The sequence below is a fragment of the Cibotium barometz genome, chromosome 2 (genome assembly GCF_041138505.1).
Source record: "Cibotium barometz isolate CiBa-2024 chromosome 2, ASM4113850v1, whole genome shotgun sequence".
NCBI classification, from domain to species: domain Eukaryota; kingdom Viridiplantae; phylum Streptophyta; class Polypodiopsida; order Cyatheales; family Cibotiaceae; genus Cibotium; species Cibotium barometz.
The window spans coordinates 10435210-10579388 of record NC_141047.1 but is presented as its reverse complement, the minus strand read 5'-3'; the positions used below and the strand labels follow the sequence as shown (position 1 = coordinate 10579388).

The window sequence follows — 144179 nt, the reverse complement described above, 5'->3', positions numbered from 1 at the left end:
CGGTTGAATAGTGGTAGGTTGGCAATGCTAATAGTTACATATCTCTCATTGGTAAGGGATTCTAGTAGTAGGCAAGCACTAGATCTTATGCCGGTTGAATAGTGGTAGTTTAGCTGGGCTAATAGTTGCCTTGGCATGGAGAGCATCTATCGTGGTGTTGGAGTCTAGCTTGCCGGGTTTCCTTGGTACCAATACTGAGCTTTATTGTGTGACACTCCATGCTTGTATGGTTTTGGCAAAAAATTTCACTCCAAACCATATCTCTTCGTGGGAATAAGTGAAGGAGTCTAACTTGTAGAATTGGTTGGGGGTTAGCCTTATGATAAGTCTTTTTGGTAATACATGAGTTTTATGCGTGTTAACTTTATTTGTTAACTTAATAAGTTGTAGTTGTTACCTTCAAAAATTTGACTTCATTAAATGCCTATATAAGGCATCGTCTTCATAATAGTTTTATTATAAGTCTGAAGTTTTGAAATTTTTTCCTAGCCCACTCTAGCCTACATTATATTCTTCAGCAATGGATCCTAGCTTGTTGGATTTCCTTGAAAAGGTAGTGTAGGTAGGAAAGCTAAGCTCCTATCAATATAGACATGCAAAAAACTCTAATGTTGCACATCGATTCATTCCACGAGACCACTTAGGTCATGGAGGCCACTGTCAAGCCCTATAGTACAACACTGAAGGGTACTGACAAGTAGTGATCAACTACCTTCGCTACCTTTTCAAAGATGACAAGGTGTTCTATGCAAAAGCATTTGAAAAGGCTCTGTGGGCTGATTCTGCTGCTGTGCTGTGGAATACCGAACGTTAACCATTGATGAAGTGATAGACCTTGAGATTGCAATGTGGGGACAAGCTTTTTGTAATGGGACATGACAATTATCTTCTTCCTGCATGAGTCCAAAGCACAAGGAGGGAAGCAAACAAGTCATAACGTCATGGCACAGATGGTTCACAATGATGAGATACTAGAAATCCAAGATCCCTTGGACCTTGTAGCTAAAATGGCCCTAGTGCTCGAGCGCATTTGAGGACAAGGTTAAATAACCAGCTAAGGAGGATAGTATGCTAGAGAAGAAGGAGATCATTGATCTCCTCCCCCTGAGCTTCATGTCAAACTCTTGAACCTTACCATCATGGATGGAAAGAGTTTTTATTTTTAGATGATATTCAAAAGGCCATGGACCTGAGGGAGGATGAAGCATTGTCTATCCTTGCTCCAACACAACAGGTCAACTCAAGATTGACTATAGTGATAGTGACTTTACAAAAAGCAAGTCATTGTATTGTTGATGATTTTTTATATATTAATATGTGTATATCCCAAGTTATCTCATACTCAAGGATAAGAAGAAAAAGAGGTTAAGGTGACTGTAATATTTCTCACAATATCTTGGCACCAAAAAGAAAGTCATTTCATTGTTCATGTTTTTTTTTTGACTCACTATATTCTTCACAAATGGGAGTGTTTATTGGGTGAATGTGAAGATTTGGGTAAAACGCTCAGACATGATTGGGTTTTTACCTCCCCTTCAAATAAGATTGATCTGCTTCAATCATGAATACTCTTGAGCCAGTTTATATACAAGTCAAATCCTTCCATAGATTTATTAACACACAAATCAGCCCCACCATATCACCTTTGCATGAAGCATACCAAGCAAGGCAATTTGTACTCCTTTCCTCATTACCTCAAATGACCCCTTCTACACCATCTATCTCAAAGTCTAATATTTACTACATATAAACTTAAAAAATGAGGCAAAATTTCTCATCAAAAATATCTTAAGGAGTATTACAATTTTTCTTTTGAAAGGACTCAAAAATTCCTTTATTTGCAAAAGTTATAGCCAAAATAGTGAACCTAGGTGCCCAAAATAACAATTTTGAAAAGCCTTTGCACATAAATTTTGAGAAGCCTTTCCACATTAATTGTGAATGCCCACTTCTACCTTGTAAGATTGAGCTTACAAATGATCCAAAAGGTGTTGAATAAAGACATTCATTAGAACTTTGATCAATTAAAAATACCTCCTTTGGTGGTGTTCCATTACATGGCCTAAAAAGTTACATTTTGAGACATCTTCGGCCCTCTCCACACGGTTTGATATTCAGAGCTCAATATATTTTGTATATAAACTTAAAAAGTAGCATCCATAGGCTCATTTTAAGATCTCTCAAAAGTACTAAAACTTTGTTTTTTGGAAGCTACCAAGTTGCCATCAAAACTTTCATGAGAATTCACATAAGCATTAGCTTCTCATACAACAAACCCCTTCTCGATGAGCATTATTGGCAAATCAAATGTTAGATCCCACATATGTGTTGCATTTTTAAAACCATACTTTCTCATACCACTTCCTCTTGCAAGATCAAAGCTCTATCTATGTGTGGTGGTTTCCCAACTCTCCATGATGGCCTAACACTCACTATGCTGTGATTCCCCTTCTAAGCCTATAGAAATGTATTGCTCTCTGCTTCCATTGCTAAATGAGTACATCTACTTTACCTTCCATGACAAACCTTGTAGAAATCAATTGGCTTCCCTCTTCCATTGTCAAATAAGTACCTTGAGCCATATTCCATGACCTTGGTGGCATGCCCTAGAATACCCACTTTCTAAGTATGTGAAGCATTTATGCATTACAACCTAACAAATAGTTCTTGTAATGACGTGCTAGGAGCTAGAACTCCTATTATGCCCTATTTTTTAGTTGTTAATCATGGCACTGCAATCAACGAAACTAAAGTAAGTAATAGATGTGGAATAGGGGTTCCTCTTAATTGCCTAATTCATGCTAGTAGTGACATCGTATTTAAGCACATATCTACACTAACCAATGGAAAATAAGTAGATGTAGCTTGCAAGACTATCAATCTCCAAAATGACATAAGGATTTTGGGATCGTCTCTTATTTTTCTCTCACTCTTCTGTTCTCCATACCTTGTTTGCGTTTGTAGCATCAAGATACCAACCTCTTCCATTATATCATTAGTGAGGTCAATGAATTTTTTCTTCGAAGATTTTTTTGCATCTCTTACCATAAATTAATTTTTCAAATTTACAAAGTTGGGCTTATACCGATTGGTGAGAATGCAAGCTCAACAAATCATGGATGATGAGTAACTTTATGATACATTGGGATGACGGGAGTGAGTCAAAACATGGTCATGAGGCATTTACGCTAGTTGTGTTTGGTAAATATACATGCATGTAAGAGCAATGGCCACCACATGCATGTAAATATACATACATACACAACTAGCATTTACGCATGCTAGTTGTGTCTGGTAAATATACATGCATGTATGGCAAGTGTGTGATTTCGTATGAGTAGGTGTGGAAGTCACATGTGAATGCGGGCTTGTAGTCAAGTGTGATTAGAGAAAAAATAGGATCTAGAAGACATATGAAAATGTTTTTTTACCATGGATGAGATTAGAAGAGATATACACACTAATTCAAGTGAAGGAGCTTTAGCCCATACCCCATAGATGAGATTAGAATAGATATACACACTAATTCAAGTGAAGGAGCTTTAGCCCATACCCCATTGTGTTCTCCATATATTTATGCTTAATTAAATGGATATTTATTGAGTCACAAGTTGCCATGGAAGCTATGATTTCCTCTCTCAAGTTGGTATAAGAGTGGAGGTTCTAGGGCTCCAACACCCACAAGACTTGGTCCAAGTAAATTTAATGACCTACTCCATATCTTTGAGCATTAGGTGAGCTAGGCAAAGGCTCCAAATTGCTATAGCTTTAGGTAGAAAAAATACAACAAATTAGGGTGCTTTTAATCAAAACATTTAGGTATCTATATATAAAGCCATTGAAGGATGAGATCTTGGGCATAATGTTAGAAATGTATTGAGATAAATCTAAATAAAAATAGCAAGTGATTTGGTGCATTGGTGGTTGAGAAATCAAGCAAACCTTAAGCTACAGTTCACACTAAAACATGGCATTTATAGGTTTTTGTCATCATTTTGATGTAACTATTTGAAGGCCTTGCTCAAGGTCTTTTCAAGAGGCCTATTATATGAGGTTTAGCCTTTGGATAGGCTAAGTGGATGTGGAGATAGATCAATAAAAAGTTGAAGCATTTATGACTATTTTTTGCTCAAAGTTTAGTAAAAATACAGGTTGTAGAGGCAACTCAAGACCATTACCTGTATGATGCAAATAGTGATGGTGTATGTGAACATATGGTGAATGTATGTGAGATTGGTGTTTGATTGGAACTAAAAGTGGTATAGAGCTTGTAAAGACTTGGATTAAGTTATTTTATTGATGTATTAAAGTGAGAACACATAGTGGACATCTTTGCCCGAATTGAATGTATGGTTGCTCATGTGTTGGCATTGATATTATGAATGCCATTGGATGGTTGTGGGATTGTTTTACCTCTTGAAAAAGTATTTTAGGCCTGATTTGTAGAGGTTTATCGACTGTGTGGGAACTCAGTAAGGTGAGCTCAAGAGAAGTGGTCTTGTGTTGACTATGCATTGCAGGTGTTTTTTCGTAGTGTTATTGGGAAACCACCGCAAAGCCAAGACTATCTCAAATGACATGTGTGAGAAACTTGATAAGAATAGTTTCCACGCATGGAAATTCCGTATGTAGAATCTTGTAATGCGCAGACATGTGGGGCTTTATTATAGTAGGTGAGGATAAAGAACTAGGAGAGAAGGCTCCTATGGATGAGTACAGGGCATGGGAAGAAGTCTAAATGGTATAGGTGTCATTTCTAACATGGAGATGTGGCACAAAAAAGGAATGGTCATGTGAACATTAAGAGGTTGAAGACTATGTAAGCAAAGGGTATTAGTGAAAGGATTATCAAATTTTAGTGCTAATTGTACATATGGTGTGTGTGGGACTTGCCAATTATTGAAAAATCAAGCAAGGCAGCCTTTTCCAAAGCAAGGAAATGCAAGTAGAAGACCTTTGGAGGTTATACATATAGATGTACGAGGACCTACATAGACGACTTCTCATAATGGATATCATTACTATGTATCTTTTTATAGATAAACATAATACAAGGAAGGTATGGGTCTCATGAAGGACAAGAGTGAAGTATTTGAGAATTTTCAAAATTTTAAGTCCTTTTTTAGAAGAAAGGGATGCATATCAAATTTCTATGGTGAGATGGAGGTGGTGAGTATATCTCTAATGAGTTCTATGCATTCTTGAGAACTCATGGTATCAATAGAGAGCTAGATGCATGTACACACCTCAACAACATAGAGCTTTTGAGAGGAAGAATAAGAATATTGCAAAGGTTTCAAGAGCCATGTGAATTAAAGGAATGTGCCTCATCATTGTTGGGGGTAGAGGTCTTGCAAATGACAGTGTACTTGATTAATGAATACCTACATCATGATAATACATGGTTTAACTCTTGAGGATACTTTCATGGGATATAAGCGAGATGTAAGTCACTCACAAGCTTTTTGATGTGTGGCTTATGTGCATATACGTGATATAAAGAGGCCAAAGCTTGACCCTAAAGTAGAGACATGTGTATTCATTGGATATTCACTTGATTGGAAAGGCTACATATGATAAGCAAGGATGTTGTCTTTTATCAAATGAGTGGCTAGAATGCATTAAAGTGCATCAAAAGATGATGATTCTAGGGTTAATTTGAATGATGTGGCGAGTTTGAAAGGCGAGTTAGAAAGCTATACATAGTACATGTACTATATCGAGACCGTATGATTCATCATGCGGGTCCACATCGGCTTCACCATTATGGACATGTAGATTGCGTGTCAGGACTATGGTCCTACGGAAGTCGAACCCTAGCATAAGTTAATAGCTTTCGGACTCTCGAGAGTATTATTAGTGCTAGCGGGGTTCAGGGGTTAATGGGCGTTAGGGTTTGGTCCATGTGTGTACACATCTAAGTTAGCACGGCTCTTAAGTAAGATGGGCGGCCGGGCTAGGAGGTGTGGACACAGGCCAGGGTTTTGGTATAAAACCCAACGAGAAACCCTAACTCGTCATTATATGGTTGGGAGGTGAACCGACTTCCACCCTCTCTTCTTCTCCACGCCTAGGCTATGGCGGCTTGAGGAAGACGCAGCCGTAGCGGAGGCGTTACACTGGTATCAGAGCTAGCGGCGACCGGCGTGACCTGCACGAGAAAAAGAGCTCAACGCTGCAGCAAAAGAAACGAGCGCCGCCGCCCGTACGGTGACCTGCACGAGCGCAGCCTACACGCGTCCGCGTGAACAGCCCACAGCGAGCGCCGCCACCTACCCGTCGTCCGTACGGCCTTAGCAGACGGCCACCACAGCGGAGGCCTAAGGCGGCGACCAAGGCAGACCGGCAGTCCTCGAAGGCGATCGGTGAGCGATCGTTGGCGCGCCGTTGGCGAGCGCGCGAGAATTCTCCCTTACTTGAGTGGCACAAGGGGGAGGCTTCACCATCCAAGGAGTGGGGTTTTGAACCCACAACCTCAAGCTCCAAGGCAAGTGTGCTAGCCACTTCACCTTTTCACTTGTGTTGTTCTTCTCTTCAAAAGAGCTCTACTTATTCTTTCAAGGGAGGACACAAACTACAAGGAAAGTGACACAAACTACAAGGAAAGTGACCTTTTCACCTTCTTCAACTTTCCTTCTTTCAATTGTGAGAGGAGTTTTCTATGCTCCAAGTTTGGAAGTTTTTGGTGGACGGATCTTCAACGACATGCTACATGCAACACACTTTTTTGCATGCATGTGTTGATTGACGACTCAAGTGGTGATTTCTTCTCGATTTCCGTGCATGCAAGAGGAATTCTTCTACGACGCTTCAATTGGAGTTCGCTTTTGAAGGTAATCCGTTCTCTATTTGTAAGCACGTGCATACCATGGCCTCAGCGGAACCGTCTCATGTTCACTTCGATTTTGAGAATGATATGCATGATGTTAGTGAGGCACACCCTTTGGGTGGTGGTGTGGGTGATTCGCGACAGGCCGTTGCGCCTGATCGGGATGACAACATGACCGATGCCGAAGGGGGTGCGAGTCCAATAGATGATTATGGTTTGGTAGACACGGTAGAGTTTGGGCGTCTCACTTCAAGGGTAGTTGCACTTGAGCGCACTATAACAAATGTCAATACCAATCTCACAAACATGAGCACGCTTTTTACTGAATTTATGGCACGTTTTGCAAGTGGATCGGCGGCAAGTGGAGGGCCTATTCCGATAGTTATGCCTCCTCTTGTTCCAAATCCTATAGTAGAATCTATTGCACCATCTGCAACGCAGGAAGGGGCTATGTTGAAAAACGTGAAGCCGCCTGTGTTTAAGGGAGAGGAGCGCGATCGTAACAAGGATGCGGTCCATACATTTTTACACAAGTGGACGGACTTGCATCGCTTACGCCGCACTCCCGCTGCTGTTATGGTCACTGAGACGAGTCTCACCCTTGAAGGTAAAGCCTACAAGTGGTGGATGAGTCTACCTATTGAAACTCGCCCTAAGACTTGGGAGGAGTTTGCGACAGCATTTAAAAAGGAGTTCTTACCACAAAACGAGAAAGATCGGAGTTGGACAGCCTGGGACAAGTGCAAGATGGAAGGTCTTACACTTAATCAGTATGTGTCCAAATACCGTGAAGTCATTCTCAAGCTAGATGGTTTGGACGACTTTCAAAAGGTTCGTGGGTTTGTTAGAGGCCTTGATAAAGAATATCAGGCAAAGGTTAAAACCCAATATCCTAAAACTTTGGAAGCGGCTATCCAAAGTGCCCTTATCTTTGATGACACCATGGATAAGAAGGGCATGGATAGACCGGCCAAATTCAATGGCTCGCAATTTAATGCTAATAAGCGTAAACTTGCCAGCAATTCTACTGAAAACACAAAGAAGTCTAAAGGGTCAAGTGGTCCGTTGTCTTCACAAGACTTTGAACGGGCCAAGAAGGAGAAACTATGTTATCATTGCTTAGGTAGTGATCATGAGAAGAAAAATTGTCCACAGTTGCCTCGCAAGAATAAGGATAAGGAGAAGGTCAAGGAGAAGGCTGTACACATGGTGCAAACACTTCCCTTGGATGCTGATCCTAAGTATTCTGCGGTAGAGGTTTCGCACACTGCCGAGATGCATGAGTGTAATCTCACAGCATCTATGTGGCAAGAGACAGTTGGACCACATGATTTGGTCCGTATGCATGGCTCCATTTATGGTCATCGAGTACGTATTCTCATTGATGATGGTGCCACGCACAATTTCTTGAACTATGCATTAGTTCAGAAATTAAAGTTGCCGGAGACAAAGAGTTCTCATCGTTATGTGGTGTCCACCATTCAGGGGGATGATCACGATGTGTGGGATACTCTAGTACGGCAAGTGCCTGTGTTTGTGCAAGAACACACTATGGTTCTTGACTTCCAAGTGATGAATATGTCTCGTGCGGATGTCATCTTAGGACGGGAGTGGTTGTATGGGTTAGGGTCATCCCTCAAAAGGAGTTATGAACATAATACGTTTACGTTTGAGGCCAATGGTAAGCATGTTTTACTTATTGGGGAACGTGATGTACCCCCAACACCACTCATATGTAATGCCGAACTCTCTTTTTTGGAGCATAGTAATCAAATAGAAGAAGTCTATTTTTGTTATTGTGTGTCTCAAACTAGTGGGTTTGATGTGCATGCTGTTTCTTCTTCAAATGAATCTTCCTCAGCGATGCCTTCTTTCTCTTTACCTTCTTCTAAAATCTCTTTAAATAATCTTAAGCAACCAGTTAATGCTTTGTCTTTGCAACAACTGTTACAAGAATTTAAAGATATTTTTCCTAATGAATTACCAGAGGGTTTGCCACCCGAACGAGCTTTGCCTCATCGCATTGATGTCGTTCCGGGCACCAAACCAATTAGTAAGCCGTCGTACAGGCTTAGTGCGACTGAAGCAGCTGAGGTGGAACGTCAGCTTGCTGACTACCTTAGTAAGGGCTTCATTCGCCATAGTGCTTCACCATGGGCATCGCCCATTCTTTTGGTGAAGAAAAAGGATGGATCCATGCGCATGTGTGTGGATTATCGCTCCTTGAATGCGGTAACCATTAAGAACAAATACCCGCTACCTAAGATAGATGAGTTGTTTGATCAACTCAACGGTGCGAAGTATTTTTCTAAAATTGATTTACGTTCAGGATATCATCAAGTGCGTATTAACGCTGATGATATAACCAAGACTGCGTTCCGAACTCGCTTTGGACACTATGAGTTTTTGGTTATGCCGTTTGGGCTTACTAATGCCCCGGCAACGTTTATGACGCTTATGGATAGCGTACTAAGGCCGTACTTAGGCAAATTTGTCATTGTCTTTCTTGATGACATTTTGGTCTATAGTTCGACTTTAGAAGAGCATTTGGAACACTTACGAAAAGTTTTTCAGTTATTACGCGAGAATGCACTTTACGCGAAAGAAAGTAAGTGTGAATTTCTCAAGGATAGCATACAATACCTAGGTCATGTAATTTCTGCAGACGGAATCACTATGGATGCTAGTAAGGTTGATGCTATTATGCGATGGCCAACACCTCGAAGTAAGGAAGAACTTCAAATCTTCTTGGGAATGGCAGGATTTTATCGCAAATATGTGAACGGTTATGCAAAGATTGCCGCTCCCATGACTGATCAATTGAAAGGTGCGGCAATTACCTTTCAATGGCGTGAGGAGCAACAACGTAGCTTTGATAAGCTTAAAGTTGCTTTGGCTACAGCTCCCATCTTGGCAATTGTGGATCCTCAAAAACCATTTGTGATTGAAACGGATGCCAGTGCTAAGGCAGTGGGTGCGGTTCTCATTCAAGATGGTCATCCTGTTGCCTATGAGAGCAAGAAGCTCAATCGTGCTCAACAAAACTACTCAGCTTATGAGCGTGAGCTCTTTGCCATCATATATGCCTTACGAAAATGGCGACATTACTTATATGGTGCACAATTCGAGCTTGTTTTTGATCACGAAAGCATAAAGTGGTTTATGAACCAAACAGATTTGCAGGGTCGAAAGGCCAGATGGGCTGAGATCCTTCAGGAGTATGATTGCAAGCTACGCTATCGCAAAGGACGTTACAATATTGTAGCTGATGCTTTGAGTCGTATGCCGGAGATTAATTCGCTGCTATTCACAGAGTTGAAAAGCGAATTGTTGGAATCTTTACGAGGCAAATGCAAGCAGGATTCAACATACTCAAAGGTGTGGAATCATGTTCAAATGAGGGGTCCCTCTCACTCAAACGGTAGTGTTTCCAGTTCTTCCACACATGGTTCTTCTTTATCACAAGATGAACTACAGCGATGGAAAAACTTTTCCATCGATGATGGATACTTACTCCACAAGGGGAGAGTTTGTGTTCCATTGGACTTAGACACTAGGCGCCAAATTCTTTTTGAGTGTCATGATAGTCCAAGTGCAGGTCATGCGGGCATTCGCAAAACGTATGCTCTCGTAAGAAAGCATTTCTATTGGCCTGGACTTCACAAGGATGTTACTGACTATGTTCTGCAGTGTCAGAAGTGTCAAGTGAACAAAGCAGAACGTCTTAAAGCTGGCGGGTTACTGCATCCATTAGAGATTCCTAACGGCAAGTGGGAAAGTATCTCTATGGATTTTATAACGGGCTTGCCCACAATGAATCGTGGACATGATGCCATTTGGGTAATCGTGGATCGATTAACCAAGCTTTGTCGGTTTGTGCCTACTAAGAAAACAGTTACAACTCCAGAATTGGGACGCCTTTTCGTGGAGAATGTTTACCGACTTTATGGCTTACCATCCAATATTGTCAGTGATCGCGATCGCAAGTTTAACAGCCATTTTTGGCGAGCAGTATTCAGTAAGTTGGGTACTATGTTGAACCTTAGTACAGCTGATCATCCGCAGACAGATGGTCAGACTGAACGGGTTAATCAAGTGCTGGAAGATATGCTTCGGGCATATGTCAGCAAAAAACAATCTGATTGGGAGTCTTATTTGCCTATTCTTGAGTTTGCTTACAATAGTGCAAAGCATGTCTCGACAGGCTTTAGCCCTTTCATGTTGATGTATGGTTTTCAGCCACGTTCACCAGTGTCGGTGGGACTGGCGAATGAGAAAATCAGTCAGGTTAAGGATTTTATCCAAGACCATATGGATATGTTGCGCCTTGCACGATTAAATGTTCGTCAAGCGCAAGATCGTTACAAGAAGTTTGCGGACCAGAAACGTAGGCCACTTCACTTTCAAGAAGGTGATTGGGTGTTTCTGAAGGTACCAGAAAACTCCATCAGTTTAAAAACGGGTCCCGTACCCAAATTGTCGCCCCGATTTTGTGGACCGTTTAAGATACTCAAGAAGGTGGGCCCAGTAGCCTATAAACTTGAGTTACCAGCACATTCCAAGGTTCATCCCATCTTTCACGTAAGCCGTTTGAGGACACGCCTTATGGGTCATGAAAGGCCGGTGGATGATTCTTTCTTGGTAGAATATGTGGAACCCCCAATACTGCCTCATGAACCAGAAAGAGTATTGGATTATCACATGTTACGTACTCGCCACCAAGTTCGAAAACAAGCTCTTATCAAGTGGAAGGACCGTCCCGAGGAAGGCTCCACTTGGGAAAACATTAGTGTGATGAGGAAACGTTTCCCCACTTTTGTTTTCGAGGACGAAAACTCTTTTCGAAGGGGGGAGTAATGTCAGGACTATGGTCCTACGGAAGTCGAACCCTAGCATAAGTTAATAGCTTTCGGAGTCTCGAGAGTATTATTAGTGCTAGCGGGGTTCAGGGGTTAATGGGCGTTAGGGTTTGGTCCATGTGTGTACACATCTAAGTTAGCACGGCTCTTAAGTAAGATGGGCGGCCGGGCTAGGAGGTGTGGACACAGGCCAGGGTTTTGGTATAAAACCCAACGAGAAACCCTAACTCGTCATTATATGGTTGGGAGGTGAACCGACTTCCACCCTCTCTTCTTCTCCACGCCTAGGCTATGGCGGCTTGAGGAAGACGCAGCCGTAGCGGAGGCGTTACATTGCGGCAAACTAGTCCATGTGTTGTGCCAAGTGGAAAGGGAATTAGTAGTGGTGGTAAAGAGGAAAATGTGAATGCCCCAAAGGAAAGGAAAAGAGAAGGTTGATGATCAGCCCAAAAATGTACATGACGTAGCAGGTGAAAGTGTAACATTGGTGATATATCTAGTGGGCCAAATCAGGACCTAGATGAAGAATTTGGGATACCACCTATCTGCACCCTTGGTTTAAGGAAGATACAGTCTATACATGCACTAAGGAGGTTGTCAAGAGTCAAATTTTTGGTACACAAAATTACTAGTGATAGTTTTGATGCTATGCATTATGCATACATGATGTTGAGACCACTTGTGTGGGAGAAGCTATGGGTCAACACTAGTAAGAGGCAATGGATGATGAGATGAATGCACTCGCTGAGAATGGTACTTGGGATCTAGTTACATTTCTTAAGGATAAGAAAGCTATTATGTACAAATGGGTGTTTGAGATTAAACACAATTTCATAAGTAGGTACAAAAACCAGGGTTTGCACAAACTTATGGGATTGACTATAAGGAAACATTGGGCCATATTGTAAAGATGGCAACAATGAGATGTGTGATTGCTTTGGCGGCATCTAGAGGATGTGCATTACACTAAAGGGGTGTCAAGAATGTATTCTTGAATGGTGAATTGCAAGAAGGAGTGTATATGGTACATTCGCTAGGTTCCAAAACACTCAAATTATATTTGCAGGTTGAAAGAGGCTTTATATGGATTAAAGCATGCACCACATGCATGGACATCAAGATTAGTCACACTCTTGTGTCTATTAGGTTTAGCATTACCAGTGTAAACCATTCTATATATGTGACAAAGATAGATTTTGGAGTTAGAATCATTGTGATTTATGCGGATAATTTGATTGTTACTAGAGATAGTGGTGATGAGGTTACACGTCAAGCAACAGTTAATGAGAAAGTTTGAAATGAAAGATTGGGAGAGAGCCTTGAAGAGACTGAGATAGGTATATGGTTGATGCAACAATAGTACGGCTTTGATATGTTATCCAATTATGGTATGCCAGAATACAAACCTATTAGTACTCTCTTGGGATAGAATGTGAAGCTCAAAGTTTATGTGGGAGAGCTTCCTACCATGTATAAATAGATGGGAGAGCTTCCTACCATGTATAAATAGATGTGGGAGAGCTTCCTACCATGTATAAATAGATGGGAGATCTTCTTGATGGAATAGAATGTGAAGCTAAAAGTTGATGTGGGATAGCTTCTTGAGGATCCTACCATGTATAGACAGATGTCGAGAAACTTGATTTACATGAGGATTACAAGGCTAAGCCTCAGTTATGCAATGGGGCTCATAAGTTAGTTTATGCATGTATCGCACAAACCGCACTTGGATATGGTGAGGCGTATTATGAGATATATGAAGGGTACTTTACATTTTTGTTTGTTCTATGAGGGTGGCAAGTAGGTTGTGCATGGGTTTAAACATACAGATTGGGCTAGGAAGTGTAATAGTTTCATGGAGTTCAAAGAGGCAACCCACAATTGCTCTTTCTAGCACTAAGGCATAGTATAGAGGTGCTACTGTGGTTATACATGTGAGGTAGCTTGATTGAGAAAGCTACTTGGTTGGTGATTTGGATCAGCCCATGGATAATGTGGTCACTTTATATTATGACAATATGCAACCGGACCTTTAATTTTCTTGAAGAGAATAATCAAAAGACTCATAAAAATTATATCAAATATCAAAACAACTACTTGAATTAAATTGAAAATTAAAACATATAACAAAACATAGAGCAAGAGAAAGAAATACATCACCATCAACACAAGGCAACACAAGACTGGGTGCAATCTTCTCCCCCCCCAACGTGAGTGGCTTCTTCTGGCGTGGGTATTTTTATATATTCCAAAAAGTAGGCTTTCAGCCAAAAATAAAGTATACATCCATATTTGGACTTTGCCATTTAATTAGCCTTTGTCCTCAATTAACCTTTGTCCTCAATTAACCTTTGTCCTCAGACCTTCTAAGGTTTGCACTATTTTTCTAATACAATAATCTAACTTGTGCACTTATGCACATTACAAAATAAATCAACTAATGCTTGTACGCACACTGTACAATAAATTGATGCATGCACACATACACATCACACTGATGTCAAAATAATATCAAATGCCATAATATAGCCACAAAATATTGTGAGATCGGTCCACACATCATGACTCAATCCACCATCCGTGCGACACCTAAATCGGTACCCTCGCACTGTGCAACACCTAAACGGTACCCTTGCACACCTCATCACCTAAACTCATAAACATAAACCACGTCAGTAGTAACAATCAATTGACATCACATCAATCAATCCTAACGTGTTCATGATGAGAAATAGGCATCATAAAAAATATATACAAATTTAATGACCATGATTATTATTCAAATAACATGGGTCATAACAGTCCTCCCTGTTGGGAATCAACTGTCCTCAGTTACGCAATCAATGAGTGGATGGCTTCATGGTACAAGTGGAGGACAAGATCATCACATCAAACAATTTCTGAAAATAAAACCAAACAAGTGAACGCATGTGAAAAGGATCTAAGTGTCCCATACCACATAGGTACCTTCCACATACAAACACTCGTTGGTGAAAGATAGAAGACATAGATACGTCTGAGGTAGGCATGTAAAACCAATCTAATGTCCCATACCATAGATTAATTCCACACGACAGTACCTTAAGAATAGAAGTTTGAGACGGAGTAGCTAATTCCCTCTGAAACTTTCATTCCGACATAACTTTTCTCTATCCTCAAAATTAGTCTACAAGTCTTATTCCAAAAATGAATTAGGTCGAAATGGAAATTCTTATCAACTTAAGATTGAAAAAATAATCACTTACATTACTGTCAATAACTTGATGAATTCTGGGGATTTGTTCTTGATCTTCATCTTGTAATTGTCTCACTAAATTCTCGGGATTTGTTTTTGATCTTAATCTTGATGAAGTCTCGAGAGTTATTTTTTTGATCTTAATCTTAATCTTGTAATTGTCTGACTAAATTTTAAAAATTATAATCTGTGAATAGGTTTATAATTCTTGAATTTATGAATCTTTACTTGTAAACAATGAAATCTAAAGGGGATCTTGATCTTAAGCTTAATCTTAAACTTGAAATCAGAACTTGAATAAAAATAGACATCTTCCACCCTAATTGATAGCAAGAACTTGATATACTAGTAAAATGAATCTTGGCTTAGATTAAAAATACTTGAATGGTCGAAAATTGAGAGATTAGTCTTTAATTAATCATAATTATAATTCTTGAATAAATCTTGTTCTTAAGGGGTTTAAATCTTGTGGTTGAATATATCTTTGACTTAGAGCAATTCTTGGTCTAGAAAGAATCTTGTACTTGGATAGATCTTAAACTAGAACACTTGAAAGAATCATGTACTTGGTCTAGAAAGAATCTTGTACTTGGATAGATCTTAAACTAGAACACTTGACAAAACTTTACTTGAATTGGTATAAACTTCGTAATTGTGATTGGTATACAACTTAAGCTTGGTTTTTAGTCACTTGAGAGCTATTTCTTTACTTTTCTCATCATCACTAAATTCGTTGGTGAAGCAATTGATAACATGAATCAAAGACTGGAGAAACTTGATTGGTTCTTGAATTTTCAAATTGGTCTTAATCTTCTATGAAATGTCTAGCAATCACTTTTACTTGAATTTGGGCAACTAGATCTTGAAGATAACTTTTGCTAATCTTGTCTTGATCTTTCTAGTTAGGTCACTGTATCTAAAATTCTTTTCAGGAGCTAAAGTTTTCTAACTAGGTCTAGAAGAAAAGAATATTCAGAAAACAGATACAAAAGCAAACAAGAAATTGTATACAATAAATAATTTTTAACACATACCTCCACCTTTGGTTAATGTGTCGAGTGCGTTAACTTTTTCGGTGTCAAGCATGTCCTTTGCTGCAATTTGGTTCTTCTTTCTAGTTGGGCAAGATTTAGCGTAATGTCCCAACATCTTACACCTGAAACACTTGACAATAGGCAGCTTGGATACGATGTCATTGGTCAGGCTATGCATGTCAGATGCTTCCACAATTTTAACTTTCTTCTTAATATATTTGTTTATTCTAGATAGACGTCGTTCAATCTTTCTTTGAAATTTGTCCCGATGCTCTCGTTCTTGATTCAAAAGAATATAAAGAGAATCAAGCTGTTCCTGAATAGTACGATAATGTTGCGAATATTCACCCATTTCTTGACAATTAAAAAGAATAGAAAAAAATTTAAAACAAGAGAAAAGATAGGGTTTCTTATCTCATATGGAATGTCGAACTAGATGTGAGTCCTGCCAAGTTAGCTCAATACACAAATGCATAATTTTTCAAGAAATAATCCATGTACTCTTTAAAATTAGAAAACTAGTCGTAAGTTAAAGCAAAATTTTAATGATATCTTCACTAACAAACTGTTTATATTATTTGGACTTCATGAGGATTTAGAAAACAATATTATTCACAAGAATTTGACTAAAGTCTCAAAATTTGTAGAAGAAATTCAAAGTAACTATATGCACATGAGATTCTTTTTCATAAAATATGATGAAAATAGTCAAAAAATATATTTTTCTTTTGTAAAACATTTGATTGGTCTCATTTATAAAGCTTTAAGCTTATTTGAAACCTTATTTGAAAAAACTTAACAAAGCTTTATAATAAAAGCTTTTTTTTTCAAGCATTTCTCACCCAAAAACTTACCCAAATTTAGTGAAGAGGTATTTATAGATATGGTCTCCTTTAAAAAAAAATCAAAACTTTATACTAAGCTTTTAATATTAGATTTATTAAGCTTATTAAAAAGCTTATAAAAGCTTTACTTTTAAAGCTTTGTAATCTGGTCGATGCCCAAGGCCAACGCTGGAGAAAAAAAAATCGCCCACAACAGCATCAAAATATAAAAATAAAAATAAGCATTTTAAGCATCATGAAGCTTTTAGCTAATATAGCTTTGTAAATCAAAGCTTTTTAAACCTCAATAAGCACAATTAATTAAAATCGTGGTCTGAAAATTTCTGCCCCTCGCAACGCTTGGCGCCGGTCGGATGGAGAAAGGAGAAAAAAAAAATCAGCGCCTCCCTGAATTCGCAAATCAGAAAATTCCTGCGTCCCCCCTGAATTCGCATGCTTGTCGTCGGACGGATGGAGAGAGAGAAGCCGGTGCCGCTGCCGCTGCCGCTGCCGCTGTCGCCCAGGTACGAAGGAGGGAGAGAGAGAGGCAAATTATATATATTATATATATATATATTACTCTCAAATTTGCGCCCAGCGCAGCACAGAGGAGGAAAAAGAAAATAAAAACCAAAGTAATTTTTGTGAAAACAACTTGAACAATTCTCAGCCCTCTATTATAGAAACTGAGCAAAGGGAAGGTTTAGCAATTCCGATTATGGCTCTCCATGCTCCTCTGCTTGCTCTTTCAATCCGTACAGACAGATTAGGAAGAGGATTAGTGAAGAGGAAGGTGGTTTTATGGTTTTGAGAAACCCACTAATGGTTTTCCACCTAGTTTTACCCTTTGGGCAATAGATTGATAGAGATTGATTACCCAATAGTCAAAAACAAGCTTTATTTCATCCATACATAAAAAAAAATCCCTAAACGTGTGCTTCTTCAATTTAAATTCAAGAAAATTACCAAAATTACCTCTGTGTTTGTCTCTTTCACCTCTTTTGACCGCCTTCAAGAAAATTTAATTACACCAAAGCTCTGATACCACTGCAACGGGACCTTTAATTTTCTTGAAGAGAATAATCAAAAGACTCATAAAAATTATATCAAATATCAAAACAACTACTTGAATTAAATTGAAAATTAAAACATATAACAAAACATAGAGCAAGAGAAAGAAATACATCACCATCAACACAAGGCAACACAAGACTGGGTGCAATCTTCCCCCCCAACGTGAGTGGCTTCTTCTGGCGTGGGTATTTTTATATATTCCAAAAAGTAGGCTTTCAGCCAAAAATAAAGTATACATCCATATTTGGACTTTGCCATTTAAAATAATATCAAATGCCATAATATAGCCACAAAATATTGTGAGATCGGTCCACACATCATGACTCAATCCACCATCCGTGCGACACCTAAATCGGTACCCTCGCACTGTGCAACACCTAAATCGGTACCCTTGCACACCTCATCACCTAAACTCATAAACATAAACCACGTCAGTAGTAACAATCAATTGACATCACATCAATCAATCCTAACGTGTTCATGATGAGAAATAGGCATCATAAAAAATATATACAAATTTAATGACCATGATTATTATTCAAATAACATGGGTCATAACACAATATGAGCAGTATATAACTTGCCACCACAATAATCTGATGTTTCATGCTAGAACTAAGCACATATAGAGAGAGGGTAGTAGGTGATACTGGTTTACTATATGTTAGCATAGGGGATACGTAGCCGACATTTTCATGAAGTCATTGGGAGTTGAGAAGTTTCAAAAGTTCAAAAAGGAACTTGGCATGCATTAGATGGAGTTGAGCACAAGGGGGAGTGTTGAAAATGCAAGCTCAATGGATCATGGATGACAAGTAACTTCATAATGGGAGTATATCATCTTGAGACATTTAACGGATGCCAATTGTGTTTGGGTAGATATGCACATGCAATAAATGCCCACCACAATGTGCGATTACATACGAGTAGGTGCATAAGCCCCATGTGAATGCGGGGTTATAATCAAGGCTTAGAAAAAAAGAGGATCTAGAAGACAGATGAAAATGTTTTTGACTATGGAAGAGATTAGAAGAGATATACACACTAATTGAAGTGAAGAAAAGATTTAGCCCATTCCCCATTTTGTTCTCCATATATTTGCCAAAAATTAGTGTGTTATTTAATGAAGATTAAGGTTGAGTTCCATAGATATTATGGGCTACCAACCTTGAGTTAACTAGGGGAGCTTGTGAGTGGTCAACCCTTATTTTCAAGTATATAAATGCCCCCTTGCCCATGACAAATCCATTATATTTTCTCTTGAGAGAGTGTACTTTTGCATAGAAATCAATGATATACATGCTCTTTAGTCATATAATTGGGCATGGGATCTTTTAGTGATTCAAAGTTGATTTGGTTCTTTTTGCAAACTTTATTATTATTATTTGTTACATCAAAAAGTTCAATATGGATGATTGTAGTATGTATTTCAATATGTTATGTCCAACATGGATGATTAAAGCATGCATCTTAATAGGTTGGCGGCCAAGATTACATAAAAAATTTATCCTTACATTATCCATTCATATGTTTATCTTGGGCTAATTTGTGTACTACTAATAAAAGTCAATTAGTAAAAAATGAGTAAGAATTTTCATTTGATGAAATTGTGATGAGTAATTTTGGTTTGATCCATGAGGTGCATGAGTGCAATTGAATTTTATAAGCATAATTACATCCTAGACCGACTTAATAATTACATCATAGATCAATTTTCTTAGTCTAGCAATACATAAACTGATTTTCTCAATCCAGCAATGCTCGGTCCCAATCCTCCTCGCTCAATTTGAGACCACTCGATGAATTAAAATCCTCAGGGTGTGGTAAGTAACTACTTCATGGAAAAGTTGGTGTAGGCAAACATACTCCAAAAGCTCAAGCTTCACTCTCATTTAGGGAGCTCACTCCTTAAGCCCCTTCAATGTAAGTTACCTTCGCATCGAATGGTGACAATCTCCTCCTCACTCACTCACCTCACTCGTTCACTAATGCTAGTTCATGAAGGAGTTGCAAGAGTAGAGAAAACACTAGCTCTATTGCATGCATAGAGAATTGTGTGTTCAAACATGAGATTTTGGTGACTTTTATACTTTGTAAGCCTTTTCCCACTAGGCTACCTACTAGGAGTAAGCGCCTTGAGGGCACATGTCATTGGTTACAAGGCTTTTACAAGTAATTGGCCTTCTTGACCGAGTTCCTCGTGCTCTATCATAGATGTACAACACTTGGGAGCATCATTAGAGTTAGTACAACATATAAATGAAATAATTACAATATAGTAGAGATGTTTTAGGCCATTAAAGTACAAAATAGCTAAAAAAGATCTATGTTAAACATAGTTCCCTTCTTGATGTTGATCAGATCCTCAAGATCAGTTGAAGAAATTGGTCAAGAGAAGCAGGGAGGTTGTCGTATTTGAGGTGAACACTTTAGCAGTTAGAGATGTTTTATGATTAGTCTAAAGAGACATGGTGGGGTGTTTGGATGAGGAAAACAAATTAGGGTAGGGGTGTTAAGATGAGAAAAAGTTAGCAGAGTACTAGTAATCAAATATCCACTTAGTCTACTCAATGCGTAGGCTTTTAAGATTGTGCTTTTTTCTTTTTGTGGGCCTCTCTTCACTCAGTATTTGATATTCTATAGATTTATTTTTTTTCATTTGTATTTTATAGCATTTCCTTCCTCTCTTGAGGAGTTAAAGTATAGTTGACTAGAATAAAAACACCTAATGAAAACACCTAATCACGAGTTTCCATAATACGGAGTCAGTTAAACAATTGTTAGCAAACAATAGGTAAGGAAGATCCAAAAGGAACTAGGATATAACCACTAAAGTAAATTGCATTCTTTACTTCCTTTGTTGATATTGTATTAGTTGTAGAAGATGATCGGATTCTATAGTTTTGCTCCTGAGGAGGTTTGGGTCTTTTATATTGCTAGTGATCTCTCTCTCTTTTAGTTTTTGCTTTATCTTTCCATTATAATGTACAAGTTTATCTTTCCATAGTTTTGCTCCTGAGGAGGTTTGGGTCTTTTATATTGCTAGTGATCTCTCTCTCTTTTAGTTTTTGCTTTATCTTTCCATTATAATGTACAAGTGGTATGTACATGTGGACTTATCCCATCGTTTAATCCGATCCTCATCACCATTGATTGCCTCCCCCAAGTCAAGGACCTTAAATACATTTAGGCCTCATTGCACTTAGGTTATTTTTCTAGTCCTCCTTTTCTCTCTCTTCTTCTCCTCCCTCATCTCCTCCTCGTCCTCTTGCTCCTCTCTCTCTCTCTCTCTCTCTCTCTCTCTCTCTCTCTCTCTCTCTCACACACACACACACACACACACAAATAAACACACATAAAAATAACTACGCCTTGTATTTTAGGTTTGGGATTTAGGATTTAGAGTTTAGGATTTAGAGTTTGGCATTTAGGGTTTTTTGGCCTTTCTGGTTTAGAGATCGAGCTTTAGGGTTTACAGTTTAACTTCTAGGATTTAGGATTTAAGGTTTAGAGTTTCAAATTTAAGATTTGGGATTTAGGCTTTAGACTTTAAGATTTAGGATTTACGCTTTAGGCTTTAAGGTTTAATAGGGGTTTGGGGTTTAGGGTTTAAGGTTTCATGTTTAAGGGTTTAGAATTCGGTAGTTAGACTTTGTGCTTTAGAATTTAGAAATTAACATTTAGGGTTTTGGATTTGAGATTTCGGCTTTAGAGTTTCGGGTATAGGCTTTGGGCTTTGGGCTTTAGGGTTTAAGGTTCATTGTTTGGGTCTAGGATTTGAGCTTTAGGATTAAAAGCCTAGTATTTAGGGTTAGGAGTTAAGAGTTTAGAATTTAAGATTTAGGGTTTTAGATTTACGCTTTAGGGTTTGGTGTTTTAGAGTTTAGGGTTAATTATAAGGGCTTTAAGGTTTAACACCTAGGGGTTGGGGTTTGGAGTTTACGGTTTAGGGTTTCATGTTTAAGGGTTTAGGATTAGGTACTTAGGTTTTGTGATTTAGAATTTAAAAATTAGCATTTAGGGCTTAGGATTTGAGATTTGGGCTTTAGATTTTTGGTTATAAGTTTTGGGCTTTAGGGTTTAAGGTTCATGGTTTGGGTTTAGGATTTGAGCTTTGGGATTTTAGGCCTAGTGTTTAGGATTTAGGGTTCAAAATTTAGAATTTAAGATTTAGGGTTTAAGATTTAGAGTTTAGGGTTTAGTGTTTAGGGTTTAGGGTTAAGATACATTGAGGACTAAGTACACTAAGACCTTGGTTCTTAGAGCTTAATGCATCAAGGCCTTAGTACACTAAGGTCTTATGCATTAACATTTTTTTACTTAGATCTTAATGCAATTACTAATAAATGTATTAAGGCCTATGCACAAAGATCTTAATGCAATTACTAATAAATGTATTAAGGCCTATGCACAAAGATCTCAAGCTTATCCTAGTAAATCATCATCACATAATAGATTTTATCAATTGATTTAATAGCTTTCAATTGGTTTAATAGATTTTTAAAATTGAATATAAGTTTATCTATAATTTTTAATTTCTTTAATTTTGAATAAATAATTTAAATTTAAATATATCATTATATATTCATTATTTATTGGGTATACTTATATATGAATGGATAATAATGTTTAGTTATTTTTTAAAATATACTTATATATAAATGGATATATATATATATATATATATATATATATATATATATATATATATATATGAATGGATAAGTATACTAAAAAAATAAATAAAATATTATTATCCATTCATATATAGGTATATTTTTAAAAAATAAATAAAAATATAATGGATAATAAATTTTTTTTAAATATTATATTTATTAAATTATTTATAAATTTTGAATATATGTATTATATTGTGTGTGCACGTGCCAAAATATATTTATTTATTTCATTATTTTTATCCTTTTTTAATTAGCCATGTGATTATGATATACAAAGAAGATCCAAAGAAGTAGATAAAATCCAAAGATCATCTCACTTAAGTGGGAGGGGAATTAGATTTAAAATAAGAAATACATAACCATTTTGAAAGCATAGTGTCCCAAATCTCACGGTATTGAATTTGTACACTAAGAAAAGAGACATTACAATTTTTTTAATTTCCGATCAAACTTTCTTTTTAGGTGCTTGAAAAAGGATGTGATGTTTCATTAAAACCCTTCCCAAGGATGATGCTCTCTTTCATAGTACCTACGGATGGGGGTTACATAAAACTTACAACACAGGTTCAATTCCAAAAAAAATTCAACTTCAAAACAAGCCACGATAATTGTTACCGTGGTGGGATGGTGCTAGGGGTAGGTGGCCTAATGAGGCCCGTTGTGTTGTTACCATGGTGTAATAGCTACGGATGGTGCTAGGGGTAGGTGGCCTAATGAGGTCCATTGTGGCTAAGGGATATGTATTTGATGGATAAGGGAGAAAAGGTTAGAAAGTGGGATATTTAGTAGGGGGTAAGTCAAAGCCGTTGGGGGAGGTTAGCTTTTTTATTTTTTGTTTTGTTTATTTCTTTTTGGGTGTAAGATGATGGATCTTTTCAATGCCTTACTAATTAGTGGCAAACTTCCAAAAAAAATACAAATTAATGAAAATGATGTTGTACCAAATCTAAAACCAAGCCTAAACGTTCAACGAAATACACAATGGGCTACTAAATTAATGATAAACGATTCTTAAAGTTTCTCTAATGAAAAATCCTAAATGTTTAGTACTTGATTAAGCAACTTATATGCAAATTAACACTAAATATGATGAATTGTAGCTTTGAACTACTTCCTAAACCTTAATCTACAAAAATATTGAAGAAAAGCAAATTAAACTACCAATATCTAAGTTTTTAGAGATTTCCAAACCATGGAGAAATTGGATAGAATGTAAAACTTATAAAGCAATCTAGCTGATGAAAAAGACTTGTAAATGATGTTTTTCATGCTCCAATATCAAACAATACTCTTTTCATGCACAATGCTTTAATCTTTACTCTAATTTACACTAAGATGCTTTCTAAACAATGTTACTCTAAGATGCTGCTTTCTAACAAAGCATCTTAGGCCACCCGGTTAGTATAGTGACCTATTGTCAATAAAGCATTAGTAGACATGGCATTCATGAGACATTACATACAAGCTAGGGAAACGAAATGAGAGCTCTTGAACGCTTCCAAACCATTCTCCCTAATATCCATCAGAGAATATCCTAAAACAAGCCCCTCTCACAATAACAGCCTGAGAAGGCAAACAAGGTGATTCAATCTACAACCATTATGAAAGAGACCTAGTCAAGGAACCCATTCGACTTGGGATTTTGGCTGTAACAGAGGGGTTGAGAAGGGTTATATGCCTTGCCTTCGTTTACTCTCCTATTCTCATTACATCTCCATGTGTTTTGGCCTTGACAGAGGGGTTGAGAAGGGTTATATGCCTTGCCTTCATTTACTCTCCTATTCTCATTACATCTCCATGTGTTTCTCCTCCCACTCTTCTCCCCTTTCCCCTTATTTTGCATGTACCTTGTTGACAGTATTTCCACGTCTCAGGCTCCCTAAAAATTCCGTTTCAGATTCCATTTCCCTGTTTGGAATGATTATGACAAATACTTCGTTCCTGATTTTTACTTGCACGTAGCCAAGAAGCCCAAAGAAAGATAGACCGCTTGCATTGGATCTCACAAAGACTACAGTAATGTCTGAGAGATTTGACAAAAGAAACAACAGTATGAAAAAACTTTAAGAGAACAAGAACATCTTGGACTGACTTCCATGGCCATGGAAGTTGTTGGAACTTTGATTATATTCAGAATAGATACACTCACTTTAAAGATTATGTACATTCCAAAAAGGACTTGCCCTGGCTATTCGCTCATGCTGTTCATACCTAGACAATGTACATACCAAGCACAAAGCCACTTGCACTGCACCAACTCAGGCCCAGCACAATAAGTACATTAAAGTCAAAATTTGGTAATTAGTGCTAAGATAGACTCTCATTGACAGCGTTACCGTCTTGCTCTAAATGGGGAAATGGGGTATTAATCAGAGCAAACCCAAGTGACATTTGTTTTAGTAAATGCTACATAATTTACAGAACCAATTTGTGCATTTCAACAAATGGTTATGATGCTGACTGGTGTCGTGAATGTCCTTTCGCTGCATCCCTTCCCGTTTGTGAAAGGATATCATAATTCATGTAGGCAAGTTGTGATGCATTCTGTGGTGATAAAGACACAATGCAGTTAGAAACTCCAGACTCATAAGCAAGCAAACCTAATATGCTAGTCTTGTGAATAAAAAAGTGTCCTTAAAAAATGGCTGAGCCCAAGATCCTGTACCTTGAAAGAGAAATTATTAAAAGTGCGTTCGACTGACGGGCTTCTTTGGAAGTCAGCAAGATCCCCACAGTCATCCTCCTGTTAAATCCATATAAAACAAGTCATTTTAAAACTGGACACAGCGCACCCCCCCCCCCCCCCCCCACAAACACACACACACCAAAAAAAGTGGAAAACTCTGGCTGAGATGCAATCAAGTGCCTAGAGAGAAGTGTCAAGCTCCCCCTGTGCTGAAAACATAGTGCTCCTAAGTGAAATCACACTAAAACGTCATCTCCACCATAAGAGTGGACCCAACTTTGCTTGGCATATTTCCTACTCAAGTAATGGTACTTGCAACAACATGAAGCACACAAGTAGGACCAAGAACCCCCATCGTACTCGGTCGTTGTGACCCCACAAAACCATGGACCCACTTTATCCAGTATACAGATTTAGCAAGGTATTGAAGCTCTGCTGGGTTTAATGGCAGAACTACGAGTTGCAAGAACTTGCAATAAGGCTCTCTGAGTAAAGGATGCAGTTCATTGCCATGTGAGCCAATATACATTTGCAAACATAGAGGGAAAAAAAAATATTGGCTCAGACAAGGCCGTTGATCTTGATGAGGTCAAAGCACGCCTCCAAGAGAATGTCAAGGAAGGATTTGAGGTCGATCCATATCTTGCATGGAATGAAACCAGTGATGACATGGATCTGGTACCAAGTTCCAAAGCCTCAAAGCTTGATGCTGCACCAGTTATTTGACATGGCCACCACTATAATGACAATAACGCATTTAGTTTTTTGGTTTTCATTTACTTTGTTTACGTTCTACACTAGGACCTGCCTCTTTGCTGTAGTGCAACTTCCAGGCTGGGTAGTGTGAAAAGCACACTGGATACGCAAAAGGTGGAGAGAGGAAAGTCCCTGTTTGCAGAATGGGCTGGGATAACAGGGCAGGGTGCAGATGCATTAGGTGTAGGAGAGTATAGTTCTACCATCCCTACCTGTCAGTTAGTTTAAGAAGCAAATATCAAGGTACTCTCTTCAAGGAAGACTTTAAAGCCAGCACCGACAACAAGTTACAGTTTACATACCCCTTCGTTCAGTATTGCCTTCATAGAATTAGAGCTTGAACAACTTGTTGAGCAATCACTGGAATCCCCAAATCGTGGTGACGAGTTTGCATAACCTTCAAGATGCCTAGATGTGAAATAACTTGTATCCTCCACACTTTCAGGACTCGGAACAAAGGCAGCCTGCACAAACAGGAGGGGAAAAAGAATAAGACACGAACCCCGTGAAAATGGAAACGTAAAGGGCGGCTTTAATGGAAAACAGCACATCAGCAAGGGAGATGCAAAATAACGGGGAGGAGGAAAAGGGAGAGGAGAAACACTCGGAAATGAAAGGAATCTGTAAAAAGAAAGAACAAAAGAAAGGCTAATATCACGCTGAAATTGGGGGCTTTAATGGCCATGCATCCAGATATGGAATGACCCAAGGAACCCCGGGGATGTTTCAACCCAGAGGTGCCACGTTTCAGCGATTCCCCATAACTATGATGCATACCAACGCAGTGCTCTCTCAAATCACACTTTAAAAGGCTGCTCAGCAACAATAAGAGAAAAAAAAAGGCTAAGTGTCAACCTTTTGTCTAGCTAGATTGTCCCAGCATGTGTCCTTAAAGAACGGATGACTTTTTACCTACACAATCAAAACAGCAGCTTAAGTATAATGTGAAGTTTCCATTCTAATCACAACAGCCAACACCAACGTCCAAGAGAGTACCAGTACCTCAGGGGCCCCTTTCGCTCCCAATCGCTGATTAGGATCTTCCGTAAGAAGTCTGCAGAAAAATAAGGGTAGTGATAGTCATTATTTCTGGCAGGCATGCTAGTTTTCGTTTTCTTTTTTGGTGCAGGAACTTTTTGCAATCAAACCCCAAACTGTCGTAAAACTCATAGTGGCAGTGCTAGGTGTGAACATGGGCTTTATTAGGGGCACTTTTTACCTTCTATATTGAAGGGTTTTTCGCCCCCGACCATCCCATGTGAAAGGACACCATAACAACAACATTTTATTATTGTGCCTTGTAGTCAAACCCCGAATTGTAGTAAAACTCATAGTGGTAGTGCTAGGTGTGAACATGGGCTTTATAAGGGGCACTTATTACCTTCTATATTGAAGGGTTTTTCCCCCTTGACCACCCGGTGTGACCATAACAACAACATTTTATTATTAAGCCTTCTACGTGTTGTACACAACCTTATCATTCTAATACATTTCAGCATCGTGTTGCTCTCCCACCTCTCTCTCTCTAATCACATGGATGTATCTGATTAGTCCTATATAGGTCACATGTGGCCTCTAAAGGACGTTAATATAGTTTTCTCTCTCTCTCTCTCTCTCTCTCTCTCTCTCTCTCTCTCTCTCTCTCTCTCTCTCTCTCGTTTTCTACCCCCATTTCCTACACATTAGAGTTAAGCCTAACCCAACAATGGTATCACAACCCAGGTTCAACCTGCCTTGTCTACCCCGAATTTTTTGGGTACATCCTTGTGATCCCGTACATATCCGTACAGCCTCGCAAGCCCATACCTGTCTGTCTTGTCGTGTGACATCAGCCACCACCACCGTACAAGTCGTCACTGCCATGTCATCAGCACCGTACAACCTATACAGTTTTTCTCCATACCTCCACATCATCACTATCGTACTTGCTTCTATACCGACACCTATATCTACAGCTGTAAACCCTCTGTACCACCTATACCTGCCCATACATCCTGCACCAATTGTACCTGCACATTTCAGCATTTGGGGGTTTCTGCAAAATCAAAGCAAACTCATCGAATTGGTAACAAATAACTCATTACCCTACACCATTTTGCTACAAGTCAAGTATTTGGTTTATTGTCAAGGAGCACATACATTGCAAGTGTGATAGCATATTTGCAGTGATTTTTGCATTTATGCATTTGCAGCATGCAAGGGATATATTTGGGGTTTTGGCACAGGAGGACAAGCTTGACGGGAACAATAACTCCCTCTGGAGCTTCATGGTTAAGAATCTGTTGGTGGCCAAGGGCCTATGGGGTTTTCTGTGCGGGGATGACACCCGTCCAAACATTGCACCTGTCACACCTCAACAAGGTGCTGGGCAAGGTGCTCAGCAAGCTAAAGCTCAACTTGTAGCACCCTCACATGAGCAAAGAAGATGGGATGCAAGAGATGCACACGCTATGTCTTTCGCTAGGGTTGCATACCTAAAAAGGGAACTTAATGGGTTACACATGAACGAGGGGGACTCTATGTCAGATCACTTGATGAAGATCTAGGATCTTTGAAATCCACTACTGAATATTGATGAAGTGATTCCGGACATCCAACTTGTGTCGACCACTTTGAACTCTTCGCCAAGGACATACTTGGCTTTCCACATGTCGCTCAACCTACCCATGAGGAGAAACCCTAACCCACTCACATTCCAAGAATTGTTGGGGCTTCTTTTGCAAGAAGAGCAGACTAGGAAAAATATATATATACCTAGATAAATCCAAGAACATGCCCAAATTCACCTTTTAGGAACGTGCATGTTATATACTCGTGGTAGTCAACCCACAAGACTATATAACTATCAACTCCATTATGCATAGTATGGACTAGATACTACGACATCCCCACTAACATCATCAATGCCCAATAGTGGGTGTAGAACTATGTATCAAGATACGCTCTCACACACGCACTCCACACACACACACACACACACACACATAAGAGCATATATTCACACAAAGCCCTTTGTACTGAGTTTCTATCAAACCTCCGAAGATGCAGGGCAGACTCAGCCATAATGAAGCCTAGCACTAAGGGAAGCAGCAAATAGAAAGAATTAGTACAGCAAATAAGTAGTTGATAGGGCAAATGCACTGCTAAAGATAGAAAGAATGAGCACAATATCAACTAGCCGCAACTCGGACGAAAAATATGTTTGTTGGTAGGCATGGCCACGACCAAGCTTTTGTGGCAAATAGCAAGGGCAAAGGCGAATCACGTGACTATCAACCTGGGGTTGATTCCAGACAACCATCAAAACAAAGAAAAGGATGATGCAAGCAAGCCCAAGAAAAAGGCCAAGTGTCACTATTGCAACAAGCCAAGGCATGTCACTAATGAATATAGAAAAACAATTGCCAAGGAGAAGAAGAAAGAGTCCAAGGCATTACACTGATGAATCTATAAAAAGACTTGCCAAGGAGAAGAAAGAGTCTAGTATGTCAGTTGCAAACTCCTCGGCTTCTAATGCAAGTAAGGATGATGCATCTGCAAACTTTGTACAAGAGGATTGGGGCTTTCTTGTTTGCACCTACGATGCCTCCAAGGAGAACATGTCTCTTAGTGTTAATGAGATTGAGAGGTTGTATGGTACTTTGATAGCGGTGTCTCTAGGCATATCACCTCGAGGAGGGATTTTCTTACTGAACTAGGGGTTGTCCAAGAGGGAAAAAGAGCCTCAGGTGCTCATAACTCTTCTTATCCCGTGAAGGGAGTTGGTGGGATCGAGCTCACAACAGCAAAAGGGTTGGATCTATGCCTTCCTGATGTGATGTACGTTCCAAGCATAGTTGCAAATAAATGCGTATGCAAGCTGAAGCAAACATTTACAAACGTTGGAAGCAAACACGTTTGTTGTACACAGTTCATACTTGCTTTTTTTCCCAGTTCATACTTGCTTTTTTTCCCATTTAAAAATTTGGGTTTTTTCCTGAACTTATAAGGTCCAAAACGTCACGAAAAGGGACATGCATGGGTTTTAAGTACTTTGATTTTACTTTTTATTTGCGTACGCTACGTGGATGGAGATTTGAGTTTGACGATAACGAGTACTTGCTCCTGCACATCCACCCCTTCACGCTCCAAGTACAAACTACGTATTGCGCAAGCCTCAAGACTTCGAAGTTCACACCCTGTCATCGTGTGCAATGTGCATTGTGAGCATTGGGCACTCAAAAAAATTTGGTGCTGAAATCTGGCCTGAAATCTTCCCATAATTGCCTCATCCACGCTCAAAGTTCACACTGCTGTTTTTTGTGCTAACTGGCAGCTTGCACATTGTTCAGTGTTAGGTTTCAACAGCACACTTCAAAGTTCACACCGTGGCATTGTGTACAATGTGCATTGTGAGCATTGGGCACTCAAAAGAATTTGGTGCTGAAATCTGGCCTGAAATCTTCCCATGATTGAATAATTTTTTCCCAATTTCATAAAAACCCCCAAATTTTTATACATTTGTATCAAATTTAGAGCATTTAGCTCAAAAATTGTTAGCAAAATAAAAAACCCCAAATTTGACAGGTCATTCCGGTCCAATTTGGGGCTCCTTTTAAAAAAATCATAAAAAATGATAGTGCACACTATTACATTAAGGCATCTAACCAAGAAATTGATAGCCAAAAAAGCCCCAAATTTGGCAGAGCCACGCTTTGTCAAATTTGGGGCTTTTTTATTGCTATCAATTTCTGAGGAAAAAGCTCTAAATTTGATACAAATGTATCAAGAATTTGGAGGTTTTCATGAAAATGATTTGTTCAATTATAGCCTTACTTTAACACTATTACATTGAGGCATCTAGTCGAGGAATTGATAGCCAAGAAAAGCCCCAAATTTGACAAAGTGAGCTCGCTCAAATTTGGGGCCTTTTTTTTGCTATCAATTTCTGAGGTAAAAGCTCTAAATTTGATACAAATGTATCAAGAATTTGGGTGGGGTTTCATGAAATTGAAACAAATTTGTTCAATTATAGCCTTAATCTAATACTATGCACTATCAATTTTAAATCTATCCATTTGTTTATGACTATTTTAAGAAAAGCCCTAAATTTGACCTTTGTCAAATTTGGGGATTTTTTCAAATGATAAACAAAATTGATGTGTCAACTTTCAAATTGAAAGATTAGAAGAAGCCCCAAATTTTGTTTGTTTATTAATGGCATAATTTGATATTTTTCTTGACCCAAAGGACTTGAATGGGAGCATGTAACCATTGTGCGCAAAATTAGGAAGGGGGATGTTTACTGTCAAATGCAAATATTGTGGCCATCAATGGAATGGGGGGCGTCTGCGCATTCGAGCTCATATCTTATGCATTGTAAGTCATGGAATTGGCAAATGTACAAATGCTCCACAGAATGCAAAAGATGTATGTAGAAGATTGAATGTGGGTGCGGTCTCTACGGATGTGCAGATGATGACATTGATGCTGAGGTGAAGGATTTGGGAGAAGCAGTGGCTTCCTCCAATGAATATTATGTTGCGGGTCCTCCATGTAAGAGACACATAGTGTCTAAAACTAGTCAAGTACAAGGCAAGCTTGCAAATGCTTGGCACCTACAAGCAAGAAGAAATGCAACAATCGCCACTAAGAGGTTCTTTTATGCAAAGGACATTCCTTATTGCAAAGTGAGAAGTTCTTGCCTTTTGGACATGGAGAAAGCAATTGTTGAAGTGCGACCGAGCTTCGAGCCACCGACGTATGAAGCTTTGCGTGTTAAGGAACTAAAGAATGAAGTAAAATGTGTGGAGAAAGATTTGCTTGGTGTACAAGAGAAGTGGATAAAGTATGGCTGCACAATTGTGTGTGACAGCTGGTCAGATACTCGAAAGAGGCCCATAATCAATGTGCTTCCATTGTCTATTCGTGGCAGCGTGTTTTTAAAATCTATGGACACCAGTGGACAGTACAAGTCAGGGAAATACATTTTCAGTATTTTCTAGATGTTGGACCTACAAATGTCGTCCAAGTTTGCATGGAAAATGTATCAAATTGTGTACGAGCTGGGGGAGCTCATCGAACAAGAGTGGCCATCCATCTTCTACACTCGATGCACTTGCCATTGTCTGGAATTGTTGTTTGAGGACATTGGCAATTTGAGTTGGGTTGCCTCTGTGCTTGATAAAGGAAAGAAGATAGTGAGTTTCATAACCACGAAACCGAAAGCTTTGGCTATGTTAAGAACTCACAGCAAAAAGGAGCTTTTGAAGCCAGTGGACACACGATTTGCATATTGTTTCATAGTGCTTGCAAACTTGCTAGATGAAAGAGTGTACAATGGCTTGCAAAAGCTGGTCTGGAGTGATGAATGGGTCAGATGGAAGAAAAAAAGCACTATAAAAGGTAAGGAAGTCACAACATTGTATTGGGAAGTGGCTTCTGGCAAGAGGCAAAGCTCATTGTAAAGCTTTGTGCCCCAATTCTAAAGATTCTCTGCTTGGCAGATAGAGACAGAGGAACTATGGGGCTGATTTATGAGCTAACAGATCAGAGTTATATATATATATATATATATATATATATATATATATATATATATATATATATATAGAGAGAGAGAGAGAGAGAGAGAGAGAGAGAAGATAGAGAGCATGGAGGGCAGAGATGCTGACAAACTTAGTGAGTTCAAGGACCTTTGTGCTGGCCGTTGGGACATCATGCACTCTCCTTTGCATGTTGCAGGTTATGTGTTGCATCCTATCTGGAGAAGAAAGAGGCAAGAGTAAGGTCTAGTGGTTCAAGCAGGTTGGATGACACTCATTGAGCGCCATAGTTGTCACGGTACGAAAATACGATACCGTACGGTACGATACCGTACGGGAATATTCGGTACGATATGAAATTTTGGGATACGGTACGATAAAATACGGTTTTTATTTTTTACACTTACAAGCTATGGAGCTTCAAGCTTGAATGTGAGGGAAGGTTGGGAGGGTTGGAGTCTACAGTGCTTAAGAAACCAATACATGGATATGTGTCTCTCCCGGTTGGATCTCCCGATTGTCTCCAAAAAAGAACCTGGATGGGTAATGCAATACCAAAGGTCTCCCAGTGTAGCGTTTATGACTAAGGGACCGTCCTTGCACAAATACAAGGAGTGCATCTAGGGTGATAAGTTTAGGGACTCCTCTCTAGATCAAAATGGCCATGTCCAAATGTTCTCCCTCGTGCATAACTTGAGAAATGTCTAGCCTACCTATACCAGGGATCCCCAAGTGATGTAGCAAGATTCTCTCATCCTACCAATCAAGTGTACACTACCAGTCTACCTCACCAGATTTTTTAGGTCTCTCCACAACCCCATATGGAATACTGAGTGGACACGAAAGTTGCTAAGTATTGCAAGCATTTGGGATCTTCGTAAAGCAGGGTTTCTATTTTTTTTTAGCATTTGGATTTTTTTTTTCAAGGAAAAAAAATCTTTTGGGGAAAAAAAACCCTAACTCGTACCGTACGATATCGTACGAATTCGTACGGTATCGTACCGTACGACTCGTACGTACGAACAAGTTCGTACGCGTACGAGAAACAACTATGTTGAGCGCTATATAAATAGAGATGTGAAGCAGCAGGGCATTTTAATTGATGAGTTGGATGATTACAGGTCACAAAAAAGGGTTCTTTCTCCTGACCTCTTGAGTAGAGGAGAAAAGAATGCATCTACCGTTCAAGTGGTGGGAGGCATTTGGCGCAAGCACACCAAAATTGTAGTAGCTAGCTCTTTGTGTGCTCTCAAAAGGGAGCACGACTTCACCATGTGAGAGAAACTGGACTACTTTTTCTCTTATACATACCAAGAAAAGAAAAAGGCTGAAGCCATCCAAGACCAAGAAGTTGGTGTACAGACACACCAATCTTCGACTCATATCAAAGATCAAGGCTAGAGGATATGCCAAGATGGAGGTGACGTTGGAGATGGTCAACAAGGAGAAGAGGTTGATTGCCTTGCACAGATTGTTGAAGATATGGGTATAGAGAATAACCGTGTAGGATGGTTTGTTCGTGAAGGTCAGGATGGTAATGAGCATGATTGCGAGGCAAATGAGGATGAGGAAGATGCTTCATTGTCCTCTGGCTCCGATGCAGAGGAGGGAAACTAGGATGATGAATGACTCATGAGTCCTTACTCCTATGATTTATCTCAATCCTCTAGACTAGTCTTGAGTGCGCACTCAATAGCTTCTCTTATGATTTATCTTCTCTATGATTGTCTCGTGTAGCATTTGATCCCAAGTTTCAACTTCCAAGCATCAAGACTTTCGACTTTGCGTTTGCACTTCTATAATATGCATTATGAATGTCTCTTTTTAACCATCTATGAAAGTCTCAATATTGCAAGTTGTGATATGTGACTCTTTGGTCTCTATAATGTACACAGTTTGAATTTTTTAAGTATAGGTCTTTAACATTTGTTAGTGTCATGACTCACTTTTAATATTCATGTGACTCGTCGTGGTATGAACTTTTTTATGCATAAAACATATGGTCGCATATGAAACTTCACTAGGGATTGATTCATACGTTTTGTGCACTATCATACTCAATGACAAATGGTTGTATGCGCCATACGTTCGCAACTATGGTTCAAGGGAAAGAGAAGAATCTCTTATTCATTTCCTCTTCTACTAGAATAGGACTCAATGTCACTTTTGAGGATGACAAATACACAGTTAGAGACCGTGAAACGCACTATGTGATAGTCACTTCAAGGACTTTGTACCATGGGCTATATGATCTTGATAGGGATGAGAAGAAGATGCATGATGCATGTATGATGACTACCACTACTACTGCCATGCAAGAGGCAGAGTTATGGCATGCACGCTTTGGGCATCTACATTTACCTAGGGATTTGTAAGCCCAACGGAGCGTGTAGTGACAGATGCAACCACGTATACAAGAGAAAGATATAGAGAGAGAGAAGGGAAAGAGAGGGATGGGAATAGGTGATTTACACAGTACACCACACTTAGCGGGGAACAGGCCCCGCCCCCTCTTCAAGAATTTATTTCAGGAACAATCCACAGGCTTTTCCAAGCCAGGACCAATACAACAAATGAATACAATATCAAACAAAATGTCGATGTCGAGATCGGGCCGAGGTCGATGTCGAAGCACAAGATAGTTGATGACAAGCTCACCACAAGGATGACCCACAAGAGGCTTACACCGGGCTAGTACCAAAATCCAATGAATCCAACTGATGTTCCCAAGTATCCACAAAAAGCTCTTTGTTCTCAATCAATCCAGACAAGGTAATCCCAAAATTCTTCCTCATTGAGGAGATGATAACACTAGTACAATAGATGTATGAGTGATGCTTCTGGTATCAAACAATGCTCTCTCCGGCAGCAATAGGAGGCCGTGCTGCTTATGGTAGAAGGTGGCACACCAAGAAGCGAAACTGCGGCAGGGCAGAGACTGCGTAGAGATGGCAGCGCTGGCACCAACAAAGTTTGGAAATAGTAGACTGTACAGAGTGGTTTCTTCTCTTGACAGAGGCAATGATCAAGGTGCAGGCGGTGCTCAACCGAGGCGGCCAAGGAGCACAGAACACAGAACAGCTGAGGAAGGCGCTGCTGACGTACAGGTATTGGTTACAAAGCGAAGACAGCGCAGGTTGCACGTTCGGCAGAGGCAGCACAGGGAGTGGAGGCGGCGCAGGCAGATAGTGACGTTGTGCTGGCAGCGACGAGCAAAAGCATAATCGGCTATAGGTGGTTCAAAGGTGGCGCAACCAGAGGGTGGAGGCAGCGCAACCAGGGATGGAGGCGGCTAGTGGAACCGGTCTATGGACACATAAAGCGGTAATTCATTCACAAATAACCTGGACTTACTCAGACACACAATCACAGAATCCTTGCTCCCTCGCTCAACAGCACATTGGCCCCGAAGTCCGGCGCCCCTTACGGTATTTCTTTATTGTTAAAAAGTTGGAAAATACAAAGCACGAGTGCAACAGAGCACTCTACTTGCACCAGCTGAGTTTTACAAATTCTGGGAGAAATTTGCCAGCATAACTGCACTAAAATTGTTCCATAACATCTCAGAATGAGTCCCAACTGACAGGTTCAATTCCATAGGCATCAAACTACCCAATGGAGTCCAAAACATCACAATTCAGCTTGCTGTAATTTTATGCACAGACCTGTTTTCAGCTCTGTTTTCAGCCCAGATTAACCCTTGTACTGTCCTGGAAGACTTTAACAAAGTCCTACTACATTCTGGCATCAACCGGGCAACATAACAGCCCAAAAACAGCACCTAAACAGTGCTGAAACAGCGTTGTATTGAAGAGGTTATTACCCTCTTCCGTCCCTGCTTTGGTGTAGGAATTAACTACACCGGTTCTTGTTCAAGGAGGCAACCAGCCTCTGCATATAAGCATGAAATTCATACAACTGTACCTGATTTTATCTGATGAGAGCATTACCATAGTCTGCAAGAGTGAGAGAGAGAGAGAGGGAGAGAGAGAGAGAGAGAGAGAGAGAGAGAGAGAGAGACTGTGGGGAGCAAGCTCAACCCTCAATACATGAGTTTCAGGGCAAGGGAGTGCACTACCATAGCTCTTTTCCTGCAACAATCCACCATAATGGCTGCAAATGAGCCTCCTTCAGCCCAAAATCCCACGCTTCCCCCTTCCCAGTGTGGAAAATGCACATAAATTTGACACTTGGCACATTTTTAAGCCTTTTCCACATGCAATCTTCCAAGCTAAAAATCTCCTGACTGGTTCACATTCTCACAATAGTCCTTTGCCAGCTTTTGGTCTCCTTGACATTCTGCACAAACTGACGCGAACACTTTTCAATTCCGACACTGCCCAAAATAGCAGTTCCCTAGATTTTAGGGATGATGTCATCTGCATTCCTTCTGGTCTCCTGACCATCTTTGACCACTACGGTCACTTCAGAATTTGCTTAGAATTCAAGATACATTCACATTTCGGTGACAGCCACTTACTAGTGTAAACCGGCCTATGCCCTCATTCAATGGCCATGTCCTGGACACTGTCATTCATCTTTCAGTGCAATTCTCAGGCTTAGCCAACCACTGGTCCAAAGTCCCATTGGCTGACCCATTCTGACATTGCAATGGCCCAAGCCCTTCCAAGAGATCCCGGGGAGAAACAACAGCAACCAAAGAGAAAGAAAAGAAAAATATATATTTATAAAGAAATGTAAATAAGGAAAACAACGGCAAAAAGTTTCACCTCCCCCTCTTGAAAGAAGCAAGCGACCTCGATTGCAAGTCCACATGCAAACGGATGACACAGGACGATCACAAGATTCCCAGGTGATTAGTGTCATCGCATGTATCTCCTGCCAACGGATGACACGGGGCGATGATAGGAATTCCCACTACCATTTATGCCATCGCAGGTTCAAGCCTTTCAAATACATGTTTCCGGATGCAAAACATGGCGATAGCACATATCTTGTAGATACAACTTCAGGTTCAGACTCTCCTTTCAGCTTCACATCCAGAACATGAGTCTTTGTCCCTATGTACAATTGTGATTTTTCTGTTGAAAGCATCCAACACTGCATGTTTCCTATGAGACCATGGAATTCCCAAGAGGACATCACATGCTTCCAAGGGCATGATATGAAACTCCTCTTGTTCCTGTTCTTCTACTGACATGGCTGGCTGTGACAATGGCTGTGTCCGCTCAGATGACACCCTGGCACCTGTCATCTCTCTACGGTGTCAGCGGGTAGAAGAGGAACTCTCTTCTGCCGGGAGCTTTCCTTTTCCCTTATCTGCCATGCTGTCTACTCAGCCCTCAAAGGAATCCTATATACAAAGAAAGATCTCGTAATCTTTCTCACCTGTAATCAGTTGTACCTCTCTGTGTGTGTCTCTTGTTCACCCAATCCAATCCGTGTCCGGGCTCTTGCAGAAAAGAGGACCCTATCCCGACAATGGAACCCTGGAACCGGTCTATGGACACATAAAGCGGTAATTCATTCACAAATAACCTGGACTTACTCAGACACACAATCACAGAATCCTCGCTCCCTCGCTCAACAGCACATTGGCCCCGAAGTCCGGCGCCCCTTACGGTATTTCTTTATTGTTAAAAAGTTGGAAAATACAAAGCACGAGTGCAACAGAGCACTCTACTTGCACCAGCTGAGTTTCACAAATTTTGGGAGAAATTTGCCAACATAACTGCACTAAAACTGTTCCATAACATCTCAGAATGAGTCCCAACTGACAGGTTCAGTTCCATAGGCATCAAACTACCCAATGGAGTCCAAAACATCACAATTCAGCTTGCTGTAATTTTATGCACAGACCTGTTTTCAGCTCTGTTTTCAGCCCAGATTAACCCTTGTACTGTCCTGGAAGACTTTAACAAAGTCCTACTGCATTCTGGCATCAACCGGGCAACATAACAGCCCAAAAACAGCACCTAAACAGTGCTCAACCCTCAATACATGAGTTGCAGGGCAAGGGAGTGCACTACCATAGCTCTTTTCCTGCAACAATCCACCATAATGGCTGCAAATGAGCCTCCTTCAGCCCAAAATCCCACGCTCCCCCCTTCCTAGTGTGGAAAATGCACATAAATTTGACACTTGGCACATTTTTAAGCCTTTTCCACATGCAATCTTCCAAGCTAAAAATCTCCTGACTGGTTCACACATTCACAATAGTCCTTTGCCAGCTTTTGGTCTCCTTGACATTCTGCACAAACTGACGCGAACACTTTTCAATTCCGACACTGCCCAAAATAGCAGTTCCCTAGATTTTAGGGATGATGTCATCTGCATTCCTTTTGGTCTCCTGACCATCTTTGACCACTACGGTCACTTCAGAATTTGCTTAGAATTCAAGATACATTCACATTTCGGTGGCAGCCACTTACTAGTGTAAACCGGCCTATGCCCTCATTCAGTGGCCATGTCCTGGACACTGTCATTCATCTTTGAGTGCAGTTCTCAGGCTTAGCCAACCACTGATCCAAAGTCCCATTGGCTGACCCATTCTGACATTGCAATGGCCCAAGCCCTTCCAAGAGATCCCGGGGGAAAACAACAGCAACCAAAGAGAAAGAAAAGAAAAATATATATTTACAAAGAAATGTAAATAAGGAAAACAACTGCAAAAAGTTTCACCTCCTGGTGACAGCTGGTTATGCTGGTTGCACAAGGCAAAAGCGGCTGGCGCTAGAGATGCAGGTGGCACACAGCAACAGGCAAAGATGGTGGCGGCGCTGGTGAAAGACTAGCCACTGAGGAGGGCGCTATAGTATGTCGTGGAGGTGGTTGCCGGTGAAGAAGGTAGAGTTAGATGGTCAAAAAGGAGAGGTGGTGATGATAACGTTTCTTTTTAGAATCTTCTTCAAAAACCTCCACGAATACTTCTATGATCCACCAAGAGGATGCATGGTTCTTTAAATACTTGAGAGGATACCTGCTTTTACCATGCTTTTGTTTTATTCTTTAGCTTTTTTTTTATTCCCGTGCTTTTGCTTTAAAAATAGTCAAAGTCCTTGATTTATACTTTTACAACTTTAGGGCCTTGCTTTTTGGCCTTGTAGCTGCTTTTTGAAAAAGCGATTTATAGCTTTTTGACTCAGTTCGACGAGCTCTTTCCAACGGTATCCTCAGCTTTTTGGTCAACAAAACTTGACTTTTGCTTTTTCCTGTTTTTTATCCAAACGAGTGCTTTTTCCAATTCCAACCTTAGGAACCCTGTTTCCAAGTGTCCATCATCCTGTCCATATGTCCGGGCATGAGTTCTATCATGTGAAAAGAGCATAGAGGACCAAATAGTTACAAGATTAGTGTTAGCTGTTTTTGTTATGTTGTCTTTTTTTTCCCATGGTGTGATTCCATGGACACATTGTACACCGTTTCTCTCAAGACGTTAATATATATCCCTCTCTCTCTCTCTCTCTCTCTCTCTCTCTCTCTCTCTCTCTAGTTGAAGATATTATACACATTTGTTGTACCTCAGTAGGAGTATTTTCCTTTCATAGCTGTTTAGGATTTAGGACTTTTTTAGTCCTTTTTGTCTTATTTTTGATAAGACACCATCAGCTGTGTGCTATGTTTTGGTCTCATAGGCCACTTTGGCCTTTCGCAGACGTTAATCTCTCTCTCTCTCTCTCTCTCTCTCTCTTTTCCGCCCCCATTTCCTGCACATTAGGATTAATCCAAACCGAACACAAATGAGGAGGCATTTGCAGAAATGGTGCACTGCTTTCCAAAAAAAAAAGGGGAAAAAGAGAGAGAGAAGGGCGGTGTAATATGTAAAGTAATGTCCAGCAAGTCCCCCAACTCCCATAACTGTCATCGAGAGCTGCCATTGGGACATCTAATACTTATTCCCCTGAAATTGTTTGCATCCAAGGCCTACTGGCCTACTGGCCTACTGCACAACTCGACCTCTTCCTCCAATCGTACTTCTCCCCTCCCCATGTAATGTCCAGAAATTCCCACCTCACGTAACCTTCTTCAAGAGTTGCCATTGAGACATCTAATACTTATTCCCCTGAAATTGTTTGCGTCCAAGGCTACTGGCCTGCACACAACTGCACCTCTTCCTCCCATCATACTTCTCCCCTCCACCGCAGCCCCTCCTCCACCTCTGACTTTCCACCCTGCTTTCCACCTCCCCCTCTTTCTTCACCTGCCACTACTCTCCCTTCTTCCTCTTCCTTGCGCAAGCCCTGTCCCCTCAGATCTGCCCAAATTGTCATGTGCTTGCCTTGAGCATGTACCAAGCCAACAGTGACTTTGAGCTCCTCAAGCCTCGTAGGCATTTAGGGGTGAGGCAACCCTCATGAGACTGTAGCATTTCTAAAGAACAATTCAAAGGTGCGAGCAGCTTGTCATTGCCCTGTTGCTTTATGGAGCTTACATGGTACTTCACTGATTAAGTAGTCTGGATTTGAAAAAGCCCCTAACTTTGCAAGAAGTTAATGCTCTACACCTATACAAGGTGGGCATGAGTGTAATCAGCTTTCTATGAATCTCTTGCTTTATGTATTTTTGATAAGATAGAAAGATAGCCCTTGGTATAAAGCAAAGCTTCTGTAAGGAAGGGTGTAGCTTGTAGGTATACATAGCAGGGGATGTGTGTGTCATTTGTCCCTAAGTGTAACGGAAGTAAAGGATATAGATGCTCAAGTTGAACCCTATGAAGTTGTAGGTATATATTGCATGGGATGTGTATGTCATTTGTCCGTAAGAGTAAACGGAAGTAAAGGATATGGTTGCTCAAGTTGAACCCTGGGAAGTGCCTTGTTTACAGAAAAATCAAGATAATTACAAGCTAAAAGAAAGATTTTGAACAGAAAAGAGAAGAGGTTGGGCTCTTCAAGAGTTCCTACTTCTATGAAGAGGATTTCGGTTGACACATGCGACTCGGAAAGCTGCTTATCTTGATTTCAACATGAGGACAATGAACCTTAGATAAGGGGAGAAAATGTTACGACCCTCGTGCTTAGGCAAGCATCCAAGGATCAAGGCCAAGAATAAATAAAATGCTGGAGGATAAGCACTCCGAAGAAAAGAAAATTTGACGGCAAAAAGGTGCATACTGCCCTGTGACTGTGACCAGGCAAGAAGCTGAGGGATAGTGGGGGGTGCACAAGGGCCAAGAAGGCCAAGTGCGAAAGTGGTACATTATATCCCTATGCCATATTCATTATGCAAGGATTTGTCTCCCTTCATTTTTCAAGCTGGTGACTGGTGGATGCTGGGACCCTGGTTATTTCTTCTTCACCATTGCCACGCCTTGTACCTCGGATCCAGATTCATTACAGGTCCTCATTGTGGCTCGTACTTCCACCCCCTCATATGTACTCTCCCTCATACTTTGATAGAATTGAATCTAAAGTTTCACAAGTACGTCTTCTTCATATTGCTGCAGAATTTTGAAACTCACATAGAAAACCCTCTCTAGTACTTATAAAGAAATCTTTTCTCAGTTCTCTCTCTCCACTTAACCGTCCATTAGTGCATGTTCAGCCATGCTTAGATGTAAGCTCGTAGGCTCTCTTATTTAAATACACAGGAATCTTTTCTCGATTATCTGTCTCCACTGACCATCCATCCGTTGATGTTCAGCTGTAGTCATATGTAAGCTTGTATCCAATCTTCCAAAGACAGCCCTCCAGATCCAAGTAAATAACAATACCCATTGCTAGCCCACAATAGTTGTGCATGCTGGAGTCCTTATTGGTTGGAAAATGAGCCATTTTTGTCAGCAAGGGAGAGTGCATGCAAGAAATGCAGGCATCTCATTCACGTAATAATTAAAAGAACAAATCCCCAAGCACATTATTTCAACATGGAAGCAAAAAAAAACAGCTTACTTGTCAATCAAATCTTTTGCATCATAAGACATGTCCTCTGGAATGCGAGGCCATGGTATTTTCCGATTAAGTATATTGTCAAAAATTATCTGTCATCCAATATAGCAAGAGGTTAACAGGTGCTAAAACAGAGGGCCTGGTGAACTTTGATAACTTCTCAAAAAAAAATGGGTAGTTAAAAAATTAAAACAAACGTGTGCAACTTTAACACGTAAAATCTTGTGTACAATGTGACAATGAAAAGGACAACAAACACTTTGTCCTGTCCTGATCTGTTTTCCAGGAAACCCAAAGCAGCACCATGACCCTTTGCCAGCATCAGTGGCCATTTCAGTAAGGTGGTAGGGGAGACCCAGCACTTGCGCATTACAAGAAAGTGTATAAAGAGGTTTCTGATCTGAATATCGCACCTGGACTTGACATCATGTGTTTTGGTAGTGGGTGCATCAATATTTGTCGTCTCATTCCATGATTTGTATCAGCAAACGTAGCCAGAAGTCTGCACCTACCAGCAGCGGCTTCCCCATCGGTGCTAGCACTGAATGGAATGTGGGAAGACTTAACAACTTTAGGCTACATATAGCCAATGGATCTTGAGGAGTCAAACTTCTGTCTTGGTAGTGGCCCATGGGTGCACCAATGCTTTCCCCATCTGTCCTTTTCCCCTTGATTCCTCACTTGGTGGGGTATCTACTTGAAGCTTTGCACATCAGATTGAGTGGAGATACTTTACTTTGACGCACTTCTGGTAGGTGAGGGTGACTTTGCTGCTTCCTGCTCATAAAATCCTGCCACCGAGCCTCTGGTAGTGGACACAAACTTTAGGCGTGGTTTTTTTCTTTTTTGGGGGATGTGTGGATGTGGGGGTGGGTGGGGGTGTGTGTGTGTGTGTGTGTGTGTGTGTGTACATCTAGAGCGTGTGTGAAGCAGTCGTTGCTGTCATTGTTTTCGCTGCTCCCGTTGCTATCGTTGTTGTCGCTGCTGCTGTTGCTATCGCTGAAGTCGATGCTTCCTGTTGTCCTGCCTTCAACCTTCGTCGTTGCCGTTTCCATCTTCAGTTCCTGCCTTCGCTGCTGCCAGCTTGATTTCGTCTTCTGCTTCTGCTCTTATCTCAGCTCTCGTCAGTTCTTGCTCGCCTGCTGGAGCTTCCCGTCTCCTTCTTCTGCAGGTTTTCTTGCTTTTGCTGGCCTTCGCCAATTTTGTTCATAGCGAAGTCTATGTGTGTGTGTCTCCGCTTGTGTGTTTCATGGAGCCTCCTAATCATGTTTATTCAAGAAGAACAGAAAAAGCTCTTGATGCTTCAAATCGGAAGAGAATTTGATGTTTTGCATAAGGGCTTTCAGCCGAATCAAGCTGCGTGGAATAAGCCTAAAGCCACTTTAAAATGCAAAATTCCCATGCAAATGATTTTGCCCAAGGTCAAGAAATTTTCAGAGGGAACGGTCATACTTTTCTTTCCTGGTGGCAGAATGCCCTCTGCAAATGATATGGCTCCATGGCTGAAAAATCTGTTGGGAGGTTGCTTTGTTGAGGGTGTGTATATAATGCCATAGGTTTTTGAGGTTGTGTTATATTTGACATGATGCATAAACAAGAGTTGTTGGAAAAATACCCTTTATTTTATGGCGAGTAGATGGTTCATGTGCTTCCTTGGACTCCCACCAAGAATTATCAGGCATTGGCTAAGCATCAATACCATGTATGGGTAGAAGTGATGGACTTTCCAATAGTTTTTAGTGATACTTTGCCAATTCTGGCCAAAGAATTGGGTGCAATGATATGGCCCCCACCTATAACGGGAAGCCGTAATAGATTTTGCATACTATGGGACATTGATAAACCCACCCCGGATTCTATAAGTTAGGAAATAGAGAAGGTGCATATAGGTAAAAAATATTTTGAGCTGAAATCGGGTGAGCATGCTTCACATGTCACAAGTTTGGACACTTGGCCACCAAATGTCCAACCTTGAAAATGCAAGCACCTCCGCCTCCAATTGTTCTATCAAAAACCATTACCCAAAAGCCTCCTCCCAATAGGATGTCTAATCCTCTGTCAAGTTCGACTGTAAGCATAGGTAGGTGTAGACACTTGAGGCAAAACTGTACAACAATTGAACGACCTAAGCCAACTCAAAAATCCTCTCTAAACAAGGATAAAAATGTGCCAGATGTAGATGGATGACAAACTTCAAATGCGCGTACAGTAGTCACTGTTAAACCTCGACCATTGCAATCTCGCACACAGACAAAATCCACAACACCTCAGGGTAGAGCCGAGGGGGAAGGTTTTTGGGCTCAAGTGGTTAAAGGAGGAATGCTGAAATTCTAAGATTTGCAAGATGCTATTGATATGGCCTGCACTTGACAGGCTCATATATCTACTCCCTTCATCATTATAATCAATGTCACAATAAAATGCATGTCATATAATGTACAAGGTTTGAATAATCCAAGAACTTGGAGACTAGTTTGGGATTATGTATATAGAATGAAACCGGATATAGTGTATTTGCACACACATAATCAGCGTGATCTACCTGGGCAAACCGATTTTTTCCATGGTTATGATATATATAATGCTGGAAACCATACTTTTTCTGAAGTTTGTATGCTTGTGAGACATGAATTACAGCCAATGGTAGCTTACAATGATCCAGATGGTCGTCTTATCGTTGTACAGTGCCTAGTGAATGGAATGGTTTATGAATGTGGATCGGTTTATGCTCCATCAATTTCAACACGAAGTGCTAGACTCTGACAGAAACTATTACAATATCCATGGTTGGCAAATGCATTTTTATTAACAACTCGCCACATGACAACACCAAAGGTGTCCCGCATATGATTGGAGCTAAAAAGATGTCATGGAAAAATGCAATGATATCAACCAAATGTGATGGATATGTGGAAAGAAACATGTGCAAACAAGAAAGGCTTTACATTCCATCATAATGTGTTTACTGAATACCGAGCTAGACTAGATCGCTAGTAGTCTTTGAATGATGATCACTCTGATCCTATTACCTGTCGTATGTGGGTTGATTATTTATTACAGCTTTCATATCATGCTCCTCTATGGATGGGTCTCTATTTTGGTACTCCAATTGCTAATGAGAAATTGCCAGTAAAGAGGCTATGTTTAATAAACAATAGCTATCTCACTCACCCTCTGTTTCACAATATGGTGGGTGATACTGTTGCAAAGATTTGCAAGGATATTGATGTTGCTTGGTACCGTTTTGGTGTTCGCATGCAAGGAGTTATCACTGATTATGGAAAATGTTACTTAGGGGAAGAGAGAGAATTTCTAGGCTGAAAAGACAATTGTAAGTTCTTGTAGAGCTCACCCATATTTGTATGTTATCCCCTCAAGAAGAAGAAAGAATGCATTATGCTAAGCACGAGCTAGAAAGAAATGATCAAAGAAAGTTGGAAAAGTGGCAGATCCAATCGCGACAAAAACCATTGTTGGATAAGAGATGCTCCTCAAAAGCTTTCTTCAAAAGCTTGCACACATCAAGACGAAAGGAATGCATTTCAAGACTGCAAAGGACAAATGGTCAATGGACACATAATATCATGCAATTAGAACAAGAATGTGTGACTACAGGCCATATAGTTTGTAGAGATGTTTGATAAAGAGCCTAGCGAGCTCAGATGTTTTCACATCTTTTTTGTTGGAAAAAACTTTGTCAACCTGTTTACTCTGAAGAAGAGTTTTCCTCCACGAAAACAATTCAGAAAGTTGTAAACAAGTGTCTGTGTGTAATCTTTTATGGTCATCTACGCCTGTGACTTCCCTAAGTACTACAACAAGGAAAGCAAGACACACAACACATATTTTCCTTGGGTACTACGCCCAAGGAAACATGCAACACTCGTGTTTCATTTGGAACACCAAACCATAGTTGCCACTTGCAACTATGAAAGATGTCAATAAAACACAAATTGCTACTAAGGCATCGAATAACATCATGCATTTAATATACGCTAGAAGTTCTCAAATCCTCAAGAACTTCCTAATGAATGTGCTCTGACATTCAAGGAATTCCTTTGCATGTTCTACGATATCAAAGATGTTTTTCCTTGTGGTTAGAAACAACATGGACTTTAATTCAATAAATTTGCGCAACTGTTACAAGTCTTTAGCAAATTGTTCTATAATGTGGTAAAGTTCAATTGATTACACATCTTGCAACGAAGATGATTTCCACAGAGACAGCATCTATGTGATGTATAGTGTCTACGCACTACTAGAAAATCAAGAGTAACGTGCACCAATGAGAGTAACACTCCTAGCCTGCAATACATGCCTATCCACATGTCTACTCCTGCAACCACTTTGGTTGCTTGGCAATACATATCTATGTCTCTACGGCCAACCATGTCTCTACGGACATGTTTATGGGCTATCTATGGTCACATCCAAAAGCTAATAGCACCATCCAGACACCCCTCTACAAATGTGGTCTCATTGGACACCTCTACTAGGTGAAACAATATCGTAAACCATTTCAACTATGGGAAATGATTTACTCCTAGCCCACGAGTAGATACATGCCTATCCACATGTCTACTCCTACAACCACTTCGTTGGCTTGGCAATACATATCTATGTCTCTACAACCAACCATGTCTCTATGGACATGTTTATGGGCTATCTATGGTCACATCCAAAAGCTAATAGCACCATCCAGACACACCTCTACAAGTGTGGTCTCATTGGACACCTCTACTAGGTGAAATGATATCGTAGACCATTTCAACTATGGGAAATGATTTACTATAAAGCAATAAATGAGAAATTATTTATCGCTTACCCAATCTATATATACATATGCTACGATATGTGAATTAGGTATGCCTCCAACACACCTTACACTGATAGATAAACAAAATCAATCTCTATACTTTGAAACTGATTTGACATGAATAACACAACATCCAATTTGTGTTGAATACCAATACGAAGTCTGACGTATAACAAATCTTTGTTGCCTTCCAATAACAGTGGCAATGCAGTAGCTACCCGTAAGTGGCAATATACTACCCAATTGTAACCGATGCATAGTTGCATTCCGTACCCGTACTCATCCGATGAGTACCTTCAGTACTTTCCGTACCACTCCATACGTACCGTACCTCGTACGGATAAGGTCTTCATACCAAATATGAGGTTCAATGTACAACACTTTTTTGGCCCGTTTTTTAATTATTTTAGTCAGTGGTCATTGCTTAGTAGTTAATAGATTAGTAAAAAATGTGAACGTACTTAAGCACTCCTCAATACATAACCCCGGAACAGCACTCACTCTTCTTCTCATAGAAACCTCAGCTAATCTCTCCGGATTAGCACACCTTTCTAATGAGGGAGGCGATGATTGATGGAAAGTGTGCACACATACAGCAATATAATGCCTGAGTATAGCAAATGATCAAGATAACTGCTGAGCACTCCATGCTAGCATCAAGATCAAGTTCTCCATAGTGTAATCACTCTAGATTATCACAAAGTCTACTGCGATTTGTCTCTAATCTCTCCGGATCAGCTCGAAACCTGGAGTTTTCTTTGAACCATCATGTTCAACCTTAAAACTCTAATATCCATGTCAAGAGATGCATCTGATCACTCCGGATCAGCATCCTACTTGACATAGTAGACAACCACCAATGGTCAATCAAAGAACATAGATTGTCCACACATAATCTATGTAGTGACTACGAACCACAAAATCAAAATCCAAGAAAGTCCATTTGTAGTGTTTGCGTTGGTGTCCTATACCACCAAGGTCACAAGAGTTTGCGTAGAGCATTTGACGTCCCATACCGTCAAATGATCACACTAACTGCCATGACACAAAAATTGAATCTTCTTGCTTTCAATCAAATGATTCCACATCCTTAAAAACCCAAGTGTGATGCAAAACATCATCAAATAAAGTATAAGGAACAACTTGTTTTATAGCATGTGTTCACCATTGAGGAGATTCAAAATCACCCCAGAATTCTACAACACTCACTACGAAGTATGCACATAGAATTAATTCGATAAACCTTGCGCTACTTGTAACCCCAACCACTTGGATTTCAAATTCTACGGTATTACAAGGCAAAAATGAGAAAAATCACAGCTAATAATCCCCCAGATAGCATACCATGTCATATATTCTCCTGATTTATCGACAGATGGATTGTACCCATATTCCACGTAACTAGAGTAACTACATACTCAAACTTAAACGTGGTGAACAACAAACAAGAATCTTTCATAGTAGGGCTTTACATACTCAAAGTCTATTGATTCCAAGCTCGGGATTTCTACGAACTCCCTTGACTCTGAGCATGGGATTACTACGAATCCCGTTAAAAGGGAAAAAGGCTTTTCGCTCTTTATCTTTTTATAAATGGGGTCAAAACCCAAACCATACATATTTGCAACCAAAGATTTTCTTCTACTGGTGTGTTAGGATTCATGCAAAAGGCACACGTCTCTACGGATAGCGCACAAATGCTTGCATCTCTACAAACCAAGCTAACAACACTCTGGTTGTTAAATAGCATAACCATGTGGTTGTGAAACACCCAAATACACTTTCTTATCATCTAGCGATAAGAACAGAGGGCCCATAATACATATTGGTCTTCGTCACACTATGGTGAGATTTTAAACCAATGCAAGTAGTTTTTTTAAGTTAGCTCAAACTCTGTCTAAGCAAATTAGTTGAGACATATAAACTTTTTTGGAGACACGGCCTGTGATCGTAAAAACATATCCGAGCAAATACGGTCAAAAGATTTATAAACTAGACCCCAACAGGCACATTTCCTCGGCCCATCGAATCAAAACCAACCTAAAAGAGATTAAAATGTGCAATAATGAAAATTAATGTCCGTGTGCACTTATATAAAAAGCCGGTGAGGTATTACAACTCCCACTACTTATATAAAAAAATTGGCCATTATAGAAGATGTTACCGATGAGCTACACCTTTATAAAAATGTTTCCTTGGCAACTCCATGTTTGCTTTAAAGCAGAATTGTTACCCACCAAAGAGTAACAACAATATTTCAATTGGCTTGTTTGAACAATTTGTAGTGCATAAAAACTGCCAAGCCCGTTTTTAGTGACCATTCACGAAATCCTCCGAGTGTCCGTGAACACGAACACGGAAGTATAATGATCTATGCCATCATAGGTCCTCATCCAAGAGATCATCTCTTGAATCTAGGACCATACAAGCACTGTCAAACTCTCCGGTGTGACTTTGCCAAGCCACTAAGCCTCCACGGGCTCGGCTACGAGATCATCTACCAATGTGGACAACGTTTGGGGCATAGCGTAGAAGCTTCTGGTCTCCTGCAGGACAAGTCAAATAACCATCGAAGGACATACGGCCTCTGTATGACAAGAATAAATCTTGCCACATGCGGGCAAGTCTGGTTGTGGTCAAACGCTCTAATAACCCTCTAGAGCCAAAAGGGAACTGCTCCCGACGCCACGTGTGGCCCACACATACATGGGCTTAAAGTGATCAAATTTGGCGTGCTCGAATGCTTGCAGATGCTCATTATTCACTCACACTACCAATGGACACCAAACTGAATGAACATGTGTGACCTACGCACACAAATACGTTTTAAAATTTTGCATTCATCACATCCTTTGTGTAGTTTGTCAGTATGGCGCCAAGACAAATCCAATCCCCAGAACTTCTCTGGGGTGGGAACATGCTTTATTTTACCTTAGCAAATTAAAAATAAATACTCTTAGATAGCTACAAGCCAAGGAACACATTGTGACGCTGGCCCACAAGTACATACACGCTGACCTTATCACATACACGAGTGGCGAAATCTGTCCAGCCACCTGTTACTGTGGAGTCAGTCCACGTGGTTGTCTTCCTTACGCCGGGTCTTGGGCTTTGGTTGGATCTTCAGCGCAGAGATATGCTGCTTCTGGTTAGCTCTGTGCTACCACTGTATGCCCATTAGTGGGCTTTGTGCTTCCACTGTGTGTACTGTGTCGGCTCTGTGTTGTGTGCACTGCCAGTCGGTGTTGACTACTGTCCACGGTGGTCTTCTTACGTTGGGTTCAGCAAAACCAACAGCCTCTGCTGCTCTGGCTTGAGACCTCTTGCGTCCTCTCTCTCTCTCTCTCTCTCTCTCGCTCTCTCGCTCTTGATGACTTCTGCGCACAGCAGGGTCTCACAGTGAACCTTGGGAAAACCAAGGTTATGATCTTCCACACCTCACCCGCAGTCAGGAGCCACACTACTCTCACATTAGCAGGAGGGCGGGTCAAGGTGGTGAGCTCTTATGTTTACCTTGGCATCACATTTACTAGCTCAGCTGGATGCTTCTCCATGGCTCAGGCAGTCTGAGACAGAGTGACCCGGGGGTATGCAGCTCTTGCTGGCCTTGAGCGTCAGTGTCATTAGGCACATTTTCAGGAACCCCGCACAAAGGGGTGGCTCTTTGATACATTAGTGACACCAGCCTTGATGTATGCAGTAGCGGTTGGGCACCAGGGCTTGCAGCCTCCACATGGGTACAGTTGGAGAGACCACAGATCTTGATGCTCTCGAGGATGATACGCAGCAAACCATCCGTCCCGCACAACATTGTTCGAGCTGAGTTTGATGCACCACCTATGGCAGTGGAGGCATTGTTCCAGACGATCTCCTTTATATACAGGATGAGGGAGATGCCCACGGAGAGATTATCCCGCCGAGCTTTTGAGGCATCCAGACAGCTGGCCAAGGCTGGACACACTGGATCTTGGTATGCACAGATGCTACAGTGGTTCTCACATCATGGGATAGACATTGAGCGGTTGCCACCTTTTCAGTATGATCAGTCTGCTCCACGGGGTTACCTCTCTCTCAATGAGAGGAACAGAGTGATGAGACAGGACATATGGCAGCGCTACATACAGGAGACATGGACAGCACCAGAGAGCCCACTACCACCGAAGATGCTGTATTTACAGAGACCACTTTATGAGTATCTCAGGGGATGGGTTTATACAGCGACCGCGGTATATGGATGTATACATGCCACACAGCTCTCACGTTGCTATTGGACAGCTACGAGTCTCATCACATCTAGAGGGTGGGAGAGCGGCACGGGTTCCCAAAGCCGAGCGGATATGCAGATTGTGCCGCGAGGAGGTGGAGACTGAGGATCACTTTGTATGTAGATGTAGAGCCCACCAGGGGGTCAGAGATGGATATGCAGGATTGTTTGAGGAGCACTCTTCACTGCATCAGTTGATGGAGGCCTTGGACCAGCGACAGCTTGGCAGACTACTACTAGAGCTTCATAGTTCTTGAGAGAGACTCCTCCACACACCCGCTCCCACTAGGGGTGGGAGACAGTCCCAGCTCACAGATTTCTTCCAGAGAGCTATGCCAGTGCCAGCTGATGTACCACGTGGGGTGACCGCACAGAGAGCAGAGGAATTGAGAGCCAGGAGGAGACCTAGACAGACTGGACACAGAGCACCCTGACTTTGTCACCAAGAGATAGCAGCTATCCGGATGAGACACCAGATGGGGAGAGGCTAGCTCTCTTTCATTCAAACTCAAGGTACATGTTCACGCCACTCACAGCCTCAGCATCGGCGATGTATGATATCTTATATCCCTCTTATGGCACTGGATGGAGTTAGACATAGATCTGCATAGCATGCTTGTGCTACCCCTTCAGCATATAGAGATGCATCTTGCCTTAGCACTCCATCCCCATCCCCACCCCCCTTTATATTGTTTGTATATGGGCTCCATTGATCCATGATGATTCACAGTTGTATCCAGACACATGCACACTTTTTCTTTTCTTTCTTTTCCTTTTCTTTCTTTTTCTTTTCTTCCGATGACCAGAAGAACACAGTTGTATTATTTTTTTTCTCATAGGCCGACTTTGGCCTCTCGTAGACATTAATATATCTTTCTTTCTTTCTTTCTTTCTCTCTCTCTCTAACCTCTGGCCTGAACGAAGGGCTGCGCTTCCAATCAAGTGTCAAAAGCGTAGGTGGCTTTCCAGCCTCGCAGCCGCAAGCTTGGAGTAGATAGCCATGGCTCTGATACCAGTGGGCCGGCCCGCCCATAAGCCTGCCCAACAGCCCAAGTGCTCCGACTTGGGCGCCCCCACCCCTAGACCCCGGATGCACTCACCGTCTGCACTCCAGCATTCAGGCTCCGCATCCAGCTAAGCTCCCACGCGCCGTTACAGGCTAAGTGACAGCAGTTCTTCAGCAGTTGACAAGGTCACGGATGAGCACTGGGCCCTGGTGCAATGGACTGCAATTGAACGTATAGGGTGTGCTTTAACAGCTGTGAACAACATGAGATCATTTCCTTTCCACATGGGCTCTAACCGTAAGAATGATTACCGCTACTTTGCAAGGTTGGGCACTAACACTACAGAATATCAAAGTCCAACAGCAATGCAGCAGTCGTCTATATGGGCACAGATCAGCCAATCTTGTAGCTGCCACGCACACAGCCTTTCCAAAACAAGGGTGAAAACTTTGAAAAAAAAAATAGTCTAAAAGCACTGCCTCCAGTCTTTCACAAGGACATCAATCAAAATGCACAAGGCATCAGAATGGCTTTAAGCACAACGAGGCTGGCCCTAAGGGTTACTGAAGGAGTAAGACAAGTTATTGTCACAACCATGGTTGCTAAGAGAATCAAGGTGAAAGTAAAGCCCTAATTAAGCTCTGAGAAACTCAATTCCATCTTGATAAGAATTCTATGCTTCAATTTTCACAAAATCTTCCCACCTGGGGATGCTCTGCATTGAAAGGCGGTACACCCATCATACATTCAAAAAGGATCACACCAACTGACCACCAATCAGCAGTGTAACCTGTTACAATGACATACAAGCCTCAAAAGTAAGATATATGAATAATGTGCTCCCATAATATTTAAGTAAGAATTGTAATTAGACAAATTATTTATAGATCTAAATGGGATATATTTCTGCACCATACCATGCTCAGTCCCTAGAAGAATTTCAGGTGCCAGATAGTCAGGTGTCCCTACAGCAGACCGTTCTTTACGGCATTCTCTCTGCAAGATATGTTCCCCACAGTTCTCGAACATGCTTTCCTCCATCAACACAGCACCATTTGCAGGACCAGACAAGTCATCTGTACTGTTGATGAGACCCACTTTTGAAAGTCCAAAATCTGTCAACTGTCCAAATTCCATTCATTCTGTTACAAGGTCTAAAAACAAGCCAGCCAATCACCTTAAAAAGCTACAAAAGCAAGTCCTCTTAGATGGAAGAGATCAAGATTGCTCAACTTAACCTACTGGTTGGCGACCTGGCCACATATTTACAGCGCAAGCATAGACACATGCATGCATACAAACATGCATTTTTCTTCTGTTTTTTTTTTCAAAAGGTGTCTGGATTCGAACTCACAAACTCTTGGATAGGGTGAAATATGAGCTAACCAGTCTGGGCAAGAGCCTGCCGACAAACAGGATGTGTAGATAATGTTAGTACTTCTCTCTTGTACAGCTGAGAGCATAGCATCAGCACTTCAATGTCTAAGAACCTTTTATGGTCCTAACTAGAAGGTCACCTTGGTAAAGCAATGGTCCTATGGACTGTGGCATGGTTATCAGAACATGGTGAGGTTGTGAACCTTGTTGAAGTTGAGCCTCCTCACAAGCCATCACTCACCATGAAACCTAAAACTTGGGCAAGAATAGCAAGAGGTTTTGCATCTCCTTGCCACTTTTGGCAAGTGACTTCTTGGACTACCTTGTATAGTACACACTGCACAACAATGTATGGGAAACTTTATTGCCATGGCCATATTACTGAATGAATGCAGATTTATACAAGACACTGTGATGCTCGTGTCATTCTTGGGCTAATAAGCCTTCCATCTCCGATTGTGTACATACCTAGAGAAGGTTAAGAATATTCTCATCTGCATCACAGGGCTTACAGAGCACAAGGTCAAGGGCATGCAAAGTGTTTGAGATGTAGTACAGAAAGAAAGAAAGAAAACCATTGCATCCAACATCCTACAAATAAAAAACGCCACGAGAGCTATGAAACTCTGGCGATACCCAAATTAAGAAATTATGCTGAATTTCATTTAAAAACAACTAGCTAGTCAAAGCCAACACAAACACTGTATGGCATCAATAGAGGACCTAGTGATTCCATGCATGAAGTAGTAGTCCCTTATCAGAGTAGCCATGTATCATCTGGCCAAGTGCCTCTCTATAAATCAAGCATGATGTGGTGTGGCAGCTGTTATCTACATAACCGCTTGAAGGGAATAGAGGAGCCGCAGAAGAAACAAATGTAGTCCTTTGTATCCTTTGCTCCTATCAGTAAACCATGTACTATACAGAGAAAGGGCGTCGGCAGGTTTGAGGGATGAGAGGGTTGCGTTGAATGCTTTGGGACATATGAGTTGTCTTTGGCATGCACTTCTCATTTTAAACTTCATGTGACCCACTGGATCTGCATAGTGCACAACTTCCAATGGTTTGCCTACTCTCTTCCATGCACTGCCCTCTTGTTCATCATTGCATGATTCTACAGAGCATTGAATCCATTATTATGTTTGAGGTGCCTAGACTATGGACCAAGGAAGCCTCTATGAATCCAAGTGGGTTAACTCAATCAAAAACATACAAATTTATATAAATGCAAAAGTTACACAGTATAAATGTTGAAAATTCTATTCAAAATTGGGAACAGTTGGGGACAATCAGAAAGGTACAGACAAGAAACAAAACTCAAAGCTACTAAGCTCGTTATAAATCCACATATGTACGTTTACCTCTTAATGCACATCCAGGCAAGTGTCAGATCAATGTTCTACCCTCACCATCCTATGCTCTTTTGGCTAGTGTATTTTTATAAGGCCTTCTTCATGTGGAACAGCCTGGGCCATGCCTGACACCGCAGTTTGGACACTGAACAAGGCTTATTGAACCTGATGATTCATGAAACTTTGTGACGGTCCAGTAAATTTGCAGAAAGGCTAGAGACACATATGGACAGGCTAGAGACACATATGGACCCATGTGTTCAAACCGGGGCATATCCTTGACTTGAGGAATGCTTCTCTGGACCTGTCCACTGATTTGAGAAATGGTCCAAAGGGTTGCAGCTGCCCCAATTTGGTGTCATATGATAACATTTTTTGTTGTAAATAGAATGTAGACAGCTTGAGCTTGGGTGTTTTTTCCATTTCCTTTTTCTTTTTTCCTTCTTTTTTTGTTTTTTCTTTTTACTTTTGTTGCGGAGGGGGATTTATAAATTTCAGGCAGACAAAAAAATCCGAACAAAAATGTACCTTTATGTGCCCATCATGGGCAATGAGAATGTTATCCGGCTTAAGATCTCGATGTACAACCCCCAAAGAATGCAGATACTCCAGGGCTAAAACCTGAAGGGACATAAGGGGCATGCATAGGTGAACAAAAACTATAAATGCTTAAACCAACAAGCTTACAGATTTCTTAGAAGAACAATAATTTACTTGCATGCCTCATAAAAGCAAAACATGCATGATGTTTAAACATAGCACCCTTACTAGTTCTGCTATATACAGTCGAGCCATATGCTCGTCAAGACAGCCCATGTGTCTCAGCAACGAGTAAAGATCGCCTCCATTAAGATACTCCATGACCAGATAAAGATTATCTCTACAAGTGAATGAGTAGAAAAACCTAACCTACATCAATCAGAATTTCAAAACAGGAACAGTTAATATAGCAGGATAGGAAATACAATAACTGTCCTTTTAAGTCTCAAGAACTTGCTTTGTTTCTCTTGAAAGCTTTCTATCAACATAAAACCCATTGACATTGCACACTTGTGGTGAGCTTGTGCAAATGATAGTTATGGGGAACGGGAACGGGAACGGGAAGAATGAGAAATACCACATCAGCAAGGGAGGTACAAACAGGGGAGAAAGAAAGGAGAAGTAGAGAGAGAGAAAGAAAGGAGGGGGGGGGGGCGCTGGGATTTAGGAGGAAATGGAAGAGGTAAGAGAGGAGAAAAAGAAAGGTGTGTGAGAAAAGAGATTGAAAAATGTAAGTCATCTGACCTACACACCTCAAATGGAGAGTGTGGAAGGCAAACACCAATTGTTGTCATGAAAATGGCCAAAACAGCAGACATAAATGGCTGAAACACACCGTTTCAAAAAAGCTCCCCCTGCGCGCGCGTCGCCCCCCTTCTCCTTGGCGCAGCTTCGCGCTGCCCACCTCTGCCCCCATCACCTTCACTCCACCTCCCCCTTCGCCCCTCGCCACTGTCTTTCTGCACCACCCATCACGGCCCTCTCCCGTCTCTACTGCCCTCTCGCCAAATGTGCTCCTCCCCTTCACATCGCCTCTGCTTCTACCCTTTGCCCCTGTTTCACAGCGCTGCCTTCTGCCACCCATTCCTGTCCCCTCTGCCCTTTGGCCACCAGCGCCTCAGCCCATCAGCCTTCTTCCTTCCAGCTGCTGCTCCCGCCATGTGCGCCAGCCACCCTCGCCCACTCCTGCCTTCTTCCCCTTCTTCACTGCCCCTCCTCTCCTTGGCACCCCTCTCTCTCTCCTGTCTCAGTTCGTTCTCTCCCCCTCCCCAACCTCCCCCCATTCTTTCCCCTTTTTTCTGACCCTGATTCCTCCTCGTCGCACTGCCCGCCTCCCTGTTTCGCTGCCCCTGCCCCTGCCCCATTCCACCTGTACGACTTCTTGGTAGACACATCCGCCCTTCTCCTTCGCGTTGTCCACAGCCCTCCACTTCGTCTCGTCACTTCAAGCACTCCTCCTCCGCTTGTCCTTCTCTCTGCCCTCGCCTTCTCTTCTATCGGTTGTCCCCCTCTTCTCCTTCGTCTTCTCAGCATAGGTGTATGTGCCCAGGTAGTTTTCCTTTTGGCATGAACTGGCTTACCCCTTCAGTAGGACTCCATGGCAGCCGCTCCGTCATCCCCGACCGAGGCCACCGCCCCTTTCCATTTTTCCAAAGCAGTCCTCCAATTCTTGGCTTCTACAGTTGCCTCCCTCGCGGCCTCTTCCCTGGTTCCAAAGATCCTAGGGAGCCAACCCGCACGCAGACAGATTCGGTGTTTGCTCCAAGCAGCCATCACTGGTGAGGTGGACAAAATCACCGATATCCATTTTCTTGGGCTTGGCTACTCTCCGGTGGAGTTCAACTCAACTGCAGATCATTTGATCCCTATCACGGTACGCAGTGCTCACGCATTTTACACTCCTGGGATTCGGGGCTTGGATATGATAAGTGTGCCATGTGTCACCAATTGTGTGTGTGTGTGTGTGTGCGCGTGTGCGCGCGCGCGCGCGTGTGTTGATTTCTATGGATCAAAAGATAAGGTTTCAAGCCTACAAAAGCATGTACTTGGTGAAGGTTCAACATATCAATCCAAATCATTTGAGAGTCCTGCACGCTTCTCTCACCAGCTCGCCATCTCTCTTCTTTTTTTCGTAATGGTTGGTTGATTAGATTACGAAAATGTAATACAACGCAAAGGTCGCATGACCAGCTATACAAACATGTACATAGAGACCGTCAGACCGCACACACTAAAAGGCCACATGAGGCATGCCCACCGTACAAAGAGCATGTAACCAGGGGTCATCTTGCACCCTGGTGATAACATGTGCATCACTCAAAGAATAACGTGTGCATCGATCAAAGAAGAAACTTGCCAAAGCAATAGACCACGAACGCGCTCGACATGACCTTTCACCCCCAATTGTGAATCAAAGATGAAAGCGATTCGCATGAGCCAATTATGCCAAAGACCCCACCATCGAAAGAAAACAAAGAAGACTTCATGTTGCTGATTGTTCCCCTCGGGCTGATCACGTCCAAATACCCACTGCCTGGGTGACAAAGTGTGTCCAATCACTATTTTCCACACTGAAGAGATGAACTCCCATATCTGGCAAGCCACCGGGCCAGAAATAAGCCTTTGCCGACTAGATTCTGGACAAGTTTGGCAGAAGAAACAGTTGCCATTCGAAAGTCTCCGATGCCAAAGGGTAGTAGCCAAAGGCAGGCCCCCAACCATGACTCGCCAAATAAACACTTTGCCCTAAAAAGGAAGCTTGGAATGCCAACCACAGAATAGGATGCGCTTCCACCAAGAGGCAGTTGCTTAACATTCCATACTTTATTAGCTTTTGCTACAAGCCATCTCTTCTCTTGGACCAAAAGATGATATACAACATTAGCGGAAGCATTCAACAACCTGGTCTTGCGACGCAACACCCAATCATCCCATGCATGAGAAGAATCCATCCTAGGAAGGCGCCCCAAAGACTGCACTTGTTGCTGCAGAGCGGAATGATAACATTCGCAGCCGCCCAGGCAACAAAGTATCAAACATCCTCACGACACCCAGTCTTGCCATACGATTGAATTGCCGTCTACAATTATTCTTCTCTGGCCAAGTAATCACACAAGAGATGGCCAACACCTCTGCAAGCAGGGAGTTTTCATCTCGATGAGAATCTGGAGGTCCCCAAGAAGTGAGCCGTAACACCTCCGGCCATGATTTAACCAAATGATCCAGCAGAGGAGAAGCAGATACATGCACAGATTGTGAAGCGTTTAGAACACCCCACCAAGATGCAACAATCCGGGTCTTCCCATGCACAATACCCACATTCTCCAAAAATGCAACAGTCATGTCTATCCATGGCTGGGAATCAACACACATAGCCTGAAGTAAAGTCCACCTATGGGCGAGAAGGTGTACCCAAACATCCAACAGAGCTGCCCCTCCCAATCTCTTCGGGGTGGTAATATACTTCCATGAAACCCAAGTCAACCCTGGATTATTGCCTTTCTTTTTCCACAACATGAATCGAAGCGGCTAGGTGAGAGCTGTCAAAGCCTTTTGAGACCTAGGAAGTAAGGGCAAGAAATAAGAAAGCATAGCTGGCATAATGACCTATGCCACTTTCAGCCAGGTGTGAAACGGCCAAGCCTGAGACTTCCAGTACAGAAACTTATCCCCAATACGGCCTGAGATCCAATCTAAAAGTTATTTGTTGGCGACATCCACCTCGATAGGATAGCCCAAGTGGCATACAATGGTCTCACGCGGCACAACATGACCTTGCCAACCAAGCTCCTGTAAAACTCTCTCTGTGCAACTAAGAAGGGCTGAGTTCTCTCTCTCTCTCTCTCTCTCTCTCTCTCTCTCTCTCTCTCTCTCGTAATAGAAGATATATTACCAAAAATTACTTTACAAATGGCCACATGGCCGCCATGTGATGTACTAGCTTTCCCTCACTAATTACTCCAAACCACAGGTGTAGCTCGGAGTACCCTCATCCAATATATAGCCGTGTCATTCTCCACCAAATGAGTTGACCGCAAGCAAGAGACTTGCCACAATAGAAGCCCTTTTATACGACCTATATGAGCTGTAATACCAACTTTTGAATCAAATATGAAGGCATTCCTAGTTAACCAGATATGCCAAAACCCTGTCCTGTTAAGCTTTTAGCTTAATTAAACATGAATAAAATATCTTAATACTTAAATACTTGAGTAAACATGAGGCAAAGAGCAGAAAGTTGTGTTGTTTGCATTGAGACACAAGGCCTTGTTAAATAGGGCCTGAAAAGGTACCAATGAAGAGGCAAATCCCTGATGAAAGGGTGTGACTCTTGAATGAATAGTTATGTCCTTTGGATGTAGAGATATGCCCTTTGATCAATGGATGTGTCCCTTTGAAGAGATGTGTCCTTTGGTGTGATGACCTATGTGACCGGTTGTGACCCTTCACTCATGTCCCTTCAATGATTAAGAGTAATTAAGGATAATTAAGAGAGATTTAAGTCACAATCGTGACATTCTCTCTCACTTAAAATAAGACTCTGGCTAAAGAAGAGACTTCTGTTGAAGATCTTCGCTATTAGGCCATTTGTGCTTGTTGTGAAGCTTGCACTAAGAAATATTGAAAAAGTTTCCTCTATTGTCTTGCTGTCGTACTTTAAATCCTAAATCCCACGTTGTAGCATCATTCTTTAATGTCTTCTTCTTTTTCTGCTTCCAAATGTTGGTCTTGAAGTTGACTTAGCTATGTTGCAATGTAGAAGAATCTGAAGGTTCAACCATGAATTCTCTCGATGATACTTGAATAGTATCTATTGCAGTGTTTCGCTTCATAGTAGTGAAGTACTTATCCAAGAAGTTAGAAGAATGCTTGAAATTCTTTGCAGTGTTCAAAACTTTATCCTCTTGCTTGATAGCGATTGTGTCATCCCATGTGGGTAAGGTTGAAACTAGTGTTATATCCGCTTTTGTAATCTCTATATCTTCAAAGAAGTCCATCGTTAGTGACTAAGATAAAGAATCCAAGGTCTTTTCAACATCATCTTGCTATTCTCCTGAAGTCATGCTGGAAGAATACTCGATGTTGTCATCAACTGACTCAATAAAGTTTGCCATATCTGTGTCAAGGTTAAGACTAACATGCAGTGCACGAGCTACTGCATGTTTTACTTTTGAATTATCGGAGCAATCTTCTGAAGTTGAAGATTCCACATCACAGTTTTGCGAAGCATTGGGTTGTTTAGGGCATTCAAATCATCTATGATTGCCATTACAAATTGTGCACAATCTTGTCTTTTGTTGTTCACGAGAAAGAGAAGCTACTGCAGGACGAGGAGTGCGAAATTGGTCACATCCAGAGTCCCGTCCACCACCAGATGCACGTGGTTGAAGGAACTCCTGACACTGAGAATGATTAAAAGATGACCCTTCTTGCTACAAATGTTTTGCCAAGGGGAGTTGGGTCACATCTGAAAGTTGTCCGACAGGGTTGTTGATAACCTTCACAAGCCATACGTGAACCATTGACATAATAACCTTGAGAGGCCGATCTTTGAGAATTCGGATTCAAATCCGCTACACGCTCGGCATAATGAATGGCAGTAGCAAGATCGACAAGGTTATACTTTTGCACATCGGTACGAAGTGTGAGGTTTAAACTTTCAATGAAGGCATGAAGCTTGTCCGCTGGAGACAAAGAATCAATCCCCAGCATCAGATTAGTGAACTACGAGATATAAGAAGCCAAAGAACCAATTTGGTCTAATCGGCGTAAACGAGTTCGGGCTTGAAAATCCGCATTGGCAAGAATGAACTGCTTACGAATGACCCGCTCAAATTTTTCCCACGTCATAACCGTTTTTCCAACATGTTACCATTGCCACCAAAGTAAGGCAGTATCCTTAAGTAAGGATGCGGAAAATGTAATCTTCTTAGCATCAGTAAGGACCATTGAGTCAAAATACAAGCGAAGTTTGTAAAGCCATTGTTCAAGTATACGCTCATTGGGTTGTCCTCCATAGAACTCAAGGGGTTTAACATCCAATTTCTTTGTTTTGCTAGCTTGGAAAAGAAAATAAAGAGTCTTAAGATCGTCACCTTCCTCAGGGGGAATGTTGCCTTCAATGTCTAGTACTAATGCTGTAATGTCGACTGCTGGTATGAGAATGGTGATCCGTCTACAACTGTTGGATTTGAGAAGCCAATGTGGCCATGGACTCTTGAAGTTGCTATTGAAACTGTTGCTGCATCTGCTCTACAAAGCTTGTTGCTAATCCGCTGGAGCTCGATTCAAAAGATGACCCTCCTCCTTTGGCTGCTAGCACATACGAGTTTGGCAGTCAACACTTGGCTGGCCATTGGCGGTTGACCAGCTGCTTCCCCAAGGTGCGGCCACGCTCACGAGTCTCAGTGACATTGTCTTTGGGATTGCCCAAAGGCTTAGTAGGTTTGGCAACGAGTTCGCCACATTTTTCACGATGGACAAAACCTCGACCCGCATCATTTCATGGGGCACTGTCACTTGGGCCACTGAGGCTAAGCTTGTAATGGCCTAAGAGGAGGAAGGTGGGGGGCTAGCCCTTCAAGTCTCTCACCTTGGCATTTCGGCAATATCAGTCTCAAACCCATCTACTCATCCTTGGACTCCAGGTTCATGCCAGAGATGGAAGATCTGTAGCAGCATTGCAGCTTGGCGCATCTAGCGAGCTAGATGCAACGACGCCATCGAAAGCACCCACACTCTGCCTACGGAGTCCATCGGGAGCATTTGGCTTGATATCATTCATACCCTCCGCGGTCACTAGGGGAAGTTGCACGGTGGCGCGGAAGCGGCAGGAAGCCTTCTTGAGACTCTCATGGCCTGGCCCTTTTCTCACGGATAGAGGTGGTGCGCCCACTTGGCACTACGACCACCTGTGTGGTTATTCCCTCCCCCTCCCCCTATATGAGATAGCCTTCTCCTCATAGAGCGGCCAGCCAGAGGAGAATAGCATTTTTCTCCACCCCTTGTTTTCTTGATCCTCACCCCGCACATGGAGGTGAGTTTGTATCTAGCCCTTCGCGGTTGTATTTAACCCTTCGTGCCTATTTTCTGTTAACTAATAGAAGGATCTTTTCCCCATCAAAAAAAATAAAGTCCTCATTCAGGAGGCCAAAGGGGACAAGATCCTGAAATACTGGATCAAGCCTCTCAGGATAGGAGGGGAATATTCAGAGATTCGCGGAGGCCGTCGAGATCTTCTACATGGCGTCTGGAGCTAAAATCAACTCACACCATCCCGGGTTGGAGACCAATTGAGTCTTTTCAGGGCAGAGCCCCCGGGGGCAATTTGGTGATTCGAGGCCTTCAGCCAAGGGGTGAACCCTGGAGGCCTTTCCTCCTCTTGCTGAGATCTACGCCCGCACCCCAATTCTCGGTGGACCTTGGATCTCCAATGTGTAATGAATCTTCGCCGAGGCTCGAGCCCTTGGCCTCAGCTCCTCCTTCAAGGACTGCTTCATTGCCAGTTTAATCAAGGCTTGGAGCCAGCCCTCACCTAGTTACCCCAACCTCTAATGAGGAGAGACTTCGCCATCCCTTGATTTGGAACCCCCTCTTCAGAATGCCCAGTGGTCACCCCCTGAGCACTTGCTCCCACATTGCATACGGGCCCCTCAGCACTAGTCCCACTCAGCCTTGGAGAATGGGCCAGCTTCAGGAGAACCCCCCCCCCCCCCCCCTCGACACACGACAGATGCCTCGCAGGGATCCGTTGCCACAATCAAATTACCCTCATCATGAACTCATCCGTCCCCCCCACCCCCCGGGAGTGGCTTGGTGCTTTCAACTCGCCATGATTTCCCTCGGTTCTGATGGGGGGCCTGCATTCATTTCTCAGTAGGTCCCCCACAGAACACTACAGTGGTGGATCTCTTCAAGGGGTGTGGATGCTTGGTCTTCATGATCATCAGTGTGGAGAGACCCTCCTCCAGCCAAGGTAGCCTGCAACAGTTCTGGTGCCTATGGCTCTGGGACAGCCAGCCTCTAACTCGCATCCAGTTCGATCCAGGCGAGTGGGAGTGACAGGACCCCACCAGCAATGGCAGACCACTAGGCATCTCTTCCCTCTTCCTCAGAGATTTTTGGAGGCAGTTGTGGGACAGTTGTCGGCTTGGGAAGGCCACCCTTGTAATCTGGCAGTCAGCCCACCCAGCCTCATTGTCAGCCTTTGGTTGGCCACTGGAGGACCGCTGGCACAATGTGTGCAATGCAGGCCACAGAGTCGTTGCGTCATTGCCTTTTAGGACTGTCCCACAGCAGCACAAGTTTGGCAGATGATCCTTCACCTATACACATTGGTGTGGGCCACGCCGCGTACTATGACTTGCGCACCAGTAGCCTGGGCGACTGAGGCTGGCATCGCTCGTTTCTATGAGGAGGCAGCAGGTGGGAATGCCCTCCAACTCTCACAGTGCAGCATTGATATAGTTCCCACCTCCAACAGTTCGGTAGAGCCCTGGTCTCTGTACACCAGTCCGAAATGGGAGAGCATAGCTCCATGGCAAATTTGGTGGGCCCGTTGCAGCAAGGCCATCAAGGGTACTATCACCCCTCCAGCCGAGTCCATCCACTCCGTTTAGACAGAGATCATTCATACCCTCCACGATCAGTGGGGGAAGCGTCAAGAGTCTTGGATCGCATGTGTTGGCGGCGAGAGACCCTCCTGCGCACATGGCACACCAGTCCCTTTCTCACTTGTCGGGCCGGCGAGATTACAGGCCAAAATCCTCCCCAATTTGTATTTTGCCTCCTTTTGAGGGTTCGGGGCATGTACATCTAGACCTCAGGCTGCTACTTTTTAACTAATAGAAGGATCTCCCAGAGGGGGAAAAAACAGATGTTTCAGCTTGGAGACCACACATTTTGGCCATTTCCTGTAACTATGGAGCAAACTAAAAGCAACAACTGAAGACAAGTCACATAGGAGGAGTGCTGAATGACAACAGTCATACTCCAACTCACCACAAAAGGATTACACACTGTAATTAGAATGTCCCGCTCAGCTAAGATGTTTTCCACTGCATTCTTCCGGATCATGTCAATCTTCCTCAAGACCTGCAGCAGCAAAAACAATCACAAATAAGATTGATCTGTTTTTTAAATTGACAGTTAAATATCATATTTAGGTGTCGGTGTTCAAACTTACACCCCCTGCTAGAAAGTGGTGTAGTAAGCCGCTCGGGCAAGGGCCCATCAACACTTTATATTACTACTCACTTTTATTGCAAAAAGATCCCCAGTTGCCCGCTTCTTTGCCAAAAATACTCGGCCAAAAGCACCCCGACTTATCAGCTTCAAGATATCAAAGTCTTCAATTGTGATTCGATCGTTGTAAGAAGGATGAGTTGGCGTCGACTTAAAGCTTTGCACTCCGTCATCTGTTGACATGCCATCATCCTCAAAGGACCCACTCAAGGAGTCAAACCTCCGCATGTCTCCGGCCCCAGTAAAAAGGTAAATCTTTTCCCTACAATGCAACAGCCAATTTGAAAACAGTCAGTAAATTACTTCAACCTTGACAATTGTAAGAGGCCATGCTCCTTAGACAAAGTGTTACAATGGGCTCATCATAGGTAGCGGCTGCGTAGGCGCCGTACGCGCGGGGGCAGGGGCAGGCGCAGGGGTCTCTCATGGTGCCACGCCATACACACGTCACACCACCAGTCCATTATGTCAATAGAACCATCCACTATGTGCACATGCCACATCATCCAGAGGCATTGCTACGTGTGTGTGCACATTACCACCTAATTTGCCATGTTAGCAACTCGAGCTACCACATTATCATGTGGCTCCCTATCATCAACATCATACATGGATACATCCATGCATGTAATAAAGTGTATATGGATGTGATAAGTGTACATGGACATCCATATACACTACTTATGACATGTCAGTAATTAAAATATAAAATAAATATAAAAATAATCAATCTACAACATATAAACATAAATATCACATATAGCCATATGATCAACTTAAAAAGAATGTTAGACTCCATGCTTGGACAAAGCCCAACTACTTGTAAGAGCTCAGAATCTCAGCATTTTTAACCATACTGCAGTACAACTCTCCAAACCAGGCCTTGGTTCTGGTGGTATGGAGCACTAGGGCTTGGGCAAATGGCATCCATGTCAGTCTAGCCCCAGGCTCAGTGGCACCCCCATTAGAGCTCTGGCTAGGTGGTGAGCTTATCAGCTCTACCCCTAAGGTCCTTTAAGCTCACTTGCAATGGATTTATAGGCTAACCTCATTGAAAGATTGTTAAACTGCAATCTAGTTATGGAACTGTAACCCTGATTATGAAGGGTACAGTATACGAATGAGCTTTCTCATTTAGGCCCAAAAATGGAACTGTAACCCTGATTATGAAGGGTGCAGTGTACGCGAATGAGCTTTTTCATTTATTCATAATCATCAAAGTGCCCAAAATAGCTTAAGCTATGCACCCAATTTTAAATTCCTTGATGAGCAGCCTAAAGTGGATGCGGGAAAAAAGGGCCAATTATAATGCAACAAGACGAAGTTTACTGTGCATGAAATGACAGGCTGCAAGCAAGAGGAAAAACAGGTGCTTGCTATTTTGCATGAGGAGAAGTGGTTGCGTTGTTGGTTTATGCAACGAGAATGAAGAAGGATATCAATCGTGAGTTCGCAATATAATCATGAGAACAGGAAACCAGTGGGCAACCTAAAAAAAGCCCCAACTGCCATCCTGGACAGGTAGCCTGGTGAGCATTTAAAAAAATGCCCAACTGCCATCTATGGCACCTAATAATGAACACAGAGATCACTTGTGAGATCACCATATAATGACGAACAGGAAAGGTATCCTGGTGGGCACACCTTAAAAAAAGCCCAACTGTCATCTATGGCACTCATGGACAGTAGGAGGGCTAACTGCTGTCTGCACACCTATAAAAAGCCCCCTTCACTCCAGCATCCTCGCCACCCATCCCCCCACCAGCCACTGTGCATTGCTGCAGCAGCCCCTTCGCCTTCAACCTTCAGCAGCCTCATGGCCACCTTTTCCGCTTGACGTCCCATCACCAGAGCACATGGCAAGAAAATTCTTTATCTACTCTGCTGTGTAATTTGAGAATAGACCTGTGTGGAAGAGCATAAATTTCTTACAAAGAGGTCCAGTTCAGCAAGGAAGGAAAGGGGGATTCCTACAAACAAGCCTCAGCACATCCCATCAACTTCCTCTAAGTAAGAACTGTCAGTAAGCTTGCTTCTGAAGGCTAAGCAAAGTGGTCTATTGCTTTTTCTAATGTAGAATCAGAGCCAATAAGACTTAGCTGTCCTACTGGCAAAAAAAATCAGGGTCAAAGGCTGGTCTATACTCTTCCAGAACATTGTCCAAATGAGCCACTATGACAGATTTTCAAAGATTCATGCCTATAATAATGGCACCCCCAAATGCAAGTTGAAGATGGTGAAAATAGAAAATGTAAACAAATGCATACAGCCACGTCACCTTATCATGTCATTAAGTAGAAAAAATCTACATATGGTAGCAACTCAACATACACAGCCTTTTCATATCATTGAAAGGGCAGTCTGCAGCCATTCAATTCAGAAAGGGCACAGCCTTTCCTTCAATTGAATCGACAGCATGAGAGCAAGTTCACCTTAGAAGTTTTTCTATCCGCCTTCCAAACGTGTCAACAGTAAGCGCAGCAATTTTGTTCCGTGCCAAAATCTCATGCAGCTCCTCTAAACAAGATCCCAGAGACTCCAACACCCCCTCCTCCATGAGACTCTTATTAGCAATGTCTCTGGCAGTAGCTGCAAGCTCATAGATCTGTCAAAATGCAACAGCATCTGTCAGTCTCACCACCAAATTCTTTTCAGCACAAGAATCAAATACTAAGCAGACCATAGCCACAATCCTGGATCAGTACTTTTTTTTCGAAAAAAGGAACTTCTATTAAGTACTAAAAAAACATACCTCCAAGATCCCTTTATAAAGGAAGCACATTCAAAGAATAAGATTAATGCTCACCAAGCCAATCAGGAATGCAATGGTTCCACACGATACCAAAGCATGTATAAGACTAGAAATAAATCTCACTCCAAATAAGCTGTTGCGTGCATACCTTAATGAGGATGCACATGGACATGGTTGTTACATCCCAAGGCCCTAGCAGGGTTAACACGACTAATCTTTGGTTAGATTAACCTGGGGATGGGATCAGACATCTAGAGAGAATGGTTTAGGAAATTTTAGGGGCTTGGGCTATTTATGGCACCTATCTTATAAGAGGCCTATATGAGTTATTGAATCAATTTTGGGAAGATCTCCTCAGACCTGGAATCGCAACCCTACTGGGACTGCTCCATGCTTACATCGAAGGGGTGTGCATGTGTTCTGGTGGTAAGGGATGCCACAGCTTTACACATACACTCAAGTCTCTACATGCTTCTAACCTCCAACTCGGGGGTGAGCCTGATAGGCTCTATGGTTGGAAAGTGAGCTAGATGCCAATCCCTTTATGTTCGTTGGATTTGCTAACCACAGGTGGTTTGGAGGACGTGGTCTTAACGTTGGTATCAAAGCAAGCCCTGCTTAAGGAACTCCGGGAGGAGCGAGGAACAGCTCCTTGGTGTCCTTGGGCCTTGTGGAGGTCTTCCAAAGGGGTAAAGTCCTGTTTTGCTTTAAGTTGGTTTTCTCTGCACAACTCACAAAACAGCACACTTTTTTCTCTTCCATCAATATTTATGGCATATCTTCCACGGTGTCGCACTTGCAGGGCCAACAATCTGCATTTATCCTCGTCTTGTAGGATGCCTCGAACAGGTGATTCTCTTTGGAACAATGTCACCTTCGAGTCTAGATATGGTGGCTCAGGCTCCGGAAAGTGGAAATGCAACTTTTGTGCTGATAAGCACCATGGCAGTGTCACCAGGTTGAAGGCACATTTCTCACAAACAAAGGGTTTCGGCATTGGGCCATGTAAGCATGTGCCACAAGAAATCTATGATAGCCTCAAGGCTTGGAAGGCCATGCAGCTAGGTATCCCCCTTGAGGATATCCCCAATCTGGGAGAGCCTGAAGCACGTCAAAGTGTCTCCAAGAGGACTCGCAGTATCAGAGAGGAAGATACCAGTGGTGAGGTTGCGGGTGGTGTTGCAGGTGGTTCTAGCTCGGCACCTCGAGCCAAAAGAACTAGTCTTCCAGTGTTCAAGAAAGGACATGTACAGGCAGGGATGCAAAAGGCTGCCATGAAAGAGGCAACAAGGGAGTTGATGAAGTTGTTTATTCAATGTGGATTATCCTTCCACATTGTCAGGACTCCTCGATGGAAGAAGGCAATGAGAGCTATCTCCCGCATTGGGTGTGAGTGGGATGGCCCCTCCTACGAGACATTGCGCACTACTGAGCTTCGCAAGGAGCAACTGGCTGTGGAGATGGAGATGGAGCCTCTCAAGGCCACTTGGGCAAAGTATGGTTGTACTTTGCTTTGTGATGGATGGACAGATGCGCGGAAGAGAAATGTGTACAACATTCTTGTGTCCTCCTGCAAAGGCACAATGTTCATTCGTGCCATAGATGCATCGGTGCCAGGGATAGTGGTTACAGGGGAGTTCATTATGTCCCACATGCGCCAGGCAATCAATGAAATTGGGCCTGATAACATTGTGCAGGTGATCACGGACAATGGGTCCAATTGTGTATCCATGGGCAGGATGTTAGAGGAGGAGTTCCCCAAGATTGTGTGGACACCTTGTGCAGCACACAGCCTTGACTTGATGATTGAGGATGTGGGAAAGCTTGATTGGGTGAGCCATGTATTTTCAGCTGCATCTACCATGGTGAACTTTGTCACAAAGAGGCCAAAGGTTTTGAGCATGTACAGGGCCAATAGTGATCTTGAGCTTCTAAAGCCCTCCAAAACTCGGTTTGCATATATGTTTATTGTGGTAGAGAGACTAGTGAGAGTGCAACATGGCTTATTACGCACTGTTGTGTGTCGTGAATGGACAACATGGGAGGACAAGGATGAGCCCAAGTCTATAGCATTCTCTCGTATGGTCATGAGAGATACTTGGTGGCAGGATGCAGAGGGACTTGTGAAGGCACTTCAGCCCATGTATAGTGTCCTTCGGCTCACAGACATGGAGGGAAGTACCATTGGGCTGCTTTATGAGTTCATGGACAGAATTGGTGAAGCTCTCAATGATTTCACTACCTTGTCGCGTGACAGGTGCTCACCCTTGGGCTTTAACTTTAGTCTTTGAGTTATTTTATAAATCTTGATCTCTTATGTGTGTCACATGTTACATGCAGAGTTCAAGATATTAAGGAGATCTGGAATCGGCGTTGGGATTGGTTTCATAGGCCAATCCATGCTGTTGCTCACATTTTGCATCCCCTTTGGAGGAATGAGGAGCAATACCTCAATGAGGAGCTAGAGTCAGGATGGATCGAGTACATTACCAAGTTGGTGGGAGTGGGAGGTGATATACAGCTGATGAGAAAGCTCGAGGATGAGCTTCTCATTTACCGCAACGGTAGCCATATGTTTGGGCGAGCTACTGCATTGCTCAGGGAGACACAGTTGGAGCCAGTGTCTTGGTGGGAGAAATACGGTATTGGGACACCCAACTTGGTAAGGTTTCTTGATTCTTGAATCTTGTATCTTTGTCTCGTGAGTCCTATTCTTTCAAAATCTACATTCAAATGCTACTCTCTTTTTGACTCTAACTTAACATTCTTTTTTGTGCAATGTAGAGACGGATTGCACTGAGAGTTCTCTCCCAGGATTGCAGTTCAGGGCCTTGTGAGAGAAACTGGAGTACATGGGCTCTTTTTCACACGAAAAAGAGAAATAGACTGTCCTCAGCACAATTGGAGAGGCTTGTCTTTTGTCATTGCAATCTCCGATTGCTAGAACAAAAGGGTCATCCCATTGAGCCTCGCCAAGTGAATCCAGATAAGATTGATATCATGAAGTGCAAGGAGATTCCCGACATTCCTCAGGAGGAGAGAGACATCTATTCTATGCTCTATGAGGAGACCATGGCTCCGGCTCGCACTACACGATCTTCTCGAGAGGCTAGTACTAGTGGTGCACCTGCACCTCTAGAGGATGAGGCCTTTGAGGACTCGGCTACCGGCAGTGACCTTGAGAGTGAGGCTGCAGAGGCAGAAGATGCAGATGAGGATGAGCATGAGGATGCAAATGAGGATGCAGATAGTAGCTAGCAGCTGCCAGTATCATTTTATTTGGACATGTTATTTAGTTTGAACTTTGGACATGTTATTTATTTTGATCTTGGATTTAGAGTCATGAATCATCACCCACGTGGTGATGATTCTGATTTTTGTTTAGTCATCAGTGATCACCTGACACCCACGTGATTTGTGATATCATCATATCTTACATGTATTCTGTTTTTATTGAAATGAATTCAATGTGGTCTCTTAAAAGTTCTGTCAATATTTTTTTCTTTTGTATATTTCAAGTAAAAAATATACATGTTTTTTCTGTTTTGTATGAAACCTTTTTTTACCCGTTTCTTACCTTTTATGAAACGTTTCAAAACGTATGAAACCCGTTTCATACCTGCCGTTTCTAAAACGCCTGGCAACTATGCTTGTGCCTTTGTGTACATGCCCGGAAACGCCTGGAGGATTGGCTTTCCACTGGGTCTGGTATTGCGTATACTTGCCTGGAAACGCTTGGTCTTATATGGTTTCATGAACGGGAATTGCTCATGCCAATGCTGCATTGCATAGCATCTTTATGTGCTTGCCTGCAAATGAAATTGCATGCTGTTTTCATGCCTGCATGACCTATGTGTAGTTCCGGGTAAGGGGACGCCCGCCCGTGAACCGTGCATGTGAAACTGTCTGCTGACATGGTTGTGTGGCATGTGAACAGGTGGTAAGTATTTCCCGATCTAGGCTCAAATAGCCCTTAGGACTTAGCCAATATTTATAAGTGAGTGCGTTCCCATTTCATTAAAGTTTGGGCGCCCAAAAGTCACTTGTAAATTATGACCTCTTCCAAGTTCACACTCACTGAAGTCCCGAGGCGGACAAGACTCAATGTCCAGGACCTGATCCTCCCCTTTTACTCATAAATGGGCATCTCCCCATGTCCCTTCACCTGATTGGACCCCAATTCACTTACTTATTAAGAGAAATTCGTGTTTTCTCTTCATGAGGATTTTTGGAGGCTGAAAACTCTGTTTTTCCACCATTTCTCTCCATTTCCAAGCTCTCCATAGCCATACCCAACTTGCTCGGGTGTTTTCCAAGCTTCCAAGAGTGTTTCCAAGTACTAATCACTCTCCTACTCACTCGCAATGACTGAAATTCAGCAAAACAGCTCTCATTTTTGCTGTAATTTCTGGTCTTTTTGCAGAAAACCCTAATTTCAACCTTCCTTTCTCAAGTTAAACCATAGGAAAGCTTTCCCAAGGTTCCCTTCATCCTCTTGAAGACTTTTGTCGCGAAGGATTGCGGCAAATCGAAGATATCAACACTTCTAAAGCTTCCAACGCGAAGGCTTCCGCTTGCAACAACTTCTATGAAGACTGGTAAGGTAATTGGACAATGTATTGTCATTACTTACTCAGTAGAAGGGCAGGACTCCTTGTTTAGCCGCCCTGTGTAGTATTTCTCTTGTCCTATGTGCTCTTGAAGATGTTGCTACCTTGCTTGGTAGAACATAGAGCCAATGGTAGAGAATATGGGCACTGAAGTCGGGCCGAGCATCAAGGCAGCTCCTTGGTGATCTACATCGACATACCATTGTTTTCTAAATGCTGAATTTCATATGCATTGGCATGGAGGATTTGGCAATGGATGCCCGTGAAGCTATGTATTGAATTTCTCCAATAGTAATACAATTTACTCAAGGGAGGGGTCGGCCGTTCCGGCTCATTGTGTGTCTCTTGTCAATTCAGCAATTTACTTCTTGTATTTGAGCAAGTGTCCTTCAAATCTTAGTGTATTTAAGTGTATTGATTAGCATTGTGTTCAACCAAGTTACAATAAGAGTTGCTCCCTTTATTCATTCAATCATATCATTCATTGCCCTATTTGTTGGCTCTTACTCTGTAACCTCAAGCTAATAAAGCTCAGTTCTTGCTTGCAATCTTTCTCTCTTATGTTCATTGCTTCCGCTTGTGCACATTCTTTCAGAAATAATAGTGAAGGCGGCCAAAAACAAAAACAAAGCATTTGAAAGATCAAAAATAAATAAACTAACAAACCTAGCTACTAAGGAGACGAAATCAAAAGATAATATCAAACGAAGACTTTTAATTAAGACTAATCCAAAACAAACAAACAAACAAACAAAAACAAACAAACAAACAAAAAAACAAAACAAAACAAAACAAAACAAAAAAACCAAAAAAAAAACAAAATAGCAAAACAGAGAACTGTAAACTCTAGACCTAAAGCACTAAGAGCTAGAACCAAACATACAGATACCATGCCCAACCTCTTTTTGGACACATGCGGGAGACAAGGTCACCGGAGATTTCTTAGAGATTGCACGCCCGCAGAGACAAAGAGAGGGTATATCCGCCAGTTGCGTGGCCTGGATGGATCCATTGTTACAAACCCCCTTCATGTGAGAGCCATCGCCATAGGTTTCTTTAGCTCTCTTCTCACCAGTGCCCCCATTTCCTTATAGGTGATGGATGCGCGTGAGCGGGTATGGTGGCACACGAGAGAGGTGGTCCCTCACGCTCTCAGGACTTTCCTCTTGACCCCCTTCACATCTAAGGAGTTGGCAGAGGCTATAACCGCATTACCTAGGGGCAAGTGACAGTCTTCCAGCCTCTTTATTTATGCGGAATTGGGATCTCATGGAAGGTGGCCTCAGGGCTGCCTTCAACGAGATAATGGTTACAAGAGCCATGCAAGAGAGGTTGTCGGAGGATTTGATTCACTTGATTCCCAAGGAGGGTGGTGACAGATTGGAGATCCGACAATGAAGACCCATCACCCTCCTAGGGATTGTCTAGAAAATTCTGGCCAAGGCCATCAGCCGGAGATTGCAGCCCTTTCTCCTTGACTTGATTCATGGTACACATACCAGTTTCGTTTAAGATCGGAGTATTCTAGACAACATCTTCACCTTCTAGGAGGCGACCGCGTCGGCTAGGATGCCGCAGCAGGATCTGATTGTGCTCCTCCTCGATTTCGAGAAAGCCTATGACAACGTAGATTGGGGCTTTCTGGAGGGGCAATGTGCAGGATGGGTTTCCCATAGGAGTAGGTCCAAGGCAGTGTTGCCAGGCGTTTCTGAAACGGCAGGTATGAAACGGGTTTCATACGTTTTGAAACGTTTCATAAAAGGTAAGAAACGAGTACAAAAAGGTTTCATACAAAATAGAAAAAGCATGTATATTTTTAACTTGAAATATACAAAAGAAAAAACTGTTGACATAACTTATAAGAGACCACATTGAATTCATTTCAATAAAAACAAAATACATCTAAGATATGATGATATCACAAATCACGTGGGTGATCACTGATGACTAAACAAAAATCAAAAGGATCACCACGTGGGTGATGAGTCATGACTCAAAATCCAAGATCAAAATAAATAACATGTCCAAAGTTCAAACTAAATAACATGTCCAAATAAAATGATACTGGCAGCTGCTAGCTACTATCTGCATCCTCATGCTCATCCTCATCTGCATCTTCTGCCTCTGCAGCCTCACTCTCAAGGTCACTGCCGCTAGCCGAGTCCTCAAATGCCTCATCCTCTAGAGGTGCAGGTGCACCACTAGTACTAGCCTCTCGAGAAGATCGTGTAGTGCGAGCCGGAGCCATGATCTCCTCATAGAGCATAGAATAGATGTCTCTCTCCTCTTGAGGAATGTCGGGAATCTCCTTGCACTTCATGATATCAATCTTATCTAGATTCACTTGGCGAGGCTCAATGGGATGACCCTTTTGTTCTAGCAATCGGAGATTGCAATGACAAAAGACAAGCCTCTCCAATTGTGCTGTGGAGAGTCTATTTCTCTTTTTCGTGTGAAAAAGAGCCCATGTACTCCAGTTCCTCTCACAAGGCCCTGAACTGCAATCCTGGGAGAGAACTCTCAATGCAATCTGTCTCTACATTGTAGAAAAAAGAATGTTAAGTTAGAGTCAAAAAGAGAGTAGCATTTGAATGTAGATTTTGAAAGAATAGGAGACAAAGATACAAGATTCAAGAATCAAGAACCTTACCAAGTTGGGTGTCCCAATACCATATTTCTCCCACCAAGACACTGGCTCCAACTGTGTCTCCCTGTGCAATGCAGTAGCTCGCCCAAACATATGGCTACCGTTGCAGTAAATGAGAAGCTCATCCTCGAGCTTTCTCATAAGCTGTATATCACCTCCCACTCCCACCAACTTGGTAATGTACTCGATCCATCCTAACTCTAACTCCTCATTGAGGTATTGCTCCTCATTCCTCCAAAGGGGATGCAAAATGTGAGCAACAGCATGGATTGGCCTATGAAACCAATCCCAACGCCGATTCCAGATCTCCTTACTATCTTGAACTCTACAACCATGATAACGATTTGGAATCTTTTGCAAAACATCTTTTAATATCAAAAGTTTTTGATATATACATAGAGCGTCTCGGCTCCAAAAGTCACCACCTCAATCGCATACGCATAATGTAAGATTCCTCCACAACCTCTCAGGATGTCCAGTATCTTCCCCTGTAAAATCAATCCCCTCTTCAAAAATATAAAAGATCTTGTTTCTGCCTGTTTTAGTAGTCTAGAGAGAGAAAATATTCTAGAGAGAGATTATTTAGATTTTGAATATTTTTGGATAGAAAAATTTCTCATCTTATTAATATAAGTTCCCCTGAAACAGAAGTTCAAAAAGATTTCCAGAATGTGACATACATAAGAGATCAAGATTTATAAAATAACTTATAGGAAGACTCAAGAGAAAGACTCAAAGACTAAAGTTAAAGCCCAAGGGTGAGCACTTGTCACGCAACAAGGTAGTGAAATCATTGAGAGCTTCACCAATTCTGTCCATGAACTCATAAAGCAGTCCAATGGTACTCCCCTCCATGTCTGTGAGCCGAAGGACACTATACATGGGCTGAAGTGCCTTCACAAGTCCCTCTGCATCCTGCCACCAAGTATCTCTCATGACCATACAAGAGAATGCTATAGACTTGGGCTCATTCTTGTCCTCCCATGCTGTCCATTCACGACACACAATAGTCGGTTCAAGGAGTGGCATGTGATATTGGAGAAAGAGTCTGGCTTGCAGATAAAGACTCTTCGGGCTAACAAAGGAGGAGAGTTTTCTTCCAATGCGTTTGTGCGGTTTTGTGCGGAACATGGCATCAAACGAAAGCTGGCCAATACAGGTTCGCCTTTAGAGAATGGAGTAGTTGAGTATAAGAACCGGACTCTGGTGGAGATGGCGAGGACAATATTGAACCGGACTGTGGTGGAGATGCGTTTGTGTGGTTTTGTGCGGTTTTGTGCGAAACATGGCATCATGCGGAAGCTGGCCAATACAGGTTCGCCTTTAGAGAATGGAGTAGTTGAGCGTAAGAGCCAGATTGTGGTGGAAATGGCGAGGACGATATTGAAGCATCGTGATCTTCCTCGTCCACTTTGGGGAGAGACTGTGGCTACAGCTGTCCATATCCTCAACCGATCTCCGACGCCTTCAGTACCAAACATGACTCCCTTTGAGGCTTATTTTGGCAAGAAACCACGTGTCTCCCATTTCTGTGTGTTTGAGAGTGATACCTATGTTCACATTCCAAAGAAGCAAAAGGAAAACCTTGACTCCAAGTCCCAGAAGCTTGTCTTTGTGGGATATAACTCTCTTTCCAAAGGATACAGGTTGTATGAACCGAAGCAAAAGGAGGTTGTCGTCAGCAGAGATGTTTTTTTTTATGAGCATGTTCCAGCTTCCACTGTTTATGAGCCGCCACTTCTTGGAGACCCACAAGAGTCTGATGATGGTTCCCAGTCGATTGTGTTCCAACTGGACAGCCTCAGTCAGTTGAGGAGGTTGAGCCCGCGGCTGGAGATGAGCCCTCGCTGTAGCAGGAGGCTCCGCGTTCTGTTCAAGTACCCATGTGGTTATTAGACACCCTTCCAGAGTCGGGTGTTACGGAGCTTCCCTCCGAGTGGACCACAGAGGACGGACCTTGAAGATCGCATAGAGTTCGTAACAAAAGTCATTCAGCAGAGCTCTTACGGATAAACTATGCTTTGATGTCTCGTATCATGCGAGACAAAGAGCCCACTTTCGTAAAGGAAGCCCTTTCACAGGATACTTGGAGAAAAGCCATGCAAGTGGAACTAGATGCCATAGAGAAGAATAAAACTTGGGAGTTGGTTCCGAGGCTGTCAAAATGGTCTGTAATTGGTGTCAAGTGAGTCTTTAAGACCAAGTATACGTCAAATAGGTCGGTGGACAAACACAAAGCCAAACTTGTGGCTAAGGGTTATGCTCAACGGCCTGGCATCAACTATCAGGATACCTTTGCACTAACAACGAGGATGACCATGATTCGGACCATTCTAGCCCTTGCCTCTTCTCAACGGTGGCCCGTATATCAAATGGATGTGAAATCCGCGTTCCTTAATGGTGACGTGCAAGAGGAGGTGTATGTTGAGCAGCCTCCAGGCTTTGAGATTCCAGGATCAAAGGGGATGGTTTACAGGTTGCGGAAGGCCTTGTATAGTCTTAAGCAGGCTCCCAAGGCTTGGAATGAGAAGATTGATTCCTTCTTTCTACAGACTGGATTTCAGAGACCATTTGCAAATCCTAACTTCTCTCTCTTTCGGGAACGCGGCTTGGTCACATTGATCATCCTTTGTGGATGACCTCATTCTCACTGGCAGTCATGTGGAGCACATTGCAGTGACGAAGGCTGCCTTATCAAAGGAGTTTCAGATGTCCGACTTAAGCTTACTCCGCTTCTTCTTGGGATTGGAGATCTGGCAGACCCAAAGGGAGTTCTTTGTCTCTCAGCAGCGGTATGTCCATGAATTACTTGAGGCCTTTGGGATGGAGAACTACAAGCCCATCACATCACCGATGGACCCGAACACGAAGCTTACAGTAAATGATCCTTGTGAGCCGGTTGATGCCTCTGTATCGGAAGCTGGTTGGTTCATTGATCTGGTTGCTGAACACTTGATTGGACTAAAGCTTTCCTGTGGGGTTGTTGAGCTCGTTGATGCAGACGCCTTTGATGTCTCATTGGGACGCAGGATTACAGATCTTGCGGTATCTGTAGGGTAAGAAGGATCTTGGACTCTTCTACGACACTAGAGGTGAAACGAAGGACCGAGTCCGACTCCAAGGCTGAAGTGACTCAGATTGGGGAGGAGATCCAGACACGAGGAGATCTACATCAAGCCACAATTTTACCCTCAACTCAAGAGCTGTTTCACGGAGTAGCAAGAGGCAGCCGACTATTGCCTTGTCATCTAAAAAGGCACAGTACCGAGCTACTTGTGAGGTTGTGTGGCTGCGGAGGTTGCTTGGCGAGATTGGGTTTCCACAGAAGGAGCCCACAGACATCCAATGCGATAACCAGAGCTGTATCGCTGTTGCTCGTAACCCGATCTTCCATGCCTGCACCAAGCACATAGAGATACAATATCACGTTGTTCGTGAGAAGATCTTGGCTGGTGACATCTTGCTTCTTTATTGTTCGACGGAGGACAATACGGCGGACCTCTTCAAGAAGTCTCTACCTTAGGCTATGCTCCAGCAGCGGCACTCCAGCTAGCTCACTGGGGTTGGTTCCACATCCAAGAGCTGAGAGGGGGTGTTAGGAGTCATCTCCTGTGTGTACATTACACCAAGACCTCTATTGTGGGTGTGCCCGCCCAATTTTGGTGTTTCCCCATTTTTCCTCACTCTCCATGTATTTTTTCCATTTTTCTGAGGTGTGGTTGGGCTGTCGGCTGATTCCTGATGCTGGGCGACTGCTGATTTGCTACCCGACTCCTTCTAGTGACCTGACTGGCAGCCCTGAAACCCCAGTAAGCTTTCTAGCAGGCAACTTGGGCTCACAGTTTAGCCAGAGTTTGTACTCTTTCAGAACTGGATTTTGCTAATTTCAGCCTGCACAGAAGGTGCAGCCAGTTGGCTGCACGCAGGCAACCAAGCAAATGCTGCTACAAAACTGGCTACAGAACTAAAGGGAAAGGACTGTTGGAAGCCACACTGGAACAAGGATCCACTACAACAAAATAACATTGGAATCATCCCACTAAAATAACCGAGGAGGAAGATTGCTTATCTTGTTGGTGGCCAAAAGACTGGTCAATTTAGAACTTCTTGACCGCCACCTGACCAGCCTTGGGCTCCACAGACACCCGCACACAAGATCAACCTCTTAACATACCAATGACTAAATTTGCTCATGAGTAAATAACTACATTTAAAATTTACTTGAAAATTTTCAAATGACCTGTGAAGTATCTTCTAGCTCTGCAAAGCTGTTTCGTTCTGCCCACAACAGATCAAGCTGGCTCGTTCTAGGTGTCGTTAGAGTCGAACGAGGAGTCCCACTTCCGGCAGAGGATGATGCCACACCTTGATCTGTTTTGCCTCCAAGAAGACGCTTGAAATTTATCAAACTAAGTCCTCGCAGATCCTCCACACTCATGGTATCACTGACACACATGTCATCCAATCTGCCATCCATGGCTTTTCCCTGAAGGTCATTGGATTGTGGTGAAGCATTGTCAGATCCATCATGTGAATTCAATTTAAATTGTCTAAATCCATCTGGACTCTCATCCGCTGCCACTTGGTTACTTTTTGGTGTATTCAACTCTGCTATTTTCTCTAAGTTGTCTGCCAGCATCCTAAGCCGTTCGTCTAGGCTAACTCCTTGGACATCACAAGCATCTGCCAGGGTACACCGTAGAGAATGAGGCTCAAGGTGTGAAGTGAGAACTTCTTCTTCGCAAATCCTACAGATAACGAACTCTGGCTCTTCCCTTTCTGCATCTGTCCAGTTCAACGAAGGTGACTTTTGTGCCTGTTTAAAGGGTGTGGACACAGATGCCAGGTGTGAATCTACATCAGCTAGTTTACCCTCTGTTTGATCCCATGCGCCTTGTATATGGGTTACCACACTCTCCTCGCATGCCTTCGTAGCCAACCTTTGTGCAGAGAAATTAGGGTCATTTACCTCAATGCTTTCACAAGCAACAGCACATGATTTCTTGGGATTCAGTGAGCGATTAGCATCAGATTGACCAATTTTTGGTGAGCAAGGCCGCTGGTTCTTTAGTTTTGCTTTTTCTAAAGCAAATCTATGCTTTCTCGTATGCTTGGAGCTTTTGAGCTTAGGCAAGCCCGCATCACATCTAGCAGACTGTTCTAAAACCTCAGGGAGAAGCTTTTTGGTGGTGGCTGTACCCTTTCCCCTTTTACTTAGACCAGATGACAATGTTCGCTCAACTGATGGAACACCCTTCAAGCACTGCTGGATTTTGTGTAACCCTTCCTCTTCTGGGCTTGTCTCCTTTTGAAATTGAAGCAACCTGGTGCATCGAGTAAGTATAAAAAGCATTCGAGTGTGAAGCTGCTTCAACAAGCCCATGGGCAGTTCCTGCCGTCGCTCATCGAGCTCATGAACAATGCGTTCACACTCTCGACGGAAGTCAACAGGTGAAAGGTTGGTACATCTTTGAGCTAAAACTAGGAGATCCTCAACATTCTCCTTCCATTCCGGGAATGAGTCGGTATTGCGGTCAAGAATCTCAATCAGGTCTGCTGCAAAAAACTTGAGCTCTGCATCCACTTCTTCTTTGGCAGTGTTGAATCGTGCCCGCAAAGCAGCCAAAAGCTCCTGCAGATCCACCACATTTGGTGATAAATCAGAATCTAAAGAGCACCTTTTTTTAATCATCTAGTTGTTAATGTGTAAAACATTTGGTGTATTGTTTGTGGCAAAGAAACAATACATATACCTTCATAAGGTCATAAAAATCTGAACTTACGAATTGAGAGATTTGAGACCTACCCCTTGAGACGTGCATGTGAGACCTACCCCTTGAGACGTGCATGTGAGACCTACCCCTTGAAGACATCACTTACCTCCAAATCATTGTCACTATGTGGCCGGTGAACATCATGTGGGCGCCCACCTCTAGGACCCAACTCATGTGAAAAGCTTTTCATATCCTTGGGCCACTTTTTAAAAATGCGATTCTGTGGGACTGCCGGAGTGGGTTGATGGAATGTGGGAGATTCTGCTTCTTTTATCACATCCAGCTGTTTCCCAGCAATCTGTGAACCAAAAACAACGACATTATGAGATTGATCAAACAGAACAGGTATATAGAATGGCAATAGTGCTGGTTTAAGAACCGTCATAGCTGTAACTCAAAGTGGCAAACAGCATACCTCCATGTCGAAGCTTTCATCAAACTCATTGTTAAGGTATGATAGAAGGGAAGATGGGACCTTCTTTTCCATAATGTCATCTGTAGAAGGAAATTGTCAAAGCACTTGGCTATAATAAAGAGAATGCAAATAGGAAACACGAGGTTGCAACAAAGCATATCAATGTATGTCTCGATGACGCTAGCATTTTTTTTCAAGCTAATATACATATTTACGTGTAACTTGCACCCCAGCATGATACAAAAGCCACTAAAGCAAGGGCCAGCCCGATTGATGACACTATAATTTTGTTCAACTCCCATGAAACATTACAAAATACAGACGACTTTTGCATCCTACCAAACATTTTCATCCATAATCTGAACGTGACCTTTAAGAATTCAAAAAACATATTAGTGCCAACCCTCAAAGCCTGTCGCCCTTTGCTCCTCTCTTCCTTCTCTTGTTTACTTTGACATGTTTAACTCTTCGTAGCATTCCTCATAAGCTCAGTAACTATTTCTTTCTTTGAGCCTTAAGAGCTCATGTATGGATGCTGCCCCAAAAAGCTTCGAATTGTTCATGCCTGTACAGGCAGTTCCCTTAAATAGCATAAGCTCATAATCCAAGTTCTAACCATCCATTATCTTTTGAGCTCAGAAAGCTGGCTAACATCTGGGACACAGAGGCATACCATACCAGAGAAGAAATGCCTCTGCACCAAGCACAAAATTGAAAGTAGTCGCATGTATAGCCACACTTATCTCTACTTCCAAAGGCATCTGCCCTAGGTTCCAAACCATCTATGAAGAAAATCCCTATGAAAAATACTTATCCTCCTCTTCAGGAATCTGACAAGTGATGCAGCAAGTGCATTCTCAACCATCACCAGAAAACACTCCAAGTCCTTGCCTGGGAGATGACTCCTCGGAAAGCATTCACTTAAATTGGGGAGTTGGCCTATGATCTCCAACGAACCACATCCTTTGGACTTTTGCCTTTGTCACAATTCTCAGTGTTGTCTTAATTACTACATAAAGCAGACCCCCTCCCCCCACCTTTTCCTCAAAGACAGTGCCAAGTGGCAGGCAGTGTGGGTCAACTAAACCTCAATGCTCAAACAGTGGTTTCAGACATTCCCACCGGGCAAGTGAAGAGGTTTTGCTAGTTTTCTTCAATGAGGGTGGAAACTGAGCTTGAGCTTCGAAGAGGTCAGACAGCCAAGCAAAATATCTGATGTGGCATCCAGTTCACGGCCTTCTGGGGTTCCAACCCAGACACCCGGAAGTAACAAGCTCACTGCCGATGGTTTTCTATAAACTCTGACAATACAGGTTCTTGCAGCTCTGACAAATTTGAATGGCAAAGTCAGCGGTATGAAGAATGAACCACCCGGCTGGTTGGCTCAGGCATGAGCAACTGCCCAAGTCTCGCCAGCTTGGGACTTGTCCAACTGAAGCATCTAAAGCCAGCCTACATCACACTCAATCTTCAAAGAAAGACCATGTACAAGCCGCTCTACTTGAGCCTATGTGCAATCTAAATTTGAATAGCACGCACTAATGGCACACTCACTACACACATTTCAACACCCTACATAGTCCACTACCATTTCATGCAGAATCATGCCGTTACCCGAGAAGTAGAAGCATACCTCACCTGATTTAAGAGGGACTTTTGATAATTCTTGTGCAGATAAAGGTTGAGTTCCCACCTTTTCATTTGCAGTAGAAGTAACAAAACTGCTAGAAGTAAAAACCTGGCCAACCATCCTTCCAGAATGGCCTCTCTGAAGCCTTTGTGACTCAGCTTGAGACTTGCTTCTCATCTTTCCTTGTGATATTTTGGAAGTCGTATCTGCATCACAATAGGTTGCATTAATACTTGTTTTGCAATGCTCACCCTCCCAGTTACTTGATAAAGCCTCAGACTTGCTTCTGTCTACATCACCTGACTCTTTGAGAACCAGACTTTCTAGCTGAGATCTTTGATAAAGGGCCTTATCACTTCTCTCCACACTAGGCATTGCCTTGTCACCTTTCATAGATTTACTCTCAGAAACAATTGCTTCGTTTTCACCCTCAGTACCATCCTTGTACAAGGGCCCTGACCGTGTCTTGATACGATTAAGCCCAAGAGAGAGAGACAAGGATGAACTATCAAGATCAGAACTCTCATGAACCACAGCTTCAGTTTTATGCACTGCTGCAGGATCCTTGGTTTTGCTTTTGCTTTTGCCCTCTTCTTCCAACCCGCCTTCAGTTTTCTTTCTAGGGCTTGAGATACAAGCAAATGCCTCAAATGATTTCTGCACGTTCAGGTTATACTTGCTGTCTTTCCAGATTTTCTTTATTTTGGCATCGCCAGCTCCTACTTGTTCAGAATTGCCAAGAGCAGCCTCGTTCCTTGCGGCAGCGCTGCCATCCTGTGGCTTTTTTGTGCTCTTCTCCATTGTTTGGCAGGGCTCTTTTGACAAGCAGAAATATGTACGATTGGATGCTTGCACAGTTCCAATACCACCTTTCAACTCAGCCTTATCATCGAGATTTCTGGTTTGTGAAATCTGAGGACCATGCACAGGTCTGCTGCCATCATCTTCTGCCTTGCTTTCAACCTCTTCTTGCTTAAAACTGCTCAGAACCTGATCACGCTCCTTCTGCAAATCTGACCTAGAGTCGGTGCCATGTTTGCCATTCTTAGATGCCTCCTTTTGCTGACCTTTGAGCTTACTGGTAAGCTTCCCAAAGGGCCCCATCTGTGATGGAACACTGGTGGAATAAGTGCTTAAGATTAAAGGGTGCCTGGGTCATCAGCTGTTTGCATAATCCAAAGGACCACTGATAAGAGATGACGACTCTGAAGATACCATGTGTGATTCTTCTAGCAAGTTGCATGCAGCAAGGAATACCTTCTCTTCTCGAGGACAGTCCCGAATCTGTTCCTGGCAAAAGCCCTCAAACACGTCCTTCAGAACGCCTGTGGCTCCCACTTTTGGCGGTGACATACCTCAAACCTTTGACAAGAATTGCGTTAATAGCAATTCTTTCAAGCACGAGTTCTAAAATCGGGTATTGGTAGTAGTTAAGATCCTGTGCAGCTCAAAATTACTTCCACTGTGAAGCCATTATCGTCTCAATAAATCAGGGGACAATGGAGTCTGCCAACCCTAATCCTGTCTAGCCCATTCTACAGTGATGAGATCTCCCAATGACAATTCTATGTGGCAAAATCACATGGATCTTGCCCCAAAGAAGAAGAACTCTTGGAGGTCCTGGCTAATTACGACGGATCTGTACACGCTGCTGGTGCAACAGCTCCCCTGAAAGACAGTATTTCTTGTTAGCTAGAGAGAATCCGAGATTCGGTGTTGCAGCTAAGAACCCACCTCGGTAGGTTTGATGAACCCACGCTGAAATGGGTATGCAGCGAAGAAGCCACTTCAACCTTACTTGAGATTGCGAAGAATCCAGCTCGAGATTTGTCCGCGACGAAGAAGAGGAGGACCCGCTTTTAATCTGCTTGAAATCGATGCCCGCAGCGAAAACCCCACTCGCACTGTCATAAAAAACAGCAAGTGAAATGGAGCGCCAAGAAAAGCATGGCTTACCTGAGAGCAAACGCATGCATGTGGGTTAGAAGAGTTTACGTCGACGGAAAAAGAACAGGCCTTTGCGTTCTTCTACTTCTGCTTTTGCGGACCACTTTTCGTCTGACGATTCTAATATCTCCAGCCCAGATTTCGCACCGACATTGTTGCCACTCTCCCGCGCCCAAAGCCCACCAGCCCTTCCCTTATCCAGTTGTCAATCCACCATTCCTTCCCAACTTGCCGAACCAGCACTCGGTTTTCGCCCTCCCCAACCTTCTGCTCTTCCATCACACGTCTTTCTGCTCTAATAACCCCTTAATCTTCTCCATAACCCAATAGCTAATGCTCTAATAGCCCCTTAATCTTCCCGGTAACCCAACAGTTACCGCCCCTTAAACTAAAAAACCCCAAGTGGGCGCTTTGTTTAAGGTTTCAAAGAGACCGTCTGTGGGGCACCGTTTCAACGATCGACAAACAGGAAAGGTCCTCGCCCAGTTTTGGAACAAGATCTCACACAAGGATCGTCTCTTCTCATACACAACCCAGTTCTGTGTGACCCACAGAGACATCGTTTGAGAGAAGAATACTCGCGGACGTAGAAGGGGGGACCTCATCTTGGTGGGCGACTACCTAATGGGCTACGTAAGCCTTGTTCCATTCTCTCTTCCAGGCTATTTCCCCCCCTTCTTACGCTCCAACCCCCCATGAATCCTCCCCACCACCAACCCCCACTCCACTCTCCTACCACTTGTAAACCGGACCAACCCTTGCCTGTTAGTAAGCTACCACCACCACAGTTCAGCTCTCATCCACTTCATGTTTCCTCATACTTAAAGTGCTTTCATATAAGCACACTCTCACTAGTTTGTTTTTTTGGGGGGTTAGGGAGCTTTCACACGGGCTTTCCATAGCACATGACATCAACAACTCTCCATGTTGCACAATCACAATATGATGGGGTGAGGGAGGTGGGAGTGCATTCACGTGGATGGTGGAGATCTACAAATCTTCACATGTAAGTGTGTGATGCCTATCTTGCATTACTCATTGTGGCTATGAAGAGGATGATGGACAATGTTACATGGTTTAGAACACCCCTTGGATGTTGTCATCACTCACAATACCTTGCAATTTTGTGTGAGTGTGTGTGTTTTTTTGTGCGCAGCAGGGGGGGTCATGAGAGCCAAACACTCTGCTATCATCATGGGCAACTACATTGTATTCAGCAATTCTTTCATAATATGCTCCTCCTATGCACAAGAACATTCAAACATTACAATCCTATCATGCCCTCTCTTCCCATCTAGCAACGCCCTTTTTAAAAGGATGATGATTGACCTTTTGACATGGAAGGCTTTCTAAAATTCTCTCCATTGATGAGGTATACACAAAGCATCATACAAGTAAAGTGTGATCATGTGCTTTTCTTTTGGACGAAACCTTGAATAGTAAAGCTACTTGTTCCCCTTTTTTCAACGTTTAACTTTCTTGCGTTTTACATTACACTTGCTTTCATTTTTCATTCTTACAAAAGTCGCACATTTGTGCATATGGTTTGAAGTTGATTATCATGCAAATTAATATTTGCTGAATGTACATAAAATTCTTGTTAATTCTTATCATGTGTTTTAGAAGGTTCTATAAGGTAGAAGATATTAATCAAGTTTTATAAAAATTTGCTTGTCAAGTTCATGAAAGGAAAGGCAAGCTACCTTGCCATAGAAAGGAGAAGAGAATTATATTGAAGTAAAGTAATGCCTTTTCAAAAGTAACGGCTAAGTAACAATAAGCTTTAAATTTATATTTATGAAGTTGATGGGGCAAGATTTAAAGCACCTATCATACCCTAAATACATTATAGGCTATGTTAAGAAATTGTGTTTAATATGTTTCAAATGTCTCTAGCAATGAGTTTTCCAAACATCCAACGGTGACTTTTTTTAAGTTGATGAAGCAATAAATATGCTTTGTATTGAAAAGTTTAAAACTGTATGTTCCTTTGAATTATCTCAAGTTGACCTAATTACTTTAAACCCTTGCACAAAAGTACTTATGGATCGCTTTACGCAATCTCAGGTGTGATCAATGATTGTCTTCTTGGTCTTAATTAGGAGGAACACAATGGAAACCCTAGGTAATGCTTCATTTCAAGATGGAGGAAACCCTATTTCTCAGAGGATCAGCATGAGGAGAGAGGAGAGAGAAAAGCATAAACGTTTTGATTAAGGTAACAAACTTTCCCCCAATTTTGGTCATGCTCTTCACATTTTGGAGCAGCTACCCCAAATTTTGGTCCAAAGTGACCCATAGCCCCCCAAAACTTAGATCAATTCAAAAATCAAGCAAATTTCTAGCATCCCACAATCCCCATGCCCCATTTCTTGATCAAGAAATCAAGGAAAATCAAGAAAATCAAGAAAATGCAGAAATATTGGAAAATTTCAGAAAATTGGATCAAAGACCCTAAGTCACGGTTGTTAGTGATCTTGAAGAAAAATTGAGGGAGCTTTGTAAATTGTCTTTAAGTGTGCTTACTCTCAATGAATGACATTTTTTACCTTATCACACAATTGTAAAAAACTCTTCTTTTTATTGTTAAATGTTTCAATGACATGCAGTCCCTTAAAAAAATATTATCTTCAAACCTAAAATCCAAACAATGTATATTCTAGTTTCTTCATGTGGATTCCTTGCCATTATCATGTGATATTTGCAATCCAAACATGTTTAAAATCGTGATCATGTTATTGTGTACATTTCCAAACAATGTATATTCTATGTGGATTCCTTGCCATTATCATGTGATATTTGCAATCCAAACATGTTTAAAATCGTGATCATATTATTGTGTACATTTCCAAAAGATATTATTTGAAAGATATTTGGTTATCTCATTCCTTTCAAATCTAAAATCTTCCTTTCAACCCACATTGATTATTTAGGTGCATTGAAAGTCTTGAGAAACTAGTATCTACTTTTACTTGATATTCACATTATGAAAATTAGTGATTAGTGGCACCATGGAATTAGGTAAAAATATCAATTATAGGGCTTTGTGTGGAAAGACTTAAGAAATAAAGGAGGCATTCTCAATCATTTGAGGAGTAATGATCTCATACTAATTCAACTCAAACATATGTATTGCCTTTTTGACTCATTTTGCTCTTTTTATCATATTTTAAATGCACTCTTAATGTCCTTGATATTTTGAGACATTTTTATATTGAATAGAAACCAAAGATAACATAGAGATCTCATAGTTATGTACATTACCATGATTACAAAATTATCAAGTAAGCATTAAGGTAGATGTAACATGGAGGTCGTGGGTTCAACCCCCCTACTCTTATTATAGGCAGGTGTACGATGAATAAAGGGCCAGTGGGCTTTAGCCCATCAAGTCGATGTACCCAACAATTTCTTAACCAATATTATATATATATATATATATATATATACCTAGACCTGATTCTTTACAAATATAAAATTTTCCCAGATATGTATAATCTAAAATAATGTCTTTGGTAAATTGTAAACCGTATTTCAACTATTTGAACTTGTCTCCTGATCATCAATAGAATCTTGTTAGATGTGTATTGGAAATCATTGTATGCTTGATGTGGCATGGGAAACATTATGGAAAACATCCTATTTTGTTATACATTTAATCTATGTATACATGATCTTAAAAATATGATGCATACATGGGAAAACATCATCTCTTGTTAATCATTAATTATATGCATAGATGATCTTAAAAATATGATGCATCATGCAAAAAAAAAATTTGTTAACACATGCTTGGCTTACAAAAGAAGGATGTGTATTATAATGATGAGAGTCACCTCTCACTCTCTCTCTCTCTCTCTCTCTCTCTCTCTCTCTCTCTCTCTCTCTCTCTCTCTCTCTCTCTCTCTCTCTCTCACACACACACACACACACACACACATATCTATTTTATACTCAATTTAAGTTTTTAGAGTTTTATGTAGTCAAACCAGGTATATAAAATGAAATCAGGGCACACAAAGTCAAATTATAGGATCTGGATTCACTTCCAAGTATGACATTCTTGAATCAAGAATTTAGGGGTGTTAATTAGGTATACCTCCCATCCCCCTTCTCTCATTATCACCATTGTTTTAACTAATTCCTTGTGCTATCAAAGAAAATATTGCCTTTTTCCCTTCCATACATGGATGCAACTCATAATAACTGTTTGATAATCTCAATCAAAACCTAACCTTCAAAGAGTGCCAAATGCCTAAGTTTGTATTCCATAAGTATAGTGGAAATGTCTAGGCTTCTAGGCCACTTTTATCAAATTCATGATCTTCCATGAAAGTTAAAAAGCATATGTAATCTATCTTGTGGGGGTCTTAGCACCACCCAAACTCCATCTTGTCTATGCCATTTAAGAATATCTTTGTATTTACACTACACCTTCCATTTTTCTTTCCATAGTTGTAAGAATGTTGGTAGATTCACATTTTCTACAAATAAGTGATATTTATGTAGGCTCACCTGTGATTTCATTGAGTTGAAAGCAACGTTATGTAAATTTACCATGCAAGCTTTCTCACTATTATACCATCTACTTAATTGTCATTTTGTCTACTAGATCTCTTACATTTAAGAGTTTTATCCCTCTAGCCTCTTTGTGTACTTTCCTATTGTAATAGTTCTTAAAGTAGCTTCTTAGTTCTCCACACAGTTGATGTGTCAGCAACAACAAAAGAGTTAAACCATTCTTAAGATCAGGATCTTGCTAATTAGAATGGTGTTCCCATAAATTATTTAAAAAAGGACACAAACTATCTATCGATTTCCCTAGCTCCATATTCTTAAGAGATTCTTCTATCTTTTTAATGGTTATAGAGGTTTGTAAAATCCACCACATGTATTTAAAAAGGGGGGGAGTACATTTCCCACACTTCTCTTTTTTGTCTTTAGTTTCTGTGAGGTATTTGAAATTATTTTGTAAAAAATCTAGTCATGAGTTGACTTATTTCCTATTGTTGGTCATCATCTCCTAAAATCCTCTCACGTATGCTGCATTGAAATTATCACTTTTCTTTAGCTTCACTATTTTCTCTTCACCACTTAGAAAGTTGTAATTTGAGCTTTCCTACTTCCTCCATCTTCCACTTGTGAAGTGCTTTCTTTTTGCATCATCCCACAAGCTTCCTCCTAATTCCATCAGGTAATTTTATCTCCCAAGGTCAAGTCAAGAGAAAAAAGAATCTAATTTTTCAACCTTCTCTATTCACTTTTTTTCTACTCTTGAAGACACTATGGGTTAATTTGATTCCACTAAAGGATAAATATCTTTTTGAATCTCTACGTTTCATTAAGCTTAAAATGGAATTCCCTATCAGGGTACAATGTTTCACTTACATGCACTCAAGTGCTAGCAACAAATAATCTCATAAACGATGACTTTGCCCAAGAGGGAGGCTTGTCTTAATTATTGGTTATCCTTAAATCAACATTTAGCTAGGGGGTTCCAAGCTACTCGTTTCCTTCCTTTTGATGAAAAGTGTACTTCCACCAAGAAATTCTTCTTAGGAGATACTCAATTGTTAAACTATTAACCATTTTATCTAATGTTTATCCCTCCTTTACTAGTAGTACCGCCTATTCCAACTGATGCATGTTTGCCAATAAATGATCCTTTCATGCACCTATATTCTCCCATCACTTATTGAATAGGCACCTACAACTATATGGCCCTTTTGAAACTATGAAAAGTCCTAAGACACCATCTTGAACAACTATACACATAAATTACCAACCAAAGGGGTTGCTAGCAAGCTCACTACACCCTACCATAGCTCCATCTGGAGCATCCTGAGATTAAGGCTATACCAATACCTACATAAATCACCCAAACCTTGGCATTCCATACCACTAGAGCCAATTACTTCAAGAAAAATCTAAAGATATTTGAATAACTAGATGTCAAGCATGTACATTGTCATGAGAATTACATAATCAGTTATTTGCATATCATAAGGGCCCCACACCTTCTCCTTATAAAATACTATCCTAAATGGAGAATTGATATTTATCCTCTTGATTCATTAGGGGCATGCACTTTCTCCTTAGAAAATGATTACCTAAATGGAGAATTGATATGTATCATCTTGATTCCTAGTAGAACCAACCTAGATCATTTACCATGACTAGAATACTTGTGAAATACGACATGTTTTGAAAAGTACCCAATTCAAGAAATCCATAACCTTATTGTAAGAGCAGTCTCAAAGTTTACACATAGCACAAAGGAGAGTGTCTCCACACATGCTAAATGCAAAGATAGCAATAAGCATCTCCTAGTGAGGTGAAATAGCAATCACGTACATCAAATAGTTTTTAAATCATAAAAGATACATGTCAAATTTCTATACCTTAATTGAGCTTCACATGTCACATTTAACCACAAATAACTTACTTGGATCCACAAAATGTGCCATATGCACTTGATTATGATATGCTTTAATCCTTAAATCAAGCATTTAGTTAAAAAATTAAACTATAGGTATACCTAATAAGGTTAAACAAATTATCCTTCTCTACTCCTTTCAAAAGATTATGAAAACTTAATGTAATTTATAAAAAAAATAGATTAGACAATTTTGAGAAAGAACTCTATAGCCTCAAATGACATCATTTTTGTGATAGTTCAAAAAATTTGTTCATATCCTTAAATCAAGCAGATTTAGTTACAATGTGTGAAAGAACTCTATAGCCTTAAATCAAGCAGATTTAGTTACAATTTTGAGAAAGAACTCTATAGCCTCAAATGACATCATTTTTGTGATAGTTCAAAAAAATTATCCTTAAATCAAGCAGATTTAGTTACAATGTGTGAAAGAACTCTATAGCCTCAAATGACATCACTTTTGTGATGGTTCAAAAAATTAGTTCAAATCCTTAAATCAAGCACATTTAGTTACAATGCTCAAAAAATTAGTTCAAATCCTTAAATCAAGCACATTTAGTTATAATGTTTAAACTATAGGTATACTTAGTAAAGTTGTATAAATTATCCCTCTCTCCTCCTTTCAAAAGATAATGGAAAATTAATGGAAAAATAATATAAAAATTTGTGAAAGAACTATATAGCCTCAAATGACATCACTTTTATGATAGTTCAATTCCATGACTACCTAAACATTTGAATCTACACAATCAATTGATGATATAACCAAGATATAGATAATTCTTGCTTAAAGAACTTATCTTTGCACAAAGTTACTTCAAAATAAAAAATAGAGTGGGAGGCAACATGAGTGCGATCAAGAGGATGCTATTATTATTGGATTGTTATAGGGAAATGCCAAGAATTATGCATTGAGATAATAACGTGGGGCAAAACAAGGTAAATAATATTTATAGTCATTTCAAGATGTTATATGCATTTAGAGTCCCCCAACTCATGCAATGTTCTAGAATATAGAAAGTGATTGCATGGATTTTATGTCTTGCCAAACATTGATGCTTCTTTTCTTCCACCCTTTTTACAATCCATGCCTATCTCATCATCATCAAGTGCCGACATGAGGATCTATCGAGGGCTTTATGTGCTCTATTAGAGTCTTGTAATAGAAGAGGATATTTCCTTAAAAGACAATTATAAGCTTTTTTCACAAACAAATTATATCCTTTGTTAATCATCCTTATTTGACATAAGATAACTCACGTGTAACGACTAACCTTGTGAAAATCCTTTTGAAATTTGATCCTAGAAAATTGGTCTACATTAAATCCTTAAAGCAAATACCCTTATAGGGTGACCATGTCCATCATGATTAAACCCTCTCAATGTGGTCATTGAGAAATAAATAAATGCTTTGATACTCTATGCTAAACCCAACTATGATAATTGGTTGAGCATCACAACCTATAATTAGACCCTCTTAATGTGGTTATTTGTTGAGATGTCAAGCTCAACATGAGGTGACACTATTGATATGCCTAGGTGACCGTTTATGCCACTTACATCAATGGTGTGTTTGGTAGGATGCTGACATGATAGATCTTCGCCAATGATTCTACACCTGGACTACACTAGCTACTATTAGTCCACCATTAAATTATGGCATACTTATCTTGCCAACTCACTCACTTAGCATGTTCACATTATGGACCACATATACATAGTACTTATGATGTATTTCTCTTATCTTTTGGTATAACCCTTTTGTTAAGAAGAAGAACAACAACAAATTTCTGCCTCTCATCTTGTGTGCTCTTCTAGGGTTTGTATGAGTGTGTGTGTGCTTACAATAGCTCAAGCTCTCTTTCTCCCTGCATCTTTTCATGGTATTAGAGCTTGGTTCATGTTGAGAAGCAAGCAAGAAAAGCATAGGAAGCGATACGAGGGTAAGAGCTTCACCTACTCTTCCCCCTTTGTGTTGGCCTGCTACACCCTTGTTGTTAGAAGATCTTCGGGAGGCATTGACAAATGAACTCTGATTAATGAGTTGTCTTAGTGGAAGCGGAGCTGTAGGGCAACTATAATAGCATTTGGATGACATTTTTTGGGCCGAAAACGTGTTTCGAGCATGTTTTAGCCTCCGTTTTTCAATTCACAGGCGTTTGTGTGCACTGTGGGTAAGTTTTGATTCTATGTAGATTTTTGTATTTGGAACTGCAAGAAGGGTAATTGGTTGTGCAGACACTGTGTGTATTGCAAAGAGGTCTTACAGTTGCCATTGGGTGTATGTATGCAACTTGAGGTCACTAGTTGACAATTTGGGTGTAGTATAGTACCGCCAAAGAATACATCTGTTTGTATAGGACAAACAAGAGTGTTGTTTTTGGTGAGTTGGTGTTGTAGACAAGATGTCAACTGATGAAATTAACTATATTGTTACAGAGAAGCTTGACAAGAACAACTTCCATGCTTGGAGGTTTAGATTAACAAATTTTTTGATAGGAAAAGGCTATTGGGACTACATTGAAGGTGAACACGAAGAGGTACTAGAGATACCTGAGATTAATCCAACTGTTGCAAATGTAAAAGAACACAAGGATTGGATCAAGAAGCAAGGAAAGTCATGTATTGGCTTTCTATTAGCATACAAGACACCATGATTAGGCATATATAGGATGCCAAGTCACCCAAGGAGGCACGGGATACCTTGGTGAAGTTGTATAAAACTAACACCAAGGCACGAAAGATTCAATTGAAGAATGACCTTCATAGTGTGGAGAAGAAAAACATGTCTATGAATGATTATGCCTTGAAGATCAAGGGCATTGTGGAATCCTTTGCATCGATTGGTGTTTCTGTTTGATGATAATGACAAGGTAGAAGTAGGTCTACATGGTCTCGAGCCATAATACAAGGCATTCAAGATGTCTTTTTAGACTCAGGAGAACATTCCCAACTTTACAAATTTGGTGTTAATGTTGATCACTGAAGAAAAGACTTGGGTGAAGACCAATCTTCACAAAACAAAGGCAATTCAGAGCAACATGCCTTTTACACAAGTGCAGGTAGAGGACGAGGTAGAGGCTGAGGCTATGGCCAAGGTGGTGGCCAAATAGGTAATCAAAATTATGGTCAGCAAAACAACAATCCCATGAATCACAACAACAACACACAGGTGGAAGAGGCCAATTTAGAGGCAAGGGGAGTCAAAGAGATCATGAAAATTAGCAAAGGTAGCAAAATGATACACGAGGCTATTTTTATTGTGGCAAATCTGGGCATGTGCAGGAAGATTGCTATAAGAAGCAAAATGACATGAGGTGGAAAATTGTAGCAAAATAATTATGCGTCCTTTAGCCGAAGTAATATGGATAATGAAAGGTTGTTTGTTATGCGACATGTGCTTAATGCTATGTCGAAAAATGATGTATCGACATGCAATGATGATGTATGGTATGTGGATTCAGGTGCTTCAAACCATATGACCAGTCATGGTGGTGAGTGGTTCAAGGATATGAAAAATCCTGAAAAGACAGGTTTTGTTAAAATAGGGAATGATACTACTCATCCAATTGCCTATGTTTGTGTCATTGTCTATGCAGAATGGTAAGGTGAAGTATCTTGCAGATGTACTTCACATTCCAAATATTATAAAGAATCTGGTTTCTATTAGCTAGATGATTGAACAGGGTTTGTAGGTGTGTTTTAACCCTGATGGTTGTTATGTCAAAGACTTTAAAGACAAGTGCAAGTTGGTTGCAAAAGGCAATAGAGTGGGTAGAATGTTTGCACTAGATGTAAATATGCATGAAGTGAAAGCTACAATGTTTGCATAGGGTTCAGGAGTTGTTGCAGATAGAAACATTTGGCATAAGAGAATTGGGGATGTAAATGTGCAAAGAATGAAGTCTATGCATACTAAAGGAATTGTGACATGGCTGCCTAAGTTTAAAGTTGTTGCAGATAGAAACATTTGGCATAAGAGAATTGGGGATGTAAATGTGCAAAGAATGAAGTCTATGCATACTAAAGGAATTGTGACATGGCTGCCTAAGTTTAAAGTTGATGGTATGCACAAAGTATGTGAATCATATCTATTTGGGAAGTAGGCAAAGCATGCGTTTCCACATGATAGAAATGTGAGCAGGAGTGTACTAGATGTAGTACATTCAAATGTATGGGATCCTACAAAAACTATGTCTATGGGTGGCTGTAGGTATTATGTAACATTCATTGATGATCACAGGAGGAAAGTGTGGGTGTATTTCATGAAGGGGAAGAGTGAAGTTTTCACTCATTCTTAGAATTTCAGAGTGATAGGGCTGAAAAGTAGACATGAAAACATGTGAAGTGCCTAAGGTCAGATGGAGGGGGATCCAATGAGTTCTCTGATTTCTTGCGGAAGAATGGCATTCAGAGACACTTTACATGTAGATACACTCCACAAGCAAAATGGAGTTGTTGAGAAAAACAGGCACATTGCAGAGATAAAACGAGAATTGATGATAGAGAAGAATATGCCACATAATAGCTATTGGGCTGAAGTTGTTTGTACAATAGTTTATATCATGAACATGACTCCTACTGCTGCAGCCATGCATGATGTAACGCTAGAGGAGAAATTTAGTGGCCACAAACCTGATTTGTCTCACTTGAAAGTTTTTGGATGTATTGCCTATGTGCATGTGCCAGATGAGTTGCGTATGAAGCTAGATCCAAAGGCAAAAAAATGTGTGTTTATTGGATATTCCCTTAAGCAAAAGGGATATAGATGCTACAACTCTCCTACACGTGAGTTGAGGGTACGCAGAGATGTTGTGTTTGATGAAATGAGTAGCTGGTATGCTGCTGAAAAAGATGGCATTGGGGTTGATGTAACTGGAAATGTGATTGCACAAAATGCAAGTCAGCAAATCACATTCATTGAGTGGACTTGGAGAGTCCTCTTGTGTTGGATCTATTTGATAGACCATGGAGTGGCAAGCTACGTCAAAATACCAGTCCTGAAAATGCAGTTGGTATATCACAGAAAGGCAAAGAGAAGGTTGGTGAGCCTCTTGAAATTCAGGTATACACAAAGACTAAATCATATAATTGAGACAACTTAACCAAAATTGAGCATAAAATAACATAAAAATAAGAGATAGAGTAGACATCACCTTCAACACAATATTGGGTGCAATCTCCCTCCCCTCCCCCCCTCGGAAGTGTCGGCATCCTCCCACTTCTTGGGTATTTATATCTTTATTCATAAAAATAGCCCACATGCCTAAACTAGTTGCACGCTCTTGCGCATAGATAAAAATGTGATATTTTTATCTCTCCTCTCTCTTGGATCAAACTAAATAAAAAAGGGAGCCAAACTGGTCCAAATCTTGTCCAAATTGAGTTAAACTAAAGCTGAAAAATTTTAGAATCCAATTGGATTTGGTTAGTGGCCTCCCTCACCTATAAATAGACCCTCATTCCTTTGTATTTTCATATTGGAGCTATACCATGCCAATATTATATTAAAATAATCATATTTTCTATTATCCCTTAATTTTTCTCTACTTTTGGAGAGCTTGGAGCTTCTCTCTCTCTTCAAAACCTCTTGGAGTTCTCTTCTCCTTTTGCTAACCAATTGATTGGTTGGGGGACTTCATTGCTAATAAAGAATCAAGCCAAACTTGGAGGTAAAATTGATTTATATGGTTTTTTCAAATTATCTCAATGACTTTCTTCTTCTCAAACTCTCTTAAGCTTGAGAAGCTTTCAAAATGCTAGTTTTTATTCAAATCAAGCTTTTCCTAAGTTTTTTTAATATTTAATTAGCATTAAGTTAATCTTTATGCTTAATTATAATATTTTCTTTAAGTAAATCTCTCTCTCTCAAAAAGAATAGTCATCTCTATGGCTAATTCTTTAACGAAATAATGTTTCACAAAGATAATCTTTTATTTCAAAACTAAACTCTAGGCTTGATGAGCTAGAGATTAAGAAAATGATATTTTCATGATTTTGTGCTATTAAAATAATGGTTAATTCTTTTAGATTGTTTATGAGTAGTTAAAAAACTACTTTAACTCATTCTAAATGAGAAATGGATTATCCTAACAAATTGGGAAAAGAGGAATGTTGAAATTAGCTAAATCTAGTGGGATAATCATAATTATATTTATAATTATGATTAAAATTATGATTTAAATTCAAGCTTAAAAGTAGAACTTCTATCATATTTTCATTGCAAGCTTTTATTCTTTTAGGAAAAATTGAGAGTTATCAGTAATAGTAGCAGCGAAGCTACGGTAAATTTTTTAGAAAATAATACATATCTTATTTTTATGCATAATGCTAAAAGAGGACTTCCTACCATATTCTAGGATTAGACATCCTATACAAAAAGAATGATTTTTATCATATTCATGGGAAATAATTTTAGTATTTATGCATAAATATTTAATTAAGAGAAAAGAGAAATTTTTGATAAATTTATTTTTATGAAAAAAGAGGAATTCCCATGATATTCGAGATCCAAATAATCAAATGTTAAAAGAGGAATTTTTGGCATAATTCAAATTATGAGTATTTATCAAAAGTGAAATTTTGAGTATTGTCATTTTTATTGAGAAATATGGGTAGAATTGATTTTTGTAAATCTCATGAATCTTTTATTTAAAAAGAAGAATATTAAATATATCTTACTTGAGAAATTTGAGAAAGAATGTGAAAATATCCATCGAGAAAACTTGGATAATTCTTATTCAGAAAAGGAATCTGGAATCCTTGGGAGGATCAAGGATCTAATGAGTAAACGGAAGTTGAGTTAGTTCTCATTAATGAAGCTTAAGGGATGAAAATACAATACGTAAATGCTCTTTCTAAGTTTTTACTATTCAATTCTAATAAGGTTTAATTTTCCTTTTAAACCTTCAACAACACTCTGATACTTAGATTTAATGGGATCAAGAAAAAGTACCTTTAACTAGGTTAAGCAATTGACAGAAACTTAGAAAAGTCCTATCAGTATCGAAAGTAGAGAAACTGTACTAAAAGTGGATGTGATAAGATGTGATGTGGATCTGAATAGATGTAGATGGATGTGATGAGATGTGATGTGGATCTAAAGAATGAATGTAAATGGATGTGATGAGATGTAAATGGATGCGATGTGATGAGATGAGATGTGAATGTGATGTGATAAGATGTGGATGTGATGTGATGAATGTAAATGGATGTGATGGGATGTAAATGGATGCGATGTGATGGGAGGAGATGTGAATGTGTTGTGATAAGATGTGAATGTGATGTGATGAATGTAAATGGATGTTGATGAGATGTGATGTGATGTAAATGGATATGGATGTGAATGTGATGAGATGTGATGATATGTGAATGGGTGTGATGAGATGTGATGGATGTGATGTGATGTAAATGGATGAGAATGAGATGTGATGATATGTGAATGGGTGTGATGAGATGTGAATGAATGGATGGATGTGGATGAATGTGATGAGATGTGAATGGATGTGATGTGATATATATGGATAGATGTGGATGTGATGTAATGTGGATGGAATAAATGTGATGTGATATGAATAGATGTGGATGTGATGTAATGTGGATGGAATGAATGTGATGTGATGTGGATAGATGTGGATGTGATGTAATGTGGATGGAATGAATGTGATGTGATGTGGATGGAATAAATGTGAAGTGATGAGGATGGATGTGAACGAATGTGATAAGATGAGGATGGATGTGATGAGATATGAATGAATGTGATGTGATGTAAATGGATGTGAATGGGAGTGATGAGATGTGAATGGATATGAGTGGATGTGATGAGTTGTGAATGGATGTGATGATATGTGAATGGATGTGATGAGATGTAAATGTGATGTAATGAGATGAGAATGTGATGTGAATGGATGTGATGACATGTGAATGGATGTGACGAGATGTGAATGTGATGTGATGGATATAAATAGATGTGAATGTGATGTAATGAGATGTAAATGGATGTGATGTGATGTGAATGGATGTGATGAGATGTGGATGGATGTGATGTGGATCTAAATGGATGTAAATGGATGTGATGTGACATGGATGGATGTGATGAGATGTGATGTAAATAGATGTGATGTGATGTGGATGGAAGTGATGTGATGTGGATCTGAATGGATATAGATGGATATGATGAGATGTGATGTGGATCTGAATGAATGTAAATGGTTGTGATGAGATGTGATCTGGATGAATGTGATGTGATGTGGATAAATGTGATGAGATATAATATGATATGATTGGATAAGAATGGATGAAGATCGGATGAGAATGGATGAAGGATGATGGGAATATATATGACTGGATGTGGAATAAGCAATGTGAATTGATGTAGAAGAATGTGGAATAACGAGAAATGATGTGGATAATGTGGAAACATGAGAGTTCGTTAGAAATTGTATTTATGAAACTTGTTTTTAAAAGACTGTTTTATGTCAAGAATGCTGGGGAAGCATTTTGACTATCTTGTCGATTATGGTCATGACGACCTAAGTGAAAGTTGCAACAGCTGATGGAGAGTCATTGGAGGATGTCTCGCGTGGCAAGGTCAGCCGAGGTCTTGAACAGCCTTGGTTTGATTTAAATGGTGAGCTTCTGGTACGGTGGATGAGGGACCAAGGAAGTGGCCTATGAGTGAAGCGCTAGGTGACCTGCGAGAGGAGCCTAGAGGGTGCTGACCATATGGTGCTCGGGCTCTGGGTCACCGAAGATACCCACACGTGCATCGAGGAAGAAAATGGAACAATAAGTTGGAGTTGTTTTTTGAATTCGGGTATGGATCTGGTTGATTGGCCTTGCTGGTCTTCAACGGATGAACCCATGGCTCTTTTATATGGATCTGTTGGTTGATCTTGCTGATCTTCAATGGAGAATCCATCTGGATTTTTCTTATGTGATTATATTTCCGGGTACTATGAGCTAGGAACTATTGAAAATGCCCCTGAGTGAACAGGTGGTGAGCGTTCTGTTTGCCAATGATACTATAGGTACACCAATGAAGGATTGATTGCAAATTAGAATTCAAGCTAGATATTTTGGAGGATTATGATCAGTGATACTATGGTTTCATTAAAAGATTGTTTTAAAGACAGATGAATCTATGAAACAGGCAATTTCATATTAGGTGTGTAAGTGGTGTGACTATCTTGAAGTTTGCTTGAAGCGCCGGCTAGGGGGCCTGGGAATTCTTTTCCCTGATACCTGGGGCAAAACATAACCAAATTTCTAAATGGATCCTATCAATACAGTGGTTGGGTGTGGTTGGCTAACCCATAGGATTTGGAATGGGGTTAGGCTGTACTGATGGATCCCTAAAATGAGACTCAATTCTGTTATATTACGATAGTTGAAGTAAAATCATGGATAACCCTTGTTTAATGAAATGAATCAATAGCTGTGCCTCTTCATGAGGAAAAAAGCGTTGGTCTCTATGATCCAAGTGCAAGTCTCTTCCTTGATATAACCATGTGACTTACAGGTTCGGTCGGATTAGTTGGTTAGTTAAGGCTCTTGACTACGTTAGAATAGATTTTTCCCTGTGGAATCGCCTATGTCTGCTGGGCGAGGGAAGTTTTTCCAGATTCGGTTTTGGAAGAACCAAGGGATTAGTCTCTTGTCTGGATATTCGTGGGCGAGGCCCCGAGTGGGAGACTTTGCCCTGCGCAAGAAGTGCTACTTCCACTGTTAGCACCCTTGAATTCGTTGCACTGAGGGGGCAAGGATCTTTCAAGTTCGGAGATGGGCACTTAGCCAACCCTAATGAGGGTTAAGTCCTCGATGTGAAGCCACTAGGGGCTCACTCCACCTCTACTTGTGTCACCCAAGTAGAGATTCAAGAGCTAGGTAGAAAGCAAGAAGGAGGGAGCTATGGAAAGCTCAACCTTCAATTCATGCCACATTCATGCAAGAGGGACCTTGGTAGAGAGCAATGAGAGTGGAGAAGAGAGGAGAGGCTAGATCATCACCATCCCTATACAAGCATACACAACCAACAATCAAGTATGCATCCACAAGCTCATAAGAGAGAGAGAGAGAGAGTGGGGGGGACTCAAATGAGACTAATGGGATTGTCCCTTTTCATATTTCATGAAATGTCTTATATACAAGAGCTCATAGTTTACAATGGCCGGCCACCCATTTACAATTGGCGGCCCAAAACTAGTCTTCCTAGCTCTATGTACAACTCTTTCCTATGACCGGAATTACATAAGCCATAAGCTCGGTCATCCCATGTCTCTTATATCATTAAGTGCTTAGCACGGTTACAAAAGATGAGTTTCAATGAGCGTAGCCACACTGGAAAAGTAATCTTAACTAGAGTGGTTAACATACCCCCTTCCCTAATTCAGGTCTGTCCTCGGAGTTGGCTGGATCTAGCGATAGCAGATCGATGTTAATGGTTTAACATGCTACCTCACAAACACAAGAGAGAAGAAGAAGAGAGTGCTTGCAAGGGTCAAATCCGATGACTTGTACTTGGCCAACCCTATTAGGGTTAACTCCCTGATGTGAGGCCGCTAGGGGCTCACTCTACACTCTTTTTGTGTCACCCAAAGAGAGATCCAAGCAAGCTAGGTAGGAGCAAGAGGGAAGGAGCTATGGAGAGATCAACCTCTACCTCATGCCAATCGTATGCAAACAAGACAAGGTGGAGAGAAATGAGAAGGGAGCGAAGGAGAGAAGGGAGAGCAACACCATTCCTATTCACATACACTAATAATCACAAGAAAGCAAGAATCACAAGCAAGCAAGCTACCATAAACTCAAGAGAGAGTGAGAGAGAGAAAAGAAAAACTCAATTGAGACAGATGGGATTGTCCCCTTTCATATTCCATAAAATGTCATATACATTTGATCCCCCTCCATAACATAGTGATTGAGAATTTGTGAGGGTGGACTCATGGGCTCTTGGGTTTCATAAGTGGGAGTCTCCAAGATTTCTCCCTCGTTCCCATCCTTGAAGAGTCCTGTTAGGATTATCTGATGAACTGTGCGACTTTGGGTAACGGAGGCTATGGTGGGAGAACTGGGGGTGGTAGGGGCATCTCAGGGACTCTCAAGATTCCTCTTAGGGCCACTTTGTGGCTCGGTTGGGGGGCATTGTTATGTGCAGGGGCTGGCAAAGCCAGCGGTTGCTTGGGGTTTGCAGGTAGTACCTAGGGCATTGCTATAGCCAAGGTAGCCTTATGATGGTAGCAATTAGAAATCTTGTGGTTGCCCCATTTCACACACAGTAGGTACAATAGAGGCTTGTGCGGGGTCTCAGATGAGGACATTCAGTGCCAGTATGGTTTTCTCGATAGGTCGGGCACCATACTAGTTCCCTTCTAGGATAGAGATGTGGATGACTCCCTCGATACTGGCCTTGGTTAATCCTCCACTCCTGGGTCATCTCTATTGCATTAGAGTGGCGGCTAGCTGCTCCACACTTTGTCCAGACGTGGATTCTTTACCTTTTATCATGAGGGTTTGTGGTGGTGGTCTTGAAGGAGGCTTCTGATGCACCCTTGTGGAGCTGTCGGGAACGTGTTCCCTTGAAGTTATCGTCAAACTTCAGAGCACTCATGCAACATTGTTCAAAAAAGAGGTGTGACCCAAAGCGAATAAGAAGTTGTGTAGGGGAATATCTTCGAGTCCTTCCAAAAATCTCCCAATTAGTCTCTCATCAAAGAACTTTTCTGTGGTATTACAGCATGAGTGGAGATATCTGACTCTGTTGTGTAATCTCTGATGGTTTCGCTCTTATTCTGTTTGACATTATTGAGCTATTCAACAGGGCTCCATCGGGTACCTTGATGAGAGTACCCCCTACCTTGAAAGCTTCTTTTAGAGCCTCAAAGGAAGCTTTATCTTCCGCTTTCAGAAATCTAAACCATTGGCCCGCTTTGCTATATCCAAGGTGAGGCCAAAGGCGCTTATCTTGGTCTGATCGTCTATATGGCTAAATGCTTTGCAGATCTGATTAAACATCTCCAAGTGAGTAATAGGATTACCTATCCCATCAAACCTCGTGAGGGGATCAATTGAAATGTTTACTGGCTTGGTTCATTCCTACCTAGGTTCCATTCCTATTCACATACACCAACAATCACAAGCAAGCAAGCTACCATAAACTCGAGAGAGTGAGAGAGAGAAAGCAAAACTCAATTGAGACAAATGGGACTATCGCCTCCCATATAAAATGTCTTATATATACATGAGATCACTTTTTATAATGGCCGGCCGCTCAATTACAAATGGGGCCCCAAAAATAGTCTTCCTAGTTTAACTAGCTCTATGTACATCAATTCATGAGATGACCGGCATTATACAAGTCGTAAGCTCAGTCATCCCTTGTCTCATTTACAATTTGCGCTTAGCGCGGTTACAAAAAGATGGATTACAAGAGTGATGTGGTAGCCACGCGAAAGGTCATGTTAACCAGAGTGGTTAACAATCGAATAAGTCCAGATAAAGTCCCGGCATGAGGTAGGAGTGGGGGGGGCTCGATGGAAGACTCGATAGCTGGTCCAAAATGTAGTCTCCATCATGCCTTCAAAAGTCTGGAGTCGCCAGGCTGGTATCCACATGATGCGCTTATAGTAGCCAAAAATTTGTTTGAGCGTTGGCCCTTTGTTGATGTTGAAGGCCAAGCCCTGCGCGCCTTCGTGGTAGTGGTCCCAGTCAAGGAAGGCCTCTAGCAGCGTGTTGAGATCAAGTTGAAGAATCTGATCATCGCCATCATGGCTGGGTTTGGAACCTAGTCATATCTTTGTATGAACTTGTGGAAGTGCTTGATCATGGATTCTTCAGTGCAGGGCATGCTCTCATCACCAGGTTTGATGCTTGGCCTCAATGTACGGATGCAAGACATTAATGTCCATGTGATCCATGACACATGTGATCGGCACCGCCTAAAGTTGTCGACCGAACAGGATTTGTATCACCTGCTTGAACTCCGTTCTATCGAGAGGGGTCTTGCCAGTTGAGTGGATTGAACGGAGGGTCGACTTCCTTGCGCTTGAGTGGTGGCAGTGGTGGAATTTTGCCTTCTTCCAGGGTGGAATGGGAGGGATGATGAGTCGGTGACAAGGGTGGAGAGGTAGTCAATGAAGAAGCTCATGTTGGCGAGGTTAGCATCAAGTAGTGGTGGCGGCTTTGCTGAGGTTGAAGGAATATCTCAGAATGTGGTGTGCATTCCCAAATTCAAGGACAAAGAGGGAGGTGAGGGTGGGGTAGGTGGGAAAATCCATCTTGTGTTCACCCGGTTGGGCCAACACACACCGAACAACAAAAGTGGAGGCATCGATGTGCACATGAAAGATAATGTCCCGGCTAGGGAACCTGAGAATTGGAGCACTTCCCAGGGCTTTCTTAAGGGTCGTATAAGCCTATTGGCATTCCTTCATCCACTTGAAAATGATTAAGTCTCCATAAAGAGGTCAAGCTATATCAGCATACATAAAAATGAATCACCAATAGTAGCCGACATGTCCCATTAAATGCTGGACTCCTTTAAAATTGGTGGGGTAGGGGTAGCTAAAGAATGAGTTGCACCTTGCTATCATCCATGGAGATTCCTTGTCTAGAGACGATGTTTCCCAAGATTACTCCATGCCTAACCCAAAATTGACATTTGAGTGGGTTTAATGATATATAATACATCATGCATCTTTCTAATACCTTCCGTAAATAATCAAGGTGTGCCTTCCATAAGGAGTTGACACAAAGGTCATCCATAAAGACCTCAAGGAATTTCTGAAGATATTACTTACATGCCATGCACATGAGGTGTTGGAAGGTACCGAGGGCATTGGTGGTCAGCCCAAATGGCCCTTTTGCCATATTTAGTTGAAGTGGTCATGTGCTTCAACCACCTCGACATATTTTAGCCAATGAGTATCTGAATTGCTAGGGAAAACACATCGTTTTGGCCCAAGAAATCCATTGGGCTTGCGAGTCCTATGTGAGCGAGTTATTCATGATGGGTCCTGTTTATGGGCCTGCTCCTGTTCCTACATGTCTATGTTAGCCATGTATGCCAAGCTAACCATGTATAGAGATGTGAGCTCCTACCCATCTGCCGTAGACCTTGTGCTGGTGCGGAAGTATGTCCATGGTAGCAATTTATCAAGAAACACAAAAAGGTTGTAATTGTGTGATATAATTCATACAATTTGATATTCAAACTGAAATTCGTAATTTGGTAATTGGGTCTTCAGATGGAAGTACCGCAATTACATAGAATCCCTGACTTGCTTGAGGCCTAGACATGATGGTATTTACCTTATAATTCCAAGGGCCGTGACTACCCGTATATACCAAGAGTATAACTGCAGCTCTTTACTGACAGTATATATGAGTAAATCTAAGACTTGAAATTATAAGCGTTAATGCTATCCAGATGATGAGTTTGAATGTGGTTGATATGATTTTTAATTCTGTTTGAGAATTGATGAACTGATTTGGATTCTGATTGAAAAATGATAACTTGATCTATCATGAGCACCACGTTTTCTCATCAGGTGATATATGTTTACTAATTACTTTTCTTTTTTTAGATGCTAATGATTTGTTCGATTGTGTATCCTTTTTTGTGAAGCCATGCATCCCAAGTAAACTTGATTGCACAAAGCTTGACATCTTCGTGTCAATTGAGGTGCAATTAAGAAATATTAACAATTAGTTAGGCAAGAATAGCATATGCACAAAGGCTTAAGCTTTACCTCCAATAGATGAATGGTTCAGAAACTTTTGAATGTACCTTCATTTGCATATGAATGTAGATGGAAAACTCATTAGTATTATATAGCTACTTTTGAATGTCTATTTAGTTATTTACGATTTTTTTAATTTTTTGATCCGAGGTCAAAAGTGAGCACGCTCATTCTAAGACTCAAACAGAGAAACGCTTTTGTCATTAGCTTCGTCATCTCTATTGTGTAGACGGTTAGAAATGTACGTTCCATATTTATCATGGGAGTATCCAAAGTTCGAATGGGCAGTCAATTACAATTGAACCTATGTTCCGAAAGGGGGGGGAAGAAAAAGAAAAGAAAAACCATTATTAACCACACTTGGCTGGGCTGGGACTTGGCTGGGCCGCTGCACTGCCTAGTACCCGGAACTTTTGATCTTCATGCACCTCCACTCCGAAGGATGAGTTAGAAACAAGTATCTTTATGAAGAAAATGACAATCAGTCTCTCTGGGGCTACGTCCAGACTCCGCCGTCCATGCATGGATTTGTCTCATTTACACATTCAAGACACGTTGGAGCCAGTGTTCCACGAAAAACCTGGGTTTAGTGTAATGTGAATTGTTAAAATTGAGATTTAACTTGAAAAAATATAATTAGAAGGTTTTGATGAATTGTAATTTTTAGAGGTATATAATTATTTGACCTTTATTTAAAATTTTGAACATTTAAAAAATGTTAAATATTCAAGCTTCAAAGAGTTTTAAATTGTTAGTATAATTCTTACAATTTTTGAATCGATACTAAATATATTTTTTATATTATAATTAATAATTAGTAAATTAGTAATAGTTATTAATAATTAGTAATTATTAACTTACTAATTAGTTAATAGTAAATTAATAAAGCCTTTGTTTAATAGTGAATTAGTTAATGACAAATGTGTTCACTTACATTACTATTAGTTAATAGTATGCATAAATTATAATGCCTTAATTTGTAAAGCCTTTGTAACTTGTCAATTAATAATGTCAATTTTCAAATGGTTTTCATGGTGCCCTGCCCGTCACTCACTCATTGCTAGTGTACAGTCACCAGTCCTCAGTCACCAGTCCTCGTACTTAATTTCACTTGCATCAGCTTTATTGAGTTTAATTGTTAGGACAACGAAAATTAGTAAATTCTTTTTCTTTGAAAATAAAAAATTGCTCTTTTCAAATAAACCCAATGCCTGTAGCCTTTGACAACGTCAAAGTTCATTCTCTTTGCAGTCTGTGTCGTCCCAATGGGCAGCGGGCCAACTCCCTTTCCGCAGCCGCGCAACGTGCTCTAGTGCCTTGGCCCTTTGGAGTCTATCTCTGAGACTCGAGAGCGGCTAAAGTTCATTCTCTTTAGAGTTTGCGAGTCTGTGTCCTAATAGGCAATGGGCCAACTCCCTTTTTGCAGCCGCGCAGCATGCTCTAGTGCATTGGCCCTTTAGAGTCTATCTCTAAGACTCGAGAGCGGCTAGCCTCTCTGCCACCACGTTGGAGTGTATCTCTAAGAGTGGCTAGCCTCTCCACCACCAGCGCAAGGTATATAATATATTGTGATTTTAGTATTTACCCTCTGGCTGTGAGTGCATCCTAATGCGCCAACTCCCTTTCTGTAGCGTGCTCTAGCACTATCTTCTCTAAGAGAGGCTAGCCTCTCTGCCACCGTCCCACCTGTGAACTACATGTCCGCCACCCGAATGCCAGCCCTCTCCCTGCCACCTACATGTTTGCCACCAGCCTGCAAGGCTGCCAGCCCTCTCCGCTAGCTGCGTGTCCGCCCCCATCGTGTCTGTCACCTACATGTCCTCTAAGGGGGAGAAAAAGCACGCAATGTCTACCACTTGCATGCAAGGCTGCCAACCCTCTCCGCCAGCTACGTGTCCGCCCCCATCATGTCCACCACCTCTACGCGTCCTCTAAAGGGGAGAAAAAGCACGTAATCTGCTGAGGCTGTGGGTATGGCAGTGAGTTGCGCTTGCACCCATCTCTACTACAAATGAGAGTGGGCTTATTTTGATAGACAAAGTGGAAGAGTGTTTTGCACTATTTGTCACAAGCAAAAAAATAGCAAGAGTGAATATGGGACTACTGGTTCAATCAATGTACAATTGAGTGCCATTAAACAACATGCTGATTCTAGAACACATAAGTTTGCTGCATATGCTCAAGGACATGCTCAAAAAGCCTTAGAAGAAGGTATGAAAAAACAAATGAGGAATGTTGAAGACAGTGTTGCATGTGTTTTTCGAGTTGCATATTTCTTGGCAAAGCATGACATTGCTTTTTTGAAGCACCCATACTTGTTAGAATTGCTTCGATGTTTTGGGGCTCCTAGTGTGCCAGAGCAACTTTATAACAATGATAAGGTTGTTGCAGTTTTTGTTGGTTCTATGGCATATTCTATAAAAAAGGAAACAATTTACAAGCAAAGCCCTGTGTTTGGCATGATTCTATGCGGACGAGTCTACAGATATTTCAGATGCGGAGCACTTGATAGTTTATGGTAGCTATATGTATTGTCATTAACGACATTCATCTTTTCTGTGTTTATTGGAGGTTGAAGATAAAATAGCCAAAGGATTGTATGCTTTGTTGGATGCTTTCTTCAAACTGCATGAAATAGATGTGTCAAAATTTGTTAGCTTTGGGTCAGACGGGGCGTTTGTCATGGTTGGTAAAGATAATGGCCTTGCAACACTTTTAAAGAAATCAAGTCCATATCTCACATCTATCCATTGTTGTGTAGCACATAGAACCCATTTATGTGGAGGAGATGCAACAAAGCATAGTGATTATGCTCGTAAAATTGATGCAACTTTGAATGATGTTGGCTCATTCTTAAAAAAAAGTCCCACTCGTATTGCCAAATTAGTCAAATTGGAAGAAGAGTTTGATTGCCCTACATTGCATATGAAGGGTATTCATAAAGTTCGTTGGCTAAGTCGGCATAGGGTAATGTGTACTACAATTGAGGTTTTGGAGCCTTTGCTAGAATTTCTCAAGGTTGAGAACTTTGCTCTGTTTTAGACAGTATGCACATTTGAGTTCATATATTGTTTGCACTTTCTTTGTGACTTGCTAGAGCATGTTACACATTTGAGTCTTGCTTTTCAAAATGATTTTGTTGATGTCACAATAGTTTTCTAGTTTGGTAACTGCAACAATTGGTGCTATGGAACTCGAATTCATTGTGGATCCTTTGATTGACATAAATGCATGGCAACATGATAGCAAGGGTTTTCCCTTGATCCCCGAATATGGATCAAAGAATGGTCAACTTGCGGCACTTAGAGCATCCATCAAAGGTGATCATTTTAGAGGAGTTGAAATTGAGAGGTGTGCCATAGGTTCTGACCTTGTAATTGCAATAGGGTTTCAAAAAGAGTATTGCACATTGCTAATGAATTCCTTAAAGCAAAGATTTGTGGACACTGAGGTCTTGGCCAACTTGAAGATTTTATGTCCATCTTCATTCCCGAGTGGGAAGCCTTTGAAAGCATATGGGGTTGAAGAAATGAATGCGTTGGTTGACTTTTATGCATGGCCAAAAGAGACAGTTAATGGAAAAATGTGTGTAAACTTTGTGGACGAGAGATGCATAAAGAAAGAATTTCAAGTGTTCAAACTGCAGGCAGCTTTGGATTAGAAAAATCTCCCTTTGCGTGAAACTTGGACACGCATAAGTTGGAATACTTTGCTTAAGGAAAAATATGCAAACTTATTGTGCTTGAGTCAAATTGCCATGATCCAGTGCTCGAGTACGGCAATTTGTGAAAGGGGTTTTTCTACACAAAATAACATCAAAACACTTTTAAGAAACAAACTTGAGACAAGAAGTTTGGAACCATTGTTGCATATATCAATTGAGGGTCCAAATGTGGAAGATTTTGATATTGTTGAGGCTATGGAGGCACGAAGGAATGCTTGTAAAACATCAAGGCATATCTATGGAACTACACAATACTAGTGAGTATTATTGGAGCAAGATTAACATTAGGTTTTTTTTTAACAATATTTGTGTATTCTTACTTTTTTCTTTATGCAGGATATCGGTTTTTTGACCATGAAGTTGGAAGACAATCAAATCCTTTTTGACCATTGATTGTTGAACACGATAATGTAAAATGATCTTATAATCTTACAATGACCTATAATATAATGCATTAATTTTTAAATCTTTGTGCAGATGTTGAAGAGTCAATTGATGGAGTATCACAATATGTTCCACATAGTATTTTCATCTTTCCCAAAATTTTGTATCCATGGTATATATGCTTTTTAGCATATCCTATGGACATTGCTACTTTACTTTGCCTATCAAAAGCTATCATGGAAGAATGTTATCTTTTTGCTTATCCATAGTAGTGTAACCACTCTATCAAGCCTTACCTTTAAAGGATGTCAAGTGCCTTTGTATGAGCGAGAAGTTGGAGAAGTTAAAGTATGAGTGAAATTTTGATATTAATAAATGACTCTTTGGTTGTTTATATTTGTCATATAAACTTTTTGAATGTTTACTTTTTGAAATGCAAACTTTTTGAATGTTTACATTTTGAAATGCAAAGCAAATGGTAGATATTGAAAAATAACTTTAAACAATGGTTGATACTCAAGTTAAAAAAATTTTAAGTGTAAAATTTTGAAAAAAAAGGTTTTGAATTATTCATCTAATTAAAAAACCTTAGCATAGTTAAAACCAAAGGTTTTTGTATTGGTTGTAAAAAATATTTTTTGTGAACACTGGTTGGAGCTATACTGTGCCGGTGATTGACAGTGATGGCAAAGAGACTTCTAGCAAAAATTCTCAAGTTCTAGATTTAAAGGACAGTTGTCGGCCTTGTTGAGCCTCAGCGCATGCAAAGACTATCCTCAGAGGCATAAAACACAGCCTTGTTTAGTTAAGAGTCAAGACAATGAAGACACGTTGGAGCTATATTATGCTGGTGTTGACCATATTAGTGATGACAAAGAGACTTTCAGCACAGATTCTCAAGTTCCAGATTAAGAGGATGGCTCTTCCAACCTTGTTGAGCCTCAGCACATGGAAAGAATGTCCTTGGGAGTCCGAGGCACAAAACATAGCTTTTTAACTCGGTGCATGGAAAGACTATCCTCGGAGGCACAAAAAACAGCTTCCAGCCTCAGCCCACGGATATTTATATCCTAATATCTTAAAAGATCAACGAGAGAAAGAAACCAACTTGAGGAAGACGTTGAGGTCCGAGAGGAGAATGGGCTTGGGACTTAAGGATAGTTGGTGTCTTGGGGACTATAGAGACAAACCGGGACACACCTATTTTAGCCTCCAATATTTATCCTCCTCATCAAGAATTGATAGAGTTTTCTTTAGTCAGCACGCCTCATGGTGGGGGTACCTCACACTTTGAGGGTGGTAGTGGATTGCAGCTCTACCTTATCTGACCATCTCCCTCTAAAGTGGGGTTGGTCCCACTTTGATGGGACTGATATGGACTTATCTCATTTTCCAACAAGGAAATTGAGAGTGAATAATTTACTTCTGAAAGATCCTCTTCTTGTGGAATATACTGAAATAGCCATTAATAAATTAAAAAGGAGAAAGGGAGCTGAGGGCTCATGGAAACAGTTTGCCAATGAGATGCAAGGAATCATTAGAGTTGTGGGTAAACTGAAGGTTGAGGAAAGAAGAGGTGAGAAAAAAATGGTCTACATTGCTTGAGGATCTGTTGAAAGTGACAAACTTTAGGGCTGGACTTTGATGACACCGAGTTATATTTTTAAGTGTCAGGCTAACATCAAAGCTGAGGAAGATAAATGTTTTAGAGAAAAGGAGTACGGGGCTAGAAGGAATCCAACCAAAAAAAAACTGACAATAGGTTTTTTAAACTTTCCAAGAATAAAGGCAATAGAGTGATTCTAGGGAATATTTTGGATGAGGATGGTATTCCTATATATGATACCAAATCACTTGCTCTGAAATGGGTCAAGTTCTTGGGTTCAACATCATTGAGTCTGAAAGAGGACTACTCCTTGAGGAGGTTTCAAGCTGAAAACAAGTTTCTTGGCCTTCTTAGTCTGAAGATGGATTTTGATAAAGCCAAGTGGTTAGAAAGAGATATTGAGATGGATGAGTGCTGGTGTGCTCTACTAAAGCTGGGTAGGGAGAAGGCTCCTAGTTGGGATGGTCTCTCAACTAAGTTTTTCATAGCTTTTTGGCCTTCATTAAAAGAGGTGGTGGTTGACATTTTCAAGAAAGCTTTTAAATTGGGTCTTTGGGACAAGGCTTTTAAAGAAGGGCTTGTGAAACTCATTCCTAAATAGACTGCTTGCAGCAAGTTTGGGCATTGGAGGCCTCTCACTTTATTGACTGTGATGTATAAAATTTTAGCCAAGGTGATTGCCCTCTTAATTACTCTTGTGTTGCAAGAGATCATCTCAAAAAAATAACATGGCTTTATTAAAGGCAGGTCTATTTATGATAATATCTTTGCTTCTCTACACTGGCTAGAGATGTGGCCATTAAAACTCAGCAGAAATGTATTATGATGCAATTGGATCTTGAGAAAGCCTACGATGGGATACAATGGTCATTTATTGCTAGGGTGATGGAAAGAATGGGATTTGGTGCTAGAATGGCCACATGTATTTATACTCTCTCCTTGGGTGGATATTCTAAAGTGCTTCTCAATGGAAGAGTAGTAAGGGGATTTGAAATTAACAGCTCAGTCAGACAAGGGTGCCCATTAGCTCCCTTACTTTTTGCCATTGCTTGTCATCCTCTAATTCTATCACTAGAGCTAGCTTGCAGGGAAGGGGAGAGCAAGGAAGGGAAGATTACAGGTTTAAAACTCAAACACAGTGAGCAACTGGTTATTTAATGCTTTGCTGATAATTCTCTGTTATTCTTAAAGGCCAAGAAAAACAATGTGAGATTGGCCTTAGAACTTGTTCAGGAGTTTGCCAATGCCTCAGGTTCTAAATGTAACATTCTGAAATCTAGGATCATAGGCTTGACTGAGGACAATGATTTTGATCTTCAAAGGTGGGGATGTGAGGTGGTACAAAAGGGTCACATTGTTAGACTGCTTGGGGTGTCTTTTGGGGTTGGACTTACTAATAAACAATTGGTCATGAAGGCCATTAACAGATTTGTGGAGAAATTGAAGAAGTAGGAAGGTTTAAAAGTTCCCTTCCATAAGAGAATTGATATTTGTAATTCAGTGTTGAATGCTTATGTCATGTTTCTAAGTCCTGTATTAAAATTTGGGAAGTGTCATTGGAAGCAGATGATAGGTCCTATCAGAGACTTTCTGTGGAGAAATGGTATTGGTAAGAAAAGAGTTCCTGCTTGGTTGGCTTGGGAGAAGTTGGCTTGGTTGGCTTGGGAGAAGTTGTCAGTGCCCAAAAGGAAGGGGGTATTGGTATCATACATTTGCCCACTCACTGTGCTACTAGAAGGACTTTGATGCTACCTAGGGTGCTATCCCAAGTTTCTACTTGGACCTTGATGATAAGGGAATTGGTGGAAATGGCTAAGGCATTGGCCAAGGGCAGATGGGGGAACTTAAACTAGATAGACAAATTGTTTACATATACTCCTTTGAAAATCACATGCTCATATTTCTACAAAATGCTCTACAATTGCTGGAAAGATAATCTGGGCTTCATGGTTTGGGATGGTGGGGGGAGGGTAACTAGGAATTCCATGCTATCCTTGGGGTTATGGTGGACTCATAAGTTTAGTCTCCCTTTAGCTGCACTTGATACTGAAGTAGAAAAGACTCTTAATAACAAAGGCATTAGATATCTGGCTAATTGCTAGGACAGAGATGTGGCTAGGTGGAAGGAGGTAAACCTCTTATCTGTGGAGTTTTAGTTAACCAGGAAAGAGAGAGACTTGATGACTTAGGTGATGGAGTTGTTGCATAGTGAATTATGCTCCACAGCGACACTGATATTTCTATCTAGATCAAGGACTGGTCTTGGATTGATGGTGTCAAATTAAAGGAAGACAAAACTAGGGATATTTATGCTTTAATGAGAAAAGGGGATTCTAATGTTATGTACTGTAACAAAATATGGAATGTAAAGTGGAGTGCTTCTAGCTGGAAAAAGAGATGGCACTTAATATGGAACTGTCAGGTCCCTAGGAAATTTCAAGTCTTTCTATGGAAGGTTTGCATGTGGGCACTACCTATTGGTTATAAGCTGCATAAAAGAAACATGGCTAGCGGCATTTTCCCTAGATGCAGGTCCTCTATATAGAAAGTGGCAAGCATGTGTTTTGGGAATGCTCAGCCTTAAAGAGCACTTAGTGCAAAATGACTAAGTGGATACAGAAGGGTTTGAATATGCAAATCTTTTGGGAGGACTGGCTATACTTGGGAAGTGGTGATGAGCACAACGGATTGGTATTTAACATTGTCAGAACTTGCACTCTATGGGAAATCTAGACTAGCAGAAATGAAATTGTTTTTCTGAAGACTACATGTACATGATTGCAGGATACTGAGTTGATGTATAAATGTATATGCATGTGCTGGTTTGTATGTAATGTAAATAAAATTAGGTCTTTGGAGCTGGATTTGCTGATTCAGAATCTACAGAGGAATATGCCTTGATTATTTCCCTATTTTTAGTAGAGCTTCATGCGTACTAGGGGTCTCTCCCTAATGTGGATTTGTTGGATGTAGGTGAGGTACTTGATTGAGAAAAAAAGGCCTCCATGATTTGGTCCTAAAACTTAGAGATGGTACCGCAAGGAAAAACAATTGGATCACACTTTTGTGGCTTTAATTGAGAATACAGTTGGCACTAGACCTACTATCAAGGTGTAGTCAAAACATGGGGGAATGTTGAAAAAACAATCTCCCCGGGGCTGCACTACTAAGGCCATGATGAAGGCTTGCTTATTATTAGGATATCAGATCTCATGGGATCAGTCTAGCTTCTTGTGTGAAGATGAAAGATGGGAATTTCTTTATAAAATCTTGAATGAGATAAAAAAGGAGTAGATAGTTGTATTTGTGGGGGTGATATATGACTGAGTTTGATAGTTGTGTTCTTGGGGGTGATGTATGACCGATTTTGAATAGTGAATATAAATATATTATTGATCCTCCCAAAAAAAGAACGTTGCCGGCAACACTCTACAGTGTAGATAGGGTAGGACTAAGTACTACTAGGTATTATAAGGTGACCGCCTTACTAATTTGAAAAGCTCAAATCATGAGCCAGCCAAATGGATAGCATGCATAGTTACAACCTTTTGGAATCTAACAAATAGTCATCACTGCTCAGCCAATGTCAATATATTTATATATTACTTATAATGTTGGAATCAAGATACATAGCATTGCATATATGAGCTATAACCTATTATATATTTAAGCCACATTTTTTTATATAGCTTTAATATATAGACTATAGATTAAAGAAACCTTTTTCTATGGTCATATTTTTCCTTTTATTTTTAAGATAAAGTAACCCAAACAAAGAAAGATTGCTCCCATGAAATATGATACCCCAGTTGAAGACATGCAGAAATCATGACATTAGAAGTGAGATCTCCAAGGTTACTAAACAATGTAATGGGGGGAGTGTAGGAGGATATTTCTTAATCTTGTTGTTATCTTTTTTTAAAAAAGTTTGGCGTTAGAAGCGGGCTTAGTACCCATGGGACCCCCCTTATCCCACAAAGCAGGGGCAAGGCTTCAATCGGAACACAAAGGCAAGGCATCAATCGGGGTAGCCAGCAAGGTTCGAACCCATAACCTGGGTTTTGACAGCGAAACGCCTTAGCGACTGAGCTACCGCCCGATGATAATCTTGTTGTTATCTGCTAGGTTTGAAAAAAAAAAACACTAAAGGCCTTTCATCGACCTAGCGTTGAAAAAAAAACACTAAAGGCCTTTCATCGACCTAGCGTTGAAAAAAATACACTGGTCGCGCAAACATGACAATGCCACGACAGGGGCTTGCGCACGTTGTGATTGGTTGCGTGAAGAGTTTTGCCACTGCCACCGTGTTACGAGCACGTTGTGACTAATAATAGCGTGAAGATTTTTGACACTTGATTTGATAGTCCTGACGGTTTTTGACATTTGAGTTGATACTACAGGCTTCTAGGAAACTATTGTGTAGCTCTCCGCTTTCAGTCCAATGGAAGACCCTAGCAAACCCATAGTACGGTTTTAGTAGCTTCAATACTGGGAGAGTGCGTGCGTGATTATCACCGGCACAGCTGAGCAGAGGAGGAGATTATATAGCTGTGAGGGCGTAAGCTGCAAGAATGCTGCAAGGCAAACGGGATGTCGAGAACTTGAGGCTCCGTGGTCGGCAGCAACAGCTGCACGACAATGACGAGCTGCAGACGGACATGCTCAGCGAGGGGTTCCAACGCGATTTCCTCATTGCACAGTACAAAGACGAGCTGGAAAAGGCGCTGTTTGCAGCTCGCTGCATAGGCGCCCTGCACGCCATATCCAAATTCCTTGCCTTCTGCAACCTCACCTGGGCCACCGTCGTCCTCATGGGCGCCTTCGCTCCCAACCTCTACATGGCCGACTACTCCTCCGTCTCCGCTTTGCTCGTCCTCGAGGCCGCCCGCCTTGCCTCCACTGCTTTCTTCATTCAGCTTCTCACCCGCACTCCTAACCCCGGACACATCAACCACAGCCAAGACTCCGAATACCTGCACGCCCGTCGTGCTCGCCTCTTCTATCCCTCTCTGCAGATCCTCCTCATCGCCCTCAGCTTCATTGGTACCATCTTTCGCCTCCTCACCATCCATTACTCTGACCCTACGTCCATCTCCCCCAATCTTCCCATCTCCCTCCGCATCTTCTACGGTCTCATCGTCCTCAATGCCGCCGTCTCCTCCTGCACTCTCATCTGCTCCTTCTTCGCCTGGCTTAGCTTCAGAGATCCCTTCGAGCAGAGCATTCTGAGGTACTATGATGAAGTTCTGCAAAACACCATCACCTATGGTGTAGTCCAAGCCGGTGACTTCAACTTCTTTCATTTCGCATACAGAATGCTGGGAAGAGACTATGCGAGGTACATGCCGCCGGAAGCATTGGTGAAGAATAATAGGGAACTATTGAGGTATCTGTATGCACATCGGCAAGGCGCAGATTATTTACAGATATGCTTGGAATCCGAGGATGCATCTGTGAGGCAGGCGGCGGCGAACATGGTAGGAATGTGGGTGGATCCGAAGTGGGGACTTGGTCTGCCGGCAGACCTGCCATCGGAGCTGCTGACAAAGCTGGCAGACATGTTGGGAACAGGAGAAGTGGGCTGGGCGGTGACTAACAGCTTCGGTGGGCTCGCCAGGAGAGATCCTTTGTTCCTTATCAAGACAATGACCACCAGCAAGCAGCCTGTGTTGCACAGGTTAGCCGAGCTAGTCGAAGAGACCAGCAAGCGCTCGCTCGCTTTCGTCAGGACCCTTGTGCTGTTTTACATCAAGTTCTACTCGCGGCTCCCGCAGCCTTCAGCAACGCTGCCGCTTTCGCAGAACCTGGAAGATGCGTTGGTGCCAAAGCTGAAGCATCTCTTGGAGGAAAGTCCATCGCATAGGCTGAGAGTGCAGTCGGCATATCTCTTGTACTTGTTAAGCAGGCTGGATTCAGCTTGTAACCATCTCATCAGAGCCATTAATCCCAAAAAAGAGAATTATTGGTATACAATGGAGGTGAAGATGCTGATGTTTTTCTATGCACATGTACTACTACTACCTTCCGATTCCCTGCCCTCCTTTTTTCACCTCAATGTTCGACCTGATGGGGAAGCTATCCTCGATGAATGTTCCTCATCAGAGACCATGTAAATATACCTACAAGTGGGCAGCAAAGTGTACAACTTTGTAAGACGTAATAGTTGGGAGTTTGTAACCGGAGTGCCTTTTTTCTAGTTCACACATATTATGAGCTGCTAATTAGATGTTATTGTAAACTGTCTGGTGTGTCTCTTTAATGTCCCCCTTGGCCTACATGCCTTTTTTCTAGTTCACACATATTATGAGGTGCTAATTAGATGTTATTGTAAACTGTCTGGTGTGTCTCTTTAATGTCCCCCTTGGCCTACAGCAACAAGGCCGCTTTCAGACCACACTCTAAGGTTGTCCAAGGGGAGTCAAAGGTGAAGGCTGTTTGGTTTGTTTCCATAATGTCCCTCTTGGCTTGCATAAACAAAGCTGCTCTCACACGGTTTGCACATGGCACGTTTTTCTCTGGTGCTACTTGCATCTCCGGCACTTTTTCACTATTCCAAGTGAGCCTGTTTGCGACATCTTTTTTGACGGAAATGAACATGTGAAAAAAAAACGTGGAAAGTGTCGAAATCATAAACTTTTTTAAAATCTATCTCGGAAAAGAGAAAGTCTTATATGGATTCCTTGGCATAATTTATGCCTTCATGATGGCATTAAGGATAATTTTTTCTCTAACAAATCCTTTCTATTTTGTTTTGATCCAAGTGTGGAGGTGATTGGAAAGCCTTAAGGTCCAGATCTTGGCAAAAGTCTTATAAGCAGTGTAGAGCATAGTAATGGACCTCCAATTTGATAAACATTCCTTTTCATCCCTTTTGTGTATCAACTTGTCCATTCCTTTGTTAATGCTTTTAGGTAGAGCCCCATAAGAGGTAGCTTCTCTCTAGAACTGAAATGGATCTAGACCAAATATCAAAGAAATCAACATATAAAATCCACATCTAGATAAGCATCAAACACATATGAGTAATCCATGTGATTATGATCAAAGAGAGAAGAAATCCACATGCACATGCAGCAAAGAAGGTACGTGCATAAGGCCTAAGTGAGTTAACCTTCCACCAAGAGGATGGCTATCAAGCTTGCCATGAGTCCTAGACCATAGAAGGCCATCTCCATGAAAGGAGCCATGAGTACATGTAAGTGTCCAAGATAAGAATGATCAAAAGATCTCTACAATGAACCCAATGCTCTATTTATAGTAGCCTGGCCCATTATTTATATATTTTTGGACCTTAGTCTTGCTACATTACAAACCATCCCTTCCCAAATATTTTGTCTTCAAAATCATACATTAGGAAAAATATGGACTCTCCATTTTGCCCCTTAAGGAGTGAATAAAAAAAGATTGGCCTGACCAATGAGAGAGCTGGGATTCTAGATCTATGTAACATGGATCTTTTTGTTATATCTTTATCCAAATCTCTTAAGACAATAAAATAATAGAGCCCATATCTTTAAAAAATAGAGAAATGTCAGATTTCATGTCAGATTCCATATCTTTTATGTCAGATGTACCTTGTGGTCAGCACACATGGAAGTTTGAAAACCAAATTTTCTTTTTTTTCTTTTTTTATGTTTAACTTTTTACTTTCCCTCCTTTTGTATTTCACTACCCTTTCATTTCCACCCTTTTTGTAGCAGAATTCAAATTTTCCATATCTTCTACAACTCTAGTTCTTTCTTCATGAAATTTTACAGGTAGATTGTTCTCCACCATAGCTCTCTCCTCCTAAAATTTCATCTCATTTGGACAAAACCTCTATGAGTTATGTACGTTTTCTCACTTGAACTTTCTCTTCTTTGCGCCACAAATAGCTATCTTGATTTGAAGTGGCATCAAAATGTTTACGGTTTGTCTATGTTTTATCTCGATGTAAGATAGGTTTGTTTATGTTTTGTCTTGATGTGTTGTTTATTTTCACAGGAGCAAGGTTGTGAGCAATAAGATTGTGCAAATCAAAGTAGTAAGTTGCTGTTTATTTCATGTTGTTTTAATCTTTATTTGTTGCTTATAATCTTCTCTACACCACAAATAACTATCTTGATTTTAAGTGGCATAAAATACTTGTGAGAGTAATGATCATAGGTTTAGGGTTTGTTTATGTTTTGTCTTGATATGTTTATGCTCATTTTCATAGGTTGTAAGCAACAACGTTGTGTGAATCAAAGTAATAGGTTGCTGTTTATTTCTTGTTGTTATAATGTTTATTTGTTGCTTACAATCTTAACATAGATATTTATTAATCATGCAGTCTAACTTTGTTAATTTAGTGCTTCGTTTTTTTATTGTAGATATCTTCAAGGAGGAGGAATATCAGTAATATTCACACAGTGGAGGTGTTTAATAGGAGAGATGATGAAGGTAATTGGATCCCTGATTAATACAATAAGTTAAATTGGATTTTAATGAGACCAAGTACTCGTGGGAGTTTCAAGGTCAAGCTCAAAGATGTAGCAGACCCCAACAAACAATGGAAAGGTAGAATCATAGAGTTCAGGAGATGCACCAATGGTACAATAACAGAGGCTTTCATTCAGCATGTTTATATGCACAAAGAGATTCGAGTGCATTATGACAACTTCAATGCGAGATATAAGTCTCACAGTAAGTTTATATCTCTGTGCTTTGTGTTCTTGTGCTTTGAGTCCAAGCATGTTTTAATACAAGCACGTTTGTTGCTTGCAGCTTTATATTCATTAACTCTGCATGAATTGCAAAATGTAGAGTGCTTAAGTGGAAAGCTAAATGTTTTACATGCAAAGATATGTGCCTTGATCTATGACAACAAGAGTGCAATCGAATTGGCATCTTAGAATGTTTACTTTTATGATTCCACATATGTTGTGGAGAGACATAGTTTTGGAGTACATTCCACTACCATTGTTGTCTAGCCAGGAATGGTATAATCCTAGCTTAGACATGTCAAAAAGCATGTAGGGTAAAGATAAAAACTGATATTCATGCTGCCATGAAATCCTTCCCACAGGCTCTAGAGATGTGCATCTAAGTTGGTTTATACCATTTGGTTTGTTTACACATTTGTTTGGATCCTATGAAGTAGTAAAGAAAACGAAGATTACGTATCAATGCAAGTGCCCATCTAAGGATTGGATGACTCAGTTACTAGGTGAGTCACGGCATCTCAAGAGAGAACTCACCATGATGATATCATTGAGTGCAAAATCAGTGTCAGATGTTAACTTTAGGTAAGAATACAGTGATGTTGATTGTTTATAGTTTTTATTCATAAGTACTTCATTGCAAGACACCGATCGTTGATTGTTTTTATGTTTGTTATTGATTGTTGATGTGAGCATTTACTCATTTTTGGGTATTTTCTTTTATTCATTGGATTTATCTCATCCCAACACTTGGATTAATCCTATTGGCCCATTGGAGCCTTAATTGGACCATAATCTGGAAATTTTTGAAAATCTAGATCCTTAGGCTAAGGTCCCTTATATCATTTTTAATTGATTCCTAATGCACCTTGGAGAATTTATTTTGAACTTCTGTTTCAAGAAAATATATTTTTGATATTAGGAGAATTTTTAAATCTAAAAATATCTCAATATTGAATTACCTCTCTCTAGAATTTTTCTTCTCTCTAGGCAAAAATAAGAAAAAATAATACTTTCTTGTATTCTAAAATAGGGAATGATTACAGGGGATTGAGGTAAAAGCTTAATCATTATTCAGGCTGAGGAGGAATTACATCCTCTCCCACTTGAAAAATGCGAGATGTCCTCATCTCGCAAAGTGGGGGTAATCTTTTGCCAACTCTTCTTCTTTTTCCCAGGTGGCATCTTCTAGAGGGAAGAACTTCCACTTGGCTAAAAACTCTCTGAGGACTCTGCTCCTGAGAACCTTCTCCCAAACGTCAAGGATTTCTTCAGGTTGGAGTACCATCTGGCCTTGAGTCGAAGAAATCAATTATTCATCATCAAGCACGTGACTCAGGCAGGGTACATATTTCTTAAGCAAACTGAGGTGGAATACATTATGTACCTTGAGATGGGGAGGCAGAAGAAGTTTATAAGCTAGATCACCTACTTTCTTTATAACAACATATGGTCCACAGTATCTGGGAGAGAGCTTCTTGTCGTTACCTAAAGATAACTTTGTGCTATCGAGAGCTCTCCCCTTGTTCTTGCGAGAGAGTGAGGAGTGAGAGCATTCTAGCATTATGACGACCATATCTGATTCTTCAAACTCTCTCTCTGATCTCTTTTTATCTGCATTTTGCTTTTGCCTATCTTGGGCTACCTTAATATCTTTATGGATTAATTACATTTGCTGGTCCATGTCATCAAGCATTTGTCTGGACATTTTGACTCTGATCAATGGGTCGGAACAAGTCAATGGTGTAAGGTAATCTTGTCCATACATAGCTTTGAAAGGGCTCATCCCAATGCTTCGATGATAAGAAGCATTTTAAGCGAATTCAACCAGATGCAAATGGCTTAACCACTTCTTAGGTTCCTTGCCGTAGCATGACTGAAGGATATCTTCTATTACCTGATTCACTCTTTCAGTCTGGCCATCTGTTTTGGGGTGATAGGATGTACTAAGATCCAAGAAAGTTCCTACTGCTTCAAAGAATGCAGTCCAGAATTTCGATGTGAACTTGGGATCTTTGTCACTTACTATCCTCCTTTGTAAGCCATGCAATTTGAAGATCTCTTTAAGGAAAACTTTGGCAACATCCATTGTAGTGTATGTTTCTTTCACTAGAATCAGATGGGCAACTTTGGTTAGTCTGTCAACTATCACAAAAATGGAGTTGTAACCTGATTGCATTGAAGGTAATCCAATGAAAAAGTCCATACTAATACATTCCCACTTCATCTGTGGAATGTCTAGAGGCTGCAGTTTCCCTGGCATCTTGACTCTCTCTACCTTGACTCTCTGACACGTTAAGCATTGCCGCACATGATCAAGTATATCCTTTTTGCCAGAAGAAGCTTTTCTTCACATACATATAGGTTTTTATAAACCCTGGATGTCCAGCTATTAGGGTATCATGGGCTTCTCTCAGAATCCTTCCCTTTATTCCCTCATCATTGTTGGGAATACATAGCCGATTATTATAATACATGCATCCTTCATCCAATTTGTACCCAAGAACTCGACTCATTTCCTGAGGAGTCTTGCTTTCTTGCATCAGAAGGGTAGCAATAGGGGCAAAGAATTTATCTTGCATGATTCTCTCCTTTTCTTCACTGATTAATGGATTTGACACCACTGTAATTACAAAGCAAGGAGGCTTTTCTGCTCAGCGCATTTGCCACCACATTTTCTTTCCTTGGCCGATACTTGATTTCAAAATCGAATTCTTGCAAGGTCCTCATTCATCTCCTTTGACGCATGTTGAGATCCCTTTGGGTGAAGATCCACTTCAAACTTTGATGATCTGTCACATCAAGGTGAACCTCTATCCCAAAAGATAATGTCTCCACAACTTCAGAGCATAAACTACTGAGAGTAACTCCAAGTCATGGACGGCATAATTTCTCTCATGTGTTCTAAGCTTTCTGGATTCATAGGCCATTGCATGACTTTCCTACATAAGAGCACCGCCTAAGGCAAACCCACTGGCATGACTTTCCTGCATAAGAGCACCACCTAAGGCAAACCCACTGGCATCAGTAACTACCTCAAAAGGTTTGGTAAAATCTGGCAATTTAAGGACAGGGTTGGTTACTAAGGCTGTCTTTAGCTTATCAAAGGCACTCTGACACATAGCAGACCACTGAAATAGGGTACTCTTCTTGAGAAGGTTAGTTAAAGGGGATGCTATCTGAGTATACCTGAGTATAAAGATCCTATACCATCCGACTAATCCTAGGAATCCTCTGACTTCCTTTACCATCTTGGATTTCGACCAATCTACGACTGCTTGGATCTTTGCGGGGTCAGGACAAATCCCATCTTTAGACACTATGAATCCCAAGTATTCCACCTGGTCAATAGAAAAAGAACACTTTCTCTTTTTTGCAAAGAGTTGTGCTTCCTTAGGATTTCCAGGACATTGCGCACATGATCTTCATGATCTACAGTATTCTTTGAGTATACCAAGATATCATCAAAGAAGACAAGAACAAAATCATCCAGGTATTCTCTGAGAATATCCTACATAAGACGATTAAACGTTGTCGGGGCATTAGTCAATCCAAACGGCATGACTGTGAACTCATAATGCCCATAGCGAGTATTGAATGCTGTCTTCGGGATGTCATGTTCCTTGATTTTGATCTGGTACTACCTGGATTTGAGATCTATCTTAGTGAACATTTGGGTCCCACTTAACCAATCCAGAAGTTTATCAATCCTAGGGATAGGATACTTATTTTTAATTGTTAATTGATTCAATCCTCTGTAGTCAATACAGAGTCTTAACGTTCCATCTTTCTTCTTTTGAAAGAGAACGGGCACACCCCAAGGTGAGACACATGGTCTGATGAATCCCTGCTCTAACAGTTGTCTTAACTGCTCCTTAAGTTTTATAGATTCAGGGACTAGCATTTTGTATGCGCGCTGGGCTAGCTGAGCTCCGGGGGTTAACTCAATCTCATGATCTACTTCACGAGTCGGAGGCATCTCAGTCAGCTCTTCTGGGAACACATCTCCATACTCACTTAACCACTCTGGTTCTTTAGCCTTGCATTTTATATCTAATGGATTCATCTTAATGACATAAACAGTTTGCCTCTTTCTGAGCCCTTTTAACAATTTAGAAGCCTTGACTAATTGTAGCACTGGTGGGGATCCAGAAATTCCAGTTGCTTGAACTTTATTCCCGTGAAGGTCAAGGAAAGGTGTCTCTTTGGAGGTAGAAGGTCAGAAGAACTTCTCGGTGCTTGGAATCTCTTAAAGGATGAGGGAGGTGGCGGGACTTTAATGAGAGGAAGGCTTTGGTGAAGTCCACCATTCTTACAACTTCAGCCATGGAAACTAGCTTGGCATTCTTGACCAAGGTGTCTAAAGATTCGTTCATTCTCCGAATGAACCTGGCCATAAGTTGCTCTTCATCTAGCGGTGGTGAGTACTTGAGGAGAAGAGCAAATGCCTGATGATATTCCTCAATAGTTTTGCTCCCCTGGTTTAGCTCTAAGAATTCATTCATCTTGGTTTCTAAAAATATGGGGGGACAAAATCTCTTCCTTAGATAAGCTTTGAGATCATTCCAGGTATGGGTATTCCTATCCAGATGGTTGGTATCGCAATGGTTTCTCCATGCCACCCTAGCTATTTCCACAATCTTTAGCCTAGCGAGAGCCATTTTGCTCCTCTCTTTGTATCTGGTGACATCAAAATATTCCTCCATGGCTTCAACCCACTTCTCCTCTCCACAGCCTCGCCCAAGTTCTCCCCTTCACCTTTGAAGAGTCCTGGCTGAGTTCTGTGAGAGCCTGCGAACGTCGAGGTCAAGATCTTCCTCACATCAGTGAGAGGATCTGGCTGTCGGCCATGGTTTGCTTGCGTCATGATTCTGCCAAAAATGACACATTTTTTTTATTTTAATTTCGTCCAACGAGATCCTAAGACTTAAGAGGTTCGAAAAATAATTACTTAAACAAGATAAACGATCTTATTGGAGATCTATGACATATGTCCGAGTAATAGATCTTGCTTCTTTAATTCGTCATATAATAAACAATCACTTATATAACAAGGAATTTTTTCATAAAATATTTCTTTATTAATATAAAGATTGCAATATGTACATAGAGTATCTCGGCTCCACAAAGTCAAAACCTCCTTGGGAAATGCATGACAGCGATACAGGGCTATAGACATGCCCCGATACAAACGTTCCCTCACTACCCAAGGGAGCTACTATCTTCTCCTTTGGAATTAAGCAGCTAAGAAGTCTGTAGATATGGCAGGAAAGTATGAAATCTCACGGCGTAGGGTGATATAAAATAACACCATGAATCACTTTTAGCCTCATTAATGTAAGATTCCTCCCTCCAGCTTTTGAGGTGTAACCTCCCCTTCTGATCTTGTAATTATTCCCCTCTCTGAAATAAAATAAAGATCCTGTTTTACCCTGTTTTGGCCTGGAGAGAGAAAAGTCTAGAGAGAGAAAATCTAAAATTGAGATATTTTTTGATATAAAAATCCTCCTAGTGTCTAAAATGGTTTCCCCTAAAACAGAAATTCAAAAAGAACTTTCTAATGTGCAATTGGAATTAATTGAAAATATGTATAAAGGACCTTAGCCGCCTAAGGGTCTAGATTTTTAGAAATTTTTGGATTACGGTCCAATTAAGGTTTCTATATGGGGGGCCAATAGGATCAATCCAAGTGTGGGGAGGAGATAAATCCAATTTATAAAAGAAAAATACCCAAAAATGAGTAAATGCCCACATAAGATGAAGAGTTGACTGAGTACAAGGTTTATTAGTAAAACAACAATGAGATATTACTAAAAAAATGAGATATTTTGGGTATAATGATACCTTTTTGACACCTTGGTAAGGAGAAGGGGGCACTTCAAGGAGGTGCCTATTTCACATATGTGGTGGAGTTTTTAACTCAGAAAAAATTGTGATATTTTTATCTCTCCTCTCTCCTAGATCAAACCAAATCAAAAGGGAGCCAAACTAGGTCCAAATCTTGTCCAAATTCAGCCAAACTGCACCTGGAAAATTCTAGAACCTAGTTGGACTTGGTTAGAGGCCTCTCTCACCTATAAATAGATCCTTAGTCCTTTGTAAAAAAATATGTGAACTATACCATGCCAGTATTATACTAAAATAATGATATTTTCTATTATCCTCTAAAAATCCTCTACAATTTGGAGAGATTGGAGCTTCTCTCTCTCTTCAACCTTCTTTGGAGCCTTCCTCAACATACCAACCAATTGATTGGTTGGGGGCCTCTCCAATGACTAAAGAATCAAGCAAAACAAGAGGTAAAGTGTGACTTTATGGTCTTTTTCTTAATCTTCTAAATGTTTTTCACTTCTCAACCCCTCTCAAGCTTGAGAAGTATTCAATTGAATGGTTCTTTAATGTAAATGAAGCTCTCTAATGAATTTTAGTGATTAAACACATAAAGTTTACTTTTATGCTTAAATTAGAATGCTTTTATGTTTATCTCTCTCTCCCCCAAAGAATGGTAATTCCTATGACCAATTCTCTATTCAATTAATGCTTCTCATGGAGAAATTCCTAATTCATAAATCAAACTGTAGGCTTGTGAAGCTAGAGGTTTAGGAAAATGGTTTTTATACTTATATGCTTGTAAAATATGGTCATATTATGAGATAAATCCATAAATTGGATTTAAGAGTAAAAGATAGTTATACTATCATAATTACATTACTATGTCTTATTCTTTTCATAAAAAATTAAAAATTACCAATAATAGCAGCGGAGCTATGGCAAAATATTTAAGAAAATTGATACCTAATTCATTCTTATGCATAACGTAAAAAGAGGACTTCCTACCATATTCCAAGATTGAATATCCTAGGCTAAAAGAATGATTTTTGTTACATTCAATGTAAAACTAATTTTTAAGAATTATGTGTAATTAAAAAATTAAGAAAAAAGAAAATTATGGTAATTATATTTAAATGATAAAAGAGAAATTCCTATGACATTTGGAATTCAATCATTTAAATGGGAAAAGAGAAATTCCTAGTATATTGGAATTAATGGATATTTTATTTAAATTCAAAGATAAATTTTAGACAAATTTATTTTATGCATGAGAAATATTTAAATGATAAAAGAGAAATTCCTATGACATTTGGAATTCAATCATTTAGATGAGAAAAGAGAAATTCCTAGCATATTGGAATTAATGGATATTTTATTTAAATTCAAAGATGAATTTTAGATAAATTTATTTTATGCATGAGAAATATTTAAATGATAAAAGAGGAATTCCTATGACATTTGGAATTCAATCATTTAGATGAGAAAAGAGAAATTCCTAGCATATTGAATTAATGGATATTTTATTTTAGATGAATTTATTTTATCAAAAATATTTGATAATAAAAGAGAAATTTCCATGACATTGTAATGAAAATAATTAAATGCAAAAAGAGGAATTCCCATGGTATTTGAGATCCAAGAAATTAAATGGGAAGAAGAGGATTTTTTAGTATAATTCAATTTATGAGTATTTATCAAAAGTGGACATATGGGTAGAATTGATTTTTGTAAATCCCATGAATTCTTTTATTCAAAAGAGGAATATTGAATAAAATTCATTTGAGAATTGAGAAAGAATATGAAAATAGTTGTCGAGAAAAAGAACCTTTATCTAGGCCAAGCAATTGGCAAAAATTTAGAAAAAGTCCCATTATCGGTATCAAAGTAGTAAAAACTACTAAATGGGAATAGGATGTGGAACGGATGTGATAAGATTAAAATGGATGTGATAAGATGTAGATGGGATGTGAAAAGATGTAAATGAGATGTGATAAGATGTAAATGGGATGTGATAGGATGTGATAGGATGTGAATGGATGTGAATGGATGTAAATGGGATGCGATAGGATGTAAATGGGATGTGATAGGATGTGAATAGATGTGATAAGATGTAAATGGGATGCGACAGGATGTGAACGGATGTGATAAGATGTGAATGGGATGTGATAGGATGTGGTGTGATGAAAATGAATGTGGATGAGATGTGAAGTAAATGGATGTGGATGTGAATGATGAGATGAGAGGATATGTGAAAGGGTGAGATGGGAAGTAAATGGATGTGGATGTGAATGATGAAATGAGCGGATATGTGAAAGGGTGAGATGGGAAGTAAATGGATGCGGATGTGTATGTGAAAGAATGTGATGTAAATGAATGTGGAAGTGGTTGTGAAAGGATGTGATGTGATGTAAATGGGTGTGGATGTGTATGTGAAGGAATGTGATGTAAATGAATGTGGATGTGGATGAGAAAAGATGTGATGTGATGTAAATAGATGTGGATGTGGATGTGGATGAGATGTGATGTAATGTAAAGAGATGTGGATGTCAATGTGATGTGGATGTGGATGAGATGTGATGTGACGTAAAGGGATGTGAATGTGAATGTGATGTGGATGTGGATGAGATGTGATGTGATGTAAAGAGATGTGGATGAAATGTGATGTGATGTGAATATATGTGGACGTGAAGTGATAGATGTGAATATATGGATAGATGTGGATAGTCATACATGTGAATGATTGGATGGATGTGGATGAATGAGATGGGATGTGTATGAATGAGATATGATGTGGATAGATGTGGACGTGATGTAATGTGGATAGAATTTATGTGATGGGATGGTGATGAGAATGAATGTGATGGATGTATGCAATGAGATGTGATGTGATGGATGTGAATGGATGTGATGCGAATGAATAAGATGTATGTGAATGGATGAGATGTGATGTGAATGGATGTGATGTGATGTGATGTGATGTGAATCGGATAGATGTGAATGAATGAGATGTGATGTGAAGTGGATGTGATGTGATATGATGTAAATTGGGATAGATGTGAATGGATGAGATTTGATGTGAATGGATAAGATGTGATGTGAAATAGATGTGATGTGATGTGATGTGGATCGGGGTAGATATGAATGGATGAGATGTAAATAAATGTGATGTGATGAGATGTGGATATGGGTAGATGCGAGTGGATGAGATGTGATGACGATGTAAATGAATGTGATGTGATGAGATGTGGATATGGGTAGATGCGAGTGGATGAGATGTGATGAGGATAAATGAGGAAAGATGTGATGAGATGGAAAATGATGTGATTGGATGAGAATGGGAATACATATAAATTGGACGTGGATTAAGTAATGTGGACTGATGTGGAATAATGTGGAAAGACGAGAGTTCATTATAGAAACTGTATTTATGACCTATTTTTATATGAATGTTTTATGTCAATAATGCTGGGGAAGCATTTTGACCGTCTTGTGAATGAGGTCGTGGGAGACCTAATTGATAAAGTTACAACAGCTGACGGAGAGTCAATGGAGGACGTCTCACATAGCAAGGTCGGGTCTTGACCACCAGCCTCGGTTCAATTTAAATGGTGAGCTTCCGGTATGGTGGATGAGGGACCAAGGAAGCGGTCTATGAGTGAAGCGCTAGGTGACCTACGAAGGATCCTAGAGGGTGCTGACCATATGGTGCTTGGGCTCTGGGCCGTCGAAGATACCCACACGTGCGTCGAGGAAGATATTAGAATAAGGAGTAGAGTTGTTTTTTGAATACGAGCATGGATCTGGTTGATTGACCTTGCTGGTCCTCAACAAATGAGTCCATGGCTCTTTTATATAGATCTGTTGGTTGATCTTGCTGATCTTCAACGAAGAGTCTATCTGAATTTTTATAGCTGAATATATTGTCGGGTACTATGAGCTAGGAACTATAGAAAAGGCCCTTGAGTGGACAGGTGGTGAGCGTTCTAGTTACCAATGATGCCATATATTGTTGGGTACTATGAGCTAGGAACTATAGAAAAGGCCCCTGAGTGGATAGGTGGTGAGCGTTCTGGTTACCAATGATGCCATAGGTACACCGATGAAGGAATGATTAGAAATTAGAATTCAACTGGATATTTTGGAGGATTATGATCAGTGATACTATGGTTTCATTAAAGGATTGTTTTAAAGTCAGTTGAATCTATGAAACATGCAATTTCATATTGGGTGTGTAAGTGGTGTGACTAGCTTGAAGTTTGCATGAAGATCCGGCTAGGGGGCCTAGGAACTCTTTTCCCTGGTACTACCTGGGACAAAACCTAACCAAATTCCTAATTGGATCCGATCACTACAATGGTTGGGCGGCTGGCTAACCCATGGGACTGGATGGGGTTAGGCTGGACTGATGGATCCCTAAAATGAGACTCAATTCTGTTATGGTACGATAGATGAAGTAAATCCCGGATAGTAATTGTTCTATGGAAAAGAATCAACGGCTGTGCCTCTCAATGAGGAAAAAAGCGTTGGTCTCTATGATCCAAGTGCAAGTTTCTTCCTTGATCTGACCAAGTGACTTATAGGTTTGGTCAGATCAGTTTGGTCAGTGATGACCTTGACTACGTTAGAGTAAAAATATCCTGGAGGAATCGTCCTTGCTTTCTAGGCGAGGGAATTTTTTCCGGGTTCGGTTTTGGAAGACTCGAGGGATTAGTCTCTTGCAATTTCATATTGGGTGTGTAAGTGGTGTGACTAGCTTGAAGTTTGCATGAAGATCCGGCTAGGGGGCCTAGGAACTCTTTTCCCTGGTACTACCTGGGACAAAACCTAACCAAATTCCTAATTGGATCCGATCACTACAATGGTTGGGCGGCTGGCTAACCCATGGGACTGGATGGGGTTAGGCTGGACTGATGGATCCCTAAAATGAGACTCAATTCTGTTATGGTACGATAGATGAAGTAAATCCCGGATAGTAATTGTTCTATGGAAAAGAATCAACGGCTGTGCCTCTCAATGAGGAAAAAAGCGTTGGTCTCTATGATCCAAGTGCAAGTTTCTTCCTTGATCTGACCAAGTGACTTATAGGTTTGGTCAGATCAGTTTGGTCAGTGATGACCTTGACTACGTTAGAGTAAAAATATCCTGGAGGAATCGTCCTTGCTTTCTAGGCGAGGGAATTTTTTCCGGGTTCGGTTTTGGAAGACTCGAGGGATTAGTCTCTTGTCCGGATATCCGTGGGTGAGGCCCCGAGCGAGAGGCTCTGCCCTCAAGAAGTGCTACTTCGGCTGCTAGCACCCTCAAATTTGTTGCGCAGAGGGGGCATGGACCTTTCAATCAGAATCATGGCCAACGAGATATTTTCCCTCAGCATCACACGTTGGTTGCAAGAGGCATGGACATACTATCCTGCAAACCACTTGTGCTACCGTCTCTCCACTAGGTCTGGGAAATATAAATCCTCGAAATGGCTTGCGAGTCTAGCTCGGCTCATTCGAGTTGTAGTGGAAGAGATGATATGCTCGAAGACGAAAGCAGTCATATCTTGTGACTGGGTGAGATCAAAAATGCCGGATAAGTGTGGAACTTCCATCTATAAAACCAAATTCTTTGATTAAAAATCTTCATTAATGAAGCTTAAGGAATAAAAATACAATACGTAAATGCTCTTTCTGAGTTTTTATTAAAAATTTCTGATAAGAATTCATTTTTCCTTTATTAACTTTCAACAAAGCTCTGATACCAACTGTGAGACCTCGCTCCCTCCAAGGGCCCTGGCGGTGGAAGCAGCATCAGTCTCTCGTGCGGGGCAGGGATCCACACTCGGGGCCTCGTCCACAAATATCCGGACAAGAGACTAGCCCGGCGGTTCCTCTGAAACCAAGCCTGGAAAAACTTCCCTCGCCCGGAAGGCACGGGCGATTCCACCAGAGGGAAATCATCTAACGAGAGAATTGATCTAACGAGTCAAAGTCTTAACTATCCAAATTGATTTGACCAAACCCGAAAGTCACATGGTCAAATCAAAGAAGAGACTTGCACTTGGTCCATAGAATCACCGCTTTCTTTCTCCTTTAAAATGAGGCACAGCCGCTGATTCCCTCCCACAGAACAAGGGTCTTCCTAGGACTTAATCTAACTAACTTAATCGTAACTATTTGTATCGCATCCCCCGATCCATCCTGTTAGCCAACCTCCCAACCACTGTATTGGTGGGATTCCTTTATAAAACTTTGGTTATGTTTTGCCCGGGTACCAAGGAAAAGAGTTCCCAGGCCCCCTAGCCGGCGCTTCAAGAAAAATTTAAGGTAGGCATACCACTTACACACCCAATATAAAATTGCCATTATAATAGATTCGACTGTCTTTAAAACAATCTCTCAATGAAATCATAGTATTACTCATCATAATCCTCCAAAATATTGAGTCCATTGTTTTACAAAATATATCATCTAGACTCTCCGTTTTTGAAGACCAACTGGTCAACCAACTAGATCCAATATCAAAATTAAGTTCACAAAAGTCATTCTTTTCAGTTCATCCGTATCTTCCTCCACGTATGCATGGGTGTCCTAGCAACTGTAAGCCGTACATCACCTAGTCAGAACCCTCTAGGATCCTACTTAGGTGTCCTAGCACTTCACTCAGGGACCGCTTCGTCGGTCCTTGCCCATCGTACCGGAAGTGCACCATTTTAACCATACTGAGGCTGGTCAAGACCTCGGCAGGTTTTGTCGCGAGAACGACATCCCTCGAGACGACTCCCAGCCAGCTGCTATTACAACGAGTCTCTCTTTAATTAAACACATACCAAATGCTTCCTCCAGCATTCTGGCGTAAAACTGTCCTTTAAAAGAAAACAGAGGTTCTATGCAAGTAGAATTCCTGGTTCGAGATTGGTTCCACAAAACCCTTTTCCCTTAATCCAAATTTTCCTAATGAGAATCATTGATCTCTTATCAGGGTAATCTACCCATCATTTGACTAAATTTCTAACTAGATTCTTGGTGATTTCAGTTAAGAGAAAACTATGCTAATTCAACGGTAGTCTATTCTTTGTGTCAAGAATTGGAATTGGTCACAAGGTTTTTGTTTGATTCACATCAGGAGATGGGCAAGTAGTTTATTGACCACCATTCTCAAGTCGTGGTTTAACCAAAATTATTTGGTTTACTTCTATCTTTGATTCTGAATGATTTTCTTCAGATAAACATCTATTGTACTTCTAACTATAAGAAAAATTCTAATTTCATGAATTTCATTGCTTCCTAACCATAATAATTTAAGACATGGTTCTATATGAGAAGATGGGGTTTTTATAAAAACACTCTCCTTCCATTAATCTAATTTTGGGTAAATATCAATCTGGTGATTTATCCACCTAGTTGGTTCAATTCTATGATTTAGTCTTTGTTGTAGTTTTTGAGGTTTGTGTCATATAGAGAGGGGGGGATAAAGAGATTAGGTGTATGTCTAAGAGGAAGGATGAGAGAGTGAGGGTAGAGATACATATATATATATTAGAGAGCGAGAAGAGAGAGGGTATAAGCAAACATGTGTGTGTGTGTGTATAAGAGAGAGAGAGAGAGAGAAGAAGAAGAAGAAGAAGAAGAAGAGAGAAGAGGGAGTGAGAAAGAGAGGGGGGATGAGCAATAGGGTGAGAGGAAGAGAGGGTGTGTATCCATGAGAGAGAGAGAGAGAGAGAGAGAGAGAGAGAGAGTTGAGAGAATGAGACAAAGGGATGTTGAGAGGGTTTGTGTGTCTATGTATGTGTCTCTTGCTCTTAAGAAGGTGGAGAGATAGTGAGAGGAAGAGAGAGAGTGTGTGTGTCTAATATTTAGTGATAGTGTGTGAGATAGAGGAAGACACATATTGAGAGGGAGAGGGAGGATGAGAGGAGACATGGATATAGAGATAGAGAGAGCTGAGGGTGAAGGTTAAGAGAGAGATAGAGATAGATAGAGAGAGAGAGAGAGAGAGAGTGGGTCGTGTGTGTGTGAGGATAGGGGAGGGTGAGGGTTGAGAGAGAGAGAGAGAAGAGAGAGTATAAGCAAGAAGTTAGAGAGCAATAGTGAGAGGAAGAGATATTATGTATATTTCTATGAGAGAGAGAGAGAGTGAGACATGAAGAGAAACTCGCCATTTTCGTGTCTTCCTCAAGTGTACGTTCGTGCCTTCCATAAGCGAATGCCCATGCCTTGATCAAGCGAATGCGTGTTTCTAGTGGGAAAGGCTAGCCGATAGTTCATCACATTGATGCCTACGATCAAGACAAGCTTCAAGACTTTGAAAACAACCTTTATACATGGCTTTTCAAGACAAGGTGATAGGTGGAGTGCAACGAAAGAGCTCTATTCAATTGAGTGCAAACAAAAAAAAACCATTAGAGACTTTATCCTTTGGATAAAACTCTTGGACTCACGATGTGAGGCATAGGAAAAATTAAACGATTCTCAATTGAAGACATGTTTCATGATGGGCTTAAAGAATAACAACTTACACAACTTGATCATTGTATTCAATTCGGAAACATTTGATCGATGTTGCAAAGAAGAAATACATTTAGATGACAACATGATGGAAGATGATCACGACACACGAGATGCTCCTCATCTAAACCAAGTGAAGTAATGGCTAAAGAAAAATTGATCTCGAAATCGTCATTACTTGAATTCTATGCAGTTGCTTAAAAGCTTACAACCAACATCTCTAATAAAGGATGAGATTCTTCAAAACCAAGGATCCTTAATGCCTCTCCAAGTGATGGAAAAAATGCCTTGTGTTTTGTGCAATCACTACGTCCATCCCAATCCCCATTGTGCGTACAAGGTGCCAATTTATCTGTACTACATATATTGCAAAACCTTTAGTCATGACACACCCCATGTAAGATTCCTCCCTTTAGATTTTGATGATATAAAGATGTAAGAACCTCCCCTTCAGTCTCTTGTAATCACCCCCCCCCTCTCAGAAATGGAAAAAGATCTTGTTTTGGTCTAGAGAGAGAAAATATTCTAGAGAGATAATACAGTTTTGAAATATTTTTAGATAAGTATTTTCTTCCAGTCATAGGAAGTGATCCCCTGAAACAAAAGTTTAAAAAGAGTTTTCCAATGTGCATTAGAAATTAATTGAATATGTGCACTGGACACCTTAGCCTAGGGGTACCTATTTTTAGAAAATTATGGATTAAGGTCCAACACGTGTTCTAATGGGTCTATAGGATTAATCCAAGTGTTTGAATAAGAAAAATGCAAGAATAAAAGAAAATCCACCAAAAAATAAGTAAATTCTCACATAAGATGAAGAGTTCACTAGTACTGGTACTTAATAGTATACAAATGTGAATTTTGACACCTCACGACAGTGAGTGGAGCTCATGAAGGAGGCGCCTAGAATCTCGATCATTATCCATTCTTTTACTAAAAAAAAAGAGATATTTCATCTCTCATCTCCCCTCTTTCAAACTAGATCAAAAAATAGGTTTAACTAGTCTAAAACTTGTCCAAATTGGATCAAACTAAAGCTGGAAGCCTCTAGATCCCAGTTGGACTTGGTTAGTGGCCTCCCTCACCTATAAATAGACCCCCATTTCTTTGTATTTTTATCTTAGAGTAATTCCATGCTGGTGTAATTTTCATTTTAGTGTATTTTCATCTTCCCTCTTCCTTGCCTCTCCATTGTGAAGCTTTGGTGCTTCACTAAACCTCTTCTTCTCTTGAAGATTACTCTCTTTTCTTGGTGGCCAAGCCTCTTCTTTGAAGGCTATATAACTTTTGCAAGGTAAAGAATCAAGAAAACCAAAGAAAAGCCTAAACAATGATGTTTATTCTCTCTTTTTGATGTTAATCTTCTTCTTAACCTCCCTCATGCTTGGGAAGCATTTTATTTTATGGGTTTCCTCTTAAAACCATGCCTTTCTTGATTTATGATTTGGTTTAGATGAATTAATGTTTATGCTTATGCTTAGGTTTATGCATAAACTAATTTTTATATTAAAAGTGTAATTTTGAGCATTCTCATTTCATAGTAAATACGGGGAAGCTATGGCAAAATTTTATCATTAGAAAATGAAGGTTTATGCATAAATTAAATTTTATGCTAAAAGTAAAACTTTGAGCATTTTCAATTCATAGAAATTACGGGAAAGCTAGGTAAAATTTTTACAAAATGAATTTAAATTTATGCATAATAACTTTTATGTTAAAAGTGAAATTTTAAGCATTATCATTTCATAAAAAATGTGGAGAAGCTATGGTAAAATTTTTATCATTAGAAAATGAATTTTTGCATAAATAATTTTTATATTAAAAATAAAATTTTGAGCATTATCATTTCATAGAAAATGTGGGGAAGCTATGGCAAAATTTTATCATTAGAAAATGAATTTACGCATAAATTTTTTTTAATGCTAAAAGTGGAGTTTTGAGCATTATTCATTTACCAGAAAAATAAAGAAAGTTATGCATAAATTTTTCTAGATTCATTCAATTTATGAGAATTATGGAAAGGATTATGAATATAATTCATTTAGATAAAAATAAATTAGTATGTGTGCATAAATATTTTATGCTGAAAGAGGAATTATGGTGGGTATAATTAATTTTGTAAATCTCATAAAAATGTATGTATAAATCTTTTATTCAAAAAAGAGAAATACTAAGCATATTTCATTTTGGAAAAATTGAGATAAGAACGTGAAAATATTCATAGGAATGCATTGAGAAAACATGGATAAATTTTTAATCATAAAGAGGAATCACGAACATAATTGAATTTTAAAATTATGAAGTATATGTCTAATTCTCGAGAAATAGAATCTTAAGTACAGTCTGAAATGAAAAAATGATTTCTTAGAAAAAAGACCAGAATCATGCTTAGTTGGATGAATGTAAATACTTGTGATTGATTGATTTATTCCTAGATTTCTTGGAAAAGAAATTTAAAATTCTTGAAAGGATCGAGGATCCAAAAGAGAATGGAAATATAGACTTAATTGAATTGAGTCGAGAGAAAGTTACCATTAACTAAGCCAAGTAATGGCCGAGACTTAGAAAGTTCTATCAGTATGAAAAGTAGCGTAATTATACTTTTAACGTGGTTGATTGTGGAACAAAGATTCTGATAACTGGATCAAGAAAAGTTGATAATCAAACCTGATTCACTCAAAGCAAAAAGAGACCATCTTGTTTATAAAAATTGAATTGATGTGTGGAATGATGTGAATGAGTGTGGATTGATGTGGGATGATGTGAATGAATGTGAAAATGATGTGGGATGATGTGGAATGATGTGAGATAATATGAATGATGTGAGATGATGTGAATGAATGTAGAAATGATGTGGGACGATGTGAATGAATGTGAAATGATGTGAGATGATGTGAATGAATATGGAATGATGTGGGATAATGTGAATGAATGTGGGATGATGTGAATGAATGTGGAATGATGTGAGATAATGTGAATGAATGTGAAAATGATGTGGGATGATGTGAATGAATGTGAAAATGATGTGGGATGATGTGAATGAATGTGAAATGATGTGAGATGATGTTGTGAATGAATGTGGAAATGATGTGGGATGATATCAATGAATGTGGAATGATGTGGACTGATATCAATGAATGTGGAATGATGTGAGATGATGTGAATTAATGTGGAATGATGAGGAATGATGTTGAATAATGAGAAATGATGAGGAATGATCTGAAATGATGTCAATCGATGTGAAATGATATGGAAAGATCAAAATTTTGCTTGGAAACTGTAATTGCATGTGAAACCTATTTTTTAAAGATTGTTTTACGTCAAGAATGTTGGGGAAGCATTTTGACTATCTTATGGAATGAGGTCGTGGGGACCTAAGTGAAAAATTTTGCAACAGCTAACAGAGAGTCAAAGAAGGACGTCTCACATGGCAAGGTCGGCCGACGTTTTGACCAGCATCGGTTTGGTTAAAATGGTAAGCTTCCGGTACGGTGGATGAGGGGCCAAGGAAATGGCCTATGAGTGAAGCGCTGGGTCAACTGGGAGGGAGCCTATAGGGTGCTGACCATACAGTGCTCGGGCTTTAGGTCGCCCAGGATACCCACGCGTGTGTCGAGGAAGAAAATGAGTTGGAGTTTTTTTCTGAACACGGGCATGGATTTGGTTGATTGACCTTACTGGTCTTTAACGGATGAGTTCATGGCTCTTTTAGATAGATGGATCTTGTTGGTGGTTGATCTAGTTGATCTTCAACGGAGAGTCCATATGGATTTTATGAAAAAATCTTGATTATACTCCTGGTGGGTACTATGAGCTAGGAACTATTGAAAAGGCTCGTGAGTGAAGTACTAGGTGAGCCTAGAGGGAGTGACCAGGTGGTGAGCGTTCTGGTTGGCCGATGATGCCATAGGTACGCTGAGGAAGGAATAACTGGAAATTGGATTTGGAATGAGGTCGTGGGGACCTAAGTGGAAAAGTTGAAAATTGGACCCTGAAAATGGAATACTGAGGATTATAATGGAAACACTATAGTTTTATTGCAATTCTGTTGGAAAGGCAAATTCATATTGGGTGTGTAAGTGGTGTGTCTATTTAATTTTTGCATGAGAGCCGGCTAGGGGGAACTCTTTTTCGTGGTACCCGAGACAAGTTGAAAATTGGACCCTGAAAATGGAATACTGAGGATTATAATGGAAACACTATAGTTTTATTGCAATTCTGTTGGAAAGGCAAATTCATATTGGGTGTGTAAGTGGTGTGTCTATTTAATTTTTGCATGAGAGCCGGCTAGGGGGAACTCTTTTCCGTGGTACCCGAGACAAAACATAACCAATTTTCATAATGGATCCCATCAATACAGTGGTTGGGCGGTTGGCTAACCCATGGGATTGTATGGGATTAGGCTGGATCGATGGATTCCTACAATAAAATTCAATTCTGTTCAAGTTACAATAAAATTCAATTCTGTTCAAGTTACAATAATTGAACTAAGTCACGGAATAATTCTTGTTCTATGGAAAAGAATCAACGACTGTGCCTCTTTTGATGGGAAAAAAAAGCGTTGGTCTCTATGAACCAAGTGCAAGTTCCTCCTTTGATTCGGCCATGTGACCCACGGGTTCGGTTGGAATACAAAGGATAGTTAAGGCTCTTGACTATGTTATAATATTTTCCTGGAGGAATCGCCTATGCTTTCTGGACAAGGAAAGTTTTTTTCGAGTGAAGAGCCGCTGGACTAGTCCCTTGCTCGGACATTTGTGGGCGAGGCGCCTGAGTGGGAAGCTCTGTCCTATGCGAGAGGTTGCTACTTTTGCTGTCAGCACTCTAGAGTTAAGAGGGCAGGGATCTCACAGTTGGTATCAGAGCAATTTGGTTGAAGATAATAAACCAAGAAGCAAGACATGTTAAAAATTTATGAGTTAACAGTGAACGATTGTAATTATGTGTTGAAATTCGTACGAGTTGATTTGTGGGTGAGGCCTCGAGTGGGAAGCTCTGCCTTTGCGAGAGGTTGCTACTTTTGCTGCCAGCACTCCAGAGTTCGATGCGCAGAGAGGGCATGGATCTCACAGCTGGTATCAGAGCAATTTGGTTGAAGTTGATAAACCAAGAAGCAAGAAATGTTAAAAAAATTTATGAGTTACCAGTGAAAGATTGTAATTATGTGTTGAAATTCGTACGAGTTGATATTTAGAATGAAAATTCATAAATTGTGAATTGGGTTTTTGGATGAAAATACTGCAATTATGTGGAATCCTCGACTTGCTTGAGACTTAGATATGATGACATTTTCCTTATAACACCAAGGACCATGACTACTCGTATATACCGTGGGTATAACTGCAGCTCTATACTGACAATATATACGAGTGAATCTAAGACCTTGAAGTTATGAGAAAAAATGCTATCCTAGATGATGATTTGATTTTTTGAATGCGGGTTGATATGATTTTAGAATTCTGGTTGAAAATTGATGAATTGATTTGGATTCTAATTGTTGAAGGGTGATGATTTTTTTGAATTCTGGTAGATGAGTTGAATAAGTCATGATGACGATGAATGGAGAGAATCCCAGTGATGATGTTACTAGCTTGGTAGATGATCAAGACTTTCAACAGATCACTATAAGATTAGTGGATCATGCTGACAGATTGTTCAGCAGCTTGACCTTAGGCCCAGTAGACCCAATTGTGGAATGACAAATTGAGAACCTGTATAATTGAAATTCCCGTAGAGAATGCTCAGACGTTAATTGGAAATTACTGGTCTGATGGACCATTATTGTGTTAAGGATATGAATGATCTGTTTTTTGATGATGAGTTCTGTATAATTCTTCCTATAGAAGGAATCTTTATCCTGTGATTCTGTGAGGGGTTGACCAAACTTTAAGAAACCCCAGGATGAGTTGGATCTAAAGTTTAACTCTTTTTGGATTTAAATTATAAATAAAGTGGTCTTTTCACTCGAGCGTCTTGGTTAAGTTGAAAAAAGGGACTTGACAAAGAATTTTCGTATTAACAGGATCATGGATCAAGATATCCCAAGGGTAGCTTTCATGCAGGATATTCTCAGAGAATACTTGGATAATTTTGTTCTTGTCTTCTTCGATGACATTATGGTATACTCTAAGAATAGAGCAGATCATGAAGGTCATTTGCGTAAACTCTTTGCAAAGAAGAGTAAATATACCTTCTCAATAGATTGTGTTTATTTGGGATTCATAGTATCTAAGGATGAAAATTCTCTTGACATTGCTAAAATCGAAGCAGTCGTAAATTGGCCAGAACCCTAGACAATGAAAGAAGTCAGAGAATTCTTAGGATTAACTGGGTGGTATCGAATCTTTATACCCAATTATGCTCAGGTATGCTTAGATAGCATACCTGAGCATACCCAGGTATGCTCAGATAGCATCTCCTTTGACCAACCTTCTCAAGAAGAATGTTCCATTTCAGTGGTATCGAATCTTTATACCCAGGTATGCTCAGATAGCATCTCCTTTGACCAACCTTCTCAAGAAAAATGTTCCTTTTCAGTGGACTGCTTCATGTCAAAGTGTTTTTGTTAAGCTGAAGGCTGCCTTAATAACCGAACTTGGAGTATGAAGATGATTTTTATCGAGATTATCCTCCAGTTGAGATGAGGACATCTCGCATTTTTTAAGTGGGGTAGGATTGAAGATTCATCCCTCCAGCTTTCGATGATGTAAAGATGTAAGAACCTCCCCTTCAGTCTCTTGTAATCACCCCCCCCCCAGAAATAGAAAAAGATCTTGTTTGACCTTGTTTTGGTCTAGAGAGAGAAAATATTCTAGAGAGAGATAATACAATTTTAAAATATTTTTGGATAAGCATTTTCTTCCAGTCAATAAGAAGTGATCCCCTGAAATAGAAGTTTAAAAAGAGTTTTCCAATGTGTATTAGAAATTAATTGAATATGTGCACTGGACACCTTAGCCTACAGGTACTTATTTTCAGAAAATTATGAATTAAGGTCCAAAGAGTGTTCTAATGGGACTATAGGATTATTCCAAGTGTTTGAATAAGAAAAATGCAAGAATAAAAGAAAATCCACCAAAAATGAGTAAATTCCCACATAAGATGAAGAGTTCACTAGTACTGGTACTTAACAGTATACAAATGTGAATTTTGATACCTCAGGAGAATGAGTGGAGCTCATGAAGGAGGCACCTACCCCATTCTTTTATTTAAAAAAATGAGATATTTCATCTCTCATCTCTTCTCTTTCAAACTGGATCAAAAAATAGATTTAACTAGTCCAAAACTTGTCCAAATTGGATCAAATTGAAGCTGGAAGCCTCTAGATCTAAGTTGGACTTGGTTAGTGGCCTCCCTCACCTATAAAAAGACCCCCATTCCTTTGTATTTTCATCTTAGAGTAATTCCATGCTAGTGTAATTTTCATTTTAGTGTATTTTCATCTTCTCTCTTCCTTGCCTCTCCATTGTGAAGCTTTGGTGCTTCACTAAACCTCTTCTTCTCTTGAAGATTACCCTCTTTTCTTGGTGGCCAAGCCTCTTCTTTGAAGGCTACACAACTTTTGCAAGGTAAAAAATCAAGCAAACTAAGGGAAAGCCTAAACAATGATGTTTATTCTCTCTTTTTGATGTTAATCTTCTTCCTAACCTCCCTCATGCTTGGGAAGCATTTTATTTTATGGGTTTCCTCTTAAAACCATGCCTTTCTTGATTTATGATTTGGTTTAGATAAATTAATGTTTGTGTTTATGCTTAGGTTTATGCATAACTAATTTTTATATTAAAAGTGTAATTTGGGCATTCTGATTTCATAGTAAATGCGAGAAAGCTATGGCAAAATTTTATCATTAAAAAATCAAGGTTTATGCATAAATCAAATTTTATGCTAAAAATAAAATTTTGAGCATTCTCAAATAATAAAAAATACGAGAAAGCTATGAAAATTTTTAGAAAATAAATTTAAATTTATGCATAATAAATTATATGTTAAAAGTGAAATTTTAAGCATTATCATTTCATAGAAAATGTGAGAAAGCTATGGTAAAATTTTTATAATTAGAAATTATGCATAAATAATTTTTATATTAAAAGTAAAATTTTGAGCATTATCATTTCATAGAAAATATGGGAAAGCTTTGGCAAAATTTTTATCATTAGAAAATGAATTTATACATAAAAGTTTTTTATGCTAAAAGTGGAGTTTTGAGCATTATTCATTTACGAGAAAAATAAAGAAGGTTTTGCATAAATTTTTCTAGATTCATTCAATTTATGAGAATTATGGAAAGGATTATGAATATAATTCATTTAGATAAAAATGAATTAGTATGTGTACATAAATATTTTATGCTGAAAGAAGAATTAATTTTGTAAATCCCATAAAGATGTATGCATAAATCTTTTATTCAAAAAAGAGAAATGCCCTACCACTTGGTACTGACCCCTTTTGTACAAAAGGATAGACATGGGGGCAAACACGAGGCCATATGGATCATGGGGTCAATATACCAAGTAGTAGGGGGATTACGCAATGTCTACGAGCCCCCGCTTCGTGTAATAATGACCCATATAACAAAATGAAAGTAAAGGAGGTTAGTAAGAACAAGCTATAAAGCACTACAAGGATACCTGCTTTGGCGATAAGAGGTGATGAAGATGGCGACAGGGGAGCTCGATATACCACGGCAATGGCAAGGCACATGCGATGGTGATGCAGAGGGACGACACGAAGGGCAGAGATCTCGACGCCAGGGGTTTAGGAAGAGTTTAGGATGGGTAGAAATCTCGATGTGCCCAAGGAGATTCGGGCCGTTTTAGACCCACGTTGTTGTCTTAGCACCACGCGTGTGGTGTATCCTATTCATAAATGGCATTATAAGGTCTCACGCATTTATAAGCCATTTTACCCTTCATATATAAGGCCACCAAAAAATTTAAGGGTGAATTTTTCAATATCCCCTTGTAATGCCTAAGAAAGAATGGCATAATAGAATTAACCCTTCAAATTAAAGCTTCATCCCATGCCTGCATGCATCACAATTTAGCATGCTATGGTTCATTAAAACATCATAACATTTTTCATTTTCTGTAAGGTTGTTGAGACGGAGAAGAGTTTTTTTCTTTCTGTATGTTGTGTGTGTGTGTGTGTGTGTTCAGAATGAATATTGTGAGCATTTACCTAGAGAGAGAGATAGAGAGAAAAGGATGCCTGAAGATTTGATTAAAAGACCCAGTTTGCTTGTGGAGATAGAAGAAGAAGAAGGGGCAATGGTGATGCAGAGGGCCAATGCAAAGGGCGATTGCAAGGAACTTAACGCGAATAAATGAAGCTCTTGAGGGAGATACGGGCCGTTAAAGACCAACGTGGTCCCGTACTACGTGGTCTTAGCACCACTCCCGTGGTGTGTACTGATGATCATAAGTGGCATTTATAAGATCTGACACATGAATGACATGTCAATATGCTAGGTACTCTTACTCCTCTCCTCTCCTGCATGTGTTTGATATCTTTTTGTAAACATTATCATGGTGCCCTATTGCCTTTTCCTCGTCGCGACCGCATTTGCCTCCT

The 144179-nt window shown here is 40.6% G+C and overlaps 3 protein-coding genes across 10 annotated transcripts; 2 read left to right on the top strand and 1 right to left on the bottom strand.

The window, feature by feature from the left end:
- Positions 1-24616: 24616 nt before the first annotated feature.
- LOC147640627 (putative serine/threonine protein kinase IREH1) lies at positions 24617-85399 on the bottom strand. Of its 8 annotated transcripts, none has more exons than XM_086813653.1 (20): positions 84732-85396; positions 84574-84679; positions 84033-84443; positions 82784-83937; positions 81146-81225; positions 80837-81028; positions 79197-80588; positions 67380-67552; positions 64960-65209; positions 64705-64797; positions 55933-56073; positions 55693-55785; positions 53353-53557; positions 53140-53225; positions 42352-42440; positions 26979-27030; positions 26832-26888; positions 26279-26440; positions 25200-25277; positions 24617-25078 (listed from the first exon to the last, which is right to left on the bottom strand). In XM_086813653.1, exons 4-20 carry the CDS (start codon positions 83877-83879, stop codon positions 24983-24985), a joined length of 4335 nt encoding a protein of 1444 aa, XP_086669779.1. In that variant the 5' UTR covers positions 83880-83937; positions 84033-84443; positions 84574-84679; positions 84732-85396; the 3' UTR covers positions 24617-24982. The 8 variants fall into 8 exon arrangements, with proteins under 8 accessions (XP_086669779.1, XP_086669794.1, XP_086669789.1 ...); XM_086813668.1 differs by having other exon boundaries at positions 82784-82981; positions 83075-84443; positions 84569-84679; positions 84732-85395; XM_086813663.1 differs by having other exon boundaries at positions 82784-82981; positions 83075-84443; positions 84732-85395.
- Positions 68378-71345, top strand: LOC147640628 (uncharacterized). Its single transcript, XM_086813702.1, has 3 exons — positions 68378-69956; positions 70040-70361; positions 70484-71345. The coding sequence occupies exons 1-3, from the start codon at positions 68470-68472 to the stop codon at positions 70955-70957; spliced, it is 2283 nt and encodes a 760-aa protein (XP_086669828.1). The 5' UTR covers positions 68378-68469; the 3' UTR covers positions 70958-71345.
- A 30756-nt stretch (positions 85400-116155) lies between the features above and the next one.
- LOC147640626 (uncharacterized) lies at positions 116156-117759 on the top strand. Its single transcript, XM_086808550.1, has 2 exons — positions 116156-116840; positions 116925-117759. The coding sequence occupies exons 1-2, from the start codon at positions 116182-116184 to the stop codon at positions 117721-117723; spliced, it is 1458 nt and encodes a 485-aa protein (XP_086664676.1). The 5' UTR covers positions 116156-116181; the 3' UTR covers positions 117724-117759.
- The last annotated feature ends 26420 nt before the right edge of the window (positions 117760-144179 follow it).

Coding starts and splice junctions, on each gene's coding strand:
- LOC147640628 (XM_086813702.1), top strand. CDS start 68,470: ATGGCATATCTTCCACGGTGTCGCACTTGCAGGGCCAACAATCTGCAT. Junction 69,957..70,039: donor ACTACCTTGTCGCGTGACAG/GTGCTCACCCTT, acceptor TGTTACATGCAG/AGTTCAAGATATTAAGGAGA. Junction 70,362..70,483: donor GTATTGGGACACCCAACTTG/GTAAGGTTTCTT, acceptor TGTGCAATGTAG/AGACGGATTGCACTGAGAGT.
- LOC147640627 (XM_086813637.1), bottom strand. CDS start 83,879: ATGGGGCCCTTTGGGAAGCTTACCAGTAAGCTCAAAGGTCAGCAAAAG. Junction 81,029..81,145: donor ATGAAAGCTTCGACATGGAG/GTATGCTGTTTG, acceptor TTTGGTTCACAG/ATTGCTGGGAAACAGCTGGA. Junction 56,074..64,704: donor CAGTGTGTAATCCTTTTGTG/GTGAGTTGGAGT, acceptor TGATTGATGTAG/GTTAGGTTTTTCTACTCATT.
- LOC147640626 (XM_086808550.1), top strand. CDS start 116,182: ATGCTGCAAGGCAAACGGGATGTCGAGAACTTGAGGCTCCGTGGTCGG. Junction 116,841..116,924: donor TTCGAGCAGAGCATTCTGAG/GTACTATGATGA, acceptor TTTCGCATACAG/AATGCTGGGAAGAGACTATG.